This window comes from Malus sylvestris, chromosome 17, assembly GCF_916048215.2.
Source record: "Malus sylvestris chromosome 17, drMalSylv7.2, whole genome shotgun sequence".
Classification (NCBI taxonomy): domain Eukaryota; kingdom Viridiplantae; phylum Streptophyta; class Magnoliopsida; order Rosales; family Rosaceae; genus Malus; species Malus sylvestris.
The window spans coordinates 15,664,027-15,808,205 of record NC_062276.1 but is presented as its reverse complement, the minus strand read 5'-3'; the positions used below and the strand labels follow the sequence as shown (position 1 = coordinate 15,808,205).

Here is a 144,179-nt window from a genome sequence, read left to right as displayed (position 1 = left end):
TTCTAGCAGTGTACACTCTGGACTAGGCCTCAGAAATAACGTATACTCTTCTTTTAACGCGCAGAGGAATGTGCACTCTCGGTTAGGCCCACTAACGAGTATACATTCACGGTTGGGGCCACAATTTGATAATCAACATGAGCAACCTTACAGGCGAAGTGTTTATTCTCGGCTAGGCCCGTAAGGAGCATCCTCCATCTTATATTAGAGTAGGCAACACAATGGACGAAGAGAATCAATCACTCAATCTCGCTTAAGTTCAACCAGTAGCCTGTGAGAAGCCCGCTCACCTGCTAGGAACATACCACATGCACCACAACCGTGAAATAGACGAGCCACGCACAGGGAATGACAGCCTAGACCAACAGGGACCAGCAGCAACCGAAAGCTCTATTAGAGGTAAATTCTGAAGAAGAAAAAAAGTTGAAAAGCTCATGACTGAACATTTGTGCGATTTCCAACGCGACGAAGTTACTTACAAGACGTTTCGACGAGACATGACCAACCTAAGCAAGTCGCATTTCATTGACAAAATCGAGTAGATGGAACATTCCATATACACCTGCGAATACAAAGATTACTTATGTTCTGACAAATGCAACAAATCAACCTAATGGCACATTATGGGCAAATGGGTACCAGAAGGACACACTAATCCAACTACTAAGAACATGAGGTAAGTTTCGTTCTCATCACTCCAGAAGATTCAATACTGGAGCAGCACATCGCCAGTAGCCAAGCACCATGGACTTAGTGGTCCAATTCCTTCTGCTACACATAACCTAGTCCAAGCCAACCCTAATTCCGCGCTCACAGCCAAGCCTACTTGCTTTGCGACTCATAACAACACCTATCTTACACCACGGCTCCTAGCCATGCTGAGACCTACTCTATAGCTCTCGGCCGCCCATGACTTATCAACACAGCTCCCAGCCGTGCTGATTTTGCCCTACGACACCTAACCTCGCCAACCAAGCCTATGACACTTCAAAGCATCCAACGACGGAGTTGAATATAAAGCTTTACTAGTAGCCTCTACTAGTGAAAGACTTAGCGGCAAAGAAGCTTGCTATCTATTTAGATTCTCAGTTGACCACCAACCAAGCCTCAGAAGAACACATGATGAAACATCTAAGGATAACGCAATACTTGGAGAAGGTCCAGTAGCATCTCACTACTCTTCCAACTTACACCCTTAAGCGAGCTCTACAACTAGTTCAAAGTCTTAAGTAGATCGTCGAACAAGACCTCACATGCCGAAGATTATTTCGGTTGTCTAGCAGTCTAGTTTTCCTCAATTACGTTCACGACAACAACTTCCATGCTTTCTAGCGCAAGAGGGTAAACCAATCCCCCGACACCCATCTAGTAAGCTTTCTAGTGCAAGAGGGTAAACTAATTACTTTACAGTGTGAGAAGGGTAAACTAATTGCCCAACACCTATCTGTGTAAACTCTCCAGTGCGAAAGGGTAAGCCAATTCCCCGACATTCATCAGAGTAAGGTCTCCAGTGCGAGAGGATAAACCAATTCTCAAACACCCATTTGGGTCTACTCTTCAACAGAATGAGGTAAACTGCCCATGACACAACTACTCATTTTGATGTGATAGTTAACGATTTTCAAATTCCACAGGTATTTATCAGGTTGTGATGCAGGCCACATAGCTTAAATGATCGAATACTCGAATACCAGCTAAGTAGCAAATGGTCAAGAGGTAGCGGTCGACGACGAACTCATCAGCTTGACGCCCTAAGAAGCCAAAACTTAAGGCTATAGTGACTCTATGGGATCGTTAGCCTTTTTTGAAGTAGTGTGCCCGACTGACAGTTCTATGGCTAAAATTTTTGCAAGACGCTTCAAGCAATCAAAGTTTCAAGAAAAACAAAGATGGAGTAAAGCAAAGAAAGCAGTTTATTAAATTTCTAGCAAATTGATAAACTTATATGAAGGTCGCCGAAATCTGACACAAGTTAAACATAGCAAACTACTCATTTAGCAGCTTGAATGACCTTAGGCTCTCCAACAACCACTTCGCACTCATCAGTTTGCTCATCTGGCACTTCATCTTCAGTAGTTTCGATCTTGGCAGCACCATCTTTGATTGCTCTATCTACGGCAATTGAGAAATCAAACTTAAGTAATTTCTTTCTTTTTGGCAAGCAGCACAGACGTAGCATTAGCAGAAATAGGAGGCTTTGACACATCTTTAGCAACTGAATGATTTCTTCTCAATTGAAGGTCCAGTAATCAAGCTAACATACTAGCACTGCAGCCTAACGCCTCAAGCCACGACTTCAGCTACGCAGCTACCCTTGGCTCCAACCAAGCCGAGCAGCCCAAACAGTGGCCCATGCCATGCCATGCCACTTCCTTGACCTATGCCAAGCCAGTCCTTGGCTCTAGCCAAGCCATGGCCCCTGCCACACCACCTCCTTAGTCCATGCTAAGCTAACTCCTGACCCTTGTCGATCGACGTGCCGCACCAGCCTGATGGCTGCCCAGCGGCAACACCACCCAATAAGAAGACAAAGAAATCAACAGAATACGATTTTTTGCAAGAAGAAGACAAGATCACCCTCGAGACACACCGGGATTTCCACATGCATGCAACAGACAATAACGGCAAGGAAGAGTCAAAGGTGATCAATACGGTATTTATTCAAATCCCTCTCATCACTCCTCATCAATCCCTTATTGATTTTATTCAAAATGTAACTTCCAAAACTTCCTATTTAATTTAGGAATAATTGCCATGTTAATTGCAAGATATTATTTCACATAATATCTTGCAATTCTTCTCCAAATACCATCATATATGGCAGGCCATTCTCCACCCTAAGGGCCGGCCACCCTTCTATAAATACCCATATTATCCCACTAAAAAGTTAGGCCATTTGCTACCCACAAACTCCTAAACACATTCTTTTCAGAATAACTTTGACATCGAAGATTCTTTGGCCAAAGCCCCCCCATTCATCGTGGGCGCATGAGGCTTTTGACCTTAATCTTATGTGTTATTATTTTGCAAGAGCATTTTCGTCAAAGGAGAAGATGGCAGAAATTTACATCCACAAATTGGTGTTTTCATTGAGAGTTTGATTCACACGCTCGAAAGACATAGCCCCACCACGACGATCCATGAGTACAACACTAATTTTGAAACTGAGCACTGGTACTACCACTATTTCTAAACTGAACATTGACTATTTCTAAAAATTAACACGAGTACAACACTATTTTTGAAACTGAATACTAACTATTTCTTAAACTAAATACTGACTATTTCTTAAGCTGAACATTGACTATTTCTAAAACTGAATACTAACTATTTCTTAAACTGAACATTGAATATTTCTAGAACTGAACAAGGGTACTATCATTATTTCTTAAACTGAACACTAGTACTATCACTATATTTTAAACTAAACACTAACTATTTCTTAAATACCCATTAAAAGTTCACCTTCTTTATACTTGGTTGGTTACATCCCACATTGAAGCAATGAAAATAATGAAATCCATATGAAGGTATAGGAACTAGAATTTCAAGAATTGAATCACAATCAAGAACTTGAACATATAGTAACTATGATTTCCATGATAAGAGAGATGATCTACAGTTTGAAACTTATGACCATGTTAATTAGGATTTCCAAGATGATGCGAGAGAGCAGAAATGATTCTAAAGATGAAGAAGGTCGTGAATCACTGGCTGTTCTAGATCAATGGAAGGCTAAGAGTGAGATTTACCACTCAAACACTAGGAGAAAAATAATAGAAAATATTGATTTGATATATTGGCTTTTGCCTACGTGTACGCCTAAAAACATGAGTATTATTGAGGCAAACTTCTATTTCCTCTCAGAACCTCATTTGGTCATAGCTAAAGTAGGTTTTCGAGTAGATGATGCACCAGCTCTTCTGCTTGTTTTACCATTAGACAGTAACCTCTGTTAACAAAGATGAAGTATGCTTAGAAACTCATCATTGATTATCTAAAATTTAATTTTAACGTCTCCTAACAACACTAAAATGCATAATTGAAAATACGAATTCCACTAATCAATTGTCTCCTAGTCTTCAGTAATATAATATAAGCCATAAAATACCTGAGGTCTAGTGATTCACAAACAACCGGAAAGCATAAATTACAGAGACCTTTCTTCATTACAATACGAATTAATGACGTTACATGTAGCAACTAGCAATTAGGCATGTCCAAATACCCATTTACACAAATAGCAAAGCATAAATTACAAAAACCTTTTCTTGACCAACAATGTCCCAAATCTGGGCCTTGATGACTTTGCCATCAACATCCAAGCTGCGGGCGGCAAACTCGACGCTGATGGTGGACTTGGACTCAAGGCTAAACTCGTCCCTAGTGAACCTTGTCAACAAGTTGGACTTGAAGACATTGGAGTCGTAGATCACCACCACCATGAATAGGTAGTCATAGTCGTCCTCAACTCTGTACCTAGCCATTACTATGTCCCAAAAGACAAAGTCTAAACGTTTCTTGCTTATGAGATGACATGCACAACCCTGATATCCTCCAAACACCAGGGTAGGCACATGCTGGCTGACATCCGAAAGTGACGAAGCCATAAAAGAATGCATGAGAACTACAAACAAATAACTAACATAAATGAAACTTGTAAATTTAATTATAATGAATATGCAATTGTAGAATGTGTTCATAGCATACAACTAATCCAAGACACTAAAAAGGAATAATATAAAATTGAATGAACAAAGGAATGGGTCCTACACCGAGAGGACTCGAAAATGCCTATGCGGGAGTGCCTTTATGCTGGGATTGTACGCCTCGAATATAAATCCTGATGGGGCGCAAAACAAAACATGAATGGACCAAGTTGATATGTACGTAATACTGAAACAATTATTTACTAACATACCCCCAAAGTTTATGAAAACTCGATAGCATAGTAAGTAATAGGTTTTTCGAAACACTAGCATGCCATAAAACCTTTAATAAAATATATATCATATATAATATGCTTAGTAGTGTTATCATAATCGACCGAAGCCACTACATAACCTGACCGAAGCCAAATATATGAATATCTTCCGACTGAAACCACTACATCACCCGACCGAAGCCAAATATAAATATCTTTCGATCGAAGCCACTACATCACCCAATCGAAGCCAAATATAAGTATCAATCGCCCGTAGGCTCATAGTATGGATAACCACTAAGTAAGCACATAAAATCATGAACATAATCTTTCCAAAAAAAAAATATATATATATATTTATATATCTCATCGGAGCTCAATAGCTCAAAAATCATGTCATAAATGTTTCATTGAACAGTTTATCGATAAAGCATGATATTTCATAAAGTGTAATTCTAATTTATTCATAAATGTTTCATATAACATAACCATAAAATCATGCTTTCATGTATGCATTTCTAATAGTAAACACATGCATTTTGGAGAGGGTTCACTCATAGATACTTCGCCGTCGAAGAGCTGTGCAAACAAGAGAATACGGAAATGCCACAAACAAATGCACCTAAGCACATAAAGGTACCAACTAATAACGGTATACAAAAATGATTAAATTTGAGAAAACGGATGTCAGAAATGGATTCAGGACCTCGAAAAATATAAAGGGAAACCTCACGTACCCCCACATCCCGCCGCACTCGCCCTCACGCGCCACCATGGGGCGACGATCTGAACTGCCATGCACAGCTATGCGTCGATTTCGATCGTAAAAAAATTGGTAGGAAAAGTCACTGGCACCACGGTGGACGGAGGTAGAGCATAGTGTGCTCCACGCGCTGGCCAGGGTTTTGGGATGGGTCGGTTATTGGGCCAAAAGGTTTCGGGTTTAGGTTGATGGATTTGGTTTTCAAGGTTATTGGATTGGGCTTGCTAATTAGGTAGGGTTCCATGGTCGAACGAGTTGGGCCGGTCTAGTATTTCCGAGTTGGGTTTGACCCATTTCTAGGCCTGGTTAGCTGTTTTGAGGAAGAAAAAAGTTGAAGCCTTTCCAGCTTTGTTCAACCTGAAAACCCACTTAAAACCCATCACACAATATACCAAAATGAAGCCTAAGGAACAAGGAAGAGATTCATACCAATGAGCAATCGATAGGTGGCTGAAGTTGGTCGAAAAATGACATGCAAGCTACGGGTTCCTCGTCGAAAACTGGGAAGTTTCCCCGAGTAGTTTTCTTCATAGATGTAGCATCTAACACATGTACAAGGGAGTTAGTCTTCAACTTGAGATGAGGGAAGGACGAAGAAAATGGGTTTAGAACCTTACCAAGTTGAAAAAGTAGGACCTGCCGACAAATGGGTGTGTTAAGCACGTTGGGTGGTCTCTATGCTTCATAGAGAAAAGAAGAGAGAGAGAGAGAGAGAGAGAGAGAGAGAGAGAGAGAGAGAGAGAGCAAGGCCCAACGATGGTGGTGGGTGATGGTGTTCGATGGAGGGAATGGGTGTATGTGTGCGTGTGTGGTGCTCGGGGGAAAGGGGATGCAATGATGGAGAGAGTTGGAGAGAGTGAGTGGTCCAAGAGTTGTCACGGGGAGGGGAAAGAGAGAAGTACAAATGGGCCGGGGGACAAAAAGGAAAGTGGGCCCCACTTGGCACACCATTTAAGACCCAAGTAGTAGCGTTTTCGAAATATCTATCTCAACTCTAATGAAATTACCAAAATGCCCTTCCATTCTAAAATCCGTGAAATTATTTGGGACGGGTTGTTACAATCTACCCCCGTTAAAAAAAATTCATCCCGAAATTTGAAATAACGTACTATACATAAATACTCGAAGATATGAAGGAATATATGTATAAAGAAGAAATCAAGTCAGAGTGGTTGCATCAAAGAGAATATGCCACACCGTCGAGAGCGGGTTGCAATGGCTTCTCTTTGATACCTCTAGGCTCATACATTTTCCCCCCATTAGTATAAAAGGAGAAACATACTTTATAAAGATATAATGTCGAAAATATATAATAACGTAAGGTCAAAAATATGCATGTATAATACGATAACATCAAAATAGATATATACTAACATAGAGGTCGAAAAACTCGTACTAAACGTACCAGTGAAAGTGGAAATGACTCGACCAAACATTTGTAACGTCAAAAATACAATATATAACTAATATAGGGTAAACCAAAATACTTGTATAAAAAATCAAAATTAAAAATGAAAGTGGGTCTCACCCAAGCATCCGTTCGCAACCCTAATGTGACACTCACCTATCAACAAATTCGATATTCTCTCACATATTCAGCGATATACCATTCATACAATACCAGTAATAAAGTGGATGAACACTGTGGTACCATTTAATACTGCAAGAATGCATGGCATACGCTGAAATGTGAGCCAACAATACTCATCGTGAGTCGGACGGCAAAGTAAAGCTAATTCTTCGAAGAGAAAACGATAGTGGGACATGGATAGTTCGGATAGAGGTAAACTGTCCATGGGATTTCTGACTAAAAGCATTAGCTACTATAGTTGCCTGACCATGATAGTACGTAAAGGTGCAATCAACTCACTGATGAGTTCTCAACTAATTCTATGTGAAAACACACTACAACTTCTTTGGTAAAAAATGATGCAACATTTCTCAATGTAGAGAAAACGTCACCAAATTTTATAGCAAGGAAAATCCTTATCAGCTCTAGGTCAAGGATAGGATGGTTCACATCATGCAGATCCAATCATCAAAAGGCACATGCGTAACTCGATCATGTTGCATCAGCTTGCAGCCAAACACTTAATAATACACCATCGCAGAATTCGAAAAGTGTAAGAACTACGATCAGATGAGACAATACCCCATTGTAAAAACCTTGGTTCACCATCAGCATTGCAATAAAATTGACTGGTTTCTTAGCCAAAAGGAAATAGGGCTAAGCTCAAAGAATAGTTAAGAACTGCTAATAGAAATGGACAAAACTAAGGGTATTTCATACTTCACAATACCTTGTAAGGATTTTTCAATTTCCAATAGTCGTAACCCCTTTTGGAAACTGATGAAAATATCATCTGCTACCAAAGAATCTCCCAAGAAAAGTATATAATTTTTAACAAAGCCAACGCTCGAAGAATTTGGTGTATAGCTAACAGTCAAAGATTAGTGAACTTGACCTCGTTGTTGGAGTAAGCAAAAAGATTATCGATAGAACAATCGTCGAGAATTGTTCTAAGGATCCACACGAATTTCCTCAGCGGGAACAAGTCAGAGGACATTGATTCGATCCCACCAAACTAACACTTACTAAACTTCACAACGACTAATGCTTACTTTCCAACGCGAACTTCAGATGTTTCGAGCAATTTCCATATAGATGTGACTTTGCCCGCCATTCCTAAGGAACGCATGTCACAGAGTAACATCACCGTTTCAAATCTCAAACTGGTCTTATCCAATGTATACCATCAAAAATTTTCTGTTTCACAACATTCCTATGTAGATACGACTCTATCCGCCATTTGTAGGGAATGCATGTTGCAGAGTAGCATCACCGTTTCAAACCTCTAGTTGGTCTTAACCAACTCATACTACTAAGATTTTTCCATTTCCCAATACTCTTATGTAGATCCTACTTTGCCCACAATTCCTAAGGAACGCATGTTGCAGAGTAGCATCGCCATCTTGGGTCTTCAGCTGGTCTTAACCAGACTTCCTCTTACTTAGATTTTTAATTCAGGTCATTTCAATGTAAAACCGACTATGCTCGCAATTCTTAGGGGACGCATGTTGCAAAGTATCGGTCCGCTGTTGAAAGTCGTCCAACAATCCATTTCGTCACTGATGAGGCACAATCCCGACACGAATTCTTGTATTTCAAATAAAATGTGACAAATCAAACAGAGAAAGGTTCGCACAACTGTGCTGAATGACACCAAATACGGAAGTCGTGACATCCAAATAATGTTATGACCAACACACTACTGTAGTAACAAAAGATCCTAAGTATACTCTGAACAAACCATGCTCTGATACCAAATTGACATGCCCAACCTTGATATCTTCCAAACACCAGGGTATGCACATGCTGGCCGACACTTGAATGTGACGAAGCTATAAAAGAATGCATGGGAACTAAAAACAAATAACTAACATAAATGAAACTTATAAATTTAATTATAATGAATATGCAATTGTGGAATGTGTTTAGAGCATACAACTAATCCAAGACACTAAAAAGGAATAATATAAAATTGAATGAACAAAGGAATGAGTCCTACATCAAGAGGACTCAAAGATGCTAATGCCGAAGTGCCTTGATGCCGAGATTGTACGCCTCGAATCTAAGTCCTGAGGCCCACAAAACAAAATATAAGTGGACCAAGTTAATATGTAAGTAGTAATGAAACAATTATTTACTAATCTAATAACCCCCAAAGTTTATGAAAACTTAATAACATAGTAAGTAATAGGTTTTCTGAAACCCTAGCATGCCATAAAACCTTTCATAAAACATATATCATATATAATGTGCTTAATAGTGTTATCATAATCGACCAAAGCCACTACATCACCCGACCGAAGCCAAATATATGAATATCTTCCAACCGAAGCCACTACATCACCCGACTAAAGCCAAATATAAGTATCAATCGCCCGTAGGCTCATAATATGGATAACCACTAAGTAAGCACATAAAATCATGAACATAATCTTTCCAATATATATATATATATATATATCATCGGAGCTCAATACAAACATCATATCATAAATGTCTCAATGAACAGTTTTTCGATAGAGCATGATATTTCATAAAGTGTAAATCTAATTTACTCATAAACGTTTCATATAACATAACCATAAAATCATGCTTTCATGTATGCATTTTTAGAGAGGCTCCACTCACAAATACTTGGTCGTCGAAGAGCCGTGCAAATAAGAAAGGACAAAAATACCATAAACAAAAGCACCTAAGCACATAAAGGTACCAATTAATAACACTATACTACAACGATTGAATTTGGGAAAATGAATGTCGGAAACGTATTCAGGACGTCGAAAAACCTAAGGAGGAAAAAGTCGCAGGCGCTGCCATAGTACCTCCAGTGAAGGCGTGTGTGCTTCACGCGCCACCCACGCGTTGGCCAGGGTTTTGGGATAGGCAGGTTACTGGGCTAAAGGGTTTCGGGTTTGGGCTAATGGATCTGGTTTTCAAGATTATTGGGGTTAGGCTTGCCAATTGGGCAGGGTTCCATGGCCCAACGAGTTGGGCCGATCTAGGGTTTCCGAGTCGGGTTTGACCTGTTTCCAGGACGAGTTGGCCGTTTCGAGGAAGAAGAAAGCCATAGCCTTTCCAGCTTCGTTCAACCCCAAAACCCACCTAAAACCTATCATGTAATATACCAAAATGAAGCCCAAGGAACAAGGTGCAAGCTACGGGTTCCTCGCCGGAAACTAGGGAAGTTTCCCCGAGTAGGTTTTTTCATATTTAGTGTCCAGCACATGTACAAGGGAGTTAGTCTTCAACTCGAGACGAATGAAGGATGAAGAAAATAGGTTTAAAACCTTACCAAGTCGGAAAAGTAGCATATGTCGGCGAATGGGTGTGCTAAGCATGTTGGGTGGTCTCTGTGCTTCACAGAGAATGAGGGAGGGAGAGAGAGAGAGAGAGATAGAGAGAGCAACGCCCAACGATGGTGGTGGGTGATGGTGTTCGACAGAGGGAATGGGTGTATGTGTGTGTGTGTGTGTGGTGTTCAAGGGAAATGGGATGTAAGGAGGGAAAAAGATGGAAATAGTGAGTGGTCCGAGAGTTGTCACGAGGAGGGGAAAGAGAGAAGTACAAGTGGGCAGGGGGACAAAAAAGAAAGTGGGCCCCACTTGGCACACCATTTAACACCCAAATTGTAGCTTTTTCAAAATATATATCCCAACTCCAATGAAATTATCATAACGCCTTTCCGTTCTAAAATCCATGAGATTATTCGGGATGCGTTGTTACAATCTACCCCCGTTAAAATAAAATTCATCTCGAAATTTGAAATAACTTACTATACATAAATACTCGAAGATATGAAGGAATATATGTATAAAGAATAAATTAAGTCAGAGTGGTTGCATCAAAGAGAATATGTCACACAGTCAAAAGCGGGTTGCAATGGTTTCTCTTTGATGCCTCCAGGCGCATTCCTTCTTCCCCCATCAGTATAAAAGTAGAAACATACTTTATAAAGATATAATGTCGAAAATATATAATAACATGTATAAAACGATAACGTCAAAATATATATGTACTAACATAAAGGTTGAAAAACTCATACTGAACTTACCAATGAAAGTGGAAATGACTTGACCAAATATTTGTAACGTCAAAAATACAATATATATAACTAATATAGGGTAAATCAAAATACTTGTACTGAAAATCAAAATCGAAAATGAAAGTAGGTCTCGCCCAAGCATTTGTAACGTCACATACCCCAACAATAACTAAACAATAACAACTATTGTAGACAGGTCTACCAATCCACTTGCTTAACGAACCCAACGAATAAGCCATCGATATCACAGTCGGCCACCCGCGATATCGACAACACATAGTTGTCTCAATAAGCAAGTAGTAATTTCCTAAGGGTGCAAACATACCAATTTTTCCAAACCCAAGTTGACAACAACATAAGCACACAGTTTCCCATAACGAAAAGAAATCAAACATCCGAAAACCAATTCATAGAACTCCACTGTCCAACCAGTGCTGCCAATAGAATCTATCAAACCAAGTTTCAAATAGTGCCATACTCAAACTAAAAATAAAAATTATCGTTATAACTACTCCAAAAGAGGTCGGTACAAATTCTAATCATTCAAAAACCACAAATCAAAATAACACAACACGGCTTCCAAGGTCAAGATAGTTCGTTCAGACTATCCAACTATCTACGAATAAAAATGCGATACAAGACAAACAACTTAGTACTCAAGGCCTTCAAGAAAATTTCACAAGACTTAGAAGTGAAACGCACATCACTATGAGGTACAAAAGTGACGATACACCAAAAACCAGAACAATGTGATTCACAACGCCTAAACGAGCTGATTCATTGAAAATTTCTCTCGAATTTAGCGAATAGCTATGCCAAGAAGGCTAAGAGAACACTCAAGAATTTAAGGTTCAAAACAAGTCCAATAAATCTAAAGTACAAGATAACTGGAGTGAATACATGTTAAACCCCACCCCCGAATTTATATGTAATTTTATAAATTCCCAAAGTTTTATTGAAATCAAATATTTTTATTCTTTATTTTCTCCTCCATTCCCTAGATGCCACTTGGCAGCACCCTAACTCCCCATTTTTTTCTTCCCTTTTCCCCCACCCCGTGACCTGCCTTCCCATTTTCTGAAACTTTCTCTCTCTAACTCTTAACTCTATCTCTTTGTTCTTTTTCTAGTACTGAGAGACACCACCTTTGCCATTCTCCGTCACTCAACCCCACCCCAAACCCTTATTTCCTGCATCACCATGGCCTAGGGAGTCTATTTATACCTTTGTATGTGTGATCAGCGATGAGGAAAGGTTTGAACTTGTGAGCTCCGAGAGCCCCGAGCTTCCTAAGGTGGAGCTCAGATTTCGGTGGTCTTCTCCGAGCAAACTCTGGCAAGTTTGTGACTGGAAGTGCACGGACTCCTCTGAAAAACATCCCTGGTGACTAATCTCCTTCTTGCATGTGGTTTTTGGCTAGAAATTAATAAGAACTAACATGCATGTTCCTTATTTATTGTTTCCAGAATCCGACAAGAGAATGAGGATGAACTCCAACGAGTTCGAGGTCCATCTCTTCCCAAAACCTACTGCAGTGCATCTGGGTTAGTTCTTATGTATATTTATGAGGTTTTGGTGATGGAAATTCAAGTGGAAACCTTTGTTTTTGATGAATGCAAGTCCCCCATACTGCTCTGCAGTTTCTGAGCAAAAGTCATCGAATCCGAGGTGGATTCGACTTCTCCTCCCCTCAATATGTTTTTGGTGAGTGTGTGTGAGTGTGTGTGGTGCACGTGTGTATGTGTGTGTTGTGCCGTGTGTGTGTGTTGTGTCGTGCATGTGTGTGTGCTGGCGTGTGTATGTGTGTGTTGTGTGGGTTTGGGCTCAAGCCCAAACCACCCTTTTTGTTCTTAAACTATTCAAACCCAAAACCCAATAGGTCCTAACCCTATTTAACCTAAACATAAACCCTAATTCGTATCCAAACCCAAGACCCATTTCCATTTCTTGAAATTCTATAGTTGGATAGTTTGATAAATTGTACATTTTTGTGCTTAGGTGAAGTTGCTAATGGGGATTTTCTTAATCCTTTTCCACACAACTCTGCTGCTACTGAGTATCTGTGAGTGGACCCCTTCTAAAATTTGCATAAATGAAATGCATGCCTTACGAGTTTATGAACTAATTTTATGTTAAACATGTTTATGGAATATGCTGTTTATCGTCTCGTTTTTTGTGAGGAATTAATTGTTGGCCTATATTGAGCTATATTTTAATATATCGTATTTTCTATAAAAAAAAACATGAACTGGTAGACTATCTGATGGATGACGATAGGATGCTAAAACATGTTTTAGAAACCCCTCTTTATAGTATAGACGATGGATGGCTTTATACTATGAAGTGGTTATTTATGAGAGACGTAACTATTTGTGCATACTAGTGGACACTATACCGCCTGGGGCGAGGATCTGGTGTTGGCAAATAGGCTAGGAGAAATACTCTCTAGCTACGGGCTGAGGGACACGGAGCAGGCATTGGGCCGGGAGTTGGTAATCTCTGGCTACAGGCACAGAGACCACAGTGCTGGCATAGGGCCAGGAGGTATATTTATTCAGTGATCTTACTAGCAGTACATCATGCTACCAGACGATTTGTGAGACGTTTGATGTTTTGATTTCCGTGATATGTCTTTTGAGATGTTTTTGGCACGCTAGGGTTTTCAGTAAAATTATCACTTATTATGCTTGTGGTTTTCTTTATATAAACTGTGGAGGTTAGTATCTTGATAACTGTTTTATTATTATTGTATATATGAACTTGGTCCACTCACCTTTGTTTTGCGCCCCCATTCAGGTCTTAGAAACGAAGATTAAGACACAACGTATGAGGCATACAATCCCGGCATCTAAACATTTCCGCATCGGCATCTTCGAGTCATCTCGGTGTAGGACCCACTCCTTTGTTCAACCAATTTTTATATTAATTTTTTTAGTGTTCTAGATTAGATGTATGCTCTAAACATGTTCCTTAAATGCATATTCTTTATTCTTTTACATTTATAAACATTATCAATTCCTTGGTCTTAGCATTTGCATTCAATAAGTGACTTTCGTCACCTTCGGGTATCAGCCAGCACGTGCCTATCCTGGTATTCAGGGAATATAGGGATCGAGGCGTGTCAATACGTAACTTTGATGTAAGAACACGTGCGAGTAACTAACTTGATTTTGTGGTGGCAAGTCGAGATGGTTGAGCAAGAACTCGACTCAAGTGGTAGTCAAAAGTAATCTGATAGGCGGGAACTCAGACTTTTTCCCCATTCCAACTTTGACAACAACTTGTTACAACAATAAACTAAGGGTGTGTTTACTAATTCGTAATTAGATTAAAGGGAATTGAATTGATGAGGAATTGAATTGAGGAGGAATTGAAATGAGGTGGAATCAGAATCAGATTCTTGTTGAAGTTGTTTACTAAAACTGTATGGGATCAGAGTGCTAATGATGTATTTTCTATATTGCTGTTTACCAATTCACATGAATCGGAATCAAAAGTAGTTTGATTACTAAAATACCCTTGTACAAAATAGATATAAATTTTAGGGAGACTTTGAATGCGGTCCTTAGCTATGAATATTCTTTGATTGAAACCTTGTTGGTTTTTAATTTTTGATCAAGATCCCTGAAATTAATGTGATAATTTATTTCTATGTACGTTACTATATTTTTTAAATTAAAAATTAGAAATTTTAGTTGATTATATAAATGAGATTTTAAATAAAAAACCATAATTTGTGGGATTAAAAATATTAAAATATAAATATACTATTGTGTGTGTGTGTGTGTGTGTATATATATATAAACATGGGTACATTCATCAAAATTAACCAAAAATATTATTGTATCAAAACTTGGTGTACATTCTTCAAAATGACCACAAAAAAAAAAAAAAGATATTAGGCTTAACAACATTAGTAAATTTCTTGGATTAAACTTGACATGGATACATTTTAAAATCAAAGAAAAAAGAATGTACCCATATTAGTTTAAAAAAGGATTAGAAAAAAAAATTGAATAGATTTTATATAAAAAAAGGGTACATTTTACATATAACAAATTGGTATATTTAAGAATGAGAATATTTTAACATTAAAAAGTTATACATGAATGGGTACATATAATTAGCATGGGTACATTTAGCAAAATAAAAAGTAAAAAATAATATATATATATATATATATATGGGTACAAATACAAATAAACTTTAAAAATATGGGAAAAAAAAGAATTTAATATATGGGTACAAATTAAAATTGAAAAAAAAAATTGGTACAAATTAAAAAAAATTACAAATTAAAAATGGGTACAAACTAAAACTAAAAATATATGATAAAAAATTTAGTTATAAATATAAATATACTAATTGTAACATTTTTAACATTAAATGAATATATTTAGAAATAAAAATTATATTTTATTATTGAAATAATTAATGATATTATTTCTCCACGGACCTTGATCAAAAATTGAAAAGGAATAATATTTTAATCAATGGAGTAGCAAAATGAAGGATGAGAACCTAATTTTTCCTAAATTTTATTTAACTAATTAATAATACCAAAAAAAGCCTTTAATTACCATATAAGAAGTCTTTAATAACACAATTATTTTGTATATATGACACTAATACAATTATTTATCTTAAAAAGTCTTTATTTACCATATAAAAATCCCCCACCGTATACAAATTCTACGAACGCCTGCCCCCCCCCCCCTCTCCTCGCCCCTTAAAAATCCTCATCTCCTTCCCTTCTGACTCTTCTTCTTCTCTTCTGATTATTCTTTCTTCTTCTTGTGATTCTTCTTCTTCCAAATAACTAATTAATTCCAAATATTTATTTATTTATTATATTGGTCCTCTGTCTCAGTCTTTCTCTTATGTCTGCTTCTTCACTGGGTTTTGGTTTGAAACCTGAAGGCTGGATCCATCAGGATTTTCAAAGGGAATGAACTCATAAGGAAGAGCATATGGGATTTGAAACTTGAAACCTGGTTCCAAAGGGATTTTCAAGGGCTGGTTCCATCAGGATTTGAAAATTGAAACCTGAAGGCTAGTTCAATCCCGATGACTTTCATTGTGCAGTTTTAAATCAACTCACTGCCTGGAAAGAAATTGCAGGTTGCACTAAACTGCCGGTTCGATAACCAATTGCCAGCAAAGTGGGTGCTGTGCTACCGGAGACGACAGAAGGAGATAAGGGTATGTTGGGTAGAAAAAACTGATTCCGGGTTGAGCTTTTCTTCCGGAATCCAAATACCACCTATTGGTTGGTAATTTGATTCCAGGCAAATCATGAATCTGATTCCTTATTTTTTGTGAGCCCCACACACAATTTTAGTAAACACATGAATCAATTGGAATGAATGCAATTCCCATTCCTGTCATTCCATTCCCCACCCGTAAACAAAGGGATATTCAATCCTTATTCCAATGGATTTGTGCATGTCGGTTTATTTTCTTTTACTGGGCCACAAAAGGAAAACCCAAGCCCATCGCATACCCGAAATGCAAACCCCTAATTTATACGGAGATCCGATCTACTAATGGAATCGGGGAAATCTCCCGAATAAGATTCAAAGTCAGTAAATTGAGTACCCAAAAACCCTAAATTCCTGAATTAAAATCTCAATCCCAGCTCAAATCCTGGTACTAAATTCTCGATACCAAAACCCTAGTCATGGCGTCCGACGACGAGATAGAGAAGACGCAGGAAGAGAGGAAGAGGATGGAGAAGCAATTGGCCTCCCTCACCTCCGTCACCTTCGACACAGACCTCTACGGCGGCACCGACAAGGGCGCATACGTCTCGTCCATCCCTGTGAACGACGACGATGACAACGCGGAGGCCATGGACAATGAAATTGCTCGGAGGATGGCGGCGTCGTACACGGCCCCCAAGTCGGTGCTGAACGAGAGGCCGAGAGGCGGCGACGCCGATGAGGATTTGGGGTTCAAGAAGCCGCAGAGGATTATCGATAGGGAGGATGATTATCGACAGCGGAGGTTGAACCGTATCATATCGCCTGAGCGGCACGACCCGTTTGCGTCCGGGGAGAAGACTCCGGACCCGTCGGTGAGGACTTATGCCGATGTGATGAGGGAGGAAGCCCTGAAGAGGGAGAAGGATGAGACTCTGAAGCTTATTGCTAAGAAGATGAAGGAGAAAGAGGAGGCGCCGCCGGAAAAGGAGGATAAGCCTGCTACTGCTGAGGCGGTGCCTCAAAAGAGGAGGAATCGGTGGGACCAGTCTCAGGATGGTGATGGTGGGGGCAAGAAGGCAAAAACGTCGGATTGGGACTTGCCGGATACGACGCCAGGAAAGTGGGACGCAACTCCGACGCCAGGGAGGGTTTCGGATTCGACTCCATCACTGGGGAGGAGGAACCGCTGGGATGAGACACCCACTCCGGGGCGGGTGGCAGATTCGGATGCTACTCCAGCTGGTGCTGTCACTCCCGGTGCCACCCCTGCTGGGATGGCTTGGGATGCGACTCCGAAGCTTCCTGGGATGGCCACACCGACACCGAAACGGCAGAGGTCAAGGTGGGATGAGACCCCTGCCTCAATGGGCAGTGCGACCCCAATGGCTGGGGCAACCCCTGCTGCTGCCTATACACCTGGTGTGACCCCTGTAGGTGGAGTTGAACTTGCCACCCCAACCCCCGGGGCTATTAATGTGAGGGGAGCCATTACGCCAGAGCAGTATAATCTATTGAGGTGGGAGAAGGATATTGAAGAGAGGAATAGACCATTGACTGATGAAGAGCTGGATGCTATGTTTCCTCAAGAAGGGTATAAAGTTTTGGACCCACCGTCTTCTTATGTGCCGATTAGGACTCCGGCGAGGAAGCTTCTGGCTACCCCGACTCCAATGGGGACTCCTATGTATTCTATTCCGGAAGAGAATCGTGGGCAGCAGTTTGATGTGCCTAAGGAGTTGCCTGGTGGGTTACCGTTTATGAAGCCCGAGGACTATCAGTACTTTGGGGCGTTGCTGAATGAAGATGAGGAGGAGGAATTGTCACCTGATGAGCAGAAAGAGCGGAAGATTATGAAGCTTTTGCTTAAAGTTAAGAATGGAACACCACAGCAGAGAAAGACAGCGTTGAGGCAGCTTACGGATAAGGCTCGTGAGTTTGGTGCTGGCCCCTTGTTTAACCGCATTTTGCCTCTGCTTATGCAACCCACTTTGGAAGACCAAGAGAGGCATCTTTTGGTTAAGGTAATTGATCGAGTGCTTTATAAATTGGATGAGTTGGTACGTCCTTATGTGCATAAAATTCTTGTTGTTATTGAACCTTTGTTGATTGATGAAGACTATTATGCGCGTGTTGAAGGGAGAGAAATTATCTCCAATCTTAGTAAAGCAGCTGGTTTGGCTACTATGATTGCAGCCATGCGTCCGGATATTGATAACATTGATGAATATGTTAGGAACACTACTGCCAGAGCTTTTAGTGTTGTTGCTTCTGCACTTGGTATACCTGCACTGTTGCCATTTTTGAAAGCCGTGTGTCAGAGCAAGAAGTCTTGGCAAGCACGGCACACTGGTATCAAGATTGTTCAGCAGATTGCCATTTTGATCGGGTGTGCTGTACTTCCCCACTTGAGGTCTCTTGTGGAAATTATTGAGAATGGTCTGAGTGATGAAAATCAGAAGGTTCGTACAATTACTGCTTTATCTCTTGCTGCTCTCGCTGAGGCTGCTGCCCCATATGGTATTGAGAGCTTTGACTCTGTGTTGAAGCCATTGTGGAAGGGTATTAGGTCTCACCGTGGAAAGGTTTTGGCTGCCTTCTTGAAGGCAATTGGTTTTATTATTCCCCTTATGGATGCAATGTATGCCAGTTACTATACAAAGGAAGTGATGGTTGTTTTGATTAGAGAGTTCCAGTCTCCCGATGAAGAGATGAAGAAAATTGTGCTCAAAGTTGTCAAACAGTGTGTGAGTACAGAAGGTGTAGAGCCTGAGTATATAAGAAGTGATATTCTTCCTGAGTTCTTCAAAAACTTCTGGGTTAGAAGGATGGCTTTGGATAGGAGAAACTACAGGCAATTGGTGGAAACAACTGTGGAGATAGCAAACAAAGTGGGTGTTGCTGATATAGTTGGGAGAATTGTTGAGGATCTCAAAGATGAGAGTGAACCTTATAGGAGAATGGTTATGGAGACAATCGAGAAGGTGGTTGTGAACTTGGGTGCATCTGACATTGATGCTCGGTTGGAGGAGCTTCTCATTGATGGTATCCTTTATGCTTTCCAAGAGCAGACGAGTGATGATGCAAATGTGATGCTTAATGGATTCGGTGCGGTTGTGAATTCTCTTGGTCTAAGGGTAAAACCTTACCTTCCTCAGATTTGTGGTACCATTAAGTGGCGTTTGAATAACAAGAGTGCAAAGGTCAGACAGCAAGCTGCAGATCTTATTTCTAGAATTGCTGTTGTTATGAAGCAGTGCCAAGAGGAGCAACTGATGGGTCATCTTGGTGTTGTCTTGTATGAGTATTTGGGAGAAGAGTATCCAGAAGTTTTGGGATCAATTCTGGGAGCGCTGAAGGCAATTGTGAATGTTATTGGTATGACAAAGATGACCCCTCCTATAAAGGATTTGCTTCCCAGGTTGACACCAATTTTGAAGAATAGGCATGAGAAAGTCCAGGAGAACTGTATTGACCTTGTCGGTCGTATTGCTGATCGCGGTGCTGAGTTTGTTCCCGCAAGGGAGTGGATGAGGATCTGTTTTGAGCTTCTTGAGATGCTCAAGGCTCATAAGAAGGGTATCCGGCGAGCTACAGTGAATACTTTTGGGTACATTGCCAAAGCCATTGGTCCACAAGATGTCCTCGCAACTCTATTGAACAATCTCAAAGTGCAGGAGCGTCAGAACCGTGTTTGCACCACTGTGGCAATCGCAATAGTAGCTGAAACCTGTTCGCCTTTCACAGTTCTTCCGGCCCTGATGAATGAGTATCGTGTTCCAGAGCTTAATGTGCAGAATGGTGTTTTGAAATCCCTTTCGTTCTTGTTTGAGTACATCGGTGAAATGGGAAAGGACTATATCTATGCAGTGACCCCGCTGCTAGAGGATGCCCTCATGGATAGAGATCTGGTTCACAGGCAAACTGCTGCTTCTGCTGTCAAGCACATGGCTCTGGGAGTAGCGGGATTGGGATGCGAGGATGCTTTGGTCCACTTGCTGAACTACGTCTGGCCAAACATATTTGAGACATCCCCGCACGTTATCAACGCGGTCATGGAAGCGATTGAAGGGATGAGAGTGGCGTTAGGTGCTGCGGTTGTGCTCAACTACTGTCTCCAGGGGCTGTTCCATCCTGCTAGGAAGGTTAGAGAGGTGTACTGGAAGATTTACAACTCACTGTATATCGGAGCTCAAGATGCTCTTGTTGCATCGTACCCGATGCTCGAGGATGAGGAACATAACGTATATACCCGGCCCGAGCTAATGATGTTTGTATGAGCGGCTGCTGCTGTGGCCGACCGGATTTAGGAATGGAGCTGCTGATTATGGTTTACCATGCTTTGCCGATTTACTTCTTAGTTGTTGTATTCTCTTCTAAATCAGTAAAATTGTGGTATTGTTGCTGAAACTCGTTTTAAAAACTCGTTCGATCGCAGGATTTTGCGTTCTTTTCGATTTTCTGCGATTCTAGTGCGGTGAGAATACTTCAAATTGTAGTTGTACTAATAAAAACCAACCGCCCCATATCGGAAAAATAATTATTCATAAATATATGTTAAAAATAAAGTGTCGTGTCATTTAGTTGGATAAAAGTATTCGCTCATGTACATGAGCTTTCGGGTTTGAATGTCGCTTTCTGTAGTTTAGATAAATACTTCCGAGTTTGAATCCTTCTTTCTGTAGTTTAGATAAATATAATGTAGATTGCCGTGTTTCTTCTCTTCTCTGTTTTTTTTTTTGGGGCCCTCACAATAAAATGTAAAAAATGCTTCTGTGGGGCGCATGTGATGTCGTTTCCTTTTTTTGACAGCATTTTGCCTATTCTACGAAAACTATCTTTGTCCTACAAGAATAACTTATATAACACGTGTACTTTTTTTATCAATGGTGTCTTGTGCACACTGCACATTTGGTACATTGTAAATTGATTTGAATTTAAACCTGACTCATGAGTTTTGAAATTGATTTGTGGTTACAAGCAAGGAACCTGGCGTTTCAAATTTAAACCTATTTTTTTTTTAAATTGATTTGGTAATTGGTGTTTTCATATATTAAATTCTATTCTAACAAAGTAGTTTTTTTTCTTGGTTATGGAAAGTGCCCAAGTGAGATTATCTTGAAGTTCCTCTTTATTACAATATTTTAATTTTGATAGGAGCTTTGTATACATTTTTTTTTTTTTTGGTTGAGTAATGGTTTACCTGATGGCCAATGTTGATGAAGAAATCAACTAAAGATGAACTGACTGAACTAAGCCTTAATCCTTACTATTTTTGTTCGAAGTTTATATGATCTAATCTCCACTATATATGTCCTTGAAAATCATCTTTAGACAACTTCACCTGTCATCTATAATTTTTTTATACATCACGTTACTTCCTTCTTTGGATCCTATCGAAGTATTTTAACGGTGACCTAATATCCTGCGTTTACCTGCATAAACGAATAAATCACATTATTTTATGATTATTTCTTAGTTCATTGAGATTGCAAAACTTTTGGAAAGCAGTACCGAATAGTCTTGGAAATTATTTTAAGAATTATAAGTTAGATTTAATTATAATTTTATAATCTTTAATTATCACCCCAGATGTTGCAGACGAAACACTGCCAGAAAATGAACTCTCTTTGTTTAAATTTGCAGGTTGGTGGGAAAGAGTTGGATCTTGTTGAGGTTTGGTGGGTTGGGAATGGGAGAGAGTGAAAGTGAGCAGCAGTAAGTGGAAGAATTTGTTTGATTTTTTAGTGTAAACTAATGTTTTTGCGTCGAAGAATCTGATTAACATTTGTGCTTCTTTGAAGAATTTGCTTTTTACTTACGGAAACGTTTGGTTGCTAAGATTGAGGGAAAGAAAGGCAAAAAACTAATTGAGGGTGTAAAATATGCTAACTTTCGGTATTTTATTCTACAACACTCAAACTTAAAGGTGTAAAATGTAATTTTCTCTAAAATTAATGTTGAAAACTACAAAACTAGCCACACAAATGGCTAGCTTAGCGAGTGATTTCAACTATGTTATGAAAGTGAATTTGTCATTGACTATATTTATTAATTATCATTTTCTATTCAAAGCAAAAATTACTATTTGATTACTAAGGTTGTTTGCGTCAGATTATACTAGTAAGGTGAAGAAAATCAAAATACAATAATAGTAAACAGAAAGTGAGGATGCTGACTATACATGAAGGTGACAGTTTTCCTCCTCAAGTAGCCAAGTGGTTGTCCTCTAAAATGGGAAGAGATCATCTCCGGATCTTTCCCGCCAAAGCCACCAAATCCATTAATCCGGGTAATTGAAATTTGATCCAACGGCTACAATTATTATAACTTTTAAATGAACCTCCTGTTTGTAGTCATTTGATCAAATTTCAATAGCCCGAATTAATGGATTGGGTGGATTTGGTGGGAGAGATCTAGAGAGGATCTCTTCCCCTCTAAAATAGACAAGTGTATGGAGCAATAAGACAGTGAGAGTATCTCCAATCATGTTTTTTTAAGAGCACATTTTCACTCTTTGAAATTGATGGCCTTAGCACTTGATCCTGCGTCACTTAATGTGTCATCGAGGAATCAAAACCTCTTTTGATTCTGCGTTGCTTGTTGCATCGAGGTTTTTTATTTTAGATGCAGGATAAGGACTGTGATCGATGATGTATTTTTTTAAATCCTCTTTAAATTTTAGTTAAAAACTCATTTAGAGAGCCTATTTAAGATGCTCTGATAATGATTAAGAATTGTTTGGAGTTTTCAAATAAAAGGTAGTTATGAGTTTTGTGATTTGAATTCTTGGTTCCAACCCTCTTTTATGGAAAAGGATCCTCGCCAAATCCTTTTCGTAAGGATCCTAGGGATTCCGTGATAGTAATCGCGATCATTCATCGTACATCATGCGGTCAAAAATCATTTCAAAATTTAAATTTTAAAAATAAATATAAATAATACCTAAAGAAAACTGACCGCACGATGTATGATAAACGGTCACGATCACGAAATCCCTAGGATCCCTAGGAAAAGAAACCGACTACGATCCTTAGGAAAAGAATCCGACGATGATCCCTAGGAAAAGGATACTCAATTCCCTCTTTTATGACAAGTAATTGTTCAAATTTAATAGATTCCTTGCTACTGTTTTTTCTTTGAACTTCATATAAAACACTAAGTATGAGCAATGTATTTGTTTATTCTAAAAATAAAAAAGTTAGAAGTTGAATTCTTCTCGTCAATGTAAATGAGAAATTTCTTTATCATTGAAAAAATCTTGATCATTAGAATGGTTCTCTTCACGCTTTTACGTTACATTTACCAAGTGAAATTTATTTGCATCACAAATTATTGTCGGTAATAATTATTAGGGTAAATTACATTTTACCTCTTAGGTTTGAGTGCAATTGCAACATCATACAACATTTCATACATCCGTTAATCAAACTGTTAGTTTGATTGTTAAGTGATTACATGGCAACTTGCAAGTCCCACGCTTTTTCTAATGTGGCAATCAATAATATGACACATAAGATAAAATAGAAAAGAAATCTTGTTTTTATACAAAAAATTTAATTTAAAAAGAAAAATAATATGTCAAGCGGGTCCCATTCTTCCTCTTCTTTCTCCTTCCTTCTGTATTCTCTCATTTGCTCCCTCCCTTTTACGCTGCAATTGTAACGACTTGTCCCGAAATTTACGGAAAGGAAGGGCAATTTTGTAATTTCACTTTGGGTGGGATATTTTATTTTAAATGGCTTGCTTTTTGGGTCTTAATAGGTCATTTACTTTTTGGTCCCCCAGCCTTCTTTCCTTCTCCCACTTAGACCCGTGTCCTTTCTCCCTCCTCACAACTCTTGGACCACTCTCTCTCTCCCTCTCTCTCCCTCGCTGCACCCTCTCCTCCCCCGAGCACCTTACACACACACGACACACAAGCAACAATGACAGCGACAACACCACAACATTAAAACCTTCCCATGTCACGATCTCGAACCAGGCTAAGAACCTAGCACTCACCAGTGGCAGAGGCCACTGTCCTTCTCCCTTCCCCGACGAACTCTAGCGAGCTCCCACCACCTCCGATATGGGTAAGCCTCGAAAACACTCCAAACATTATTCCTTTCGTCCTCGCAGTTCATTCTTTAACTATATTTATGTGTTATGGACGTCGAGGTATCACAGAATCACCTTGGGAAGGCTTTTCTAGTTCCCGACGATGAGGAACCCGAAGCTTGCAGACCATTTCCCGACCAACTCCGGCCACCACACGTCTTGAAATTGGTACAAATCTCTCCATTTTTCTCACTAAGCTTCATTTCTATAGCTTGTACATAAAAAAATGATGAAGAAATGAGCTCGAACGGAGCTCGGGAAGGGTTGCCTAAATTCCGACCGAACCCATGGCCTGAAACCAAGTCGACCTGACCCGATTACCCTGAAACCAAGTCGACCTGACTCGATTACCCAGATCCATGACCTAATCTTGCAGCCAGCCTAACCTAGACACTTTGGGCCAGACAACCAAGCCCAAACCTATAATTGTGACCCACTAACCTAACCCAGAAAACCAAGCCCGGCCCACTAACCCAAGCCCAAACCTATAATTGTGACCCACTAACCTAGCCCAGAAAACCAAGCCCAGCCCACTAACCCAAGCCTAAACCCAAACCCAGAAACTAGCCCAACCCAAAACCTAGAACCCTAACCAGTGCATGGGCATATGCGTGAGCACCTATCTTTGACGGTGTGTGGAACATACGTGCCTTCACTGGAGGTACTGGCCGGCGACTTTTCCAGCCAACTTTCCGGGGACCCAAATCGGAGCGTGAGGCTACGCGTGGCGGTCCAAGACGCCCCTCTGTGACGGTGCGTAAGGCAGCTTGTGTGGCGGCGCGTAGGGGTACCCGAAGTCCTCTTTTATGTTTTTCGACGTCCTGAATCCGTTTATGACGTCTGTTTCCCGAAATTCAATCGTTTTAGTATAGTTTTATTAATTGGTACCTTTATGTGCTTAGGTGCAATTGTTTATGGCATTTCCATCCTCTCTAGTTTTCACAGATGCTAAGGTTTTCGGAAAACCTATTACATACTACGCTATTGAGTTTTCATAAACTTTGGGGGATAATACGTTGTTGAATAACTGTTTTAGTATTACTTATATATATAAACTTGGTCCACTCATGTTTTGTTTTGCACCCCCTCAGGACTTAGAATCGAGGCGTTCAATCCCCGTGTCAAGGCACTCCCGCATTGGCATCTTCGAGTCCTCTCAGTGTATGACCCATCCTTTTATTCATTCAATTTTATATTATTCCATTTTAGTGTCTCGGATTAGTTGTATGCTCTGAACACATTCCACAATTGCATATTCATTATAATTAAATTTACAAGTTTTATTTATGTTGGTTATTTGTTTTTAGTTCTCATGCATCCTAATATGGCTTCGTTACCTTCGGGAGTCGGCCATCACATGCCTATCTTGATGTTTGGAGAATATCAGGGTTGAACGCATACTTAGGATCTTCTGTTACTGTAGTAGTGCGTAGATCATGACATTATTTGGATGTCACTACTTCCGAATTTGGTGTCATTCGACGCAGTTGTGTGAACCTTTCTCTGTTTGATTTGTCACTTTCTGGTTAAAATACAAGAATTTGTGTTAAGATTGTGCCTCATCGGTGACGAAATGGATTGTTGGACGACTTTCAACATCGGATCGATACTCTGTAACATGCGTTCCTTATGAATTGCGAGCATAGTCGGTTTTGCAATGAAATGACCTGAATTTAGAAATCTTAGTAAGAGGAAGTTTGGTTAAGACCATCTGAAGATCCGAGATGGCGATGCCACTCTGCAACATGTGTTCCTTAGGAATTGGGAGCAGAGTCGTATCTACATAAGAGTGTGGTGAAATGAAAAATCTAATTGGTTTGAGTTTGGGAGATCTAAAACGGTGATGTTACTCTGTGACATGCGTTCCCTAGGAATGGTAGGCAGAGTTATATCTTTATAGAAATTGTTTGAAACAATCGAAGAGCGAGTAAGCATTAGATGTTACGAAGTTTAATAGGTGTTAGTTAGTGGAATCGAATCAATGTCCTTTGACTTGCTCCCACTGAAGAAATTCGTGTGGATCTTTAGAACGACTCTCAGCGATTGTTCTATTGATAACCTTCTTGCTTACTCCAACCATGAGGTCAAGTTCACTAAACATCGACTGCCAGCTATGCGTCAAATCCTTTTACCATTGTTTTTATTTTAGAGTAGATACTTTTCTTGGGAATTTCTTTGGTAATAGACGTTATTCTCATCAATTTCCAAAAGGAGTTATGACTGTTGAAAATTGAAAATCCTTACAAGATGTTATGAAATACGAAATGTCTTTGGTCTTATCAACAGTTCTTAATTATTCTTTTGAGCTTAAACCTATTTCCTTTTTGGCTAAGAAACCAGTCAACTTTATTACGATGCTGACGGTGAATGAAGTTTTTGACAATGGGGTATTGTCTCATCTGATTGTAGTTCTTACACTTTTCGAATTTTGTGGTGGTATATTATTATTAAATGTTTGGCTACACATTGATGCAGCATGATCGAGTAATGCATGTGCCTCTTGACGATTGGAACCACATGATGTGAACCATCCTATCTTTGAACAAGAGCTAATAACGATCTTCCTTACCGTAAAATCTGCTGATGTTTTCTCTACAGCAAGAAATGTTGCATCCCTTTTTACCGAAGAAGTTGTAGTGTGTTTCACACGAAAATGGTTAAGTTGTGACTGAAGAGGTGGATGGAACTCATCGATGAGTTGATTGCACCTTTAAGTACCATCATGGTCAGGCAATTCTAGTAGCTAATGCTCTTAGTCGGAAATCTCATGGACAGTTTACCTTCATCTGAGCTATCCATGTCCCACTAGTGTTTTCTCTTCGAAGAATTAGCTTTACGTTGGTGTTCGACCCACGGTGAATATTGTCAGCTTACATTTCAGCATATGCCATGCATGCTTGAAGTACTAAATGGTACCACGGTGCTCATCCACTTTATTACTTGTATTGTATGAATGGTTTATCGCTAAATATGTGAGGGAATATCTAACTTACTGATATGTGAAAGAGTTGAGATGGAAGCTATTGGACTTATCTCAATCTTCTTCAACACCTGTTTGGAGGTGAGAAGAAATTTTCATGGTTATCCTTTTTTAGTTGTCGAAGACCCATTGGGGATGCGAATGGAAGCGGACAAGTGTCACCATTGACTTCCTGTACAGACCACCTTGTACTCTTGGAGACTATGATGACGTTTTGGTATTTATGGTCAACTCACTCGTAGTATTATTTACCAGTCCGCGAGGATAATACTTTTGACTACTTGGTAGAATTCTTCTTCCTAGACTTTGTTTGACTGATGTCTCAATTAACATCGGTTTCGATCAAAATTTCTGTTTCACCTTCGGGTACTAGAATGTGTTATGGTCAACTTTGGATTCTTGTTTACCCTTAAACACTTCGTATCATTTCCAAACTAGAGAGACTATTCAGGAGAACCACTCATATCCAAAAGTTTTAGCCGAAAACATCAGTCATTCAATCACCCATTAAAACTCTATCGAGCGAATCATTACCACTGGTGTTTGAATATCCCTAAGATTTCGTTGTAACAAGTTGTTGTGAATTTTGGAATGGGGAAAAAGTTCAAGTTCCCGTCTATCAGATTACTTTTGACTACCACTTGAGTCAAGTCCCCGCTCAACCATCTTGACTTGCCACCACAAAATCAAGTTAGCTACTCGCACATGTTCTTGCATCAAAGTTACACATTTATTCCAGTTATCTTATACTTTAGATTTGTTGGACTTGTTTTGACCCTTAAATTCGTGAGTGTTCAATTAGCCTTCTCGGCATAGCCGTTCGCTAAATCCGAGAGAAATTTTCAATAAATCAACTTGAGTAGGCGTTGTGGATCATATTGTTCTGGTTTTCAGTGTATCGTCACTTTTGTACCCTATCGTGATGCATGTTTCACTTCTAAGTTTTGTGAAGTTTTTGTGAAGGCCTTGAGTACTAAGTTGTTTGTCCTGTATCATATTTTTATTTGTAGACTGTTGGATAGTCTAAATGAACTATATAGATCTTGAAAGACGTGTTGCGTTCTTTTGATTTGTGGTTTTTGAATGATTAGATTTTGCATTGATCTCTTTTAGAGTAGTTACGGCAATAGTTCTTTTATTTCCAGTTTAAGTATGGCACTATTTAAGACTTGGTTTGATTGATTCTTTTGGCAGCACTAGTTGGACAGTGGAGTTTTGCGAATTAGCTTTTGGATGTTTGATTTCTTTTCGTTATGAGAAATTGTGTGCTTCTGTTATTGTCGACTTGGTGTTGAGCAAATGGTAATGTTTACACCCTTAGGAAATTACTACTTGCTTATCGAGACAACAATGTGTTGTCGATATCGTGGGCGACCAACTGTGATATCAATGGATTCGTTGGGTTCATTAAGCAAGTGGGCATGTAGACCCGTATACGATAGTTGTTACAAGCAAGTGGGCAAGTATAGTAAATTATTTAAAATTTCAGGATGAAATTTTCTTAACGGGGGTAGATTGTAACGACCCTTCTCGGAATTTATGGCAATGAAGGGTAATTTTGTAATTTCACTTTATGTGGGATATTTTTATTTTAAATGGTTTGCTTTTTGGGTTTTAATAAGTGTGCCATGGGGAGAGCCACTTCCTTTTTGGTCCACCGGCCCTCTGTCCTTCTCCCACTTGGACCCGTGTCCTTTCTCCCTCTTCACAACTCTCTAACCACACACTTTCTCTCCCTCTCTGCACCCTCTCATCCCCCGAGCACTTTGTTGGAAATGTGCCCTAAAACCAATCATATGATGATACTTTACGGACATTTCGCATGTTAAACTAATCTAGTTTAACTATAAAGGGCAAAGATTATTGTTTGAGCCGTCTCATATAAATGTTATATGCTTAAACGATAAAGTCCAAGGAATATGTGATTGGAAGAATGTAATCTAATGAAGTTAGATTCATGAGACCATTCTTTCGTAGACACATCCTAAATGTTCCTGATCATAGGATTGCCAATTGGGCATTGACAGTCCGTCAAGATCGGTACGTGCTATGTCTTCTCCCAGGGAGAGTGACTAGTCTCGAGTCATTGGTGTGTGTGACATCAAGACAAGTACGTAGGTGCTCAGTAGAGAATGAGTTCACTGAACGCGATCAACGAAGAGTTCTCATACTCATGTCACATGAGAACTCATGTTTGGGATAATGCAAATTAGTCATTTGACCTGAGGCATCACAGTTGTCTTGTGGTTAAGTCCTTGATCTTTGATTATGTCAATGTCACCCCATCGGGGTGTCCACGGCATCGTTGGGGTTAAGCCACTTAGTCATGGAGGCAAGTGAATGCGCAACAAGGGATCTCTAACCTTCAAACCGTTTGAGGGAGAATACTCTATGATATGATTTAGAATCTCTGGCCAGAGTATGAATGAGATTTAGGAATGCGTTCCAAATCACATTCAAAGTAATCATATATGCACAAGATTCACATTGGATAGTAGACATGAATAAACTATCAAACCAAACAATGTGGTCAAGAGTATTGTATTAGAGAAGGACCGTATTGCATTTGTAATCCTAAACTGAATAGGTTCTTAACCTCTTCTGATTAGCTTGGGTAACCATGACATACGGCTAGGTGTCACTCATGGTTTGTGGAAGCCCTAAAAGTGTATTATCACTAAAGGGAGAATTGAAAGTAAGTTTCAATTCATAATCGATTTGAAAGAGTTTTGATCGCCCACTGCCTCGCTAAAAGGAACCTAATGGATCGTACACCGTATAAGGTGGAGATGGATGATACAAACTAAATGAGTAAGAACAATTGAATAGTTTAATTATTTATGGCAAGGATTAATTAATATGTTAATTAATCAAACGAATAAGTTCGTTAAAGACCTCGGGATAGGTTTTGGACCTTAAGGCCCAATGGGCTTCGAACGTCAAGCCCATTGACTTAAGTTGTATGACAACTTAATGAATAATGATTCACTAAGACCCAAAAGCCCAAACAACCCCCCATGGCCGGCCATATAGAGAAAGGGTAGTGAACTTGCTTTAATTACAAGTTTGCCACTCAAATGAATAAATGTATAAATATGACTTTATAGCCTTTTATTCAAAAAGGGTTTGTTTTAGAGAAAATTGGTGAGAATTGTCTCTCCATTTCTCTCTAGAAAGGCCGGCCACCATGGAAGTTGTAGCTAGCCATCTATTCTTCCATGGTCACTCATTTATCATCCATGCTCTCCTTGGTGTAGATCCATCCAAATCCATGGATCTAAGATGCAAGGAATGAAGGCCCTATCTCTTGGGTGATTAGCCTTTGTTTAAATACAAAGAGGAATCTACAAAGGTATATATTTCAACTCACTTTGTTTTGAGTTGATTAATGGTTCACCAATCTACTAGGCTTTGAATTTCTTGGTTAATGTTTTGTTTTTAAGTGCATGCTAGCATGATTCCGCCTTTAATTGTTAATTGCATGCTATATGATGTTGCTTAAATGAACATGTTTTCACAAAATATTCCTTCAAGTGGTATCAGAGCCTAGGTCTAGTAGTTGGTGAATCCTTTTGGGTTTTGTAGTTCATAGTTTGTGATTTAAAAGTTGTAATTGTTACAAGCTTTATTCTTGTTTCTTTGAATGTAAATTTTGCTAGAAAATTTGCCATCTCAAATGTTGTAGATGTAGTTCATATGAGCATGAATATTGGAGCTAAAATTTGGTGCCATGCTTTTGGGAATTTTCGGCCAAATACAAAGGGTATTTTTTTGGGTTCTTGTTTGACTTGTTAAAAGTGTTTTAAAGTGACTTTTGGAACCCCTATGTACCCTAGTTTGGTTAGATGTTATTTCCCTTAAGTTTGAATGTTTTTGGGAATGTTTTTGGGTGAAAAATGTTCATGGAAAATTTTGAGTTTTTTCATGAGTGTTCTTCATTATTCTTGACATTTTTGCCAAGAACAAAAAGGTTTGTGTTTTGATTCAAAGTTTTGGTTAATTTCATAAAGTCTTTGTTTTGTGTTGGTTGATGTGAATTTTCTATCACCAAAACATTTATTTTGAAAGGTGATAGAAATTGTGATTACACACCTTACACACCACATGCATGGTTTTATGATTCACAACAACCAAAAACCACTTGCAAGGCTTTATGAAATTGTTGAAAAAAAAAAAAATTTCTAAAATTTTGTGGACTAACACTCCAAAACCGGCCACCCTATTATTAGGGTTCTTTTGGGTCTTTTATGCAATTACATAAAGTTTTGATACTTTTGTGTATTTGCACTTTGGCCCAAAAGTTTACGTTTTTACGTTTAGGTCCAAAAACGCTAAAGGACAAATTGTTTTGCTCCTTTAATGAAGTTTTTGCATTGATTAAATTTTGGGTTCTAATGTAATTACATGAAGTAGTGGACTTTTGTGTCTTTACAAAGTGACCCCAAAAGTTTTGCAAGATAGCCCAAAAGTTGTGGTTATTGCATGATGGCCCAAATTAGGTTGAGAACAAAATTGTTTTGTCTCTTTAAATGAGAATTGGATTTTCATTTTGTTTAGCTCCATTTAAATCAATTTTATGGATACAAAAACCAAATGAAAATGTTGCATTCAATTTAATTAGTTAAAGTGTTAATTAATTAAAGGGTGATTATGAACCTAAGCCTAATATAATTGAGCTATGTGATAGGCCGTTTCAAATTTGTTTGAACCATGGGAATGTGTAGATTAATTTTGGTTGTAATTTGATTTGATCAAATGTTGTAAAAGGGCTTAAGCTCTTCTTTACTTTAAAGTAATTTGTTATATGCAAATGTTGTAATGAGCATAAGCTCACCTTTACTTTGAAGTACTTCTTTCTTGCTTTATATGATATGCATGAAAATGAAGTAGTTGGGTCCAACGCCCCTAAGACAACACGCCTTAATGTGATTAAACGCGTAACTAAAATCAATCACCATTCCTAGACCGAGATTCAACACAAGGCTCGTGTTGAATCTAAACCAAGGTTCATAATCATCCTAAGGCCCTAAGGCAACTATATAGTCCATCAAATGAATGCAAAGGTTATGTTAGTAGTATCATATACTCTTGCTTTAAAAACCGTTTTATAAGCATAGTGGGAGTATTATATACAACTAAAAACAATCATATGGACCAATAGTTGTAATAGGACCAAAATTGTTTTAATAGAGATTAAAATGTATATTTATATGTGATGAGACCTAAAACCCTCAACCAAACAATTATTAAGTTGATAAGCGTGAGAGTGCTTTGAACACTCTTTCGTAGGCCTTCCACCGTGGTGGCTCCAATCGTTTATGACTTGTACACCGGCTTCACCCTATCATGGGGGAGTACAAAGTGCATGCTTATACTCAGGAGGAATCCATAAACATATGATGAGGTTAGTGTAGGCAACGAGGATGGCCGACATCGTATCATCGTGAGGCTATTCTTGAACCCCTTCACGAACTAAGCATGGTGGGAATGACTTAACTAAGTGCAATGGAGCCAACATCATATCATTGTGAGGTGACATTCTCTAGAGGCCGAATAAGATGGGTACTTGCATTAGTTGCAAATGAGTAAGTGTACTCTCTCATTATTATTAATGCTAGCCAACATCATATCATTGTGAGGTGGGCTTGGTAATAGTGAGCCTCCCATACCCTACTAAGAGTTTCATCCAAAACTCTCGAATTCCAATGAGGGATATGGAATTTGCCAAAAATAGTGGGTGGTGCTATTTTGATTTAAAGACCCGAATCAAATGGCTTAAAATCAATCAATTTATATTCGTTATGTATTTGTTTACCAATATATTTGCAAACGCTATCCAACACTTGACAAATAAAACCGAATGTTTTAGTTTCCGGACTTGGTACCACAATCCCAAAGAATGTCTTAAAAGGATTGCATATGTATCTAAGTAGTCTCATCCTCACAATCTTCCTAATGATAATGTATCATTGGAAGAACATGTTAGAAAAGTCTATCATGAAGAGGACAACACAAACAACCAATGCTTATTCCTTCGTTATATGAACAAAGGAACTTACGAAGATTAGCATAAAGAAAAGGACACTTTTAGTGTTATTAGTTCTTCACTTACAAATCGTTGTATGAAGAAATAATGAGTTGTTTTGAACAACCCTTAGTCAATGCAAACACTTAGTGCTTGTTTCTTTGTTAAATGAACAAAGAACTTAAGAAGAAAGCACAAAGGCATGGACACTTAATGTGCCATGATTCTTCACTTACAAATTGTTGTATGAAGAAATGAGAGTTGCTTTGAACAACTCTTGAAGGTTTGTAATTATGTTTAGAACATAATGGTTGGTTGACAAAAATAGTCCATTAACATAGACTTATGATGATTTTGAATCATTAAGTGTTGAAGTGATAAACCACTTAATGAGACGGAAACTAGGCAAGGACTTCACCTTTGTTTCCCTATCCTAATGGTTCACTAAGTTTATTGTAAACTATGTAGTGAACAATAACCACAAGCTCTCCAAATTGTTTGATGTGTATAACACAATTGAAAAAGGTTTCAAGAGAGATAGTGGGAGTTTAGGGACCTTGACTATGGTAGTCAAAGGAGAAGTCAAATGAAGAAAGCGAAATAACTCCAAGGGAACAAACTTTCTTTATGAAAGGATGGACATTGGAAGGGGTATTTGCAAGAAATGTCTTGCAAGTGTCAAGAACACACCTTTCGAAGGTGTTGTAAATTGTTCTTGAATAGTTCAAAACAGTTGGTTCTTCTACTTGAATGCGTGATTTCGTATTAGTAACTATGTTTTACAATCATTGTAAAAGTGTGACTAATAAGAAGTAGAAGATATATGAGAGAAGGAAAAGGTGCTTCACATTCGGAACGTGAATAAAATATAGATCTCTGCGAAAGCAGATAGTACTTACTTCCTCATATGAACTACCAAAGAAATTGGAAAAACAAAGATTGTCTTTACATTCCAATTTTAAGGAATTTAATTCCGTCACTATAGTAGAGATGGATGAATGTTTTGTTTGACAAAACATTGTTCTTTATTAATCAATGATTGGATTATAGTAATCTAATTGATTGTCTCTATAGTAGAGATGATATGGTAGTGTTAACTGTTTAGAATACAACGATGCTTAAAACCCAAAAGGTTGCAAGGTAGTGACTAATCCCAACTAAAGTTGTGATACCTCTAAAACATAAATTACGAGTTGGTCATAGATGGACGCTTTGGATTGTTAGATCCGGATCCAATACCTTCTTGTTAAAATTGTATAGAGGCAAAATGTTTGAATCTTCATTCTTTTGGAAAGAATAAAGAATCACAAAGTTGTTGAGGTTAATTCACTTAGATGTTAGTGGCACTTGTCCACAACATAATACTACTCATGTTGTATGACATTCACCGAAGATCACCCTCGGTTGGACTATAGTTTATTTTAAATAAACACAAGTCCGAATACTTTGCAAAAGGTTTCAAAGAATTCAAGAAATGTAAGTTGATGAGTAAGATGTCTAAAGTATTTACATCCTTAGATTTGATCCAAGGAATGGTAACACTTTAGAATAGTTTTCTTGAAAGATATCAAGGAAAGAAGCATCATAAGATAATAGATTTCTCCATTAGGAGAAGAACGAACTTGAATAAAGATTTAGTTCGTTGGATATTATCAATTACCCATATGTAGGATATATACTTCTAAAAACAATATGATTGTAAATTAGAAGATCTTCCAATATTTTCATGACTCCATAAGATGTAGTTGGAAAGAAAGACAAATCTTAAGCATGTTAAGATTTGGGGTTGTGTGTTAATACACAATATTTGTTTGATAACAATCTTGTAGGATATCCTTAAATTAACTTTTGGATATCGCTTCTATAAACCAACTAACAAATGTTGTTTTGTTGGGTAGTTCATTTTAATCCTACAATGTGATTTGCCTAAGAGCAAATGAACGAAGGATAGAACTCAAAGAATGGTTCTTTGAGAGACAAGAAAGTAATCAACAAATATAACAACCTAGTTCCTATACCAAAAGCTCCAAGGTAGTCGAGAAGGATTTATAAACCGTCTCAGTTGAATGGTTTGAACTTTATGACTATGTCATAGAGTTGCACCTCTTAATTCGAAAGAAATAAGAATGAAAATCCTTATGACTACATTGAGTGTATATATGATATATACTCAAGGAAATGGTAAAGTACCATTTAACCCGAAATAATGAAACCTTCATAAGCTAATTGGTAGCTTAAGGTGACTACAATCAAAGAGAATGGTTGACTTTGAAGGAACCATTTTTGACGTAGTCTTAGTTTCAATTAATTCGAAGATTGCTAGCTACAACTAAATGGTGATTCAATGTTTGGACATAATATAGGTTTCCGAAACCATTATTAAGATAGTCTTGATAATATATGTCTAAAACTATGAATCACAAGACATGTAAGTTGTAGAGATCCATCCATCATGGATCTTAGCAAGCTAGTGGGAGCTATAAGCGTCTTATGAGAGAAAGGTCAAATCGTTTGCTTTCTCATAAAGATGTAAATGAATCTTTTGTTTACTAGGTTTACAAAAGATTAGTGGGAGTTAGTCATATTCCTAAATTTGTATGTATAAATATATATAAATATATATGTGATATATATGAATGTATATATGATTTATTAATTTTGGAAATGAAATGAATACTTCTTCGTTAAAGTTATGACTTTAAACATTCGTTAAAGTTATGACTTTAAACATTCTATAAAGATAGAATGTATATGGGAGACATAGTCTATATACATGGGATGGAAATCTATATTGATAGATTTTAGGATATAATTTGATTATATCAATCCCTAATAATAGACAAAAGATGCTAGGAAGTTTCTCATATGATGATAAACTTTAATCAGAAGAACAACTCTAGTGAGACTAGGAGGTAGCTCTTCTCAAAGGGAACGTACCCTTTGACTCCCAAAGAAATAATGCGTAAATAAGAATCCTTTATGCATACGCATAAAGGTGATTTATGTATTTCATATTGTATGAAAAACATTGATATGGGTTGTACCTAGAAAGGTACAAGACGATATCAGTGCAAGCCCAGGATCAGAACCATGGAAACTGTCAAGTGAGTCCTTAAGTATTTAAGAAATACTAAAGGATAGATTCCTCAAAGAATGAGGAAGAATTAGAGTAACGTAATGGAAGCGTAAATGTATTAGATTATGAATCTAATCCATCATTGGATGTTTCTTCATTATGAAGGAAGAGATAAACAGATATCTCTTTATTATGACTAAAGAGATATTTGGATGGAAACATTAAAGTAATAACTTTAGTGTGTTCCATTATGAATGCAAGGTATATTGCCATATAGAAGTTTGCAACAATGTTGTTTGGATGGGAAAGTTCATTTATGAACTCTCTATTCGGTTCCAACCAGAAAGTGTATCTAGTGTACTGACACTATGACACTAATGGGGCGATAGCTCAAGCCTGGGAATCAAGGTCTCATCAAGATCCGAACTCATATGAGAGACTGAACCACATGATTGAGAATCATGTATAATGGTGACGTCGTTATTCTCAAGGTTGATTCTATGGATAACATATAGATATCCATTGTCTAGGCCTACTATTCAGCCATTTATGAAATGACTACAGAAGAGGTATCATCACTGATGACCAAGCTGATTGGCTCTAATGCAAGTGGGAGATTGTTGGAAATGTGCCCTAAAACCAATCATATGATGATACTTTACGGACATTTCGCATGTTAAACTAATCTAGTTTAACTATAAAGGGCAAAGATTATTGTTTGAGCCGTCTCATATAAATGTTATATGCTTAAACGATAAAGTCCAAGGAATATGTGATTGGAAGAATGTAATCTAATGAAGTTAGATTCATGAGACCATTCTTTCGTAGACACATCCTAAATGTTCCTGATCATAGGATTGCCAATTGGGCATTGACAGTCCGTCAAGATCGGTACGTGCTATGTCCTCTCCCAGGGAGAGTGACTAGTCTCGAGTCATTGGTGTGTGTGACATCAAGACAAGTACGTAGGTGCTCAGTAGAGAATGAGTTCACTGAACGCGATCAACGAAGAGTTCTCATACTCATGTCACATGAGAACTCATGTTTGGGATAATGCAAATTAGTCCTTTGACCTGAGGCATCACATTTGTCTTGTGGTTAAGTCCTTAATCTTTGATTATGTCAATGTCACCCCATCGGGGTGTCCACGGCATCGTTGGGGTTAAGCCACTTAGTCATGGAGGCAAGTGAATGCGCAACAAGGGATCTCTAACCTTCAAACCGTTTGAGGGAGAATACTCTATGATATGATTTAGAATCTCTGGCCAGAGTATGAATGAGATTTAGGAATGCGTTCCAAATCACATTCAAAGTAATCATATATGCACAAGATTCACATTGGATAGTAGACATGAATAAACTATCAAACCAAACAATGTGGTCAAGAGTATTGTATTAGAGAAGGACCGTATTGCATTTGTAATCCTAAACTGAATAGGTTCTTAACCTCTTCTGATTAGCTTGGGTAACCATGACATACGGCTAGGTGTCACTCATGGTTTGTGGAAGCCCTAAAAGTGTATTATCACTAAAGGGAGAATTGAAAGTAAGTTTCAATTCATAATCGATTTGAAAGAGTTTTGATCGCCCACTGCCTCGCTAAAAGGAACCTAATGGATCGTACACCGTATAAGGTGGAGATGGATGAAACAAACTAAATGAGTAAGAACAATTGAATAGTTTAATTATTTATGGCAAGGATTAATTAATATGTTAATTAATCAAACGAATAAGTTCGTTAAAGACCTCGGGATAGGTTTTGGACCTTAAGGCCCAATGGGCTTCGAACGTCAAGCCCATTGACTTAAGTTGTATGACAACTTAATGAATAATGATTCACTAAGACCCAAAAGCCCAAACAACCCCCCATGGCCGGCCATATAGAGAAAGGGTAGTGAACTTGCTTTAATTACAAGTTTGCCACTCAAATGAATAAAGGTATAAATATGACTTTATAGCCTTTTATTCAAAAAGGGTTTGTTTTAGAGAAAATTGGTGAGAATTGTCTCTCCATTTCTCTCTAGAAAGGCCGGCCACCATGGAAGTTGTAGCTAGCCATCTATTCTTCCATGGTCACTCATTTATCATCCATGCTCTCCTTGGTGTAGATCCATCCAAATCCATGGATCTAAGATGCAAGGAATGAAGGCCCTATCTCTTGGGTGATTAGCCTTTGTTTAAATACAAAGAGGAATCTACAAAGGTATATATTTCAACTCACTTTGTTTTGAGTTGATTAATGGTTCACCAATCTACTAGGCTTTGAATTTCTTGGTTAATGTTTTGTTTTTAAGTGCATGCTAGCATGATTCCGCCTTTAATTGTTAATTGCATGCTATATGATGTTGCTTAAATGAACATGTTTTCACAAAATATTCCTTCACACTTTACACAAGCAACAATGACAGCGATGACATCACCATCTTAAAAATTTCCCATGTCACGATCTTGAACTAAGCTAAAATCCTAGCACTCCCCAGTGATAGAAGCCATTGTCCTTCTCCCTCCCCCGACATGGGTAAGCCTCGAAAACACTCTAAACATTATTCCTTTTATCCTCATAGTTCGTTCTTTGACTGTGTTTGTGTGTTGTGGACGTAAAGGCATCGCAGAATCAACTCAGGAAGGCTTTCCCAGTTCCCGACGAGGAACCCGAAGCTTGCAGACCATTTCCCGACCAACTCCGGCCACCACACGTCTTGAAATTGGTACGAACCTCTTCATTTCTCTCTAAGCTTCATTTCTATAGCTTGTACATAAAAAATGGTGAAGAAATGAGCTCAAACGGAGCTAGGGAAGGGTTGCCTAGATTACAGCCGAACCCATGGCCTAAAATCGGGTCGACCCGACCCGATTACCCTGAAACCCAGATCCAAGATCCAATCTTGCAACTGGCCCAACCCAAACCCTTTGGGCTAAGCAACCAAGCTCAAGCCTATAATTGTGACCCACTAACCCAGCCCAAAAAACCAAGCCCAACCAACTAACCCAAGCCTAAACCCAAACCCAAAAACTGGTCCAACCCAAAACCCTAGCCAGCGCGTGGGCCTACGAGTGAGTGCCTGTCTTGGCCGGCGCGTGGAGCACACGTGCCTCCACCGACCAACTTTTCTGGCCAACTTTTCGGGGACCCAAATCGGCGCGTGAGGCGTCTCGTGGCCGTCCGGATCTTCGATCCGTGGCGGTGTGTAAGGCGGCGTGTACGGTGGCGCTTAGTGGAACCCGAGGTCTCCCTTTATGTTTTTCGACGTCCTCAATCCGTTTATGACGTTAGTTTCCAGAAATTCAATCATTTTAGTATAGTTTTATCAATCGGTACCTTTATGTGCTTAGGTGCAATTGTTTATGTCGTTTGTGTCCTCTGTATTTTTCACGGCTCTTCGACGACGAAGTATCTGTTGGTGGACCCCTTCCAAAATGCATATTTTACTATTAGAAATGCATACATGAAAAACATGATTTGTTGGTTACGTTTTATGAAAGATTTATGAGTAAATTAGATTTACACTTTATGATATATTATGCTTTATCATATTTACGTTCTTTGAACTATATATGATTTATGATTATATACTTTGAACATGATTACTCCCGCATCGGCATCTTCGATTCCTCTAAGTGTAAGACCCATCCTTTTATTCATTCAATTTTATATTATTCCTTTTTAGTGTCTCAAATTAGTGGTATGCTCTAAACATGTTCCACAATTACATATTCATTATAATTAAATTTACAAGTTTTATTTATCTTGGTTATTTGTTTTTAGTTCTCATGCATCCTAATATGGCTTTGTCACATTCGGGAGTTGGCCAACATGTGCCTACCATGGTGTTTGGAGAATATCAGTGGTGTGTCAGCAATAGGAGCAAAATGCAGTATCGCCAGTTGCACTGCTCACCATTTTTCCGGAAAAAACTAGATGGATAACAAGAAACAAGTTATGGGGAAGAAGAAGAGAGTCACACTGAACAGGAGAGATGGATTTTTGCCAAAACAAAACTCTGGGTTCGAATTAGAAATGGGTAGAAAGGAAGGGGAAATCGAAAGATGAGAAAGAGGTTTTTTTTTTAGTCCTCCTCAGTCCTGTGTGTTTAGAGAGAGGTTTTGCAGTCCAATAAGGACTGGGTAGAAAGGAAGGGGAAATCAAAGGGTCGAACATGTTTGAACTTTTAATCAAAGGGTCTCAATAGGAAATTGGACCTAATCGGGATTTTTGGGTTTCACTTTTAATTGATTTCAAGTTATAACCAACTGTGAGAGAGATTGGAGATAATGAGGTGATGCAAACAAAGGAGGCAAAGAAGTTGAAGGAGACAAAGAACTAAATCGTTGCAATCTACACATAAAAATTACCAAATTCGTACGACCCAAAACACATCTCCTGCATATGGACGGGAAGCTGATGTAACAAACCAACCGGTCAACCACAACGGTCTCTTCGAACAGGGGGAGAGGGAAAAGGAGGCCCTTATAAATGTAGGCGAGCACAAGGAAGTCAGAGAGGGGGAGGTCAGCGAGCAGAGATCGGCGAGGGCGGATGTTAAGGATGATGATGGAATTGATGAATTGAAGGGGGTGGGGCTCACTCATTTTGGATTTATTTAAATAATTGAATCTTTATTTGTTTTATGTGTTTTATATTCACAAATTTGACTGACACGTCATCAACTAACAATGTGCTTAATAGAATTTTTAACAGAAGTATGCAATTGTAACAAATGTCAAGTAAATGTATGAAGTTGAAACATTTTAAGGATGTATGAGGTTGCAATTAGCCTCATACCTAAGGATGTAAAATATAATTTACCCTAATTATTATTATAACGTCGTAATAATGTTGGTCAACTTAAAACGATCGGATCTTATACTAAAATTAACTTTATTTACAAGCAACATAGGCAAGGAAAGCATTGATGCTCCAAGTCTCATAGCTAGGAAATTTTGTATCAACTCTGGAGAAATGGCGTGGAGCTTCTCAAGAAAGTTGAATCAAAATCCAAGTAAATACCCAACAAATTTTGGGCATTCCTTGACACATTCAAATACATCCAAACACTCCCTTGAGTTGAGCCTTTGAAATGTCAACAACAACCGGGCTGCCATGTGTTTGAAACCTTTACTTGCACAAACGATGACTCAGCAGGTGTTGTTTGGACGAAATTACCCCTATGCTCAGTATCCAGATTAGGACATTAGTTTATTAAAGTCCAAATTGCATGGGCATTTATGTCGTTTAAATACATAACCAGATTTAATCTATTTTTTTGTAACATAAAAAAATAAAAATAAAAATTAATCATCACCAGATGGCCCAGTGATTGGGGACAAATTTCAAACTCTTATTTCACACAACACATTTTTGAATTGTTTCTTGTTGCTGGTTAATCACACGATGGTAATCAAGAGATGTTAAAATACTTATGTCAATCTTCTTTTACTAAGAAAAAAATAAGTAAAAACAAAAAAAAATTAAATATTAAAAACCGCAAACCCTGGGAAGTGAGAATGTTACGCAAGCAACATTTTTCAATTTAGTATTTTCCAAACAACGAAAAACTCTCTCTGCTTCTTCTCAAGTCTCAGGCAATTTCTGTGCAAAGACCTTATCTCTCCTCAACTCTCTCTCTTAAAACTTCCCCTGCTCAGTAATTCCAGAGCTCTGCAGAGAGACTTGGGCTTTTGGGTTTTGTCCTTTCAAAGTTTCAGACTTTGAAGAATTGCTGCTGCCATTCCCTGGTGAGATATTTCAATCATTTTTCTGATCAAAATTTTAGTATTAATTCTCAAAGTTTTGCATTCCCTGCTTCTTTCTCATGGTCCTTATACTAAAAAATGTGCAAGTTTGTATTGTTCTGATGGATTATACTATTGGGAACTTGGTTACTTTTATTTTTTGATATATTTTTATTGGGTTTGTTGTTTTTCGGAAAATTATTCAAAATCTATGTATATAGGGTGTTAAATGAGTATATGATTAATGGGTTGAATCTCGCTTTCAAAAGGATTGTTACAAGTTTTGTGTCAATTTGGCTGTGATGGTAAGATTACTTCATGGAACAGAGTAATTGTTGTGGCATGCGAATGTCAAATTTTTCTTAATTTGATTTCGGAAGGAAATGCGCTTAACTGTAGTGCTGTATAGGTTGGAAAGCTGAAACAGGAGTGGTGTACTATATTAGAGTGGAAAAATATGCATAGCTGACAGTGTAAGCCATATGAACAATCATTTCGGCCATACTTAATCGAGTGTAATTGGTTATTGACCATGGTTGGGTGATTCAAACAAATACATGAATTGTATGCAGCAGAGAGCATTTAAATGAGCAGTATAATATATCCGAATATGGACTGTACACAACGGTTTCCATTCGTTAAGTTGGTTCTTTTAATATAAGAAATGGTTCTGCAGATAACATCATTCTTACACGAATAAAATGTATATTTATCCTCATTCCCGTAAGACAGCGTGAGTAGAACATTCATGCTACTTGAGATGCTAATTAAATTTTCTGGTACTCGGTCGATGTATACTTTAGTACTTTGACTCAGATACTCTGTGGTCAAGAAATTGGTAGCTTAATATAGGCTCGAAACACAATTGAATTTTGTTAGGTGGTCAAATTTTTTAAGGAACCAAAATATAACACAGTTTCTCAAGTAGTTTAATAGACCTAGACTAATGTTCTGGTCAAAACATTTGGCAATTAAGTGTTATATTGGGTGGAAGTTCATTCATTGGCTGGGAATCTTACAATTCGAAAAGGCCCAAATGTAAAAGGATTTACCTATATTTCAATACCCTTGGTGCTTGTTTTCCATTCTGATAGATTGGTTACTGTTTGCGTATTAGGTATGTGAATAGTTTTTCATAAGATACCTGGACACCTATTTCTGCATTTGTTGTAGGTTTTCTCTATGGGGTCTGTTCTGTAAGTTAGCAATGCAGAACTAGTTTATTCTTTGTAGAATGGATTTCAAAACACATTTTGCATTACAATCTCTATGAACATGTGTACAGAAGTGACATGGTGTGGATAATTCATACAAACTATGTTCTAATCAAGGTTCTAAAAGACACTAGGCGCTAGTCAGACGATGGGCTAGGGCATGGCGCCAAGGCGGGGCCTAGGCGGATTTAAGTAAATTAGTTATATATCGTATAAATAAATGCCTGGTAATTGCATTGGGATACATAAATTGCAAAATAGAATGACATAGATTATAAAGTATTAGAACATAACACAAAATGAAAGTTATCTATTTTTTGTCTAAGTGAGATTCGCAATCTAGGCAGGTGCCAAAGCGGATTTGGACGGGCTAGGCGGGTGCCTAAGCAGGTCTAGGCGCCCTTTCTTAATTTTCAAACGCCTACGAATTAATCAGGGCGGTAGCCAGCCGCATAGTGCCTAGGCTAGACCTAGGCGGTGCTAGGCGGGGATTTTTAGAATAGTGGTTCTAATGCAGGGGCTTCTTGTTACAACTGCATTATTTAGTTTGTGTGTGTGTTCTACCTGCTTGGATCAAATTTTTTTACTTGCAGTTGTGGACTGTTGAAAGGAGCATAACATGGCTTGGATATGCTTCCAAATTGTTTTTTAAGGTAATTGCTGATACATAAAAACAAGCATTATTCTGGTAGGATGGCAACCGAGGGTCTCATGAGAATGGTAGAAAGCAGCAGGGAAATGAAGTGGCCCCCATCTAAGGATTCTGCAACATTTGGATCTCCACTGAGAAGTATGACAGCAGAGGAGTCGGGCTTCATTTCGAAGGGGCATGGCTTTAAGAGAGATAGAGCTGAACTTATACCTAATAGAAGTGGCAGTGCTCCACCAAGTATGGAAGGTTCCTTTTCCGCTATTGAAAACCTGTTATGTCAACAGAACTCCAGCATGAAAACAAGCTTGACTAATCTAAACAATGTTGTGGATAGTGTTGAGAATGAAGAAAATCTGAGTTCAGACCCAGCTCGTTTGGCATACTATTTATCGAATATGAACTTGAATGCAAGGCCACCTCCACCACTTATAGTAAGGGAGAATCATCACCTGGTCCGCCATAGTGGTGGTCTAGGAACCAAATGGAGATCGATTTCTTTAGATGACAGCGCCAGTGGGTCCTTACATCTTTCCCAAGGTTCTCTTTCTACTCTTCAGGAGGACCCTAATGATGCGAGTTCATCCAGAAAATCTCAAGATAACTTGGCAGAAGATAGTGTTGCAGTAATGCCTGTCAAGGACACGGCTTCTTTGGCAAGTTATAATAAGAGTTTAGTGGATCTCATACAGGTAGGAGTTAAAGTAAGTGGTTTAGTACGTATAAATTTTATTAAAAAATTAATGTCTTACTTATGCTAAACCATGTTTAACTCCTCTTTTGTTTATTTTAATATTTGCTTCGTGCATTTAACTATAACATATGACTACTACATTTGGAATCATGGATTCATGATTAACCATGCAGTTCAGAATTTCTTAGCTCCTTTGGCCAGCAAGTGGTTTACGAGTTTTTCATTTAATGTAGCAGCTATAATTTTCCAGTTTGTGTTGCCGTGTATTTATAAGTTTTATTTTCTTGGTGGTTTGTTTTAGCAAGACTTCCCCCGGACTCCATCTCCTGTATATAATCACTCTCTCTCATCAAGTCTTGGAACAACAGATGAACTAATTGATAGTGATGCACATTCGCTTTCACCAAATGCTTCTTCTCTCGACAAGTCAAAATTACCAGAACCAAATTCAAACTCTATCAATGATTGTCCAGATACAAGTGCCTCGTACACGCTTGCTCTTGGGATCATACCAAATGATGTTCCTTTGCCTACCTCCTCCCCAAGTGCTCAACAATGTCAACCTGATGATGGTACAGGGAACCTACAGAAAGATGAATCTAATATTGGGCATGATGGGTCGAGGAACAATGCATCGATTAATGGTGACCTAGGGTTGGATATTTCCAGTGCGAGAGCATCTAAAGTTGACACCAACAATAACAAGCAACAAGAACTATCTTATGGGAGGTATGTACCACAACACAATTTGTCTACACAACAAGGTGTTCCATATCAACTACAGGGGTTCCAGGCACAATTAGTTTCCCAAGGAATGAATTATTTGCAAAGTGGAATGCAAAATCTTCCCTACAGCTACCCAAAATTCTCTTCTATTGAGACACAACCATCATTGCACTCACCTGGAGTCACACCTGCCTTGTATAGTACACCAACACCATATATGACTTCAGGGAGTCCATTCTACCCGAATTATCAATCATCTGGTGTATTTCCTCCACAATATAGTATGGGCGGATATACTTTAGGTTCTACTTTTCTTCCTTCATATATGCCTGGGTACACTTCTCATGGTTCCTTTTCAATGCCTTTTGATGCTTCTTTGGGGCCAAGATTTAGTGGTCAAACTGTTGATGTTTCAAGAGGGGAGAGAATTCCCCATGAAGGTGATATGCAACACCATAGTAGATTCTATGGGCAACATGGGCCAATGCTCCAGCCACCTTTTGTGGATCCCCTTTATACGCAGTACTATGCTCGTTCTTTGGAGGATTCATATGGTGCTTCAATTCAATATGGTTACTTGTCATCAAGGGGTCAACTTTCGCAACAAGAATTAAATGCTAATGCTTATACGGATGGCCCAAAATTCCACTCTTCAACTAATGGTAATCAGGGTATTCCAAGTCCAAGAAATTTGGGAATCAATGGTAGTGGTTATTACGGACTTCCTTCTGGCATGGGTGTAATGACACAGTTTCCTGCCTCACCTCTTGGTAGTCCAATATTGCCATCATCTCCAATGGGCAGAACGAATCATTTTGGTCGGAAATATGAATTGAGGACTCCTCAAGGTTCTGTTAGTGGAGTATATTCTGGGTGGCAAGGGCTGAGAAACTCCATCTTGGATGATCCTAGAAGACATTCTTTACTTGAAGAACTGAAATCTAGTAATCCTCATAAATTTGAACTTTCCGATATAGCTGAGCGCATTGTTGATTTCAGGTATTGCTTGCTCCATGTTTGTTTTTCCTTTACTTGTACATAACGTGATCATGGTTATAATATTAGTTATAATTTTTTAATATTCATATATAACTTCAGTGTCGATCAACATGGGAGTCGATTTATTCAACAGAAGCTAGAATACAGCAGTGCTGAAGACAAGGTATCTGTTTTCAAAGAGATTCTTCCAAATGCTTCAAAATTAATGACGGATGTATTTGGAAATTATGTTATTCAAAAGGTATGATTTCATAATTTGTGTCTGCTTAATTGCATTTTTGTTGCATCACCTATCATCTTTATGGACTTGTGAATTCTGTGGATGGCCTATTAAAATTGTATGATTCTTGTATTTTTATGTTACAGTTTTTTGAATATGGGACTCCTGAGCAGAAAAAGGAGCTTGCAGATCAACTTGCTGGGCAAATGTTGCCTTTAAGTTTGCAGATGTATGGTTGTCGTGTAATCCAGAAGGTATGCTAAAACTTGATGTTTTCAAAATAAACATGTTGTTATAAGTCCAATGAGCAGGCTATTTTCTGCTTATGAGATTTTTACCAAGGGATGTGTTATTTATAGAAAGTTTTATACTGCAAGTGTTGATGGGGTTGGTTGGAAAGAAGCACGGAAGATAAACTTCAGGAGTTATTTCAAAAACCCTTTGCTGTGTAACAATGAGTACTCTATACGGATTTGGAGGGAACATCTCTTTATGAGTCTGGGAAAAGTTGTCCTAATGCTTTATATTATCCGAATCTTTTCTTCTTACGTCTGTGCTGAATGTTTCTTTTAGGCTCTCGAAGTTATTGAGCTTGACCAGAAAATACAACTTGTGCATGAGCTTGATGGACATGTTATGATATGTGTACGAGATCAAAATGGAAATCATGTAATACAGAAGTGTATAGAATGCATTCCCACAGAGAAAATTGGATTTATCATTTCTGCTTTTCAAGGACAAGTTGCCACACTTTCTACTCATCCCTATGGCTGTCGTGTCATACAGGTATTGCACAAAGTATTCAATTATGAAGTCTCCAATTAGATTTGTGGATCAGATTTTGAAACATTACACTAACTTGCTAGAGAGTTTTGGAGCATTGTTCGGATGACCTTCAAAGTCAATGTATAGTTGATGAGATCTTGGAATCTGCTTATGATCTTGCTCAAGATCAGTATGGCAATTATGTTACCCAGGTTGGTTTCTACTTTGTACTTGTGCTGTCTGTTGATTCTTTATTTAGAACACAGTAAATATTTAATTCGGCAGTTCTTTTGTTTGCTAAGAGGAGGTTCCACAAATACCCTGAACCCTAATTTGATTGTCTTTCCTGTTAAGTATTATTCTTAATTTTCTGTATGTTCTCTTAGCACTTGGAAAGTGACTTCACTGCTCTAGAATTCTGAAAATGCTGCCAGGTGGTAAAATTCTTGAACAGTATCACACAGCCGAAATGGTTTTTCTTGATTGAAATAACTCTTGGAACAATATCACAATTATACATTTCTTTCAAATGTCGGCAATGGTTTAAGGGTAAAGGCTAATTGGTTCTTAGTTAGGTCAATGGTTATTATAATTATATTAAAGTCAAACCAAATATGTCATATGTGGTGTCTCTCCAATCAAGATAGAAGAAAAATGTGGTGCTGGAGTCTTTATTGATAAAATTTGAAGTTAAAGACTCGTTTTTGAAGAATGGACTTCTCGAAGACTGGCTTGTCTACTTCATCTTATGATGACAGAGTTAGCTTAAATAAGTTGTGGAAAAATGAGGTTACGACAGGTTAGTAACAGCAATTCATTAAAGCATAAAAATAGTTGAGAGATTCTTGTTAGACGATGAGAAGAAATCTGTAAATGTAGTTCATGGTGGTCTAGCTAATGGTTATAGGTGATGGTTCCTTTAGTTTCTAATTTACGTTTTTCTTCTTCATGTGTCCTTACATTGCCTATGTTTCTATTATTTCTAATTGAATGTAATATAAAGATGGAACAATATACTGCTTGCAGCATGTTCTGGAACGGGGAAAGCCCAACGAAAGAAGCCAAATTATCAGCAAGTTGGTTGGGAAGATTGTACAATTGAGTCAGCATAAATATGCATCAAATGTTGTTGAGAAGGGTCTGGAGTATGGTGATACTGCTGAGCGGGAGCTCTTGATTGAGGAAATCATTGGACAAATGGAAGAAAACGATAGCCTATTGGTAAGTGAAGCAAAAACTAATATGATAGGCTATCCCATGTATTAAGGTTTTTTGTTCTCCATAAATTTTAATTGCCCATCAACATTAGATATATGTTTGATAGGAAGGTTTGGCTCAAAGGGAGCATAATTATTATGGTTAGAAACCTGAGCCAATTAGGAAACATCTGGTTGTGCATTTCGACATTTAGTTAGAAATATCAAATTTTATTTACAAGTCGACCTGAAGCATTAATTTCCATGTGAGTAGATTTCATTTGGTTCCAAAAAGTTTTCAAACACACTCTGGTATTTTAATAGCATGAGTATTGTGGATTCTGCTTGACTCTTGGGGACCATCCAGAGTTTGAAAGTGTAGATATTGAATGCTGCATAATGCTGGTTTTATGTTTTCTGTATATTGAGATTCGTCGTTTGTTTTTTATATTCCAGGCAATGATGAAGGACCAATTTGCCAATTATGTGGTTCAGAAGGTTCTTGAAACAAGCAATGGTAGACAGCGGGAAATACTGCTCAAACTTATAAGAGTTCATATTGATGCTCTGAAGAAATATACTTATGGGAAACACATAGTTGTTCGTTTTCAACAGCTATCCGGTGAAGGTTTGTCAATTTCCCGTTTGTGATTTGTGCACATGATTATGAGCATTGATTATTTGTTTCCCATTTTATATGCATCTCATAGAAGACTGGTTGTCTCTAATATGGCTTCTTAATCTAGCATTGTCTGTTGGAAAAATGGTCTCAGGCTGTGCAATTGTTACACGAGCTTAATGGATTTATGTGTATTTTTTAGTTTATACTGATTATCCTAGTTGGATGTTAAACCTTTACCCATTAATATGCAGAGGTCCAAACCTCAGAAGCTGGGGGGGTGTAGAAGAAAGGGAGAAGCGTTAACAGAGGATCCATTTGGCTCGCTGGGCCCTCCAGTTTTCCGATCCCCCCATTTGGCTTGAAGGTTTTGCTTGAGGAGTGCGGCAGTTAACAGAAGGCAGAAGCGTTACCTATTCTTTTCAAGAACGGCACATTTTACAAGAAATTCCAATAATACAGAAACAACGGTGGCGTTGATTGATGAAAACTCAATGCCGATGCACCAAACTGATGGTCTTTTAAGTCTCCTAGTTTTTGTTATTGTTGAAAAGTTTATAAAATGTGCGATTCTTGAAAGAGGGGTAGACGTTTGCTAGTTTTATAGGACAACTACCGCGTCTTCGTTGCTAGAAGAAGAGCCGGATGATTGGAGCTGCCGTGATGTATTTTCTGATTGTTCATTTATGTATATATTCGGGTAAACATATATGTAAAGCAATGTAAGGATCCATGCAGGGCTGAAGGCCGGCGTAGATATTACGTTATAGTTATGGCTTAGTCATCGTGTATGAATTTGGGACGATAACATAACTGCGTTGATAATATGATGTAAAAAGTTATATCTGCAGGGTATGTTTCATTATGCAAATTATGTTTGTGGTTTTGTGTTTCTCAAAAACACTGGTGCCTCCAAACCCAACTTTCTCGCCAGTTCCGCCGCCTCCCTTGCCGGCAGTGGCGGACCATAGAAGGGACCGGCGTTGGCCGTGTCCCCAGAAATTCTTTTGAGTTGGTGGTCTAGTTATATAAGCCAATCCAGAAGAAGTTTACAAACGTGGCACCTCCAGAAGTTCAAGTAGTTTTAAAATGTTAGTTTTCTTTCCAAATGTTTGCTAGTATGACAAAATTAACACCCGACTGCACAACTTTAAAAGAACAAATATGCATTTTGTCTATGAATTTATATTGTTAATTTAGAATTTTTTTTGTTTTTTTTATAGATGAGATTTAATATTGTAGAAAATTTTCATTTCTATGTTTACCATGTACATTCACAACCTAGTTACTAAAGGTCGTACCCAGTGCACAAGGCTCCCGCTTTACGCAGGGTCTGGGAGAGGTGAATGTCGGCTAGCCTTACCCCCATTTATGGAGAGGCTGCTCCCAAGTCTCGAACTCGAGACTTACCGCTCATGGCCTAGCTACTATCTGAACAAAAATAGTTTTCAATTTTTGTTTGGATTTCTCTTTCACATGTAATTTATTTTTTTATTTAAAAAAAAATGATCAGTTTGTGACTTTGACACGTCAGTTCATCCTTCTTTTTGCAAGAATTATGTAACTTTGATTTGATTCTTTTAGAATCTATGTTAAGGACAACAATATATACACTAAAGGGATGAGGAGTTGGGCTAAGCCACACAATAGGCAACTTAATTTAGTATTGAATTCGTTATCCACAATATTCGAACCAGATTGTAGTACTGAGCGGCTAGTTTTTTCAATTTTAATTTGCTAATTTGACTTGAAATGAGGTATTCGGGTAAGTTGGTTAAGATGGGTCAGATGGCGAAAGATCTACGTTTCAAATTTACGAAAATATTTGTTGTATTAAGATATTTTCTTTTGGTTGCATTAATTGGAGCGTAAGAACACCGCGAAGAAAATATGACCGTTGGAGCCACCATTCCCTCCACGCGCTTTCTTATATAAACCCCAATCCCTGAATTCCAAGTCCCACTAGGAAATCCAAACTCTACTTCCCCCCAAATCCTCCTTACACAGTAGCGAATAGCGACCGACCTTCAATCCAACCAAACCCTAGAATTCTTGATTTCAATCGCGATTCTTTCGTCTTCGTCTTCTGCGTCGATCACTGACGCCGCCGACTTCACTCCTCCGCCGCCAACCAGTTCAGTCTCTCTGTTTCTTCTCTGATTGCTCTGATTCTCTTCTTACCCATTCCATCGGTGCCTCTTTTGATCATTTTTTTCTGAACCCAGAAAACAATGGGTTCGATGAAGAGGAAGAGACCGGACGAACCAGAGAAGAGCTTTTTCCGTTCGAAATTCGAGTGGGTTCGAGGGCCGATGCTCGGGAGTGGGGGATTCGGGTCGGTTTATCTGGCGACCGTGAAAAAGTCCAAGTTGGGTTGCGAGGGTTTCCCGACGGTGATGGCGGTGAAAACCTTCTCCAAGTCGAGTGAGCTCGCGACTGAAAGTTCGTATCTGACCCTGTTTCGGGACTGCCCTTTTATTATCGGAAGCTATGGAACAAATCTGACCATTGGGGACGATGGTTACTTGAAGTGTAATGTGTTTTTGGAGTATGCCGATGGAGGAACAATTGGGGATTTGATCGAGAAATCGGGCGGCTCAGGGTTGTGTGAATCGGATGTGAGCAAGTATACCAAAGCGATTCTGAAAGGGCTTGAGTACATTCATGAAAGGGGTTATGTGCATTGTGATTTGAAGCCGGATAACATATTGCTTGTGAGATCTGATTCTGGTTTTGTGCCGAAAATTGGGGACTTCGGGTTGGCAAAGATGGCGATGCAGAAGCTGTCACGCCAAGGCACATCAATGTATTTTTCTCCCGAAACTGTGACTCACAAAATTCAGGAGCAGCCTTCCGATATTTGGGCAGTAGGTTGCATTGTACTCGGGATGTTAACGGGGAGACAGCCATGGGAAGCGAAGGGAGGCGCTGACCTAAGGCCTCTTATTGCTTCAAAACTTCCCAATGTTCCCGGCTGGTTATCAGAAGATGCTAAAGACTTTTTGCGAAAATGCCTACTGAGGGACCCTTTCAAGAGATCCACAGTTGCTGAGCTATTGACGCACTCGTTCGTGACAAAACCGGACAGGGTTGGAGAGGTTGAACCAGTAAAGGAGGTTGCTTCAGTGTCATCTCCGGAGCAAGGCGATTATGGAAGCTTTATACCCCTCGGAAGCTGGAGTTCTGAAGAGGCAGTAGATTTTGGGCCAATTCCTCCTGTGGCAGTCTTGAACCCTAGACCGGTTATTCCAAGCACGGCTTGCCAAGGGGCATCAAATTTTGCTGTAATGGGTGCAGCTTAGCTTTAATTGTTTCCATACCTGTTGACGAAGTCAGGGATGTGTACAGTGCAGCCATCTTCCGAAGGAGGTTGAGCTTGAGGAGGAAGTCCACTCAAAATCCGAGCTCAAGTTCGGTTCCCTGACCTCACACAACCTATCTGATTAGGTCCCCAAACATTTACTACATTTAAGGCGCCGATTCTTCCTCTGGCACTCATGAGCCCAAGACCTGTTCTGCTGTTCATGGATTGGTGTAATACTTCATTATTCCACATCTGTAATTGTAAATTTTGACATGTAATATCTTCTTGGCGGCTGTATCGATTTCACTTTATATATATGGAATAAAAGTTCCACTTTGATCCATCTATCTATGTTTCCTTTATTAGTTTTTAAGTTGCAGTTCTCAAGCTCATTCAACAGTTAAAGCTTTATGCCTTTTTCGAAAGTGGTCAAAATATAAGTTGTTCAAAAGTTGTAAAGCTCATCGAGCTTCTCCGATCCTTGCCCTTTTTCAATTTTTACGACTCAATGATTCAATACTGTGTTAAGTAAAGGCACAAGGTTGTAGCAAAAACCAGCATTTATTCAGCAATAGGGTCATGTAATCAACAATTTGTACGGTATCACTCTCGGCAGCATCTTCCTCGGTTAGATCAGTTGTTCTCCTCAGAAATCGAGACAAACATGCACTGATTGACTCACTATTCTCCGCAACCATATAAAGGCAAAACAAGCATAGTCCTGTTTCAGGTGCAAACTGATTCTTGTCAATTTTACGTATGTGCGATGTTCAAAACAAAGATCAGGCTAGGCCAAGAAAAAAGAGATTATACTAAATCATCAATACATGTCACCCTGAGCCAAAAGACCAAACTACTTTAAATCATTTCAGCTACGGAGAGGTAGGTAACAGATTTAAGAAACCAACGTACCAATATAGGCAACTGTAAGACCTGAAATCAACCGTCCCAAAGCCGAAAGCATGTAGAGACTAAACACTACCTGGAGAAAGATTTACGTTACATCTGTTAGCTGTGCGCAACCATCCCAACAAAAAGGAAAAACAAAAAAGATCAATTTGATGGACTAGCAGAGGCAAAAATTGTTCTTCAAGCAGAATGCTTTTATTAGAGCAAAGAACCTGCCACCGCAAGCTGCCTTACTTAGGTTTAAGGTTCCACAAATAGATTGATATCTTGAAAAAATATAGTGAGGGCGACATGTACTCTGTGAAAAACTTTGTTCTCTTGTGTACTTCTATTAAAATTACATTTCAGCTTCCACTTTGTTCTTAGAATATAATTTATAGTAAAACAAAGGTACATTATAAATTGTGCTCCCAGTGGTGTGAGATTCGTCATCAACATAAACATCGAAGTCTTCCCAATGAGAAACGCACATGTGCAGATAAACAAAATGCATATGCAGTTATATGCCAAAAGAAATCAAAATTCTGACAATTTCCGAGTTGTTAATACAGGTATTTAACACCTCTCCCTTGATACTTAAAGCAAGCGGCACTATATCTAAATGTAAGCTTTTGAAATTTATCATCCATACCAGCTAAGTTCTAGAAACTCTGCAACACCTCATATCAAAACAAAAATCCTTTTTAGGCATCAAGCACTCTTACCTTGAAAAACAACCTCTTGTCATGCCCTGTGGCCGCAACCCTCAATACAGACTCAGCTGCTCCTACGGTATTGGCTAACCACGCAACAATGCTATTAGCAGTGTCCTGTGAAATCTGCCACTCAAGTGGATCCACTGGTACCCTAATCAACAATAAAATTAGATATTTGAACACAAAGATTACCATTCACCGCTACAATATTATCAAGTACGTAAAATCATTATTTGACATTAAAGCCTCTTATGAAATGGTACTGTTGACATGTTTTTCATTTGAAACTGACAGCATTTCATTTCAAAGAAATCACAATTTTTCAGTTCATCTATCATGGTACTAAGTACTATCTCTGGTACTTCTTCAATGCCCCATAACCTATTAAATTTCCAAATGCATCCACCAAATTCAACCCTAGAGTGTAGAAGAGCATCACAATCCAAACAAAACCCAAATTTCTATAAGTATTTGTACTCAAACCGAATTAAATACAAAAAAAAATTGCATTCACATTGGACCATTACCAGATAAAACCTGGTCTTATCAGCCAACAACCCAATAACAAGACCATAGAATCCCTAATTCCTCAAAAGTCAAAACCCAGAAAAACAAACCACTCTCCTGAATTTTCCGGGGAGGCAGAGGGGAAGGGGAAAAATGGGAAATGTGGGAGGACTTACGAGACGTTCATTTGGCGAAAGAGGAGGCCGAGAATGGCGAGTGAGCAAAGGAGGACGATGAAGACGTCGGAGACGAGAGAGAGGAGGCTGGAGTTGCGGTGGGCGCAGTGGTAATAGACTAAGCTTCCGCATATTAGCACTACCACCGGCTTCCCTACTTCTGATCGGTAATCCACCATTTCCTCCATTTCTTCATTTCCTCATCTCTTCATCTCTTCATCTCTTCATCTGGTTGTGTTTCTTTCACTCTGTTTTTCCTTCTTCTTGCCAATTTTTTATTTATTTTATTTATTGTATATTTGTAAAATAGATGTTCTTTATTTTAATTTTTGAGGGTTTTTTTTTTTTTTTTTTTGAACAAATTGCAACAATTATGATTGATTATTGAGTTTGTTTCCACAAACCAAAGAAAAAGCATTTGACTAAGAAAAAACAATGCAAACGAAAACAAAATTATATTTTAATAATGGTTATACACCGTTGGCTTCTAAACTTTTATACCAATTAAAAGCATATTTTTTTTATAATAAATGATAAGATAATGCACGCTAATTCAACTAAAATATGGGAGAGGAAAAAATTTCAATCCGGAATAAGTTATAACATATTTATTCTTTTTGTTAATTCCATCCATTTCCTGTTAAATTTTCGGAAAAAAACAATTTTGAGACAAATAATAATTTCTGATCCAAAAACTTTTATTAACACAAACAAGAATAAAACAGAATTTTGATCAACTAGAGGCCGGAATCAAAAGTTTTCCATATATAAATAAGCTTCTTCTCAAGGCTCCTACCTAGGGGTGACTTTGGATATCCCCTCAATTTCTTTTCAATTTTATTTTATTGTCTTACATAATTTTTAGAGTTATAATGGTGGTTGTCATCGTGGGAAGAGATTAAAATTGAGACATATGTACAAGAAGAAGAAAATAAAAAAAAATTAAATCATATCATTTGATCTAGTCACTTACTGTCAACTTTATTAAGGCGAAAACTAAAGTGATTGCGTTGCGAATGTTTTTAGCTTAACTCCTGGACGCCTTTCAAAATGTGATCACGTATAACTCCGTGAAATGTTGTAGCGGAGCAACCAAGTCCCTTTTTAAGAATAAAAAGAAAAACTTTTTTCAATTGATGTAACACGCGTCTTCTTATTTTTTCTTCTTGTTGTCTCTTTTGTCTATGAAAGAAAGATGCAAGTTAATCCTAGTACATCTTAAAAGTATTTGTCATTTTCAAATGAAAATTCCTCTAGGGATTACTAGTTTTCTGGAAGGTTACTTTGATCCAATGTGAACTTGCTTATAAAGTGATGCCGGAGCTCGGCATGGCCTTCAACACAGCTTGCACCTCGCCCTCTGAAAATTAAAGGAAAAATTAACAATGAGGTGGAGAAAATTGTAGTAATGGTCTATCAACTAAAAGTTCATGACCCTTGGTACAAAAATATGTAGCTATGATCATTTTCGTCAACTTCGTCAAAATCTATCAAAATGTCATGTTCAAAGGGTCATTGCTATAATTGGATTAAAGTTGAATGATCATTACTTCAATTAAGTTAAAGTTGATAAACCATTTCTCAAATTCAGTTGAAGTTGAGAAACCATTACTGCAATTTTTCTCATTTGGTTTTCCATTTTTGTCCATTAGCTTCACATGCATAGCATGTGACATATTTTGACGGAAGTTCTAACGGAGTTGATGAAAATGACCATAATTACACATTTTGATGAGTTAAGAGACTAATGGTCACAAATTTTTAATTGAAGGACCATTGCTACAATTTCCAGGTAAAAAATCATTGAGGAATTGAGCGAAATTTGAACTAATACGGCAAAAAAAGTATATTGATAAAAAGACACTATGTTGTAATGGTACAGCACATTCATCGGTACTTCATATTCCTTGCAAGGCACATAACTGAAGCTCAACCGACCGTTTGGTTAAAAAACACAACCGGAAACCAGCCCCAACCGAAAACCGAAAACCGAAAAAAGAAGAACAAGAAAGTAAAACTCTCAACGGATGTAAGATCAACCAAACTAGCCTAGGCCTGTGTAAAACAACCTAGACGTAACTTCAACGAATTAGTCGACACCTCCCGCCTGGTAATTTACACCAGCAGAGATCCCAATGTGAGTTTAAACTATGATCCTATGTGAAACCTTGCTTGAGCTTGTTACAGCTTTTAAGGTATGTCTCTGAACAAGCAATATGTCCTTCCAAGCTTCATAAAACATCCAGGTGATGCCGGAGGATGGCATGACCTTCAAGCAGCTTGCACCCCACCCTCTGTAAAGTCCCCGCAAACCTTCTTCCTGGATGACTTCTGAAAGTGCCGCTAACATGTGCGGTGGGCACTTGCCTTTCAAAGCTCCAACCATCAGCCGTTTCCTGGCCACCTCCAATGGAAAGCTGATTGTGCTAGCCGTAAAACCTAGACATGTTTGAGTAAGCTATTAGATAATCAAGTGGTCAGGATATGATACCATAAATTATTCATCCAATCATTCAGCAAAAGAGCGCCGAAGTTTCAAAGTTCTGCATACAAGTTGCAAAATTGACAAGTAATTTTACTCTGTTTACTTCCCTAATTATGCAGTTCATTCATATTTCTTGTGTCCAAGAGGTGGAAGACCTGAGACTATCAGAATAAAGTCGGTGAAATACAACTTCATTGTCCAATAATCGATAAGTAGCCCAAACAAATCAACATAACTCTTCTATACTTCTAATTAGTAATTTACACAAAAATTACGTAAATTGTTGCATGACACTGACAATAACAAAAGCTTTTTCCACAGGATGCATGTTTTACTAAACTGATGAACAAAAGGTTATATGCCGTCGGTAGGCAAAATACTAAAAATAGAAAGCAAAAAGGAAATGCTTCAATAATCTTCACGACTTGAGACATATTATTCTTTAAAAAATGGACTATGACATAAGAGTTAGGATCCACAATGTCCAAAAACTAATCAAAATCGAAACAAGATTTGAAAGGGAAAAGAAAAAGAAACGTAAACGGTTTGCACTATCTTTTCAATTTGATTTACGTAACCCAGGCCAAGTTTCTGACCTGCAAGAGCTCCGACCAGTAGCATCTCAGGACGGTTAAGAGACTCTTTATTCTTTGCTTGGCAGTGGGATTTCTTCAATTTCTCATACATGAAATAGTAACATGTACTGTAAGGAAGCATCCCAATAAGTGTAGGTGAAAGACCAGAATAGCATGCAGCAATCCCACCCTCCTTATAAATCTTGCTGATTGCAATGCTTAAACTGGGATACGCCTCAGGAGACACAGTCAGCCGATCCTGTTGTAAGAAATTAGAAGAACAAAACAATAAATAGTTAAATACCAAGAAAAAGTGTCAAACATTAGCAGTTCCTAATTGAAACATCGTACAGTGAAATCATAAAGAGATGCAATCCAAGAGGATATAAAACGCAGAATATTTACACGTGAACACACGAAAACCACACATATAAATGAAACACGGAAGATGAGATAGATAACATAGTCATCAGAAATGATGTAACGTAGAGCAGGCTAGACTAAATTTCTATCCTCATAAAGTGTACCCGTACCTTTAGAACTTCAAGGGGATGACACACAAGTGTGCTAACAACTCCGGCAGCAGCACCAGCCACAGCGACAGGGGAAATCCAGGAGATAGAGAAGTTCAAGGTTACACGACCAATCTGCACCTTTGGGGATTCACCCTGCTTCCACTTTTCTTGTGTCGATGTCATTGCTCGTTTAATACACTCAAATGTTCCAAACTCAAGAGCTTGTGTAGGGATTATGCGAAGCATGTTGACCGCATTTCCAGCCCACAGTCCTTGCCACCCTTGCTTCTCAATGACCTCTAAGAAACTGCCACAAATGTGTCTAGATCCAACACCGACTACCATTCTGGTTCTGCACATATCAAATCCAACAAATTATGATCATGTATCAACACTTACAAAATAACCTTCATGCTTCATGAATTACATGTCATTACATATTTTCAAAATGGTCTGAATGAAAATAATCTTCATGAATTACATGTCATTACATATTTTTCAAAATGGTCTGAATGTAAGCTATTTGAAATTCAAATCATTAAAAAAACCACTTATAAGAAACCCTTGGAATATCCTCTAACTTCCCTAGACTTTTTCCAAAACTGTAACATCTTAATGGAAGAAATTAAACAAATTTGTCCCATAGCTCCTCAGCCACCCTCACATAAACTCGATCGAACACTACAACATTGAAATTCATAAATGGGGAGTGTTATTAAACATACCACATTAGGATCAATTCATAACAAAATTTATTCCATTTTTTTTTTAACTAAAACAAGACTATTTCCATCCATCCCCATTACATACCTTATATACGGAGTCCACAGACATCAAATATAAACCCAACATTGTTGTCTTCAGGACTTTCATTGTTAAATGAGCTAATTTCGGGTAGGATAACACTTCTTCGCTTATATATGCTTATATAAACACAAAGCATCATTACATACCTTATATACGGAGTCCACAGACATCAAATATAAACCCAACATTGTTGTCTTCAGGACTTTCGTTGTTAAATGAGCTAATTTCGGGTAGGATAACACTTCTTCGCTTATATATGCTTATATAAACACAAAGCATCAAATGCAATGACTACTGATAACATTTTAAAGAGGGTGAAACAGCAACCACTAACCTGATGGTCTCAAGAGGAGCAAGAACAGCTTTGGTCATTGCCCCTGCTAAAGCGCCGCTTAAGAACTCTCCAACTTCTCTCTTCTTCGATAAATCCTGAAGCACATCAAGGCACACTTTTTGTGATACCAATGACAAAATAGCATGTTATTTTTCTTTTGGCCCCTAAAATTATGCCTAATAAATCGATATGAAATTCTATTGAAGACTGATACCAAAAGTCCCATCTTTTTCAATATTTGAGCTTTTCCAAAAAAGAGGCATCTCATTCTCAGAGTTCAAAGACACAATAATTAAACAAAAGAAACAAATTAAATGGCAAATTTCCACACTGGGTTTTTGTTCCTGAACTAAAATTATCCATACAACTCCATTTCCCTAGCTTTTATGCCATTTTCTCAGCAACCAAACAGACCAACAAGGAAAAAAATAAAATTTTCCCTTCAGATTATAATCAAGAGGCGCAAAAAAGAAGTTGGGGGACTTACTCTCAGGGGTTGGGAGAGGTCAGGGAGCTGAAGTCGGAGCTCGAATTTCGGGTGGGCAGCCTCCTTCTCAAGCTCAACCTCTTTGGGAAGTATGGCCATACTGTACACATCCCCACAAACCCCACCACCACTGTACTTCGTCTCCTTCTTCAGAGACTGTGATTCAAATGCCATGCTTTTCCTTATCAGTATCAAAAAGCAAAGCAAAATCCCCCAAAATAAAAAACAATTCAATCAAATGCAGATATCTGTATCAAAAAATGAAAAAAATTCCAAAAGAATATGCAAAGTCTTTTTTCTTAGATTCTTATTGCATAAAGCCTGCACACACACACACACACACACACACATATATATATATATATATATATATATATATATATTTGATGAAACGGAGAGAGAGAGAGGGGGACGTGGGTTTGGAATTGACATGCCTGAGAGAGGGAGAGGGAGTGGGGTTTTGGGGACATTGATTTTTTTTGTGGGGTTTGGTTTTTTGCTGCCTTTTGTGACCCGCCAAGTCTCGCGTCTGTCTGAAGTTTCTCAAACGTTTATGCTGTGGTTGTTTGAAAGTTTCTTGGGTTTTTACGTCGACACACAAGGGAGAACACTTGGCCACTCTCCCATTTGCGCACTGCAACCCTACGCGCCCAACAATTGAGACGGTTGAAAGATAAGGATGGAAACCATGATTTAGTGCCCAACATTCAATTGAATTGTTGTTCTATAATATGTTTTGGCTTACGAGTGTATTCAATTCGGATTTTAAAAATTTTAAATAAATCACTTTTGTTTGATACATGACATAATTTGGGTAGGATTTATATTGACATGTCATTAGCTCTATTAAATTATTACTCTCCTGATCATTTAAACCTAGTACTTGGGACATGGGCCTCAACAACCTGAACTCAAATTTGGAAATGGTTATGATATTCAGGTTCAGGTTTCTAAACCCACGGTTCAAGTTTGGAATGAGAACTTAGAGGGTTTAGAGGGTCGTGTTGATATTAGTATCTCTTGTCTGCATTTAGGCTTTGTTTGGCTATCTGTATAACACACCTGATAGGATTAATAATAAGAGTATACTTGTTTGGTGCATTTTTGTACTAAATAACCGGCTGACTAATAATCTGGATTTGCTTATTTTGTGCGGTCTACTCCTGCTAACTAATACACTCTTAGGCCTTGTTTGGCAGCTCGGACTGTACTGACTATTTTTGTCGGATAAGATAAATAGTCATCGGATAGTATTGACTAAATTAGTCGAGCGTTTGGTGCAGTATCGGACTAATGATCGTATTATTCATAATGTATCGAATATAAATTTAATGTAATTATCTAAAAACCCAAATACTTTTCAAATCCTAAACTTCAAAATAAAAATCAAATTAAAAGCCCCCAATTAAGCAAAATCTAATTTTAAAAAATAAAAATAAAAAATTGCCCAGATGAAATATTTTTCAACAGTCAGGCTGAAGACAACCAAATGAACAAAAAATACACAAATTAAATGTTGAACAAAAATACATAAAAATACCAAAAGATTGCCCAGATGAAATATTGTTCAACATGCATGATGGTAACCCGCTTGGCATGGATGGCGCATAGGTTGGTGTCCTCAAACAGACCCACAAGGTAGGCCTCAGCAGCCTCCTGCAGTGCCAATACCGTGTGGCTCTGGAAACGCAGATCAGTCTTGAAATCCTGGGCAATTTCACGAACAAGTCTCTGGAATGGCAACTTCCTGATCAAGAGCTCAATACTCTTCTGCTACTTACAGATTTCACGAAGAGCAACAGTACCAGGAGAGCAGTGCGACAGTACGAGGAGAACAGCGACGAGAAGAGTAGCGACCGAGAGAACAATGACGACGAGAAGGACAACGGGAAAGGAGGTGTCGTGGAGAACCAAGTGTGAGAGAGAGGAAAGGTTTATACCCGACTAATAATCCAATGCTTTTGGAAAGGTTTATTAAGAAGGTGTATACCCGACTATCCTATCCGGCTACTTAAATTAATCTGGTGACTATTTAATACTAGAGGACACCAAATAGCTGGGTTCATACTATTAGTCCTACCCGATTCCTTATACGACATGCCAAATAAGGCCTTAAAGGGTTGGGAAAAGGATTCCGGATCCCTTCCTCCTAATCTACCAAATCAGAGAATCTGTGTCATTGAAATTTGATTCAACGACTACAAACATGGGTCCACTTTAAAAGTTATAATAACTTTAGTCGTTTGATCAATTTTCAATGACACGGATTCTCTGATTTGGTGGCTTGTCTCTATCCTCGTTCTTTTTACTCCAGACCGACTAGCAAGGCCATAATTGGCTAATCAAGAAGGCCAAGCCTGCATAGCCAGCTCAACGACCTTCCCTCATGGAACCCACATTCGATTCTAACCACCGCGTCGGTTCTGGCCATGAAAACCCATAACCCGGCCATGGCCGGCATCCACTGCTTCACGGGGATGTGTTGTAAAACCAGAAAATAAATTAAGTGTTTGCTGTAAAATGGGTGAAAGGGATGCGATTCTGCAATCTTTTCTAATACCCAATTTTGGAATCTTTCCAATTCTGCAACCCTTCCAAGATCAGCGCCTCTCTCTACAATCCTTCCAAGATCCAAGGTCTATGCGAGGATGAAGGCGAAGTCAGTTCGTGCTTGGATGATTGGTATTTTGGATTGAACAAACTTTTGTTGTGGTGATTATGGTTGGTATTGGGTAGCTTATGGGGTTTGTGATTTGTCTTGGGTTTTGTTTGTGCTTGGAAATTGGATGAAAATTAAGCAAATTGAAGCTGGAAGTATTGTTTTGTTGGTTTCGGTTCTTTTTCATTAATCAACATTTTTTTCCCTTATTATTTTGAATTTCTCTTATCCCATACAGTATCAAATACAGTATAAAATAATAGGATAATTAGTCCGATATTGCACCAAGTGACACACCCCGATCCTAGAATCAAGGCATGCTGGCCGTCACGTGGGCGTGACGTAACCAAAAGTGCGATGCGGAAGTAAAAGATAAAAGAAAATACGAAGGAATAAAAACCAACTACTAGCAATAATATCCAACTAACATGCTAGAGTGAGTTTAAGTATGAAACACACATATTCAGAGCATAAGTACTAAGTGCAGTCAAGTAGGACCATTACTAAATTACAACACCCGAAGGTGAGTCCTACATTTAAGTAGTCTGTCAGAATGCCGTAGAAATCCTCGTGAGCCACCAACACTACTAACTAGAACTTGGAGGGGCGTAAAACAAGATTGAGCGGGTCAGTAAAATGAAGCTTTTCGAAAATATTTCATTTAACAACACTTCTAACCCCTCACTATAAAACCTGTATACTTGATAGGAGCATATTTATGCGACTTAGTTAGCTTGTTTCTAGGCATTAGTTAGCTTGTTTCTAGGCATTTATGTTGTTAGTTCGTAGTTATTTTAGTATTTTAAGCTATTTTCGTGTGTTTGAAGGTCCAAAGGGTTAATGTGGCAAAGAAGTGCATTTTGGAGAATTTTGGAGCATTTTTGGGCATGGAATGGATAGCATATGCTTGGAGCAAAAGGAATGGACAAAATTTGAAGTTTGTGCATCATCATCTCCCTATAAATAACCATTTTAGCACACTCATTTCACCCAACACATTCACCTACCACTACATCCACTCATTTCACCCAACACATCCACTCATTACAACCACCCAACACATTCACCTACCACTACATCCACTCATTTCAACCACCCAACACATCCATTCACCTACCACTACATCCACTCATTTCACCCAACACATCCACTCATTACAACCACCCAACACATTCACCTACCACTACATCTACTCATTACCACCACCCACTACATCCTCTCCCTAGCCTATAAATACATCCACCCTTCACCATGACTAGAATTCCAATTCCCTAGCCGTGAACACCTTACATTCATCCATATATTCTCACATCCCACAAACACATACAAATCCATTCCCTTGCCGTGGCACTCATCCAACCAAAAATCAAACACAAATCCATACATTCCCTTCAAACTTGCCGTGGCATCCATCCAACCTAAATACATTCATAACCTTTTCATAAATCCATACACATCCTTAGATACATGTGCTGCAACAAGGTGGTGAAAATGAAGGTCCTTGGCGTTGCAAGCTTGAAACTTTGGAGCGTTTTAGGTGTACTTCATTCTTGTTTTCAATATCTACTTTGTTATTTTCTGATTTTGTTGCAATTATGAGTAACTAAACCCCCCCTTAGCTAGGGGGAAATTCAAGGCCATGAACATAATTGCAATATGAATTGATTACCTTAAGTTGTGATTTCATAAGTTGTGAATTCAATTTGTTTTGCTACTTGATTGTTAACTTATTCGTGTATGTTTATTAAGAGTGCACACTTAGTTGCATGCATGAATATGATGCTAGAATATAAGGGAGTTTCACCTAATAGTTACAAACTTATATTCACAAGTAGTGGAGGTCACTTATAAACAATCGCGTTAAATGAATTCTTGGCATGAGTTTCATGCTCATCATAGTAACGAATGCCTCGTCAATACTTATAGTTTTCATAATGCTTAATGATCTTTGATTGTTTCTTTATTGTGCTGTTCACGTAAAGGACTTTTGAAGAATGCTTGAATTGTTGTATGCGCTTTCCCATCCAATTCAATAACTTAAGGAGAACTTGAAGGTTAATTTAAGCGGACTTAATTAACCTGGGGTGTTGAGTTTCATGATTCATCGAAAGAACAACTGAAAATTGGTTTATGTGCAAGTGCGTCATGTGTGGAGACCAACCATCTAGCTAGCCCATCATCCATAGTTTACCCAAATTCGTCCAAAATCTGTTTTAGCTTACAATCTGTTTGTTTTGTTTTCAAATTCGTCAAAATCCAATCCCCCTTTACTTTAAAGTGTTTTATTAGTCAAAATATGTTTTGATTTGTATTTTTAAGTGCCTTGAGTCAAGTTAGAACCTAATTTCGTCCAAACCCATCCCTAGAGTTAGTTTAGAGTCTAATTCATTGTTTTAAGCTGTTTTGAGTCTTTTAAACTAGTTTTGAGTCTTTTTAGTTTGTATTGCATCTTTTGAGTCTAGTTTGGTGTTTTAAACTTAATTCTACATTTTTAAGTCAGTTTCAGGTGTTTTAGCAATCCCTCATAATCCTTGGCCTAGAACGATCCCTACTTACATTCTTTACTACAATTGACAACAAGAGGATTTAATTTGTGTGTTAAGTTAATTTTCGCATCAAATTTTTGGCGCCGTTACCGGAGATTAGCAACATTGCTAATCCCTTGTTATTTCTTTTTTATTTATTTTTGTGTGTTTTTATGTCAGTCACTGACCTTGTTTGTTTTCTTGTTTTAAGGTACTAGTTTATGACTCGGAGTTCTCATCCGATTCATGAGCATATCTTGGACTTTGACGATGATTTTGAGAGGACTTTGAGAAGGAATAGGAATCAGCAAGATCGTAACCCACCTATTCCTGAACCTGAGTTTGAAGAACATCCACTTGAAGAAGAAGAGGAAGATCCCAACATGGCAGCGGACAATCGAATAATCAATGAGCTTTCCGCTTCGGGATTGGACAATGCCACTCCCCTATGCATCCAATACCCCCTGGCTGCCCTAGGGAAGACGGATGAGTTCGAATTGAAATCAAGTTTGTTGCATCACATTCCTAAGTTCCACGGGATGTCCATGGAAGATCCTAATAAACACTTGAAGGAGTTCAAGGTTGTTTGTTCGAGCATGACCCCTGTGAATGTTGATGAGAGCATTATGAAAATGAAGGTTTTTCCCTTTTCTCTCTTAGAAAAGGCTAAAGATTGGTTGTATGAGCTAGCCCCCGGAACTATCACATCATGAGAGAGTATGAAATGGGCATTTTTGGAGAAGTTTTTCCCAACTTCTCGAGTCATTCTACTACGCAAAAGGATTAGTGGCATTCAGCAAAACCAAGGTGAATCCTTTCCTACTTACTATGAGCGTTTTAAAACCCTTGTTGCTTCATGTCCACAGCACCAGATGAAGAAGAAGCTTATTCTTCAATATTTCTACGAAGAGCTTCTACCAATTGAACGCCAAATGCTAGACGCCTCAGCGGGAGGAGCTTTGGTGGACAAAACACCCATGGCTGCCAAGACCTTAATTGCTAACCGAGCATTGAATGCTTAACAATATGAAGGCGTTGGTCAAAAGGACACCCCACGACAGCAAGTGAATGAGGTAAGTTCCGCATCCGACATTCAATCGCAGTTAGCTAATCTTACTTCCATTGTGTCTCAGATGGCCGAAGGAATGAGGATGAAAGAACCAAGTGTATGTGGTGTGTGTTCTATCCAAGGACATGCCTCTGAAAAGTGTCCTCAATTGATTGAAAATGGTGGATGGGAAAGTGCCAATGCAATTGAATTTCAAGGCCACAACCAGCCAAGGAACGATCCATATTCTAATACGTACAATCCAGGTTGGAGAAACCATCCAAATTTCAAGTGGATGGAGCCCCAACAACCCCAACAACAAGGAGGCTTGAGGCAACAACCTCTGGGCTTCTATACCAAGCAATATGCACCAACACAAGCCCCACAACAACCTGCCCAAAACACCTCAAGTACATCTTTAGATAATGACACACTTCTTAAGTTACTCACCAATTTGTCTCAGGGGCAAGAAAATCAAGCCAAAGCAATGCAAAACCAAGACAAAAAGGTGGACCAAATGGAGAAGCAAATTGGGCAGATTGCGGAGTTTGTAGGACAATTCAGAGAGCAAGGTAAGTTGCCTAGTTCGACCGTTGTCAACCCAAATGGAAGATTCGAATCTGCAAAAGCCATGAGTTTGCGAAGTGGAAAACAAGTTAGATCTGATCCCTAACCATCCAATTCACGTTCCAATGAGGTTGAAGAGTTGATAATTGAAGAGGAGGAGCAAAGCACCCCCACGAAAAGGGTGGAAACATTTTTGCCGCAGGCCCCAAAAGGTCCTAAACCATCCAATTCAGCCAATAAAGGTAAGGAAGTTCCAATTTTGATTAATTCTAACGTTATTCCTCCAAATGTACCTTTTCCTCGTAGGTTTATGCAATCAGAGAATGAGGAGGCTGAAAAGGATATTTTGGAAACGTTTAGAAAAGTTCAAGTCAATATACCACTTTTGGATACAATTAAGCAAGTTCCAAGGTATGCCAAGTTTTTAAAAGAACTTTGCACAACTAGGAAGAGAATTTCGAGCAAAGAGGTTGTCAAGGTAAGTGAAAATGTCTCAGCTGTTTTATAGCGTAAACTGCCCACTAAATGCAAGGATCCGGGTAGTTTTACCATTCCTTGTGTAATTGGAAATACTCATTTTGAATCTGCCATGTTAGACTTAGGTGCATCTATAAATGTCATGCCTTATTCAATCTATGCATCTATGCACTTAGGCGAATTGAAAAAGGATGGTGTGATTATACAATTGGCCGATAGATCTAATGCCTATCCAAAGGGAGTTTTGGAAGATGTTTTAATGCAGGTCAATCACTTAATCTTTCCGGCGGATTTCTACGTGCTTGAAATGGACGAGTCGGACCACTCCCCTACATTACCTATCCTCCTTGGACGGCCATTCATGAAAACTGCCCGTACTAAGATTGATGTGTTTAATGGAACTTTGATGATGGAATTTGATGGGGAAGTTATCAATTTCAATCTTTCTGATTCTATCAAGTATCCTAGTGAGGATCACTCATGTTTTTCTATTGATGTATTTGCTTCTTTGGCGCAGGACCATTTTGAACAATTGAATGACGATGCACTTGAATTGGTCATTGCACGAGGAATGGACATTCAAAACAATGAAGCAGTAACCATGCATCGCCACGACATGAATGATTTTTCCCTTGCCGTGCCCTCTAATGAAGACGTGATTGAGATGGTGGCTGCCCTCGAATCATTGCCACTACAATCTGGTAAGTTTTTGGACCCAATTTCCATTTCAGTTTTGGCTAATAAGTTACTTCCTTCAGTTGTGCAGCCACCTACACTTGAACTTAAGTCATTGCCAAGCCATTTAAAGTACATTTTCTTAGGCGATGATGAGACGTTGCCCGTCATCATCTCAAGCACACTCACGGCATAAGAGGAGGACAAGTTGGTAAGGGTGCTAAGGGAGTACAAAACAGCAATTGGGTGGACATTGGCCGACATAAAAGGAATAAGTCCCACCACTTGCATGCATCACATACTTTTGGAGGAGGGGTCTAAAACATCTCGAGATGCTCAACGCCGACTCAACCCTCCGATGATGGAAGTTGTGAAGAAGGAAATAATCAAGCTTTTAGATTGTGGAGTGATCAATCCTATTTCCGATAGTCGTTAGGTTTCGCCCGTTCAATGTGTCCCAAAGAATCTGGAGTAACTGTAGTGACAAATGTCGAAAATGAGCTTGTGCCTATTCGAATCCAAACAGGTTGGAGGGTGTATCTATTACAGGAAGCTAAACGCCACCACTAGGAAAGACCACTTCCCTTTGCCATTCATTGATCAAATGCTTGAGAGGTTAGCGGGTTATGCTTTCTATTGTTTTCTTGATGGTTATTCTAGTTATAATCAAATTGTCATAACACCCGAGGACCAACAAAAAACCACTTTCACATGCCCCTTTGGTACATTTGCTTATCACCGCATGTCATTTGGTTTATGTAATGCACCTGCCACATTTCAAAGATGCATGATGAGCATATTTTCTTATTATGTTGAGAAAATTATTGAAGTTTTTATGGATGATTTCAGCGTTTTTGGTGATTCATTTGATGGTTGTTTGCATAATCTCAGTTTGATCTTAAAACGATGTGTTGAAACTAACCTTGTTCTCAATTGGGAAAAATGTCATTTCATGGTTAAACAAGGCATAGTTTTAGGACATATCATCTCTGAAAAAGGAATGGAGGTTGATAAATCAAAGATCGATCTTGTACGTCACTTACCCTCTCCTACATTGGTTAGAGAGGTTCGTTCTTTTCTTGGACATGCAGGTTTCTATCGAAGATTTATCAAAGATTTCTCAAAGGTTTCCCAACCTCTTTGCCGTCTCCTTCAAAAAGATGTGGCGTTTGACTTCAATAAGGAGTGCACGACATCCTTCAAACAACTCAAGGAGTTGCTGACCACGGCTCCTATTATTATTCCACCGGATTGGAGCCTTCCTTTTGAGCTCATGTGTGACGCATCCGATTATGCTTTAGGGGCTATTTTAGGACAAAGGAAGGATAATAGGCCGCATGTCATCTACTATGCTTCATGGACGTTGAATGATGCCCAATTAAACTATTCCACAACGGAAAAAGAACTTCTTGCCGTTGTCTTTGCTTTAGATAAATTTTGATCATATTTAATTGGTACTAAAGTAATTATTTTCACTGATCATGCAGCTTTAAAATATTTGCTGAGCAAGAAGGAGGCCAAGCCAAGGCTAATTCGATGGATATTGCTTCTCCAAGAGTTCGACATTGAGATTCGAGATAAAAAGGGAAGTGAAAATGTGGTGGCTGACCACGTAAGCCGTATGATGCATAATGAGGAGTCCCTACCCATTGCTGAAACGTTTCCTGATGAACAATTGATGTCCATTAAGGTAAGTGAACCTTGGTATGCTGATTTGGTTAACTTTTTGGTGTCTAAACGAATTCCAAGCACTCTCACTAGACACCAACGTGATAAGCTTAGAAATGACGCACGGTTTTATGTATGGGATGATCCATATTTGTGGAAATATTACCCTGATCAGATTGTCCGTCGATGTGTGCATGATTCTGAGTTTCATTCTATTTTAAGCTTTTATCATACATATGCATGTGGTGGTCACTTTGGCACACAAAGAACAGCATTTAAGGTGTTACAATGTGGGTTCTATTGGCCTAGTATCTTTAAGGATGCTAGAACTTTTTGCTTAACATGTGATAAATGCCAAAGAACATGAAATATAAGTGCAAGGGATCAAATGCCGCAGATTTCCATCCTTAATGTTGAAATTTTTTACGTTTGGGGTATTGATTTTAGGGAACTTTAACGAAAAGCACCCGGTACTGTTCACTTTAACGAAAAACCACATTTTTACACTAAAAAGTCAATCTTGGTACTATTCACTTTACCCTTTATTTTGTCCTTATCATTAAAACTCAAAGTTTTCAAGCCCTTTTCATTAGTTTTCCTTTGATTTTATGGGTCCCTTTCCTTCATCAAATGGTTTCATGTATATTTTGCTTGCAGTTGATTATGTGTCAAAGTGGGTGGAAGCAAAAGCCACTCGGACTAATGATTCTGAAGTGGTTGCAGATTTCATTAGAACTAACATATTTGCAAGGTTTGGCATGCCACGAGTAATCATCAGTGATAAAGGGTCTCACTTTTGCAATCGGACCAGTGAGGCGTTGTTGAGGAAGTACAATGTCAACCATAAGGTTTCTACACCTTACCATCCTCAAACAAATGGCCAAGCTGAGGTTTCGAATCGAGAGATCAAACAGATTCTAGAGAAGACTGTTGGGCCAACAAGGAAGGATTGGAGCTTACGCTTAGATGATGCATTGTGGGCGTATCGTACTGCCTACAAAACACCAATTGGGATGTCACCATTTCGGCTTATCTATGGGAAACCATGTCATCTTCCCGTTGAGTTAAAGCATCGTGCACATTGGGCCGTCAAAACTTTCAATATGGACATTGATGCTGCCGATCTTCATAGAAAGCTTCAATTGAATGAGCTTGAGGAAATTAGGAATGAAGCTTATGAGAATGCTCGTATTTAAAAGGAGAAGACGAAGGCATTCCATGACAAGATGATTCGTAGCAAGACGTTCTCTATAGGGCAGAAAGTGTTACTCTTCAATTCCAGTCTTCGTTTGTTTTCGGGTAAGTTGCGTTCCAAATGGATTGGTCATTTTGTTATTACTAATGTTTTTCCTCATGGTGCAGTCCAAATACAAAGTTTGAAGACGCAACAAGAATTAAAGGTGAATGGGCATCGTTTGAAGCCCTATTATGAAGCCTTTGAGGAGCATGTCGTGGAGAATGTACCCCTCCATGTCGTGGGCCCTATTCAAGCTTAAATGGAGGTATCGTCCGGCTGGAAGATGTTAAAGCAAGTGCTTCTTGGGAGGCAACCTATGTATTCAAATATGGAAGATTTTTGAATCGCTCCACAATCAGTTTTGTGTTTCTAAAAACCTTCCCTTTTCTGCATTTTTATTTTTTATTATCATTTTTATTTTTTTTGTTTAATTATTTTTGGGTGTGGGTTTATTTTTGAAACATTGACAGATATGTGAAGTATTTTTACATTCATTTTCATGAAAAGAAAAAAGGAACATTAAGCAGAAAATACAAGAGGAAGCCTTCACAAAGGCTGCTTAGGAGAAGTTTCAGTAGTCGGCGGAGCCTCAGCAGTCGGCGGAGCCCCAGAAGGAGGAGGCATCAGAGGTTGATCATTTGGAGATTCGTTACGCGGTACAGCCCCAGAAGACGAAGGCAAATGTTGTTGGAACAAACCCACAAACCTCTGATGATCAAGTAAAATCTGACCATCAGATTCCTGCATCTGGTCAATCTTCCTCTTCATGTTTGTAGCATAGTTATGTGCGAACTTGTGCAACTGTTTATTCCATTGTTTGAGCCCTCTAATCTCCTGTTTGAGACTCATCACTTCAGCCGCCAACGATTCAACTTGACGGGTTCGAGCAAATAGGCGTTGGGCCATATTGGACATAGAACCTGCACACTGCACACTGAGAGCCAGAGTATCTTTAACAGCCAACTCATCAGATCGTTTGGAAAGTAGTCTATTATCTTTGGAAGTGACAAGGTTCTGGGCTACCACCGCAACGGTCATATCATTCTTCATCACCGAATCCTTAACGGGAAGATGATCAGAAGGGGATATGAAAGATGGGCGCCATATGTTGTCTAGAGAAGGCATGAATGCCTCTTCACCAAGATTCAAGTCAAAACGACGATCAGAAGGGCTATACATTTTCAAAGGTGTTGAAGAAAGAAGAGGTCGGACAAGTCAAGATCGTAGAAGTGCAAGAAGGGAGTTTCTACAAGCAGAAATTCAAGTGTGCTTTGAAACGTACTGCATACCTCTATAAAAATCAGCACTTGACGGGATTTCAGAGATCGAAGAGGCGAGCTCAGAAATCAAAGAGGCCAATTCAAAAATCGAAGAGGCGCTAGCTTTCTCAAAAGCTGGGCTTGCTCAGAAACCGCGGGCCAATCTTCTTTTCCAGATTTATCCGCACTTATCACATGCAACCTCTGCACTCGACGGAGCTCAGAACTTGAAGAGGCGAGCTCAGAACTCGAAGAGGCAAGCTTAGAAATCGGAGAGGCATCTGCTTTTCCAGACGTGTGAGCGCCTGTCACATACACACTCAGCCTTGCGAAAATTACAGGCAATTTGTCGAAGATTTCTGGTGAAGTAGAAAGCACGTGAAGTTTATTGTTCAATCATCCAACGGTTGTTGATAAGAGTGAAAGAATAGTACTGGTTATTATTTCCTATAAATGTCAACATTCACCCTCCATAGCAAGGCAGACATACATAACCTTCCGTCATCTCCGAGAATGCCTTCCCAACGAAGCCTCTCGAGTCACTCAGTATTCCTTATTCCTTGGGGTACCTCTGCAAACAACTCATCCAAAGCAAAAGTATTTCATATCATGAAGGTTGAAAGCAAGAGTATCTCATATCATGTTTTCTCCCTGTCATTCTCCTTGTCGTTGTTTTCATCTGCGGGATAAAGAGAAAGAGAGCAATCAGCCAGCACTTGGTATCAATCTTTCGATCTGGAACCGACTGCCTGGAACCCCTTCCTGATTGCTTACCTAGCCCTGCTCTCGAGTACTCATCTTCAACATTTTATGCTTCCTCTTCGTCTACCACATCTGCCTGGGGAACAGATAAGGGAAGTGAAAATGATACCTCGAAGCATGTGGAGATAATGTGTTAATTCATCCTCAGCTAGGGACAAGGAGAAAGAAAGCAAGAGGTGGGCACTTGGAAAGATTGAAGAAAGAAACAGACAATCACCTCTACCTCGTGCCTGCCTGCCGTGCAGAAGAAACAAGCAGAGAAGAATGTAGACTACACAATCAAATCAACCCAACAGAAAGAGTCTGATTTGAAACCAAGGAACTCTCGCTCAGAATTCCGAACCAGTTCGAGATCAAAGCTATGGAAAGACAACAAGATCATCTATATCCAAAACCAGATTTGCATTCTTAAACTCTACTCTGTCTGGTTTTTACTTTGTCATACTTGTCATGTTTATTCGTTGTTTGTTTGATTGTTTGCTTGTGTTTGTGTGAGTTTATGCTTGAAACATTGAGGACAATGTTCGATTTAAGTGTGGGGGGGGTAACCAAGTTGTTTTGCATGAAATTCGTGGGAGTTTATCACCCATTACTTCTAAGTGTTGTTCCTTGCTATTTTAAAGTGTTTTTAAGCTGTTTTGGAGTGTTTTAGTGTGTTTTGACTTAAAAATCCGGAAATCTCATAAAAATTTGAAAAATTGTTTTGAAAAACCCAAAAAGAGTTGTTTTTGTGTGTTTATTTGTGTCTTAGGGTACCTTCCAACACAATGATAAAGATTAGGTTTTTAATTACATGACTGTTAAAGAGAGTTATAAACATGGATGAAAATTTGATTTACTCTTTGGTGTATGCTTGGTTGTGGTTTAAATTTATGAATTCACATGCAATCATAAAAGAAAAATCAGTTTTGTAACATGCTTGAAGGAAGGAACTCAAATTAACGCCACAACCTTGTGAGACTTGAGCCTAAAACGTTTATTTGGAGAGTAATAATCTATGCATTCTTGTTTTCTAAAGTCGTTGCATGATCTCATTATTCTTTGCTTGGTTACTACTTAGAAGGCGTTTCATCATTTAGTTCCAAATGCTAGAACTCATGCCCATTTCATTCAAAGCATGCTATTGATTTGCATAACACATATTCAAGATGAAGTTGTGTAGTGACCACCACCAAAGCCAAATTGCCGTGTATCCTACTTCATTATATGTTTAACCCCGTTGAGCCTTGTGTAGCCTATGTTCTTTGTTAACCCACAATGTCCTCACTTAGCCTATATTAGAACCATCCATACCCTTGTTCTTGAAGCATAGTAAAGCATGACTCAAAATGAATTCCTTTTGATTAATGTATTGCAGAAAACAAGTGTGGGGGAAGTGATTCTTGTTGTGTGTGTGTGCCAAAGTCCTTAATAAGGCACGGGTACGAAAGAAAAAGAAAAAGAGAAATTCGTGGAAAATAGAATGAAAAGAAGAAAAGTTGTGAAAATGAGCTTTAAAGTGTTGTTTGTTGAAGAAAGGGTCCAAAAACATTGAATTCGGCCCTAAGTGTTGCATGAATCTTCCTTTTGTATTTAAAAGTTGATTCTACATTCTAAAGTGAATTCCAAGTGTCGATTTCATTGCTTTGCTTGCTATCGCTTTAAGAACGTTTGTTAGCCCTATCCTTCCTTTGTTAGCCATTACTCCCAAGCCCCGTTACAACCCTTGACTTCTATCTTGAGTGTTATGTGTTTCAATTTGTGGAGTTTGAATTTGGTATGAGCATATGGTGTCACTAGTTCTCGCATCTAAGTAGTAGCATTCCATTCATGAGATCATATTTAAACATGCTTATTAACTCCAGAAATTGCTTTCTTTGTTGTAACATATGTGAGTACTAGTCTTTCATGTTTACATCAATCTTCTCACATATAACTAGTGTAGGGTGTGCAGTCAGAAAATGTGTGTGAAAATAGAGAGTATCTAGTAAGGAATTGAGGGAATTCTCTAAGGCATGTTACTACATTCAAAATGTTGTTTTAATTGATTAAATGTGAACTAGTGAATGGTGATTATGATTAAGTATGCTCGAGGGTAAGGATTGCTTAAATCTATGTAAGTGATGATCTTTGGCATGTCATGTTTCATTAAAAATCCCTGAGGCAATTGTTGGAAGGTCTAGGTTGTGTTTTGTTTTGTTTTGTTTTGTTTGTTTTGTTTTGCTCGAGGACTAACAAAAGCTAAGTGTGGGGGAATTTGGTAGGACCATATCTATGTGACTTAGTTAGCTTGTTTCTTGGCATTTATGTTGTTAGTTCGTAGTTATTTTAGTATTTTAAGCTATTTTCGTGTGTTTGAAGGTCCAAAGGGTTAATGTGGCAAAGAAGTGCATTTTGGAGCATTTTTGGGCATGAAATGGATAACATATGTTTGGAGCAAAAAGAATGGACGAAATTTGAAGTTTGTGCATCATCCTCTCCCTATAAATAACCATTTTAGCACACTCATTTCACCCAACACATTCACCTACCACTACATCCACTCATTTCACCCAACATATCCACTCATTACAACCACCCAACACATTCACCTACCACTACATCCACTCATTACCACCACCCACTACATCCTCTCCCTAGCCTATAAATACATCCACCCTTCACCATAACTAGAATTCCAATGCCCTAGCCGTGAGCACCTTACATTTATCCATATATTCCCACATCCCACAAACACATAAAAATCAAACACATATCCATACATTCCCTTCAACCTTGCTGTGGCACTCATCCAACCAAAAATCAAACACATATCCATACATTCCCTTCAACCTTGCTGTGGCATCCATCCAACCTAAATACATTCATAACATTTCCATCAATCCATACACATCCTTAGATACTTGTGCTGCAACAAGGTGGTGAAAACGAAGGTCCTTGGCGTTGCAAGCTTGAAACTTTGGAGCGTTTTAGGTGTACTTCGTTCTTGCTTTCAATATCTACTTTGTTATTTTCTGATTTTGTTGCAATTATGAGTAACTATACCCCCCCTTAGCTAGGGGGAAATTCAAGGCCATGAACATAATTGCAATATGAATTGATTAGCTTCAGTTGTGATTTCATAAGTTGTGAATTCAATTTGTTTAGCTGCTTGATTGTTAACTTATTCGTGTATGTTTATTAAGAGTGCACACTTAGTTGCATGCATGAATATGATGCTAGAATATAAGGGAGTTTCACCTAATAGTTACAAACTTATATTCACAAGTAATGAAGGTCGCTTATAAACGATCGCGTTAAATGAATTCTTGGCAGGAGTTTCATGCTCATCATAGTATCGAATGCCTCGTCAATACTTATAGTTTTCATAATGCTTAATGATCTTTGATTGTTTCTTTATTGTGCTGTTCACGTAAAGGACTTTTGAAGAATGCTTGAATTGTTGTATGCGCTTTCCCATCCAATTCAATAACTTAAGGAGAACTTGAAGGTTAATTTAAGCGGACTTAATTAACCTGGGGTGTTGAGTTTCATGATTCATCGAAAGAACAACTGAAAATTGGTTTATGTGCAAATGTGTCATGTGTGGAGAAGAACCCTCTAGCTAGCCCATCATCCATAGTTTACCCAAATTCGTCCAAAATCTGTTTTAGCTTACAATCTGTTTGTTTTGTTTTCAAATTCGTCAAAATCCAATCCCCCTTTACTTTAAAGTGTTTTATTAGTCAAAATTTGTTTTGATTTGTGTTTTTAAGTGTCTTGAGTCAAGTTAGAACCTAATTTCGTCCAAACCCATCCCTAGAGTCAGTTTAGAGTCTAATTCATTGTTTTAAGCCGTTTTGAGTCTTTTAAACTAGTTTTGAGTCTTTTTAGTTTGTATTGCATCTTTTGAGTCTAGTTTGGTGTTTTAAACTTAATTCTACCATTTTAAGTCAATTTCAGGTGTTTTAGTAATCCCTCCTAATCCCCAACCTAGAACGATCCCTACTTACATTCTTTACTACAATTGACAACAAGAGGATTTAATTTGTGTGTTAAGTTAATTTTCGCATCAATACTTTCCCAGAAAAATATTATATACATAATCATATATAACAACAAAACTCAAATCACAAGTCTTTAACACTTTTCAAGAATATGCCATGCTATGATTCAAAACATGATAAGGATGCATCAATATAACAGGCGAAATAAGGAATCAACCGGAGACCCTGCAGCTGTCCTGTACAGTTAATTCTATAGCTCAATATCCAATCCAACCGGAGTCACCACTGTGACCTGTACGACACTACTCTGCACATAAATCGGAACTACCTGAAGTAGTCTGTACGACAAGAATGGTGTAAGAATACGCTCTAGTGCTTCTCTCATCAATAGTTGTATAACAATCTAAAGTCACCTACAAGTTGAAACCACCTCTAATGGTCTGTACGATATGTCGGAACCACCTCTAGCGATTTGTACGACATGCACCTACTTGGATCCAAGGTGAGCGTGTGGTGCGGGATGAATAATATAAGCACTAACACCAGGGGTGCAGGTTATGAGCTCTCAACATAATTCACATCATCAATAAACCATATAAACAACATAAAACTCACCTGATACTCACATGTGCGTCCACAACACCATTTCACATATATGCATCAAATACTAATTAATATATTTCATATATTATGTATGCATGGCATTTTAAAATATACTTTCATTTAAGTTCAATTTCTGGGAAAAATCAGTGATATATAGGTATAAACAGAAAATAACTGCCCACTCACTGGTAAGTTGAAGGGTCGTAACCCCCGTGACGCCCTTGAATGCGTTCGTCCTCGTGATAGGTCTCACCTATATGGAAACAACTATAAAAACATTATTTTAAAGCATATAACCGACAATACGTAATAACTTCTCATACGATGCTCAAATTGGGTATATGAATATACCACAGTGACCTACTCGACGTCACAGACGTCGAGATATTTTTAGAAATTTTTTTGGATCTATCACGCGCCCTCACGCGCCAGGAATGGCACGGACCTACGCGCCCCCCACGCGCGTCATCCCCTACCTCCAGTCGTCGAACTGGTTTCGTCGGTGACGGAAAAGTTGCCGGTTTCTGGGAAATTTTCAAACTTCTTATTCTCCGTCAATTCTCAACCATTTTTTACGCAATTTATACCAAAATGAAGCCCTAAGCATGTAGAATCATGATGTACTAATTTAAGGCTAAAAAACACACGAAATCTCACCGGAGAAAATCCAAGAAAAACGGCCAACTTCAAACCCTATGATCCCGACGTCCAAAACCTTCAAACTAAGTACTACAAGCTTCCTTGGGACCTCACTAAGCTCCATGTAGGCTTAGAATTCCCTAAAAACCAACATTTCACGTGTGCATGAACAGTGACATCAAACTGGGTTACAGTTTCGATGTGATTTCGAGGGTTTCCAGTTCTAAAAATAGTACCAATCGATTCAGGAGGTTGAAAGGATGAAGGAACTCACCTTTTTGACGTCGATCCTTGAAGTTTTGAGGGGTTTTGATTCTTGTCCGTACAAGTTCGAAGGGAGGGAGAGAGAGTGAACTGAGAGGGAGGAGAGAGAGAGCACGGGGTGAGTGTGCTTGTCCCGTGTGTGTGTGTGGTCCATCCAAAACAAATCACAATCCAAATTTTCTTTAATTCCCTAACCACACAAATTGTATACAACTTTTAATCCACTTAAAATTTTCCAAGAATTTAGGAGAGTATGCAATATTCAAATAACATGTCACACGTACCTTAACAACCGTTAAGGACAATTCCGTCATTTCACATTAGCAATAAATAAAATTTCGGGACGGGCTGTGACACCAAGTGCCAGACTAATTTAGTCAGTACCATTCATAATTATTTATCTTATCCTACTGAAATAATTAGTACAATCTGAACTGCCAAACGAGACTTTAAGGGTTCATGTGATCAAGTAAAAGATGTGTACGGTTTGAATTCGAAGTTGTATGTCTAGACTTGTGATCTTGGTAACAATCTGACTTATCCATGTGAATTACCTATTATTACACTACTAGCGTAAACTACCTATTATTATACTACTAACTTGATGTATCTTGTTCATTCTCATTACTTACATGATGTGGTACCTCTTTATTTTGAGATCTCCTTTGCTACTAAAGCAAAGTATAAATAAAATTTTCTAAATATAATCCATAAACATTGGTTTTCTTTCAATACAGTAATAAAATTACAAAGAAAACTTGGAAGGCAACCACCGATAAAGGCTCCAAACTACCAAAACACAACTAACGTACGAGATGAAACATCAACATAGCATGTCAGGAGATCAAAATCTAAATAGGAATGCCTCGAACCCGCCAAAACTTCGGCCTCGAAATTAGCCTTGATGAAAATATACTCCTCGAGATTAGCTTGATGAAAACATATGGGACAAATAACCCTTGGTTTATTAGGCTATATCCACAAATTTAACAAAATCCATTTCTAAGCGTGCAAAGTCCTTCTCGAACAAGAGGGGCTATTTCGTAACCAGCAAGAGGCTATATCTTAGGCCATCTCCAACCGAAGGGTCCAGAGGGCCAGAGGGCCGAAAATAGCCCTAAAACCGTCTCCAACCGAGGGCTAGGCCAAAGGGCTCGGGAATCTGGCTATTTTTTTTTATAGTTTTGTTATTCCTATCAGTTATAACCGATAGGAATACATGCTATTATTTAATATACTAAATAATGGCATGTATTCATGTCGATTATAACCAACAGGATTTTTTTTTTTAAAATTCAAATGAAACGGCTACTAGCCGTTGCATTTGATTTGATATTTTTTTTACATTATTATTATTAATTTTTTTTTATTTACAAAAAATTTCATATAACTTCTATTTTTTCCTATAACTTCTATTTCACAAAATTTGTTTTATATTTTTTTTAAATTCCATTTTTTTCCTATAACTTCTATTTCACAAAATTTGTACTTTTGCATAATAAATTATGTTTGGCCCTATGGCCATTTGGCCCTCGGTTGGAGACGGTTTTTTGTGACAGGGCTAAAACAAGTCATCTGGCCCTCGGTTGGAGATGAAGGCAAATATGACCATGTACTATTCATTAAAATATTAATATCTTAGGGAATCTTGGAGGGCCAGAGGGCTAAAACGAGCCATCTGGCCAGCCCTCGGTTAGAGATGGCCTTAGTTGGCATTGAAAGGGTGACTACTTGAGTACTTCTAGCCCATCGAGGGAGGCAGATTGTCTGCCCTCCTGTTATGGTGCCCTTCTCATCCCCTCCTATTTGTGTGGTCACGGTTAAGCCACGTCAACATTTTATATTCTTATTGCTTTTTGTTTTATTATCTCTATAAAAATCAATATAAAATGTTGACGTGGCTTAACCGTGACCGCACAAATAGGAGAGGATGGAAAGGGCACCATAACAGGAGGGCAGACAATCTGCCTCTCCCATCGAGCTACATTTAGCCTTCTGAAAAGCGTTTTTGTAAATAAAAATATGGGTAAAAGACTGTTTACTACCTTCATGTCTTGTGGTTTTCAACATTTAGTACATCAAGTTTTTTTCGTCCTAGAGTCATACCTAAAGTGTAAATTTTGGGACAGTCTCATACATCCGTTAGTCAAACTGTTAAATCTGCCATTAATTGTGACGTGGTGCCATGTGGACAATGACTGGGCGCCACGTGTCATCCACGTTTTGTTTTTTTGTTTTTGTTTTTTTCCCTTCTTCTTCTTCTTCTGGGGTTCGGTTCTTTTTTTTTCCTTCTTCCTCCTTCTTCCTTCTCCTTCTTCTTCTTCTTCTTCTTCTTCTTCTTCTTCTTCCGAATTTGGGTTGCAGATTCGATTTTTTTTTCTTCTTCTTCTTCTTTTTCTTCTTCTTCTTCTTCTGAATTTGGGTTGCAAATTCGGTTTTTTTTCCCAGATTTGGTTTTTTTTCTTCTTCTTCCTTCTTCTTCCGAATCTGGTATGAAGATTCGGTTTTTTTTTTCTCCTTCTTCTTCCTTCCCGTCCTTCTTCCTTCTCCTTCTTCCTTCCTCCTTCTTCTCCTTTTTCCTTCTTCTTCCTTCTTCTTCCTTCTTCTTCCTTCTTCTTCTTCTTCTCCTTCTTCCTTCCTCCTTCTTCCTTCCCCTTCTTCATTCTTCCTTCTTCTTCCTTTTTTTTTTTCTTCCTCCGAATCTGGGGAAAATGAAGGTTTTTTTTAAAAAAATTTTATTATTATTTTTTAATATATATATAATTATTTTTTGGGTTAATCTCTGTTTACTACCCTGAAGTTTTGTGATTTTCAACATTTGGTACATGAAGTTTTTTTCATCCTAGAGTCATACCTCAAGTCTTCAATTTGGGATAGTTTCATACCTCCATTAAGTTTTCCGTTAGAATTTCTGTTAACTGATGACGTGGCGACCATGTAGACAATGACTGGGTGCCACGTGGATATTAAAAATAATAAAATAATAAAAACTAAACAAATTTAAAAATAAAAAATAAAACTTTGTCTTCCTCCTCCCTCTTCCCCCGCACCCTTCTAACCCCCACTGGATTTCCCAAAACCCCACTGCCCTCTGAAAAATCCCCAAAACCATGTCTAGAATTAAAAGCAGTACCGAAGACGGAAAAGCATTAGGAACAATCCCATTGCTCTGCATCTTCCTGAAAATCCTCTTAGCATCTTCAAACTTCTGTGCTTTGCAAAACCCATCAACCACAACAGTGTTTATAACAACCTTAGGAATAGTACCCTTTTCGCTCATCGACCCAAAAAGCTTTATGGCCTCCTGGACTAGCGCATCTTTGCATAGCCCGTCAGGCATTGCCACCACATTCAGAATCAAACCCGTCTTCTTCAGGCTCCTTCCTCTTCGACTTGTCGAGTCCAAGCTTCAGCTTTCCAGCACCGTCAAGAGCTCTATTGTGTTGCACATCAAATCCTTAGAACCCCAAAACCTCGCCGCAGGCAAAACCGAAGACGGAAAAGCAGCATCATCAGGAGCGATTCCGGCTCCGACATTAAGATGAGCAATGGCAAAGAATGGAAGAGCGAGAACGGGAGGATACGGCGTCGTTGGTGGGTCTGTGTGTTCGATCTGGACCTCCGATAGACGCCTCAGAACGTAATTTTTCAGATCCAACGGTAGTGGGTCTTGGTGTTCGATCTGGACCTCTAATTGACGACTCTGAACAGACTCAGTACTGAGTCAGCGTTGTGGGTGACTATGGGTTCGAACTGAAGCTTCATGGAAGCAGAAATGGGGGAATCTAGTGACAAACCACATAATTTTTTGAGGTAACAGGCTGAAAAAAATTGTGGGTTGGCGAAATTTGAGAACTTGGAGGTGGTTTTTGGAAAAGGAGGTTGGGAAATGGAGTAGGAGTAGGAGGGTAAGGGTGCATATGACAAATCTAGAGGTGGGTTTAGGCCTAAACATGGTTTTGGGGATTTTACAGAGGGAAGTGGGGTGCGGGGGAAGAGGGAGGAGGAAGACAGTTTTTTTTTTTTTTTCTTGAATTTTTTTAGTTTTTATTATTATTTTTTAATATCTACGTGGCGCCCAGTCATTGTCCACGTGGGCGTCACGTCATCAGTTAACAGAAGTTTTAACGAAAAACTTAACGGAGGTATGAAATTGTCCCAAATTTAAGACTTGAGATATGACTTTGGGATGAAAAAAACTTTATGTACCAAATGTTGAAAATCACGAAACTTTAAGGTAGTAAATAGAGATTAACCCATATTTATTTATTTATTTTATAAATAATTTATTTTTAATTTCCACATGGGTGACACGTGGTGCCCAGTCATTGTCCACATGGGCACCACGTCACAGTTAACGGGAGACTTAACAGTTTGACTAATGGATGTATGAGACTGCCCTAAAATTTACACTTTAGGTATGACTCTGGGACGAAAAAAACTTGATGTACTAAATGTTGAAAACCACGAAACATGAGGATAGTAAACAATATTTTACCCTAAAAATAAAAATTGTTAGTATATAACTACGTATTGCTAGATACGGGACAAATATAGACAAGACTACATGTTAAGAAAAATACTCTTTAGCCCTTCCATACGGAAGATGACCACATCTTTTATAGGGAAAATATTTAAAAATTACACTATGTTTTGATGAACAAATTTAAGATTACTAAGGAATTTAAAATGACGGGATTTTATTTTTTAGAATTTGTGAATTTTCTTGTTTGGTTAATCTAAAAGAACAATAAAATTGAAAACGGGGGAATTTGTTATTTTGAAGCTTTCAATCATAGAAATTGGGAAGTTACACCTATTTACATATAATTTAAACTTAGGTATTGGAGGTCCCAAATTCAAGTTTTTTTTCCACGTGTAAATTTGAAATTCCTATGTTTATGTAACCAAACAAGAGAATTAATGTGTGTCAATTTATAAATTCTAACTTTTATCCAAATTTCAAGTTTATTTTTCTCTTTCAAACATAATGTTACTCTCTGGTGTAAAGAGTTATTTCTTTTGGCACCTAAATCATATTACAGATGTAAAAAATTACTCGTTTTGTAATTTTAACTAATGTGATTGGCGATTAAAAAGAGGACTCCTACGAAAACCAAATGACAACATAAATCCAGACTTTCTGGGTGAGATTCCGATGTCCAAACCCATCACCCACGTTCTCTACAAATTTTGATTTTTTTCCTATTTTTTTTGTTATTTTTGGCTTTATGAGATACTTCCATGGATGATTTGGGACCTTCTAAAACGACACTAGTGGACAAAGTATGAGAGTTGAAAGCCAATGGAGTTTTCAAGGCTACGAACGTAATGCTATCATCCAAAAGTTTAATTCCCACTTGTTTAACGTGACAATGGGACCTCGTTCAAAAGACGGTGGTGCAACTTATAATCTTCTATATTTCATTCAGAGCGATCGACTGGATTAGGACTAAAATTGATTATTTAACACTAGCCTTGATTTGATAATTTAGATTATACTGATTATTTTAGTCGAATAAAATAAATAATTATCGAATAGTAATGACTGAATTATTTATGTATTTACTATTGTACTGGATATGAATTCAATATAATTATCTAGAAACCCAAACACTTTTCGAATCCCTATCTTCAAAATAAAAAGCAAATAAAAAGCCTCAAAATCAGAACAAAACCTAATTTAAAAAAAAAAAAAATTGCTCAGATAAAATCTTTCCTAATTTTCAAATTCCATCATCGATTTCCAGCCAAGGTCCTAAAATCCAGTTGAAAAAAAAATCCAGATCCAGATCACAAAAAACAACAGCAAAAAGATAACCCAAATTCGTAATTTCAAACACCCAAATGACTAAATCTCTCAAATATCACCAACTAATGATTAAAAACTTAAACCAATACCATACTGAAAAACCCAACTTGGATCAAATGTTGTGAGACGAGAGAGAAGCTCTCTTTGTGCTGTGGTCGGTGCGAGACAGCAAGACGGTTGGTGCAAAGTGTCTTTCTCTCTTTATGGGTGTCTCCAATTGTCAGACGGAGAACAAAGGTGACGGGGTGAATTTGCACAAGAGAGAGGAAAGAGAATCCGACTAATAATACATGTGTTTTGGACGGTTTTATTAATCATGTCTATACAATATAAAAATAAGTGGGCTGGTTAAATTAATTCGGTGCCTATTAATACGGGAGGGCACTAAACGATTGTGTTCGTATTATTAGTCTTAACCAGTCTCTTAAACAAACTATCAAACGAGGCTTAAACTTAGCTTGATCTGAAAAGTTAATTAACAATTAAACAAGCTCTTACATGGGATTATTTTAGGTCATTTAAAATAAGAGGCCTAGTTAGATCTAACCCAACCAAAAGCTAATTTCTACAATTAGTCCAAGTTAAGTCAATTTTATGTATCAACAAGTGTGCTCTTAATGAGTCGATTTTTCTCACAATTGTACACAAGCATGCCAATTTCAAAATCCAGTTTTGAAAAACCGGTTTTTTTTTTCACATTTGTTTTACATAAAAGTTTACCAAACACTATAATACTGTTTTTTTTTTCAAAAGCATTTTTACAAAAAAGTTTACCAAACACTCTATAGCTTTATTTCACAACCGCTTATTCTCACAGCACAATAGAAGCAATTTTTTTTCAAAGCACAGCAATACCAAACTAGCCCTAAGAGTTTTTATAAAAAATGTGTTGCCTAACTTGTATCTAATGACTTCCAGAATACAATAATTGTCATAAAGGGGCTTAATCTAAATGAAACCACTGAATACAAGTCATACATAGTTTTAGTTAATTTTCAGGCGTAAAATTCTTTTATTCTTCAACAGTTCCCAATGCTTTAATCCTCCCTAATTCTTTTGTTGTGCTTTTAACCAAAGCACTTTCAACAACAAAAAAAAATTCATAAACAAGTGATTTGAATCAAGGAAAAACTAATGAAAAAAGTTTAAAAACTTTGAGTTTTAACTATAAGAACAAAATAAAGGATAAAGTAATAGTAACATGATTGACTTTATAGTGTAAAAATATGATTTTTCGTTAAATTAAACAGTATTGGGAGCTTTTCATTAAAGTTCTTTTGAATCAAACATTCTTGGACGTACCCCCTAAAGTCCAGTAGTTGATCAGCCCACAAAGCCCAATTACCCCAAAGGGAGATGGCGGTAAAATGAGTCCGGACATCGTACTTGCCCTTTCCAAATTTTGTTCACATTTTGAAATGACCCATATACCCCTCCTGGCCTCCAAATTCCAATCCCTATTTATTCTCCTTTTTCCCTCTCTCTCTCTACCATCTGAGTTTCTCAGACTCGCGCTCTCCCTCCATGGTCTCTCTCTCTCCAGAAAACCCTAGTTAATTGTAATTCAAGAAATTCGAACAGGATCAATGGAGAAGAAACTATCCTCGAGAAGAGAGCTGTTGGACCGCTGGAAAGCCATTGAGGAGGAAGCGGACGAAGACGACGATCGCATTGACCCCTCCAAACGGCACCGTCTCCACCACAACAAAGAACAATGGTGCCCCCTCCCTCTCTCACTTAGATTTTTGTTTAGTTCCGTTAATCATTGTTTTCGAAACGCGTAATCTTTTGAAATAGGAAACAGTTATCTTTGGTATACTGTGCTTATTGACTTTATTTACATTTTAGCTGGTTTTTGTTAGTAATCTTGTTTGGGTTTGGTGGTATAAGTAAATTGAAGAAGTTGATTTAGGAGCGGAAATGTTGAATTCGATTAGCGGCGTAGGAAATGGAAGCATGTGGGAGATGGAAAGTGTGCTTTTTGTGAGTGGAGGTAAGAAATGGAAGAAATAGAGAACTTTAGTTTATTACTATTACACTAGGCCTGCAAGCATCGACATTGTTGTTTAACCGATTGTGATCCTTAGCAGAGTTGTAAGAAACAAACTACATTATTAGGATGTTTGTTTCTGTCTATGGTTCACATTAACTTCTTCACGGATTTGTCTGATCGAGGAACTCTTAGGTTTTTCAGTTCAACCTTCTTTCTTAATTGTTACACCTCTAAAGTAAATAAATTTTAAACATAGACTTATTTACGAGAGATTTTGAGCTACCGATTCATCTCTCACTTTCTTTCTCTTTGCTGCACAAGATTGAATTCAAGAACCACGTGAACCTGAGAATGCGAGCATACATGCTTCAAGTTTATTTGATGGTTTGCTATTCGTAATGAGTTGATAGGCTCTATATGTATTTGTTTATTTTTAACATTTAGGATTTATTTGGCATTGTTTCAGGTTTGCAGATGCATTCAGTTTTTTGATCTGTTTGCCAAAAGAAAATCATATTTGGTGTGGGTCGTGGGACTTAATGGGGCCTCTTTTGGAGACATTTTATAACTACTTCAAAGATGACAATGCTGATTCTCCTCTTAGACAACTATGGAGGAGAATCTCTGAGGAAATGCGGCAGTGCATCCAGTGCATTTCCCAGCACTATCAAGCCCAAGACATGTATAGCATGGAGTATGAGACCAGTTCTATTGGTCCCCTCTTGGATGTTTTGCGAAGTCTCGATGAGGAAAGAGTGACGCAGCACTTGATAGAGATAAATACTAAATTAGCCCGAAAAGAATATGATGCTGCCCGTGATAATGCAGAAGTCATTAGTGTCATGTATGAGGTATGTCAGTGTTCTCTTATGGAGTTATTTTGTATGATACAGTTAGCGTAGTATAACTTAAATCAGGATGGAATTGACATTAATTTGATTGTTTGTTGTTAATTGGTTCGCAGGTTCTAATGTTCCCTGTATTATTGGATGATGAGTCCTTATTCACTGAGTTTGAAAGATTCATTGAAGCAGTTGACAGCATGCATGAACTGGCTCTGGCTGGACAGCAACAGTTTCCGGTATTTTGTTGATAGATTTATTTCTAGATGTTCATTAATTAGCTTTCATTTTACTTAAATAAGCGTAATTCTTCTTTCCTTATAGAGTGAAGCTGTTTTCTGTTAGGGTGTTTATGCATTATTTTTCTTCAAGAGAAGAGTGCGCTCTGTTGGTCATCGTCTAGCTGGTTCTATGGGAAAACTGAGGTACTGTTTCTTGAGTTTCAATATTCATCATTCAGATGATTATATCAACAAGTCAGTTTTGTTTTTGGGTTCTTTGCACTATGGTGGATAAAAGAGGAGGTGGCAGGTGTTTAAACATTCTACATTGTAATGTTCGAATGTGTAAGTGGTTGCTGCCTCCCAAGTTCCCAACCCACCCCCAAATCACACTTTTGGTTGGTACTGTCATTGGTATGCAGTGCTAATATCACTATTCACATTCAAAAGACTGTACATTTTGGAAATGCTTTATGTTTCAACTTTAATTGTAATTCTTTCTTTTGCATTTGGTTTTCATTTTTTATTCTCTTCATGCATAGGAGAGCAACAGATTTGGAACCCTTGCAGCCTATACTTAAGAAATTCATCGGCTTCTTGGAGACAGAAGTGTTACCGTCAACTTTGAAAACTTCAAGGCCCAGAGTGCAGTTGGAACGTATATCCATATGGGTTGGAATAAAATCTCTGTAGGAACATCTGGATAAACCTGTTTATTACTGACCATTATTTTTCTTTTTCCATTTTTCTTGCTAATGATTCTTTTGTGTGTTTTATGAAGGCTTGGGTTTTTGGAACCTCCAGCTTTTGAAGAAGGGATATTAGAGCGCTATCCTATTTTTCTTGATATTGTACTCAACCATATTAGTGGGGATTCATCGGAATTCTCTCATGCAGTTTCTTGCTTGAGAATACTCTTTGAAATGCTTGGTACAGACCTATTTTATATTTTCAATTAAATGTTGGGATTCTGTTTAAAACGCTCAGAGTTTTTTCTTTATCATTGTGGCTTGGCTTAAGGTTGTAAGCTTTGGTTGAGATCAACACTGTCTCCAAGTGTGATGCGGAATACTCTGATAGGGCAGTGTTTTCATACTCGAAGCGAGAAAAGCCATAAGGATATTTTCGATCTTCTTCAGCCTTTTCTGCAGGCATGTCCGAGATACTCCACAACTTTTAGTGACAGTTATGTAGTCTATTTTTTACATGCTAGTAGGAGCTATTCTGACTTTACTCATCTGATAAGTGCAAATCCAATTTATGCAGTCTCTTGAAGCTTTGCAAGATGGGGAACATGAAAAACAGCGCAGGTATTTTCTTTATTTTCTCCTCATTCAGGTGCCTGCGAGCAGTAACTTCAGTGGCTTAACGAGGCAAAAGGCTTGTCAGGTTCTTATTTCTTTCTGTAGATAGTTTCTCTTTTACAGGCTTTCTCTAGTGTATCCTGTCATTGCTACAATAAGACACTTATATTTTTTTTGGATTGTGCTTGCTTTATTTATTGCAAAATTGTATTTTCAGATAGCACTCCTTATTATACATCGAGGCTACACAATGAACCCGCCTTGTCCTCCTTCTGAATGCGCACATATGTGGTATGCAATTTATCCGTCATGGATTTGACATTCTATGGAGGCCTTTCTTGATTATGAATAAATTAATAGACAAAACAAATGACAAAACCATTTATGCTTTTACTTTTCAGTTTCAAATGTGTCTTTTCTGTCCTTCGTTTTTGCCAACATATTATTCAAAATTATTGGAGGGAAAGGAGGAGACTTTAAAATGAATCTATTTTTCTCCTGGGTTGATTGTTGCAAGGAATTATAGTTTCATCATCATATTCCCTTCCTAATGGCTTATAAAGCGAATGTATAAGAATGGTTAGCGATTTCTGCATATGGGTGGTAAATCACGTATTTGTTTTTGTTTGTGTTGGTCAAGGGTTCTGCACAATATTGCTGTTGCCTCATTAATCTGTTTGTATTTTTCAGGGGCCCTTCTCTTGTGTCATCTTTAAAGGATTCTTCACTTCACAATTCTCTAAGGCAACCTGCCTTTGATCTGATACAAACTATCATGGTGTCTGATGCTGCTGTGTTAGTAAGCACAGTGCTAAATACCCACCTAAACCTTTGTTCTGAAAGAAGCATGTCGTATGAGTTGAATGATGAAGATGATGAGGGGCTTCCATTTGCTGAGAATACAGAAGAGCAGGATAATAGCTCATGGAGTGAATTTAGCATACAAAGTAAAATTGCATCCCGGGAATTTAGAGAGTGGATGTGCATTCCAATGTTATGGATTGATGTCCTTGCTGACATCAATCCATCAGTTCTTCCTATATCATTTTCCAAGGCTGTTTTGTGGGCACGATCTCGTTTTCCTATGGTAGAACCAGTGACTGGTGGAGAAACGGCCCTTCCAGTCAGAACCTGGCTTTCATCCTATTCTGCAGAAATATCTTCAACCTTTGGGTGGAAGCTTCCTACTGGTTCTGACGATGGTGGAGATGTGGTGTCAAAGAATGCAATAAAAGCCTCAACAATGCCTCTTCCTCTAATACGAACATTCAATAGGTTTTTTTTTTCATTAAATGCTGTTATATTTTTGTTGGTTTCTGTGCTGTAGCTTTGATTTTGTGCGTACTTTGTTCCCGGTTGATTTGGTCCTAATAATAACATGGTGGTGTGTAACCGTGTTACAGGTTAACAACACATTTTCTGGTTCATGTGGGGCAGGGGGAACTTCGTAAGCAGTGGACGTGGGAGCCAAGGATGGGTGAAAGCTTGTTCCTCTCACTTATAGATCCCAATGATGTAAATACTTGATTTGAACAATTATTTGAACCTTTAGGCCAGAAGAAAAAAAAAAAAATTTGTAACTCAGATGCCACTTCATTTTATCTTGTAATTTATCATTCAATCATACTTACAAAAATGTTTGCATCTTGTGTGGTATCTTTATTCGTTTTGTATGACACAAATTTATATGTGATGCAGGATGTAAGGAAATTTGGCAAGTCAATCCTGGAACAGGTTTCCAATACACAGGGTCTTGCTTGTAGTTTGACATTCCTATGTTCCTATAGGTCTTCATTGTCTGCTGTCTTTTTAGGCTTGAGACATGCTGTGAAACTGGTAATACTTTTGTTTCATTGAATTTCTTGAAAGTTGAAACTACTGGTGTATAGTACCAGCATGTTGTTTACCTATCTGTGTTTCATCTAGTATATAACTAAGTACATCAGTACATGCTCAATTTATTTGAGCTCTAAAAGTTTGTTCAAGTCTCTCTCTCTCTCTGTGAGCCGTACTGTATTTAATGGACACCTTTTTAGTGGGTAAAAGAGGCTAAGTGTTGTGACCTTCTATGTTGGGATAAACATTCATGTTTCCTCTAATTGGAATGTGAAGGCATATGGTTCCTTTTACTTATGTCAGGAAACCAGTCACAGATAGACCCTATGTTTAACGGGTAGAACATAAGTTCTGAAACTCTGTTTATGATGTCTTACCGTCTTACGGTGATAGATTTTCCTATTTTCCTTACTGTAATACTCTTTTTGAACTACAGTTCATTTCAATTTTCAGGTCCAACTGGATATTGTTTTATTAAAGTTTCAGACTCTGCATCATTTTTTCTTTGTTCTGCGGAGACTACTTATTGATGGAGATTCACGTGCTGCGGATATTCCAGAATCTGACCACTTAAATATGGCAAAATTCTCTTCCCAAGGTGGATTTCTCAGGCAGCCAGTCTTTGATTCATCCCCTGCCAACGTCAATGGGCATTCACCAAATGTTGACTCAAATTTACTGAAAAGATTTTATTACTTGATATCGGAAACTGCATGGCCTTCCATCTGCAGGTGCTTATTGGAAGGAAAAGCATTTATTGATAACAGTATTAATCAGGTAGTGTTTCTAATTGTAAATAATAATGTACTTTGGTAATCTCATATTGAAGACAACTTATTTGCATTTATGGTAGCAGTAGTATTTGTTTCCCTTTGGGTAGGTGGTGGGGTAACTTATCAAATGAAGTAAAATATGTATATTTGTGTTTGTCTGATACTAAAGAAAAGAAGGAAAATTGAACATCAGTTTCTTTGGCTTGGTTCGATTAAGCTGGAATCTTATTATATATTTATTAATTTTTTTTTCAGATGACTTGTGTACGCATACTTGAGATCCTCCCATGTGTATTTGAAAGAATATACTCTGGCATACGGGAAAACACATGTGACTTCTCATGGCTACATGATTTTATGGATTGGGGAAAGTCATCACTTAAAACTGTGGTTGTATACTGGCAACGAACAATCACCTCCTTGTTGAAGCTGCTGAAAGGGTCATATAACAGTGCTATTGCATTGACAATCAGCACCATTGAAAATCTCATTGCATGTGGTGAGCTTTCCATACTGAAATAGATTGATGCAAACTATCTTGCAATACTCCGTTTCTTCTGTTGAAGCAGTGACCATTTTTCAGTACTGAAAGTAACGTTTTCTTTATGGTTTTTGCCTTCTAAATCTAGATTGCGTTTCCATGGATGAATTGATGGAACAAGTGTCACGCCTTTCTGTTTCTCTGTCTAAGGAAGCCTCTTCTAGTATTGGAAAGACCGACCTCTGTTCAAATGCCTTGTTTCCTGAAGGCTTATCTTTTGAGAAGTATTCAGCTCCTTATGTGCAACCCTTGTCCATCAAGGATCCAGATGTCCAAATCTTGCACTCACCATTGGTGGATAGTAGAAGGCATAGAGATGACATGATTGTCCTTTCTGATGAGGAAACTGAAGCTGTTTCACCCGATGAAGTAATTTTGTCTGATACTAAGGTGAGTCGGTGTATGGTGGATGACAAAACAATTGCTCCTAATGATGACAAAAGCACTTCATATACCGAATCTGTGAAGAAGAAGGTTTCTGGTGTTTACACATCCAAGTTTTATGTGAAGGCCTTCGAGAAAAGAGATGCTACAGATAGTGCTGACTTGGCTGTTCAGAAATGGGAGATTGATAGATCTATAGGAAAACGGCCACCTGTTTCCTCCCTGAAATCAAAAGATGAAGATAATAGCAGGAAAGCAATAACATCTGATAGCAATATAGCTGATTCTGAAAAATTGCAGGATAGAACTAGTACTAGAAACTCATATGATAGTATGGTTAGTTCCAAAAAGTTGAATCAAGCTCCCAACGCTTCATTGAAAGAGATAGTAAGTGATGCCAAAGACAATTCCTTGGAGTCTTCTCTCAATTCGGTCAGGCATCAGCAGTCACTTTTGGAAAAAATTAGCATTGCTGCTCCTAAACGACAACTCATTCAGCTTAAATCACCTTTGCAGAACAGGCCTGGCCATTTACAAAGGCTGGAAGCTCGAGTGAAAAGGTTCAAGCCACCAAAGCTTGATGAATGGTATAGACCTATTTTAGAATTAGATTACTTTTCACTGGTGGGGGTAGCATCTGGAAGTGAAAATGATAACCAAAAAGTTGCAAAATTAAAGGAGGTTCCTGTGCAGTTCCAATCACCTGAACAGTATGTTGAAATTTTTTGTCCATTGGTTTTGGAGGAGTTTAAAGCACAGTTACATAGTTCTTTTATAGAAATGTCTTCATGGGAAGAGATGTATTTTGGAACTTTATCAGTGCTTTCAGTTGAAAGAATTGATGATTTTCATCATGTTCGCTTTGCTCACGATGACAATGATTCTACAATGTCAAGCAACTTTTCAGAAAATGACCTTGTATTACTAACAAAAGAGCCCCCTCAAAAATCTTCTCATGATGTTCATGTGCTTGGGAAGGTACTCTTTCATATTATTCATGCGGCTAGTTAGTATTTTATTTGTTGTGATTTACCTGTCTTTGTCTCCAGTTGACTCAGAACTTTGATAAGTGATGATCAGGATGTTGTGTAGTTTGTTGATGGAAATTGACATCTTGCTAACAATAGTAAGAACGAAAAAGATTAGCGAAACCTGACTTCTAAATTTTAATCACTTATGATTGCACAGAAGTATTATTAAACTTTTATTCTGCACATTCTTATAAAGGTGCTATTAGGCTAGATTCATGTCCATACCATTGAATTTTTTGTTTGCATTTCCATTGTAGAAGATGAACCGTGTAAGCAAGTTTAGGCTGCATGTATATGCACTTTATTATATCATTCACGAAACCAGGTTTTTTAAGTTCTTTTATGCTAAAATAATGTGTGCTTCTCAGGTGGAGAGGCGTGAGTGGGACAATAAAAGAAGGTTAAGCATACTACTCATCAGGTTTTATCTGTTGAATGGTACGTCACGTTTACATCAAGCCAGAAGGAACCTCCTTGAACGCAGTAAATGGCATGCAAGTCGTATTATGAACATTACACCTCAACTTCGGGAATTTCAGGCATTATCATCACTAAAGGATATCCCTTTACTTCCAGTTATTTTGAAGCCTGCGAATGATTCTTATGATTCTAGTGAAAGCAAGGAAGTAGATCTGAGCAAACTGTCCCAACCCTTGCAGCGTATACTGAAGTCATCCTTTAATGACAGTCAACTTGAAGCTATTAGTGTTGCCACTGGAACACCTAGGCGGAAGAAAGATTTTGAATTATCCCTTATTCAGGGTCCTCCAGGTTTGTGGTTTACCTGGCTAACTTTCAGTCTGAAATATTACTTGATTTATCATTTACTAATTGGGTTGAATTCCATGTATCATATATGTAGGTACTGGTAAGACAAGAACAATTGTGGCCATTGTCAGCGCTTTGCTTGCTTCCCCTACCCATAAGACAGATCCTGATGAAAAAATTTATGATCGCAGTTCGAAGCAAATTTCAGTTCCCAAGATTAACCAGGCTGCTGCTGTTGCAAGGGCATGGCAGGATGCAGCCTTGGCCAGACAAATAAACGAGGATGCCCAAAGGAATATGAACGCTGTAGATGGTTGCTTGAGAGGAAGGGTGCTCATCTGTGCCCAGTCTAATGCTGCTGTTGATGAATTAGTGTCAAGGATTTCTAGCCAAGGGCTGTATGGAAGTGATGGAAAGATGTATAAGCCATATCTTGTGCGGGTTGGGAATGCAAAAACAGTTCATCCAAATTCGCTACCATTCTTCATTGATACACTTGTTGATCAACGGTTGGTGGATGAGAAAATGAAATTGACAGACACAAAGAATGATTTGAGTGTCGATTCTTCAACTACACTGCGCTCTAATCTTGAAAAGTTAGTCGATCGTATTAGATTCTATGAAGCCAAACGTGCTAACTTAAATGATCGGGATCCTGACCTTAAAAAGTCTTCTGTAGATGATAATTATAAGGGGGATGATGGGAAGGACATGTCTGATGCAGAATTATCTTTCAAGTTAAGAAAACTTTATGAGCAAAAGAAGCAAATTTATAAGGATCTTAGTATTGTTCAGCAGCGGGAGAAGAAAACTAATGAAGAAATCAGAGGACTTAAATATAAACTGCGGAAGTCTATACTAAGAGAAGCTGCAATAGTGGTAACTACATTAAGTGGCTGCGGGGGAGATCTTTATGGAGTGTGTTCTGAATCTATGTCAAGTCAAAAGTTTGGCAGTCCACCTGAACATACTCTTTTTGATGCCGTTGTTATTGATGAAGCTGCTCAAGTAAAGTTTGTCAAGTTCTTAAGAATAGTATCTGTGGTTGTGTATTGTTTCTTTCCTGCCTTCTAAAATTGGTCTTTGTTACAACAGGCTCTGGAACCTGCTACTCTGATTCCTCTTCAGCTTTTAAAGTCTAGGGGCACCCAATGTATCATGGTAATAATGCTTAACTGGATCACATATCAATTTTCTTTTGTGTTGTTTGGTAGTGCTGACATTTGAAATTAATGTTAAAGGTTGGCGATCCAAAGCAGCTTCCTGCAACTGTTCTTTCAAATGTTGCCAGTAAATTTCTTTATGAGTGTAGCATGTTTGAACGTTTACAAAGGGCTGGACACCGTGTTATCATGCTGACCAAACAGGTAGATTAAAATGGCAAGACTTCCCACCCCTTCCCACTTTAATGTATTATACAGGTTATAGTATAAATCTGATGGAGTTTGTGCATCTATTTGTAAATTCTCTCACTTTTGTTGGCATTGATTGTGTTTGAGGAATGGGGAACCATTTCCTTTCAAATGAACATGATAGATCTCTTTGTTTCCATCATTGGTTTATTGTTATACTTCTGGACACTGGCTGTGCATCAAAAAGCATGAACATTAATATTTGTAATTTGCCCGTACACTTCTAGTCGGTTGCGATGTGTGTGATCTTTGACAACTGATCCTAGTTTTTCTTGAACGTTCATATTATTGGAATTTTTTGTTTAATTTCCAATTTTATTCACTTGTGTCATCTTTGCAAATATGTGTTGCCTGATTGAAAAATTAAGTGGACATCCGTCTTACTGCAGAGAATGACACCCCATGCCTTCTATCAAAGTAATTTTCTCAGTGTTACATAATCCCCGACTATAATAATATCTCTTGCTTATATTTAAACTTTTTCATTTTACATGAACCCGCATTATTGTTTGTAAACTTACTGTATACTCACTACCACCACTGCCTGCTGCTTCTGTTGCTACATGTTATTTTACTTTTGCTGCCACTGTTTCTGGATGAGGTGGGGTATGAATATCTTTCTTGTTTAAAATGTTAAGATATTTTCTTAGACGTTATTATTGTTTGCAGTATAGGATGCACCCAGAAATATGTCTGTTTCCTTCTTTGCATTTTTATGAGAAGAAGTTGCTGAATGGCGATCATATGTCTAGCAAATCAGCATCATTTCACGAGACTGAAGGTCTTGGACCTTATGTATTTTACGATGTTATTGATGGCCGGGAGCATCGTGGTAAGAATGCTAGTGGGCTGTCCCTTTATAATGAACATGAAGCTGATGCTGCAGTTGAATTACTCAAGTTTTTCAAAAAGAGGTACCAAGTTCTTTTTTTTTCTTCTCAAAATTGGTGGTTCAAATTAAGCCAGTGGTTCAAATTTATATTTGATGTTGCCTAGGTACCCAGTCTTCTTTCAAGATTAGTTATTGATTTTTGGTTGATGCTCATATAGTCGATATGTTGCTTAGGTACCCTTCTGAATTTGTTGGTGGAAGAATTGGCATCATAACTCCATATAAGAGTCAGCTCTCGCTGTTGCGTTCTCGTTTTTCTAGTGCCTTTGGATCTTCGACCATGGATGATATGGAACTTAATACTGTTGATGGCTTCCAAGGTCGGGAGGTTGATATACTGATACTTTCTACCGTTAGAGCGGCAGAGCCAAGCTCTGCTGCACCTGGAAGCAACTCTAGCAGTATCGGATTTGTTGCTGATGTAAGACGGATGAATGTTGCTTTAACCAGAGCCAAGTTCTCACTTTGGATTTTGGGTAATGCAAGGACTTTGCAGACAAACCAAAACTGGGCTGCTCTTGTGAAAGACGCTCAAAAGAGAAATTTGGTTAAAACAGCTAAAAAGCCATACAAGGACATGTTCAAAACAGCTTCCGAGCAAAATTCTGGTAATCGTTCATTGGAGCCACAACATGTCCAAAAGGTTAAAGATGCAAGTCAGCATGCAAGGAAATATGTCCGAAGTGCAAAGGAAGCGCATGAAAGAAAAACCAAACACATCGATCATGTTCAGAGTAAAAGAAGACTTGGTGCTAGTGAACCAGATGTTTCAGCAACTAAAGATGATACCAGAATTAAAATTGTGCATGCCAGAGATGAATATGATTTACCACTGAAGGACGGCTTTTATACCGTCGCTCCAGATGGCCAGGGTAAAAATTCCAAGGATGTCAAGTCCACAGAGTCGGAGGAACGTGTTACAGATAGTGAAAGTATAGATAAAGATAGCAAAAAAAGGAACATTAATTTGAAAAATACTCAAACTGGTAAGAGGAAAAACAAATTTGAAAATTCAAAAGGGGATGCAGATAACTCTGAACAAAGAACAGATGATGGTAGACCTATGAAATTGCGAGAGTCAAAAAGGGCTAAGAGATCTTTTGATGGTGACAGAAGCCAGAAAAAGCAAGTTTTACCTCCCTCAGATCAAGCAAAGGATGCAAGTGATGGAGGTAGAGCTTCAAATCAAGTTGCAACTTCTCAAGATTTAATTGCAAAAAGGAAAAAACAGCGGGAAGCTGTTGATGCTATACTTTGCTCATCTCTGATTCCTTCAAAGAAGTCTGAAAAATCAATGAAACCCGTGCCTGCTAAAAGACCTCAATCGTTTTCCTCAACTGCAAGTGGTGGCATAAAACCACCCAAGTCAAGGAAAGATTGACTGGCCTGTTTTGGTGTTTTGTCAGGTATGATTTCTCTTATAGCATTAGAAAATTGGTGGTTAGCAAATTGCTCTATGAATATATATATTTTATTGGTAGCATTTTAAATCTGGTCATGGTTGTGAGCTTTGTTATTTGAAAGCTTCGTAAGCCTGAGGTCGCATTCTTGGTGGAATAACAATTATATTGAAACAGAATTGTCCGCAGGAATAATAATTATGTTGTGAAATTTCATCCTGAAATTTCTCCATGACACGCTCATATGGCATCTTCTCTCGTTATTGTGTTGTGGAGGGATGGATAGGTTGTGGGTTTGATAATCATTAGCTGCGTGATTGAAGTTACCAATATGACTTAGAAACTCATGTTAGGCAATGAACTTTTGGTTATATTGGTGTGGCATTTCTCTTTCACCCCATACTAAGCATAAGCGTTTGCACTGTATTGAACATTCGTGTACTAGTCCTTTTAGTTCCAGTAGATATCTATTATTAGAAGTTCAGTAAGTGTTGTGAGATATTGAAACTGTTGAATGTATTTGTAATCAAACTCTTCTATATGTTTGCAGTTTTGGCCAGAATTCTCAATCCGTGAAATTTGTCGCGCAACCCAGAATATACAACTGACTGCTTGCTTACAACGAGCCTAAGTTTTCCATTCATTTATTTGAGATTTGAAGAACGTCGTAAGTTTTTGCAGACTGCTATAGAGAATGTACAGCTGACTGCTGGCTTACAATGTGCAGTATTTGGTTGCATCCCTCTGCAGTCACAACGAGCAGGACAGGAGGTCCGATTTGAAGGTGTTTCATCTGAAAATTTCTGGTACGGGATTTTGTATGCCATTGTAAAATAGTCTTTTGATAGGTGTGCCGCAATTGGTTTAGCTCGTATCCTTTCTATGGTTTTTGGAAGGTCATGTGTATATATCAGTCAGTGTAAGTACTAGTAATTGTGCTCTTCTTTAATTCAGAATTTTTCGTCCTATAAACCTCTTATCGACCAAAGCAATTTCATCCGGGTAGATTGTTTTAGTTTATTAAAAGTATCAGTTGTATTGCCATGGTTGTGTAAAGAAATGAATATACTTGGTTTTTTTGTATGTATGGAGCCATTGTTATACGACGATGAATTACAATTTGACACATCTCTAAAACTTTTCCTTTTGCCATTTTAACGAGTTACATTTGCTTGTGTCAGACTAGATTTGCAGAAAGGAAGGAATGATTTGTTCTAGTCTCTTTCCAGCAATCTTCAAATGCATTTTCACCTAATATTAGAGTAATGGTAGGTAGACTAAATTTGTAGACTAATTGCAAATTAGATGATGCATCACTAATAAGAAATAAGCACGTTAATCAACATTTAATTAATAATGGGCAATGCTAGGTAGGCCAAACCAACTAATGTATCATCAATAAGAAAGAAACACGTTAATCAATATTTAGGTAATAATCTAATAATCAACAACTATATCATTTGGTTTAAAAATTTAGTCTCCCTATCATTACCCATTAATAATCCAATAATCAATTTCCATGTTATTTAATTTACAAAATTTTGTCTACAAATTGTCTCCCTAACATTACCCATATGCTATGCATGCATCTCTACCATAAGATAATCTAGTAACTAATCCATTTCAATTAATCCTTAATATCAGACGCCATAAAATAATCTAGTTACTTATTCATTCCAATCCAATCTAATCCTTAATACCAAATGACCATAAGAATTGACCTCTTACATGTCCAACCCGCACGTGACTTGTGCCCTCGAAATATTAGAACCAAGAATCCCTAGCTCAAACTTATTGGGGGAGGGGATCGGTATAATAGCTTGGTGATTTATCGTATTTTGGGATAACTAATTGTACAATCATTGCCTTGGTATTTCATGTATCAACCATGCAACAATATATACTCAATGTGACCGGAATACGTAATGATACACCACGTATTATTATACAAATGGTGAGATATATGTGTTAAAAAGTTAATAACTTAAAAAATACAATTTCCCACCACTTATATAAAAACATGTGGTGTACCATTTGTATTCTAGTCACAATGAAAAATTTCTTCTAAAACTCCTCGAAAGGTTAAAATTCTAAAAGTAAGAATTCAGCTAGAAACCTTTGCAAGTGTCCAAAATTTAGCTTGTTAGTTTTTTTGTTTGTTTGCTTTGGTAAGGTGTCCAAAGTTTAGTTACTTATCAAAACTTGCACATTTGGAGGGACGGCATGCATACTTTACCGAAAGAGGCAATGAATTTGTAAACCTCAAGATATGAAGAAACTGAAATGTCAGTGTACCCTAAGCCAATATAGAAAGCAAAATATTGAAAGAGCTAGGAAATTGTCGATACGATCAAATGCATGCATCTATATATGGATATGTGTAACAGTAAGTATGGTCAACCGAATTGATATTGTTGTCTATTTTTTGAAAAAAAAATGGTTAGATTCAGGCTAGAACAATTGTAGATTTGTTCAACTTGTTGTCTAACTAATTCATATTCTATGTAATGTACATCCAAACCTTCTAAAGAAAAAGAGCATAGTCGTAGACGTGTTTAGAATACTTTAGCTAGACTGGTAATGCATGTTGAAAATGTAATGCATCTATGGTTAGAATAAACTTAATTACATAGATCTGGATGACTCATCGGATAGTTCTTTTAAAATAAATTATTAGAAGTGGTCGTAGTTCTTTTTGGGGGTGCGAATGTTCCGGAAATCGATGCATTTCATTTGCTAAAAATTGATTAAGGTACGTATAATCTTGTTGCTGAAGGGAGAAGCAAGCTTACCCACCACAGGGAAATCATGTGAGATGCTGCGTGCATGCACGTTGGGTAATTAATCAGAGTTGTCACCTATTATTTTGGACATGTGATGTGATGAATTTCTCTAACGGGCTTTCAGATTTAGTAATCTCATTCTTTTATCTTATGCGGCGTTGCTTGCTTATGATTAAGCAAATGCCCCCCCCCTCTCTCTCTCTCTCTCTCTGAACTAGTCTATCATGAAATCATTTCCACAAATTCCTCATGGTGAATTGTTTAACACTCTCCTCATTTAGCACAGATCTTATTTTTTGGTTTTGGGATGCACACTACTTTGGCATCTATTGGTACAAAATAATAGTGTTTTTCAAAATGGTCTATAAGATTGGCTTAACTTCTCACTTTAGTTTCTGAGTTTTGAAATCAATAGAAATGACATCTGACTTTGTCCACCATCATTCATTAATTTGGTCCTTGCATGAAAAAGTCTATTAAATAAGTACCAAATGACAAAAATACCCTCCATTTGATAAACAACATGCCAAAATGTTTTGACAAAGATTGATGATATTTTTGTCATTTTATCCTTATTTAATGGAGATTTTTCATGGAATGACCAAAAAAATTGATGGTGGATAGGAATTACTTCTATCGATTTCAAATCTTAGGGATCAAAGTGAAGAGTTATGCTAATCTTAGAGATTATTTTGGATAAAAAGCCAAAATATTATGTAACAATTTCACATGTAACTATATGTTACGTTTTCATATATCAATTAACTGTAAAGCTACATGTTTAGCTTTTTATCAATAGTCTAACAATTACAAAAGAACATCATTATAATCTAATACTTCCATGTTGATGATTTTAAATTAGTTATATAGACCCATGTTTAGGGATAAATTTTTATTTTTTTAATTAAACAAATTGATATTTTTTCACCCTCCCGAACTTGCCAATTATTTGGGGTGAATAAGCGATCATTGTATAATTAGGTTTATACCAAGGGCGGAGATGGAAATTTAAGCAGAGGTGACTAATATTTCATTGCCTGAAAGCTTACAATTATTGTGGCCTGTATTTAACTGAGAGAAGAGTGAGACGTGCGGCAATAGAGAGAATGAAAGATGGAGAATAAGCTTGAGGAATTCTGTGTGTTGTTCTCCAAAACTTGTGCCTTTATTAATAAGGAGAGAAATTTGATCTCCACGTACAAAGTTTGATAGGAAAGATCTTCTAGATCTTGAAAGATTCCTAATCTATCTTTACTTAGGATTTGCACAATCACATATATATTAAAATGTATATCACAACAACAATACTATTTTAAAGATACAATTAGAACTAGTAAAAGTATGATTTTTCTCTAATTGTATTTAGTTGGGGGGCTAAATTGCCAAAGTATTATATTATATGTAGTAAAAACAGTCAAATGACTTTATATGGTATTTAATTTTGCGAAAATCCGGGCTGTGCTATAGCCAAGGGAAATTACACATAGCTCCGCCCTTGGTTTATTCATAACGTTGTACATATATAATTTCTTGCTGGAACTCAATACATAATACGATTGAGAATTCACATATGTAAGAGAAATACAACAATAAAGTCTTATCTCATTAAGTGTGTTTGTTGTATAAAATCCTATAACGTTCACTGCACTCATGCATGAGAAATGCTATAAAAAAAATATGCATAATAATTTTTGTCAGAATCCATACCAATTATAGTGGCCATAGTATTCTTGTTGTGAACTTGATCATCATTTGTTTTCCTTTATCATGAAAAAGGGCATGATTGGAGAGGGCCCATAAAGATATGCTAAATTAACAATGGCCGGAAAATATATATGATATATGTAGTGATAGAACAATATATGATTGGATTGGAAGGATCCCATTGGGATTTGCTTGCTTTATTTTTGAGAAGTAGAATTGATATTATATATATATATATATATATATATATATATATATATATATATATATATATATTACATGGAAAAATTGAGTCAGTCAGAGGGAGTAACCAAATTTTATTTGTTATTGGTTCACATTTTGTGAGAGTGACCCCGTTCAGCTCACTTGGTTTCTTTATTCCATGCAAACCTGCAATTGATGTTGCCTCCATCAAATAGGCAACTTGAGAAAAGACCTGACCCTTGCCACATGATATCTCATTCTGCATGCAGTATCAGTATCAATAATAGGAGAGATGCACCTCGATCTTTTAGCCACATATCTCTTTCTACTGCATTAATGCGTTGCATGCATGCATGCATTTGCATTCTCACTCATTGCAGCCCCAAGAGAAGCTAAATATATGCGTATTTGTATTCGTTATATTTTGGGAGCTCTCATATATACATGGAAATAAACTTTCCACGCAAATGATCATGTTGTTTTGTCTTTCGATGAAAACAAATTACAACTGAGAACGAGCAGTACACACACACAGACACACATATAGTAGCTAGTTCATTCTTCACATGGGATAACACAAAAAGATTGTCATCATTTTTATTGATTGCTAGCAATTATTGAATTTAATTGGTTACAAAATGTTGAGTAATGCTAGGAAGATTATGCATTTTGTAGTACAGTTTAAAATTAACCATATTATGTGTCAAGTGATGTGTAAAGAGAAAAATTTCATGCACCAGAGATATATTGTTAATAATGAATCTCACACTGATGAGAGGAGGCCCCTAGCATGAGATTATAAGTTGGGCCACTTCTCATATTATGCATGGTGGAACCTCAATTTTTTTCATATATCTAGCTATATCCCTCTCTTTGTGATTGATCACGTGACTTATCAAATGATCATCGACAAAGGGAGGAATATCGAGATATACCCATGTGGTATTCGAATTTTTGTGCAAAAATATCGTACTCCCAACAATGTTCAAAACTATTCAAAGAAGCTTTTATGTGAAATATATATTGGTGATGAATTCATGATAAAATGATTCTAAAAGAGTTGATCCTATATATTCCCTTCGAATCAATGTACATTGTTAAGTTTCTTCATACTAATTTAGTTGGTATAGTATAGATAGCACTGGAAAACAGCAAAACTGACAAAAATATTGTTTGACAATTCTATTGGAATTTCAATCTATATAGATATATAGCTTTTTAGTTTCCCTTTCTATCGTCCAAATGTACCTATTGCATCGTCTCCCAAGAGATTTCCCATCAAATTTTATAGATTATTAGTATAAGGACTTTTTATATATATATATATGAATGTTTGTGCCAATTATGTATGGTAGTCGATTGATCGTGATCTTGGAGGCACTGTATAACTAGGTGCGTGTAACCTGTTTTTACACATGCATTGAGATTTTATATTTCTTTATTTGATCTGTTAATTCGTTAACTTAACGCCCATAATTAAGGGAGCTCATGTCATGTGATCAAGAAACAAAGAAAAATTACATTAGATTCCAAACCTTTCACAGAAGCCAGAATTAATAAATTAACCAATCCAAGTACGGACGCTTTTGCTCTTAAAGCACTTCTATGCATCATGTGCTTTGCAATCATCCAATGTTTAAAATAATGAAAGACACCTACCCCAACATCTAGATAATAACCAAATCCTTACCCTAATTAAAGAGGGTACATATTTCAAACCACCCTCAAGTGGTGGTAATATTCATTATCTTATTTATTATCGTTAGATAAATTTAAATTTTAAAATTTGTGCCTATTCACTATACAGATCTTGATATTTAAACTTATTTAACAGAAATAAATAGGGTAGTAAGCATCACCATTAATTGAATGTGTTGAGCAAAGTATTCTCAATTACAGAACCCATTTACATCTAATTGTACGATTTGTTCATCTCCTTTGACCTTTGACCAAATAATTAGTGTGCATTATTACTTCCTATTTTTATACATGTTGGCTGCAGGACCAATGGTTTCTTTCTCAATCCGTTAATTGTTAAACTTAATTAGGATCCATTCCATAATGCATTATATTTAGATGCAAGTAAGATTTGCGGGTAGGGTCTTTTTCTTCAACCTATTATATCTCAGGGTCAAACTTTCCTTCTTACTTTGGGTGTAGATTAGTGTACAATATTGCTTGTAATGATAATAAAAAAAAATACTCAGTATATTTGGTTGGGAGGTATCATAAAGCATCTTCAATGAAGTCCCCAAGAACATCTCCAATGGAAGATGCAATATATTGAAAACTCTGTAATGGAGAGATGCAAAATATCCACCTTGGCTAAAGAATGTAAATAAAAACCTAAATTTGCATTTTTGGTGGTGAGTCTCACCAATTTAAGAGAGAAAATTAAATAGAGATTAAAGTTTACATTTCTCATTGGAGTAGAATTCTCATTTACACCTCCTAATAATATAAAATGAGAAAACAACTTGTGTGGGGATTAACATGTCATTGGCCTATGATGAGTGAGACTACTAACCACTTAGAACTTACCATATGGTAAGCTATGATTATAATTTTTACCAGATATTCATATTTAAATTTCTCATAGTTAATGTTCCTCTTAATCAATACATACCATTAGAGGAAAAAACATGAAGCATTTAAAGCGAAATTTTGCAAGTAATTTGAATGGAAAAATTCAAAGTAGAACGGAAGATAGAAAACTAACATCCTTGAGCAATTCCTAGACATAATTTGCCCAATATGTTACTGCGAAGGGTCTTTATTTCTTCCCTGTAATGATTACGCATTTTGTACCGCAGTTTAAAATCATATATATTATGCATCAAGTGATGTGTAAAGAGAAAACTTTCATGCACCTGAGATATATTTTTAATAATGAATCTAACATTGATAAAAGAACGGACCTAGCATGAGATTATAAGTTGAGCTACTCTTCATATTATGCTTGATGGAACCTTAATTTTATTCATATATATATATCTTGCCATCCCTCTCTTTGTGATTGATCGATCGCTTGACTTATCAAGTGATCATCGAGAAAGAGAGGAATATCAAGATATAGCCCAGTAGAGAGAGGTGTTTTTTTTCTTACAACCTATAACCAAATAGAAATATTCATGATATGACATGCTTACCCTACATGTACGCATTTTTGTGCAAAATGTGGAGCAAAAAATAATCACAAGGCAACACGTGAATTTTTGGGTAAAAGATGACAAAAATACCCTTGAGGCATATCGGGATTCTTACGCGCTAGCAACGGACAATCATCTGTCAATCAAAACAAAAGTGCCCAAAATAGGTAACAAATTCAAAATTATTTCATCCATCCTCATCCTATATTTTCCACAAGGTAATCATTCCATAACTTACAAAATATTCCACATAAATCACATAACCCCCAAAATATTTATACCAAAATGTGTTGATTAACCAATTAATGGATTAATTTCCTAATTAATCCATTAAATCACACATTAAACCATAAGTTACACCCTATCCCTATAAAAAGGCTCCCATTTTCACCAAAAGATCATTCCAACACTCTTGCAAAACTCCCAAAAAGCTCTCTAAACACTTTTCTCTCTAAATTCTAACTTCGACATCGGAGGTTCTTCGGCCAAAGCCCCCCCCATTCATCGTGGGCGCGTGAGGCTTTTGGCCTTAACCAAAGGTGTTAGTTGTTTTGTAGGTGAAATTTTGTCCAATATCAAGGAGGAAGAAATTTGCATCCACAAATTGGTTCTTTCATTGAGAGCTTGAGATCCACACTCGTAGAAGACTCTTGCATAAAAAAAAGGTTCTTTCTCTATTTTCTCTATTTTTCTAGTCCACTTGTATTTTTTGTACGTTCTTATTATTAGAATTTTTTATTTGCAAAGATTATTTGATAAAACATAAAAGAGAAATACAATGGCTAGAAATTTAGAAAATTCCAATATTCAAGAAATGGGACCACGACGATCCACGAGGCTAAATGTAATTATAGGAGCGGTACTCCGGGGCTCCACCATGGCAACCACCGTGGTGGCCACCACGGTCACCACTACCCGCGGTGAGGTCCATGGCACCGCTACCACGACCCGAGCTGTGCCATCCAAGGCTTACGACAACAAGGCTATGGCCCAAGCCATGTCACTCCAAGCCCAACGCAAACTCAACGCGTTGCCAAGCCGAGCCCAAGCCTCGCACCCATGTGCATCACACTCCGAGTAGCCTGCTTTCGCTGAGCAGCCCACTTCCGTGGCCCAGCCTGCTCCAGTCGAGCATCCCACTCTCGCAGCCCAGCCTGCTCCCGCTGAGCAGCCCACTTTCATGGCCCAGCTTGCTTCAGTCGAGCAGCCCACTCTTGTGGCCCAGCCTGCTTCCGCCGAGCAGCCCATTTTCGTGGCCCAGCCTGCTCCAGCCGAGCAGCCTACAGAGCAGCCTACTCTCGCGACCCAGCCTGCTTCCATCGAGCAGCCTACTCTCATGGCCCAGCTTGCTCCCGCCGAGCAGCCCACTATCGTGGCCCAACTTGCTTCCACGACCCAGTCTACTCCCATGGCCTTCCAAGTAGCCTAAATCGATCCAAGATTAGTTCAACTGTCCTGGTTTCAAATTTCTGGACCGACGATCGAACCGGGAGCATTTTCATAATATTTTTCTTCGTATTTAACATTTCCCAACTCGAATCTCACGCCCGAAGTCTACCACACTTCCACTGCTCAAGGAGACGCATTCTTTCCAAGCTCTTCCAACCCAAATGGAGAATAACACTTGTCTCGACAAGTCATAGAGTTGACGAGCGCCATCGTACAATAGATGACCTTGGTGAATCAGCTCTTGAAGCGCACTGAGATGCAACGTGCCCCAGACGAGGTGTCTCGAAGTAGGACAAAGGCAGACAAAGAACATTTCCAGTAGCGTCCTGGTAAGCAGCCACTTGACCAGCCATAAACCAAGCGTTCAAGCAGTGTACACTCTCAATTGGGCCATCGAGATAGCGTATACTCTCGTCTTAGTGCGCGGAGGAGTATGCACTCATTCTCAACTAGGCCCACGGATGAGCATACACTCATGGTTAGGGTCACATTCCGATAGTCAACATGAGCAACCTTCCAAGCAAAGTGTTCATTCACGGCTAAGCCCGCAAGGAGCATCCTCCACTTCACATCGGAGTAGGTAGCATGACGAACGGAGAGAAGCAATCACTCAATCCGGCTCAAGTTCAACCAGCAGCCTGTAAAGAACTCGCTCGCCTGCTAGGAACGCACCATATGCATCACATCCGTGACAGATGAGTCAAACAAGTGGAAGAGCAGCCTAGACCAACAAGTCACGGTTGGGGGCAGCCAAAAGCTCCCCTACCTTAATAAAGGCAAATTCAGGAAGAAGTATAGAGACTTTTGACCAAGCGATTGCTCAATTTCCAACGCAACGAGGTCACCAACGAGGCATTATAATGGAATATGACCAACATAAACAGGTTACCCTTCACGGACGAGATCAAGCAGGCAGAGCCTCCACGCGAGTTCAACATGCCACATTTCACATCTTTCAAAGGGGATGAAGAACCGGAGAGACACTTAAAGCACTACTGAAGCGCAATGATCCTCTATCGAAACAATGATGATCTTATGTGCAAGATATTCGCCACCACTCTACAAGGCGAGACGCAAGATTGGTTTTACACCCTGCCGCCACAATCTATCCGAAATTTCGACGAACTTTCTTTGGTTTTCACCAAAGAATATTCATCCTATTGCTCGATCAAAAAGAAGTCCGACCATTTGTTCAACGTCAAGAAGAACCCAAAGGAGTCGCTTCGCGACTATGTGAGGAGGTTCAAAGCAAAGAAGGCAAGGATAGTCGGATGCAACGACTCGATAGCTAGAGCAGCTTTCCAAAAAAGACTTCCAGTAGACCACCTGCTATTCAGAAAAATGATCATGAAAGAAAATCTAACTCTGGCAGATAAGCATGCACTTTGGGACGAGACACGCTAATGCACATTCAAGGACCTTAAAAAGTACTCGACATCACCTCCCTACTATCCAAACCGGAAGTAGCGGAGAACTCATTCGCATGTTTGACCATATCTGAAGCAGCAATAAACGATATCTGAAGCAGCAATAAGCTCTATTATCATACGAGAAAAGCTGAGGGCCCAACTACCTGTATTCTACAGTTTGAAAGCTCTCCTCGATGCTATTAGAAATTTAAAAGCTAACTTTGGCGATAGTTGTTGTAACCCGGAAGCTCAAGTTTTATCTTCAAACACACGCAATCATCATCATGATGCACTATTTCGTCGAATTTAGACCTGTGACGATAAAGGCGTAGACCCTGGAAGATGCAAAGTTTTCTGATGAACACAACAACTCGGCCCAAAAGACACGCCAAGGGTAGACGAACACTGGAAGGAACACTCAGAAGCAAGTTTTGTCCTCGTCACCCCAGAAGCTTCGACATAAGAGCAACATGTACCGGCAGTTGAACATCTCCTGTTGCGTGTGACATGGTCATATCTCCACAGCTCCTTATTGCGCCTTCACGCCAAGCCTAGGTGACGCAACAGAGCGGCCTAACGATGCCCCGAAAGTAGCCGAGCACACTCTAGCCGCGCCTGTTCCACCCGATGGAGACTTCTGGCATTTGCATGTCGACGGCGCATCCAACTACAAAGGTTCAGGAACAGACGTGGTCCTTGTCACCCTAGACGGTTTGATGCTCGAACAGGTGATCATTCTAGGTTGCAAAACATCCAACAACGAAGCAGAGTATGAAGCCTCACTAGCAAGCCTTCGAATGACAAAAGACTTGGTGTTGAAAAAGCTTTCAATTCATTCTGGATTCCCAGTTAATCACCAGCCAGACTACTGGGGGAAAAAACATGATGATCGTGGCAACTAACTACTTCATCAAATTGGTAGAAGCAGAGCCCATGACGACCACAATTCAGACGGACATAGAGCGCTTCATATGGAGGAACATCATTTGCCAATTTGGCATCCTTTAATCCATCGTCACCGACAACGGCCCGCAATTCATGGGCAAAGATTTGGCGAAGTTTTCCAAACATATGGCATCAAGCAGCACATGTCTACGCTAAGATATCCTCAAGGCAATAGGTGGGCTAAAGCATCCACCAAGATGATCCTCGACTGCCATAAGAAATCCCCCACCAGTAAGAAAAGTAAATGGCCAGACGGACTCCCTGGATGTCTATGGGCATATCGCACCACCAAAAGACGAGTAACCGAAATGAGATGGCTGTTGGAGATATGCCCTGAAAGTCAATCTTTGGAAGAAACCTTTCAGGACAATGAATGTGTGTATAGATGACTCTTATACATCCAAAGGCAAAGATACTAATTATGACTATCTCAATTAACGATATATGTCCTAAATAGTGAATCCATGGACAATGGATCGATGGAAGAAGTAATCTAATGATGTTAGACTACAGAGACCTTCTTCTCATAACCATCATGTCCAAAAGGTTCCTGGTCATAAGGATTGTCAGAGGGATACTGACAATGCATAGACCAGTACATACTATGTCCCATTCAATTGGAAGGATGGAAAGTCTCATCCCATTCGTGTAGTGACACTAAGACAGGTATGTAGGTGCTCATTATGGGAATGAGTTCACTGAACACAATCGAACGAGAGTACTTGCATGGAGGTCTACTCACATGTCAAGCAAGTAACTCTAATGGTTGGAATAATGTAAGTAATCCTTTGACCTGAGACATCATAGTTGTCTTGGGGATACGTTGCTGATCATTTTGATAATGAGACGTGACCACACCTCATCTTGGGTGTATTCTATGCATTGTTGGGGTCAGTGATTTATTCTCAGAGGCATGTGAATGATCAATAAGGGATCTCTAATCCTCGTTATGAGAGGATGAATACTCTAAGAGATGATTCGGGAATCTTCGGCCGAAGTATTGAGCGTAATAAAGGAAAGCGTTCCTATACGACTCAATTGAATCATATAACATGGAATAATCACATTAGGGGTTTGACATAATATATCCATACCCTAATAATGTGATTGAGAGTATTGTTTAAGAGAAGGATCGAATTACATTGTAATTCCAACTGAATAGGTTCTCCGAACAAATTCTACATTAGCTTGGGTAGCCATGATATATGGTTAGATGTCACTCATGGCTTGTGAGTTCTTCTAGATGATTAAATAAGTAGTCGTCAAAGAAGAAGGAGAATTAAAAGTAAGTTTTAATTCACTAAGTGATTGGATTAAATATAATCAATTGGATTGGTGCCAATCACCTCACTACCTTGCTAATTAGAACCTAAAATGATTGTACACCGATACACTCTTGTAATGAGACAACTAATGGATGATGGAATAAATTAATTAGATTAATTAAGTGTTATGATTAATTAGAAAGTCTAAAAGAATCATAGAAGCGATGAAAGATCGTTTTTGGACTTAAAGAAAAGTTCGGGTTAATATGGGCCCATTAAGCCCAAACCCATTGGGCTTTTATTCAAGCATATGATGACTTGAAATGATAAAAGCCCAAAGCCCAAATAACACTTAGGGGGCCGGCCAAAGAGAGAGAGAGAGAGTCAAGTTGTTGACTCATTTCTTTGAGATGTAAAAGGAACTTTTAGTGAAAAGTTTCATTAGGGTTTTTTTAGTGTTCTTTTTCACAAAAGAAGAAAAACAAAATCTCTCTCTTTACACTCAAAGGCCGGCCACCATAAGGGAGAAGTAGCTAATCATCTTCTCTCCCTTTTGGTTATTCCTCCATCCATCTCACTACACTAGTGGGTGTGGATCTTTAGAGGTCTTCAACCTTGGAGACTAAAGGAGAACCAAGGAGCACTCATTCTAGCAAGGTGGAGGAAGCAAAGAGGGAGGCTAGGCTCAAGGAGTTCCAAGAACAAAGAGCTTGGAGGTGGCCCATCCTTGGTCTCAAGTCTAGATCAAGAGGTATAAAACTATACCTTCACTTTGTTCTTCAATAATTTCTTAGATGCATCAAATATGGACCTATGCTTCTTGAAGGGAATTTGCATGACTATAGCTTTGATATTATGTGATAACATGTTTCCGTTGCTTATGTATATAAATTTTGAATTGTATATGCATGCTCGTCACTAGAAATCCCACATAAATCTCATTATTTCCCTTCATTGGCCACAAGCTTAAATCTAGTAGAGGAAAAGTGCGAGCAGACTATCACCCGCATCGCAGCCTACCAGCAGCAGTTCTTCTCTAGTTACAACAAAAGGGCCAAGATCCGACAGTTCCAGCCTGGAGATCTAGTCCTAAGAAAAGCCTTCATCATTGCCCGCAGAGAATACTCCAAAAAGATGGATCTCATCTGGGAAGGTCTGTACAAGATCAGCAGAGTAGGCGGCAAGAGTAATTACACCCTTACCACCATGAAACGATAAAAAGATCGAAAAGCAGTGGAGCGCCTACAATATGAAGAAGTACCATGTGTGACCTCCCTCTACATCAAAGCCCGAAGACTCAAGAAGCTTGACGGGCACCACCTCACAAGCCGAGGACTATCCAATTGTTATGCAGTTTATACCTTACAGCTAAGTTCCCGTTCGTTTTACTTGTTTTTCAATGAGGAATTCAGAAGTAATCATAACTTGGCTCGGTTGGATGTTTACAACAACTGATCATTCTTGCACTTCAAAATAAGGCTGCGCCCTTCTTAAGGACTTATCGTAGGAATTGCGCCCCCCAAGGGACCAACCATGCTCTCCAGTATGAGAGGGTAAACTAATTGCTCTCCAGTGCGAGAGGGTAAACCAATTCCCCGACACCCATATAGGTAAGTTTTTCAAGACGGGAAGATAAACTTTACACTCCGAATATTCAGACGTGGATGAGCCTGGCTGCCATAGTATAACTAGATGCACGATGGCTTGTGCCGGGATTCCTAGAAGTAGCCACAATGGTCTTTTTCAAGGCTTAGTTAACTGAAGGATTTTGGGTCTCATGGCCTAATCCGCGGAGAACCGGGCCCTAGAGACGGAGGGGGCACATTACGCAGTACGCTTTACAGACGGCTGCCCTGGAACCCTAAAGCTGCTACCGAGTGCACTAAGGAGCCTACGGTTTTCGGAAGATTGCCTATGGCTTACCCTTTGAGCAGTAAAGCCGCGTTAGACTTATACAACCGCACATTCTTGTGAAAGGTTAAACAAGCTAGCACGCATATACGAAGTTTTATCCACTGCCGACATGTTATGTAATCGATAAGCTTCACCTCTGCCAAGCGTGGAACAACCTGCACCAAGTCCTAAAGTGTTGTGATACTTGCTACGTAACCTACGGAATTGGAGAAGGCCAAGGTTAACAGCCTAGTGGTTACGCGGACTTGTCTGCTTCTGTAAGTAAGGCATCCGGCTGCCAACCCTATGGCTAACAACTTGGCAATGTTCTACACCAACACCTACGGCTGCATAGGCTACGCGAGCTTGTTTCTGCTTATAAAAAAGTAGCATGCCTGCCATTGGTCTATCAGGTCTAAAGGTTAGGGCATGAACAAGAAAAACGAAGGAAAATATGTTTATAAACAATTGGCAAAGGCTGAAGAAGTTTAAGCAAAATAAGAGCTACAAGGAAAAACAAAGAAAATCCTAAAGGCTACCTAGAGGACTACACTTTAGTAGCTTGGAAATTCCATGACTATTCGGTCGCCACACCTTCAGCAGCCGCGACGCTCTTAGCAGCATCATCATCCAGTGCTTCACCCCCGGCTGCCTCAGTCTGGGCACCAACTTCTCTAACTACTTCACCAATGGAAGCCTCAAAAGTAAAAGCAAGCAAGTCTTCTGAAGAAATAGAGAAGGTCTCGAAACCTCGAGCCCATCATTCTCACCTTTCAGTTGCTCATTCTCTTCAAGCAGACCAACATAGACGTGTTGCAGCTCATCCACTTCCCTTTTCAGACTTTCGTTGATCTTTAGTACACCTTGCAGTTTCAACACTTGGTGTTTAAGCCTATCGACGATTCTCTTGAAGTGGATCACTTGATTATAAGCAGCAATTAACTCTTCATCCTTTACATAAGTAGCAAAATGAAGCTTAGAAACTGCAAACTCAAGATCTTGAATCTAAGGTATGTAATATCCAATCTCCTTCTCTGCACTTTCATACTTAACTTGGATCGCGTCAAGCCTAGTCTTCAAGTCAACGATCTCTTGGCAAGCGGTATCAAGCTGCAGAGAAGTGGGGGCAGAAATATTAGACCCTTTCATATTACCCTTCAAAGCAACGAGCTCAGAATCCAACCTCTTGATCTCCTCAGCTGAGGAATAAGCTTCAGCTGCCATAGTCTTCGCCACCTTCTTGGCAGCCTTGCTACATCTGCATCATAGCAAGCAGAACAGTCGTTCTATGTTGGGTTGTATGCTTCGCAAAGGAACTTGGACAAATAACCTTTCTAACGCCATCAACAAACTTGGCACAAGCGTTCATGTCTTCAAGCAGATCTGGTCTTGACAGCACATGGATCTCAGCAGCCTCCCCAGAAGCAGGCTTAGTGTATTTCTCACAACTGCCCACGCGAGCAGTCTCATTTTTCCCAGCAGGCGAATCAGTCTCTGCAGCAGAGGGAGTGAGCCTTAGCGCCACTTTAACAGCAGAGTCCACCTTATCGCTCTTCATAATAGCAAGCCTCTCCAAAGGTGAACCAGACTTAGCTCCTAGCAGACGTTTTGGTACAGACTTCGGCATTGGGGGCACTACAAGACCTTTATGCTGAGCAATCCGATCAGCAATCATACTAGCTATTCTCGATGGCAGGCACCACATGCTCAGATTTAGCAACTTCATTTTTTTCCCATTAGAAGAAGTCATGCCAATCACAGACCTCTCGGTAGTAGGCGGACCTTCACGAGCAGTGGAAAAAGTCTTTAGTTTTCTCTTAACCAGCATCTCTTAAGCAGGTGGGGAAGATCTTTTCTTTCCATCTTCATTCATAGTAAGCTTTACAATAGCGATTAGATGAGCCAATGCATTCGCCTTAATCCTCTTTACCTCATCTTTCGGGGGCAGCCTACCTTTTTCCTGACGAAGAGAACTAAGCAGCCAACGACATTGACAGTACCTAGCATTCTAGCAGGCAGGAGGCCTACATGCCCAGCATTCCAGCAACCTATGAGCTCTCACGACCTCCTCATTTCTCTCAATTGCTAGCCTGGCCCAAGTCAAGTCCAAGAGCCCAAAGGACATAAGCCATACGGCTCGCCTAGCACCACAATCGCGGCCCCAGCCGCACAAGTTGCCCTTGGCTCTAGCCAAGCTGAGCTGCCCAAGCAGTGGTCCTTGCCACAACACCTCCTCAGCCTATGCCAAGCCGACTCTTGGCCTCTGCCAACCGACGTGCTGCACCACCCCAACGGCTGCCCGGCGACAGCACTATCCAAGAAGAAGACAAGAAAAATTAAATTTTTCTTACATCGGTGCGGCACGGAGAAGACGAAGAAATCAACGAAAGACAGTCCTTTGCATGGGCAAGATGTAGAAGATTGCTAGAAGAGGGGGAACAAATATCCTCTAAGCTCTCTCTCTTTTTTAGGGTAGAGTAAATCGCTCTCCAAAGTTGATTTAATAACCCACTTAAGGTGGACTTAAATAGACTTTGAGAGAAATTTATTTCCCTTTCCTAGAAGGATCTAATTTTCTATTAAAGAGAGAATCTACATAAAAAAAAAAGGAAGCAGTCCTATGTTTCATAAAGCAAGAAGATCTTTACACCTGCTACCCTTTCCTGCGAGCAGCCCAACAGGTGTGGAGGCATTTGTGGAGCCAAAAATAATCACAAGGCGACACGTGGATTTTTGGGTAAAAGAGGACAAAAATACCCTTGAGGCATACCGGGATTCCTACGCGCTAGCAGCGGACAATCATCCGTCAATCAAAACAAAAGTGCCCAAAATAGGTAACAAATTCAAAATTATTTCATCCATCATCATCCTATATTTTCCACAAGGTAATCATTCCATAACTTACAAAATATTCCACATAAATCACATAACCCCCAAAATATTTACACCAAAATGTGTTGATTAACCAATTAATGGATTAATTTCCTAATTAATCCATTAAATCACACATTAAATCATAAGTTACACCCTATCCCTACAAATAGGCTCCCATTTTCACCAAAAGATCATTCCAACACTCTTGCAAAACTCCCAAAAAGCTCTCTAAACATTTTTCTCTCTAAATTCTAACTTTGACATCGGAGGTTCTTCGGCCAAAGCCCCCCATTCATCGTGGGCGTGTGAGGCTTTTGGCCTTAACCAAAGGTGTTAGTTGTTTTGTAGGTGCAATTTTGTCCAAGATCAAGGAGGAAGAAATTTGCATCCACACAAAAATATCGTAATCCCAACAATGTTCAAAATGGGAAGAGATCCTCTTTGGATCTCTCCTACCAAAGCCCACCAATCAATTAATCCGAGTATTTAAAATTTGATCCAACAACTAAAATTATTATAACTTTTTAAGGGCTCCCTGTTTGTAACCGTTGGATCAAATTTCAAGGGTCCGAATTAATTGATTGGTGGGTTTTGGTGGGAGAGATCTGGAGCTCTTCCCGTTCAAAACTATTCAAAGAAGCTTTTATGTGAATTATATATTGGTGACTAATTCATGATAAAATGATTCTAATTAAAAGGGTTGATCCTATTCCCTAGGTTGAATCAATGATGTAGATTAATTAAGAGAAATATTAATTATGGAAATTTTAAAAGTGAATATATGGTATAATTATCACCAAAGCTACTGTATGGCAAATTTTTAGTTGTTGGTAGTGCCACTCGACGGTGCAAACTAACCACTCTACAAAATTTTCTCGTAAAATGGGATTAAATATAGTTTGACTAACTAAAATTTAGTAAGATGTGAAAAGTTGCATCTCTATTAATCACAATCTCTATCATGCTTCTAAATCTAGAGAGTGAGAAAGAAGATCTTAAGAGCTCCTCTAACATTAATTTTTTTTTTTAATAAATTTTTGGAAAAAAACTCTATTTCTATTGGTTGAACTAACCTCCATATAATTATTTTCCTCAAAAAAAAAAAATAAAATTAGAGAGTATGGTTGGAATAATTTTTTTTATAGATCGAGCTCCTAAAATAGCTTTCTAGGCTACTTAGCTAAAATTTAATTAAAAAATAAAGAACATGATTGAATATACTTGGAGAAGAATACCACTAGACTCTACAAAGTGCATAGCATTGAAGTCAATATCAGTTTAGTTCCCTAATGATATCAAATAGAGGAACTTGGGCATAACTTTCAAGTAAGCCTTACACTAATCATTTATTAATCCAGTGTTAGTCAAACCATTAGAAAAGGCCACATAATTAATGAACATATAAGGTAGAATGAAAGGGACTTCCATGTTCTCTATACGTACCTGCGTGCCAACTTGTAGGGTAAGCATTATTTTATTTGATCATTTCTCTTTAATTTCCGATTAAAATAAGGTCATATCACATGGAATACCATTGGGTGCCATCTTCCACGTTCTTTTAAGCATCTCAAAACATTATAATCTAAAAAGAAATTCAAGACAGAAAAGCTTGGAGAGTTAATAATTTTGGCAAAGCACTCTAGATGCATTGTGTTAAGATCATCTCCAGTTATGGAGCGATAAATGTAAAAATTAATATTTTAAAGGCCACCTTTAGAACTAAATTTTTTCATTTCTAATCATGCAGGGTTATAATTTGTTTCTCTTCATATTGTATTACTTTCTGACCAAACTTAGCCCGTCCTAATGCCAAACTTAGCCTGATTCTATTTAGTCCTTTGAATGGAGGTTAATTTTGTCAATTTAAAGACTAAATGTGGCCTACAGCCCTTGATAGGAGATGGCCTAAGGGCAGTTGCCTAATAAAACCATCTGCAATAAGAAAATACTATCTTCTGAAAGTTTTCTGATATCCAAATATGCATGAGCATAGTCAGAGGTAAAAAGTAACTCAACTCCTAATTCATAAATATGAATCTTCTACTACATACAAAGGCTTGGTTGTTATCAGATATATTCTACATGAGTATAGCAATATACCATCGAGATATATCTTCTACCACATTACTTCGAAATGTATTCCAATTTGATGCAAGAATTTTCTCTAAAAAACTGGGTGAGTGTGATCCAATAACATATAGATCTAAAAAAATAAAAAATAAACTAATTGCAGGGATCCAATGGAGTGGATTGTCCAAAATATTAGTGAAAAAAAAAGTGTACGGATAAACATTTATATATGTATATATTGAACACGCTAGTTTGAGTTCGTAGGGGCAATGAAACTTCCCTGTACTACTAGATTCCATTTGGGATATGTTTATTTATAAGCTTAAATTGGTAGAGAGATTTCATTGTGGAATATTGTTGCAAATCTTTGTAAGGCTATTTAATCATTATTGTCATGATCAATAGACTAGTTTATAGTAAAACCTGAATTAATTTAATTTGAAATGTAGCCAAATTTTGAACATGCATGCTAAAGACTTTCTCAATTTTAAAATTTTAACCACTCAAGGGTATAATTCAAACACTACTCGATGGGGCTCGACTGGATATGTATAACTATTGAAGAAGAATAAAGGTTTAGTTTTTCATATTTCCCCTATTACTTATAGGGGTGTGCTATCCACACACCCATTTTTACTTCTCACACATCCCTTATTAATTTCTATCATTTGATATTGTTTAATCCATTTGATCCAATGGTTGAAATTTAGAAGAGTATGTGAGAAGTAAAAAAAGGTGTGTGGATATCATATCGCTCTCTTATATTTTAGTGTTGGTGAAAAAGCGGTGAGGGAGAGTAAATAAAGCAGTAAAATAAAATGCAAAAACCGAGATAGTCCGGCTTCAGAAACCTGGAAGGTAGCAGCTGCCGATGGGCACCACCTAGGGATTAAACAACAAAAGACCTCGATGGGGTTATGATTCTTGAGGCAGTTGCCCCAGCAGACGTACCAGAAATTTAATGATAATGCAATATAAAATATCCCCTTAGAATTAAAATATTCCAATCAATTCATCACTCCAAGCCTCCCAACTCCTTTAAATCCTGCCACCTGCTTCAGACTTTACACCAACGAACACAAAACCCAGCTTTTTTCTGCATCTGCTAGCCCCCATTTCTGCTTCATGGATTCAAAGAAGTCTAACAAGATTAGGGAGATTGTTAGGCTCCAACAGATCCTAAAGAAGTGGAAAAAGCTAGCAAATGCTTCTAAGAACACCACCACAACCAATTCCTCATCAGCTAATACCATAGTGATGAATAATGTCAATAGTACTACTACTAGTACTAGCAGCAATGGCAGCAGCAGAAGCATGAAGTTCTTCAAGAGAACACTCTCCTTCACAGACGTTTCCGCGGCTCAAAATGACATCGTGCCAAAAGGGTTTCTTGCCATGTGTGTTGGGAAGGAGCTGAAGAGATTTATCATCCCAACTGAGTACTTGGGTCACCAAGCTTTTCGGATTCTGCTCCAGGAAGCCGAAGAGGAATTCGGGTTTCAGCAAGCAGGTGTGCTCAAGATTCCATGTGAAGTGTCAGTGTTTGAGAAGATCTTGAAAATGGTTGAAGAGAAAAGGGAGGTGTTTTCCTTGCACAATGAGTTTGGATTCATTAATGCAGAGAAAGACATGATTGGCTTTTGCTCATCTCCATCAGATTGTGAGCTTACACCATCTCATCACCCTCAAATGTGCAGATGATGAATACTTTTGATATAGTTTGATATTATATGTTCTTCCCCATCTTTTTTCTTCTTTCTTTTGCTTTATTTTGTGAAGATAATGTAATGGAAGAGGGCTGAGTGTGCTTAGAGGAGGATTTAGGGTTGGATTAATAAGGTGGATTTCTTGTTCTACATGAAAATTATTAGTTAATAGTTGGATTGATGATCTTCAATTAAGATCCAAGTTATGTTGTATCCACCAACATATACGGATATGAAACGTTCATCTTAATTGAAGAGCCAAAATATTATTCAGTTTAAATTTAATGTCGTAATTTTGTGATTTTCATCCTATGAGTTAGTGATAACAGGAAAAACATATTATTTCCAAAAATTTGACTCCAAGCCAAGCCAAATGGGAAATTTGAAAAAATACCCAAAATTTGAACACTATAGAATTATAGCAATCTTTTTAAATTTATGATATGTATAACCAAAAATTGATATGAAAGTACTAATATACCCTTAATAATTAAGACTTTTTACAAAACAAATTCAAAGCCTCATCTCAACAACCTGAGAATTCCAGCCCTCTCACAAAACTCAGCCAATTTCTGATTATCAAAATCAAAAGCTAAATTTCCAACAAATACCTTGGCCTCCTCTTGTGGCTTGACATTCGAATCGTCCTCTCTCTCTCTCTCTCTCTCTCTCTTTCCTCAGACCATCTCCAACCCTTGGGCTAAAAGCCAAATTTTTTAGCCCGAAAAATTTAGCTTTTAGCCCAGAAACAGTTTTTCTGCTCCAACCCTTCTGGTCTAAAATTTTAGCCTCAAATTATTAAATAATGAATTTAGGATAATTTTTTTTCTTAAATTTACTTTTAAAAAAATTATGTAGACTATCGTAAATTAATTTTATGAAAATTTTTATCTGAAAATATTTAAATTCCTATAAATATTGAAAAATCACTAAATCGATACATGAAACTCATGAAACACTATGGAAGAATATGAAAATCATAATAGAGATGTATAAACACAAAATACATAAAACACACAAGACACACAGAACACATATGAAGCACTCACACCTTTATTAAACTCCTAATTAATTTTCAATTCAAACATTTCCCAAATATAAAAAATAAAATTAGAATAAGTTTGTACCCATAAAAATTTTATAAAAAATTTTCAATTTTTTAATCTTATATGTATCCATTCTTAAATATATCAATTTGTTAAAAATGTACCCTTTTTTAATATAAAATGTACCCATTTTTTATATAAAATTTCATTCAATCTTTTCTTTAATCCATTTTTTAAACTTATATGGGTACATTCTATTTCGTTGATTCGAGAGTGTATCCATGACAAGTTTAATAGAAGAAATTTAATAATGTCATTAAGCCTAATATCTTTCTTTTGTGCTTTTGAAAAATGTACCCATGTTTTGGTACAATAATTTTTTAGTTAGTTTTGATGAATGTACCCATGTGTGTATTGGAGAGTATAATTCATCTTTAATATTTTTAATCCCATAATTATGGGTTTTATTTAAAATCTCATTAATATAAATAACTACAAATTTTATTTTTAATTTAAAAATATAATAACCCACATAGAAATACATTATTACATTAATGTCAAAGACTTCGATCAAAAACTAAAAACCACAAAGGTTTCAGTCAAAGAACATTGGTAGTTAGGGACCGCATCCAAAGTGTTCCTATTCCTGATGCACTTAAGGAGTTACTCCTCGTTTATATGAAGATGTGACATCATTTTATTCTACAAATTTTATAGTTAAAGTCATTTCATTCGCTATTTTTATTATTAAAAAATTATCTATAAAAAATCTATTTAATTTGAAGACTATTTAGCAAATTATACGTGTGAACAAGTTGACGATTATGATAACAAATAATAAACATCAATTGGTTTCATTCATATACAGATGACTATATAGTCTCCAAGTCAAATGATTTTTTCTAAAGATGATCTTCTTATAATGATAAAGAAAACAGAATGGTTCGAATTATAACGTTTGTACAGTGAAACGATATCACGTCATTATATTAGGAGAAATGACTCCTTACATTCGAGAAGCCAAACTTGACCCATGTACAATAAGAGCTCTTTGTAGTAATAATGTTGGTACTAAACCAATTTTATTACTGTTGATGCACAAAATCAGTGGGGACTTTGGTACAACAGAAAATGTTAAGTTTGTGACCTTCGCTAGATTGCTCCGATCATTAGTGTGGATAAGTATGTAAATGGATAGAGACAGGGAAGCAAACACAAGATGTACGTGGTTCACCCAGATTGGCTACGTCCACGGAGTAGAAGAGTTCTCATTAATTGTAAAGGGTTTACACAAGTACATAGGTTCAAACTCTCCTTTAGTGAGTACTAATGAATAATTTAGTACCAATGACATTAGGAAATATTGTGAGAGAATGATCTTTATTTATAAAAAAGAGTTTCTAGTTTCATTCTGACATTGACACGTGTCGTGTTGTGATTGGCTTCTGATGTTGACACGTGTTGCGCTATGATTGGCTTTTGATGTCTACACGTGTCGCGCTGTGATTGGCCTTCTGGTTGGAGGGAAACTCTTCTGGGTCCTTGACGGTATAACGTTGACCGGTGCTCAGTAGTTTCAGGATTGGTCAAGTATGGTACAAACAATTACTATAAGAAGGTTATTCCTTAATAGATGTATAGTTACAACAATTATTTTTTGACTTGGTTTTCCTTAATGAAAGTTATATGGATATAAAATACTATTTATAGTGAAGTATGTCAATTTTCAAGATGTTGGCATTAGGAAGAAAGAAACACCTCATCTCAAATAGCTATTGCATGCACGCGTTGTTAGAAAAATATGCGGAAGAGTCGCGTTGAAGTTCTTACCGACAAATATTACTTTTTGGAGGCAAGTTTTTAAGACGGGACTTTGAAAAATTATAACTTATTACAATCTGAAAAGCTTCACGATCCAAATAGCCTGTTTTGTCGTAGTTTTGATTTTTAATCTGAGCCGTGTAATACCAATTGAGAAGCTCTTCGACATTGCCTGTTCGTCAAGCTTTGAAATACAGAACATACAACCAATCTGTCGAATAAAAAAGAAACAGAATGCTCGAAACAGATGATAAACTATGTATTTTGATCAATTACATCGAGGATAATACATCATAAACTACGTATTAATGTTAATACGCTAATTAACATTAATTATTCGAGATCCAAGTCAAAAAGAAAAACAAAGACAATTTGGTATGACTACGAATCAGGCACCCTCAATGTACATAAACAAAACCTCTTTGTATATTTGCTGTATATTTTGCTTCTAAGTAATCAGCAACTCGGGTGCAGTAAACTGGTACAACCGGAATCGTTATATACAACTCTCAGAGAAAGACCGGAGCCATAACCAGCGTTATAGTTGCAAGCATTTTGATGAGAACGTGCAGCGAAGGTCCGGCTGTGTCTTTGAATGGGTCACCCACACTGCAATGCCAAAGAAATTCAGAATCGGGCAGCAATCAATGTGCAAGGAAAGCCACGTGAAAGAAAGAACTAACTACAAGAATTATCAGGGAGATAGAAGCCAAATGATTGTTATGAAAATACTTTCTACTCCACAACTAGACATGTTCAATGTCAAGAGAGAAAAAAAGAAGATATCAAGAGAACTTACGTATCTCCTGTAACTGCAGCCTTATGGCAATCACTTCCTTTGCCACCGAGAACCCCTGTCTCAATGTACTTCTTTGCATTATCCCAGGCACCTCCGGCTGTGTTGAGGAAAAGTGCCATAAGAATACCGGAAACAGTTGCAAACATCAGCATGGAAGCCACAACTTTAGCACCAAGTAGAGGTTGCCCATTGTAGTATCCAAAGATCCGGAACACAATACCTGCAAGGAGTACGAGCAAGAATTAATCCTTGATCATGAACCGCATGGTAAAGCAGCATGTTGATATGTGAACACTAAACATTTGACAATAATGCGAAGAGTTGCATCTTTTTCATCAAAAAAATAAATACTAGCTCCTTCCATCAACCAATCCCACATCCAATTTACCAGTAAGATAAGGACCAATTGAATCAGAGAATCATATTCCAAAATCCAGAGTAAAACAACATTTATATAACATGATCACACAGCTTTCACAATAGGAAGCACCAAAAGTCGATGAATAAACGATTATATAAAGAACCCTGATCCTGGAATTCAATGCAGCAGTATAACAGAACATAAAGAAACTTACACCACGTGTAGCATACTCTAGAGTTTGTTCTTTTACTCTTATAATTTAAACATAATTATGCAGTAACACTAGACTTCCATTATGCGATTTGTTTTAATCAATGCCCCAGAATTAATTTCATCACAATTCATAGCAGCACAACCAAAGGAAGAGAGACGCAATAAATGAAGATATATACATGGTAAAAATACTTCTATACTGTGCACAAAATAAGATATAACTTTATGCAGCCCTTCATATAGAAATAATGCAACTCCAATTCACACATTAAAAAGCGGCCATGATAAATCGTGTCCAGTAGATAAAGGAGTACAATTGAAATAAGATAATTAACCCACCAACAGCTATAGGTGAAATAATAGCCAAGACACCAGGTTTTATCATCTCCCTTAAAGACGCAGATGCTACAATCGCGACACAACGAGCATAATCTGGCTTCTCCTTGTACTCCTACAGAAAGCATGTCAGGAAAAGCATAATTAGAAGGCTGGTTTGATTATTTATCCAACAGTTGTGCGCACACACTGTTGTGTACCATCATGTACGCTAATTTTTTGCCATCATCTTCTTTTCTACATTCTCTCTGTTCACTTTTGAATTCTTATTTCAATTTACTTACAATTATACCATTATGTTTTGACAATCAGTTGTAATTTGTTGGTAATAAATGAACATGTTGAATAACTAGTGTAATTAATTAGTATTTAAATGGGGAATTGTTATTAGCACTCCAAAAATCTCATTCTACACTCCTCACAAGTGTATTTTTCTTTCTAATTATAGAAAGTTTCGAGTGCCAAATGAGATTTTTGGAGTGCTAATAACAATTCCCTTTAAATGACGTTTAGAACAATATTTATTGTGGTGAAGCTGTGATCCCCAACAAAAGCTTTAGCCTCATTGTAAAGATCAAGAATATGGGAATTTCTACAAAAGCATTACTCACCATTATCCCAGGCTTCTCAATAAATTGCCGCCTTACTTCCTTAACAACCTCTTGTGCAGTTCGGCCAACTGCTGAACAGGCCCACGCGCTAAATAGAAATATCAGCATAGAGCCCAACAATCCGCCAACAAAAACTTCTGGAATGGCAATATCAACCTGGCAAACAGTTAAAATTTCAAATTAAGAAACAACTGAATGGTATTTGTCAGGGAAAAATATCGACAGTGAGATAGCTTTTCTGCTTACCTGTTTGAAAGGTTCACGTGCAAAGGCAGCAACCTCGTCCATATAAGCACTAAACAGAAGAAAAGATGCAAGTGCAGCAGATCCGATGGCAAATCCTTTAGTGGTAGCTTTTGTAGTGTTTCCTACTGCGTCTAGAACATCAGTGATCTCCCGAACACTTTCAGGCTGTAAGGATACATCAAATCCAAATTGTATAAAATAAGAGAGTAGAAAAAATAGTCTTCACAACTGAAACAAAAATCTTAATTTCATCATTACAAGATACCTGCTGACTCATCTCTACAATTCCACCAGCATTATCAGCTATTGGACCAAACATATCCATAGTGAGAACATATGCAGCAGTACTGAGCATTCCCATTGTTGCTACAGCTGTGCCAAATAGCCCACCAGTTGGAATTCCATTTTCGTCTATAAGGCCAGAGGTCTGGCCGAGCCAGTAAGCTGAGATAATAGATACACTAATGACAAGAACAGGAAGAGCAGTTGATTCAAGACCCAAACTGACTCCAGCAATTATATTAGTCCCATGACCTGTGGAGCTTGCAAGAGCTAATGTGCGTACAGGCTCGTGTTTGTAGTCGGTATAGTATTGGGTGATAAAGACGAAGACATATGCTGTGATGATGCCAACTAGCCCACACAAGGCAAAGTTAAACCACGCAGATGGTGCTTGCTCAGTATAAAGCAGCCATCGCGTAGACTGTACAAAAGAAACAATTGCAATGACAAATAATGTCTTAAAACTCAAACCAAAGGAAAACTTAGGCTAGGCTCTGAAGCGTAAACTTCAAAAAAAAAAAAAAAATTCAAGAGACAACCAGAGGAAAAAAGATGAAACATTGTTTTATGGTCAGTGGAGTATTACCGCACCAAATGTCAGAACAGCCAAGAGTATTGTAACAGAATATCCTCTCTGTAGAATTTTCATTGGATCCTCAGAAGAAGCCTTTCCACTGGAATCTCGTGTACCTCTAATTGAGAATATTCCAACCGATGAAATCACCAGATCAAAAGAGTGAACAACCAGAGGAAACAGGATGAAACCAGATGCATCTGCACAGGCAGTGAAAGAAAAGGTGAGTGTTTAAGAGAAATAGATGGCCTGGTTTGAATAAAACCAGTAACAACACTAATGAAATGGCCAACAAACATATTTGTCGCCAAGGTTGAGTGGCTGTGTGTGTGAATGAATATAACACCACAGCTTGTGCTTGCCTTCAATTTTACAACGTTGAGCCATCGTTCCCCCAAGAATCATAGCACTAATAATTTCAGCAGCAATACTTTCAAAAAGATCAGCACCACGGGCTGCACAATCTCCCACATTGTCTCCAACCTTAATTTCAATTATCAAAGTAAAGCCAATAAATTTACACATTTAAAGGTAGCAGGCATAATACAAATTTATTGGTGCTGTCCTCAAATATGGATAAAAGGACCAAACCATTTTTCTCCTTTCTAGTCTATCTCTATAGAATCTGCATGCAAGCTAATGAATGTCTACAATTATGATACACTAATAACTGAGAAATATATATTATACTTTCACCAATTATCCTTTTCTCTTTTTGTAATTTCAATCTTAGTTAATATATATATATTGGGTACTCAAGGAATTCCTACTAATGAACTTAAGGTTAAACCATTGTAATCAAATATAAATATTTAACTGACTCTATAGCCCATACTGGGGCAAGGTTAGTTTAGGACTAATAAAACAGTTGATATGAAACATAAAATTGAAAACTAGGCCTTGAATGTACATAAGTTCCGCCTAGGATTTCAGGGTTGAAAGATGAAAAATACCAGATCAGCAATCACAGCAGGATTCCTAGGGTCATCTTCGGGAATTCCCTGCTCTACTTTTCCAACAAGATCTGCTCCAACATCAGCTGCCTTGGTGTATATTCCACCTCCCAACTGAGCAAATAAGGCAACAAAAGAAGCTCCAAATCCATATCCAACAAGCAGAAGAGGCACTGAGAATTAAGTACATCAAAGTCAAGCACCAGGTCTAAAAAACAATGGAAATAGTAACTGATGTACAAAGATGAATATGCAGTCAAACAGCTAACATCATCATATAGATATTAAGTTGATACCATCATATATAAGCATTAAACCCATATGTACCGCTTACCGTATAGAACAACAGGTTATACCAGGGCAGATGGGTAGTTGCAAGTTTGTAAATACATTGTCAAACAGATTGGAAAAATTTTCACTAGGATGAAGAGAAAAAAAAAAAAAAAAAAAAAAAAAACTCATATCTAAATAAATCACCACAGGGAATGCATGATAACCCAAAAGATTAAAGGATACAGCAGTACACTTTAACGTTTCGTCATAGGATCATTGAAGTAGGAATGAAAAGAAAGAAGTTCTTTAAATTGATGCAATAAATATCATAACCATAGCCAAGGAGCAAGGAGAGTCAACACATACAGTCGGTAATCTTCATTGAACCTGGTGAATCCACTTCCAACCAAACATAAAAAATGGCATACAGGATGGCTATACCAAGTACAGCCATACCAACAACCACCAAAGCAGAAAAACCACCAGCACGAACAGCTATCTGCACATGGTATTTCCCCTTTAAGATAAGAATTTGATGTGTTCTCAAACGGTTAACTACATAGGACACATACCTGTAATGCCTCTCTTGCAGACCGTCTAGCAGCACTAGAGACTCGAACATTTGCACGAACTGAAACCCACATCCCAACATACCCAGCAGCACCTGAACACAAAGCTCCCAAAAGAAATGCAGCTACTGTAATATAAGCTGAAGTGAACCTGCATCAAACAATCATCATCAATATTTATTGACAAAGAGTTTCTTTTGGATTGGGGTGAAGAGGACAGGTATGAATATAGAAATAAAAAATTATCACCTCCCAAGACCAGATGCTTCTTGCTGAGGTGTTGGTCTGCGAAATAAATATATGCAGAGGATAACCGAAGCTAGTAAAATTGCCATCTTAGAGATGGTTCCATACTGGGTCCTGAAGAAACCTTCAGCTCCATCACGTATTGCATCTGATATCTGAAAGGGGAAATGAAAAGCTCTAAATAAATACATGTGGAGCTAAAGAATTCCACCTTTCAACTCTAGTTCTGTCCCAGCTCTAGTTCACTACCCAAAATGCAGTCAGGCCATTGACTATTATTATGCCTTTCATCACTCATAAATAACCAGCTTATGATTCTTTGGACTCTTCAAATATGCAAAATGAAACGAATTCAGTCATTTGTTTACTGGACAACCATGAGGAGCTACATGTAACACCAACACTTTAGTTAGACCTATCGTGAATCCGTGATGTGCTTGGTATATTATCCCTCCATATTGATTTTTAATAAAAAGAGGGGCTTGGTGTTTGGAACACAGGACGTTGGCTATCATTTGGCTGTTTGGATAGAAAGGAATAGACATATATTTGAGGATATGACGGTGAGAAGATTGATTATTTGTCGGAAAGAGTTCCCTTCTGGGCTTCCCTTTGGGCATTTCATCAGAGTTCAGGTAGAGCTCGTTTTATGTCACTTTTTTTTTTCAGATTGGAATTATTCTGTTAAAAATTGCTTAGTGTTGTTATCTTAGATGTCTTCGTTTGCTGGTTTATGAAGGCAAATGATGATTTTTGTCTTTGATTGTTTTCTGTTAGAGGACATCTTGTTCGAGTGTTGTACCATTTGCATTTTATTAATAAGGTCTTGTTTCCTATAAAAATATATAACTGAAAAATGAAATAGACCCTGATTGTGTACATCCAGCAGATTGTGAATGAACAGAGTGTATATTATATATATTAACTTTAGTGGCAGTTTACAAATGTACCTGACCCATCTCCGGAGGTCCCTCATCCTTTGCGAGAACCCATTTAGCCAGGTACATAGACACCAAAAAGCTGATAATACAAGTTGAGAAAACGAACACAATGATAGGGGAAGTACTTGCTCCAACGTAAAAGACCACTCCAAGTGCAAGAAGTAAAATAACAAAAAGAACACGGACATTTATCCGCATCAGAATCCGGAAAATCTGCGCAAACATACAATGGAATAAGAATTCACTTATGGAAGTGTTAAAATAATTTCATATATGTTCATAGTATCATGTAGGTCGACATAAGTATGCACTAATTTGCTTTCTATAACCAAGGTGCCAAGCCAAAAAACACAAAAAAAACATGTAAAGATAAGTTCAATTTCAAATATCTAGCCTACATAAATGGTTATTATTATGAACAACTTCAATGTACAGCTGTTGCCCCATATGAATTATATTGCGACTTTCTGCATGCATCAAATCATTGTCACCACCAAAGTGGATATTGTTTTTCTCAACTTTTTCTCTCAATTCAAGGCAAAACAAACAAAAAAAGACAAAATGTGCCTAGATAATAACATAGCAATTTAAGTTTTTCCTGCACTAAACAGACACGAACTAAAAAACAGGTGCTAAAAAGGGGTATAACATTCTTACCAATGGGTTGTAAGATTTACCACGCATGTTAGGGAATGTCCTCGGCCTGTCTTGGTAAGGCCCCAAATTACCACCCTCCACATCAACATCCATGACCACAGAATGGATGGAATTCACCTTCCGAGCTACAGGAAAAGGACTGTACTCGCCACCTTGGGGCAAGTCGCCCCCTGAACCTGGACGCTGAATTTTGAAAGATCTAATTCAGCCAGGAAAAAGTACTTCTCGCACTTCACCTCATACAAGTAAAAAGAAGTAACTTAGGTTAACAGTCCACCAGTCATCTCAAACCCAAAAACTACTCTGTTTCCCTCCCAAGAACTCAAAATTTCAGCCTTTAACGCCAAGCCACTTCGCTGTTTAAGAAAAATCCATTAGTTTGTAGACTATATTATGAAAATTTTCTTTCTTCATATTACATTCGTCGAAAAAATAGCATAAAAAAATGAAAAATCACAAAGCGAAAGGAATTGGATTGATGTATCAGAAATGACACAAATGAGCTACCTTTTCATTACAATAAACTAACAAATCTCCTATTCATCATAAAACATTCAACTCCCATAACGAAAATCAGCATTTCTGACACACAACACATCAAACAAACAAACCTTACTCCATTTGTGAAACCACAGTCCTATTCAGATCAGTTCCAAACCCAAACAGGATAATAACAGCTATTCAAATGCCGAATTCGGTTTCAGAAACAATGCAATCAGAGAGAAAACACAACAAACGAAATAATGATCCAAACAAAAGCCCAATCTCTCACCTTCAAAATTAAAAATGTAAAATTCAAACAAAATTCGCATAAAACCCAACGAGATTCAAATGCAAAAACCCTAAATTTGAAAATTGAGGGCTCCGAATCAAAGCGATTATTAGATCTCTACCACAACCAAAACAGCAACCGAAAAACGAGAATTGCAGAGATAGAGATCAAAGAGATTCTTACCGGTGAACGAGTCAAATGTATGAATGTGATTGCAGAGAGATTAGGTTAGGGTTTCAACAGCTCCTGGGGGAGGTGAACTCGTAGACTTTTCACAGAGACAGAGTTTAGAGAGAGAGAGAGAGAGAGAGAGAGAGAGAGAGAGAGGGTGAGAGATGGAGAGAGACAAAATTTTACCAGTGAAGTGAGTTTTTGGGTGGGGGGATTCGATCAAAAATGTCACTGCACGTTTGGCACTCTGACTGTTTTATTCGGTTTTTTTAACACGTGGCAAAATGCCATGTCAGCGACCCAATTGGATGATGCCATGTCAGTGGTCCTGTCATAGAGTGCCACGTCTGCTGCTGTTGGCTTGAAAACTGAAATGCATGTTATTAATTAATTAATTTCCTTCATTATTCCAAAATAACATAAAAATCCACACAGATATATTAAATGAAATATATTCCATACAAATAATTTGGTGGGAATCAAATTCCTTAGGTACCCTTTAGTTCGTGAGATGGGACGAGACCCACTCGTCCCACATTTGGTGTGCCAATTTGTCTGGGACGAGCTGTCCAATGGAACGAATTTTAGTAAATTTTTTGTGCCACCCTCCCCCTTAAAACAAATTTTTCCAACCTCATGGAACACAAAATTATAACTTTTTGGACAATAATACCCCTCATCTTTTTCATTAATTTCTACTCTTTCTCGTAGCCTCCCTCCCTAATACCCTCCCTCTCTCCTGTAGCCTCTTCCTCCTCCACCACAAACACATCAACCCAGGCTAACCTAATCCAAATAAACCCATCCGAACCCAACCCCACCTTCCTCCTGCCGCCTCTGTCCTCCCTGCTAGTCCCATGATGAGACCATCGTCGCGAAAACCTCAAGACCACCCACTCGCAAGACATGGCCAACGCCGTTGCTCGAGGGATGGGATGGTGAGGATTAGGCGAAAGATGTGAGGGATGACATTGAACTCGTCGGCGATGGCTCAAGTAAGGTCGAACTCGTTAGAGTGGATGGGTACAATTGTCATTTGATCCTTCATTCTATTCCGCCGTGAGTGTGCACCAAACGTAGCATGGAACCTACATCCCGTTCTGTCCCGTTTCGTCCCGTCTACATACCAAACCGGTAAATATTTTTTATGACAAATGAGGATTTTTTTAGTACAATGATATATTTTATATTAAGGGGAGGGGAAAGTTCAGCTAAGTTACACAATGGATAATCTAATTTGGTATCGAATTCACCATCCACGAGATTCGAACATAAGATTTCTCATTTATAAGTGAAGAGGAATATAACCAAACCGTAATATTGTGTGGCGAAATAGAGATAGTGTGAAATCCCGTTCCCGAATTTCACTGTTATATCTACGTATTTGTATTATTGAGATTTTATATTATTTCTCGAGAATTTATTTTAAATTGTTTGGATTTAGATTTTAATTAAACTAGTTATGAAGAGTGAAGTTTGAAAAATAATTATTTAAAATTCGTTGACCTTTTGAGGTCACAAGTAACGTTTTCGAATATGTCTCGAAGCCACGAGCGCATAGGCAAAAGCCGTTTGCTAGTCCGAGTTATAACGATATAGTTACGGACGTTTGAAGTTGTGAACTATAGATTGTGGGAATTATTTAATTCCCACATGTGGGTTAAAGGTTAAGTGAGTTTAAAAAGGGGAAGGTTTCTGAAAAAAAAAAAAAAAAAGGGGGAAGAAGGAGGGGTCTGATTTTTTGACTGGTTTTGGGGCGTTTTCGACCCATTAAAACCACAAACTTGACCCGCTTGTATCTCCTTCATCCAATCTTCGTTTTGGGTGATCTTGGTGTCCATGGAAAGCTCTTGATGAGCCCTACAACTCTGTAATGTTAGATTTTCCATTTTCTTATCCATTTTTCCAGTTCGAGGCAGCAAAGTCCCATGGGTTTTCCAGCGGTTTTGTCATTTTTCCGGCGATTCCAGCAACCATTTCCCTCAAGTGAGGTATGAAACTTCATCTACTCTTCATAATCTTCAAATTGGTATGCTTGGTTCGTGCTTTCGTATTCGTTTTAGAGTTGGGTGTTTAGAACCCTAGAAACCCGGTTTCCCCGAAGAATTTGGATGATTTCCGGTTAGAATTTGTCGTTGGTCTAGCTGTGAATAATATCTCCCTTGTTGAGCTCTAGTCACCACGTGAATTTGAGCCTCTTGGGTTAAGGTTGAAAAATTGGGTTTTCAAACCCTTCACCATGGCTACCATTGCGTGTGGCGGTGCGTGGGACCATCCACGAGTCTTGTCTAAGTACCAAATACCTTCTAGTGACCCTGTGAACCTATGTCTAGCTTGGTTTCCTGAAATTCAATTGTTGGTGTGATGTGGAGAAATGTGAATGACTAATGTGTGATATTGGTGATTACTTTGTTTGCATAACTACTATCCTGTGTGGATATGAGATGGTTTTATAATTATGTTTCCTATAAAATTATTAATTTTTATATTTAGCCATTGATGTAGTTTTATGGTGTGATTTGACGTGCATATTGGAAATATGGTTTGTATTGTATGATTGGATTGATGTGATGAAATGCGAGGGCTAGTAGTGGACCATTAACCCATTGTTATGGGGTTTGTTACTTCGAAACATGTTTTAACCCTCGTGTCATTATTTCATTCTCATGTCGTTGAGTCTTTGTACCTTGGGTAACTTGATTAATGTCTTGTTTCATTGATTGGTGTTACACATTCGACTCTGCGATTCCGTTGAGTGGTGGTCCGAAATCGTATCTTGGCTTGGATTCCGTTGAGTGATGGTCTTGTATCTTGGTTTGGATTCCGTTAAGTGATGGTCTGGAATCCCTTCTACTCCGCGATTCCATTGAGAGATGGTTCGGAATCGTGTTCACCTTGGGGTTATTGAATTTGGATTGAGATAGCTTCAAAGATGTAGAATTCGGCCGAACTGTGTCGCTCTAACCCTACTTTTCATTGTGTTGTATTAGATTATGATTATGAGCTGTTGTGATTTGTTTCAGAAGAACCGTTGGATGTCTGGGTGACTCATTCGGAGTTACAAAGGTTTGGTATTGATTTCTTATGAATGATTTATATTCAAGAGATGTAAACTGTGATTAATGGTTGGCTTTATCATTATTATCATATCCTTGTATTATTGTCACTCACCCGAGTTTTGCAGCTTATCTGAATTCTTGATGCCGATGCACCATTCCCATGGTGTAGGCACTGATTGTATAGATGTCAGTTCTGAAGAGATTACAAGAGGTCGCTTGGTATTTTGGTTGGATTCTGTTGAGTGGTCTGGAATCCCTACGTTGCTCATTTCCATAAAGGTAGTCTGACCTTAGAGTCGAGAGAATATGAATTGTTCACAGTAGACATTGTGTATAAATTAGACTTATCATGTTAGTACTTTGAATCCAGGTGGGGAATTATGTAGGGATCCTTTATTAAAATTTGTGAATTGATATGAGACCTTATTGATTGAATAACATAGTAATTGTAGATATCATGCATCTTTGATTTTTAGGATTCATTAAGTAGAATGATGTGGGATATGATTGTTATTATTATGATTAGTCTCGTTGCTCAAAGTGGCTTGAGAATAATATTGTGCTTTGTTGGTTCTTGGATACGTTACATGTGATATGGATATTAACTTATTTTTCTTTTACTAATATCGTATGTGAATAAGTCTCGGTCTTATAAATGGGATTTGTATTGAAATGTGATTTTATATATTAGACATAGACTATGTTGTTAAACATGACTTGGCTTGTGTATTGATGACGGTTGGGATATATTTGAGTTTAATTATCTTTTAGTACTGTGATTGATGTGTATGATTATTTTTATGATAAGGTTATCCTAGAATCCTATTAGAAGTATGTTGTAGCACCTATATGCTTGTGTGACATATTAGTGATGGCCTTGAGAAGTTGATGGTATAGATGACTACGTTGGAACTCGTAGGGGTTGAGATGTGGATAAGTTGTGTGTTGAAGTTATTGCACCATGTAGCAGATGTACATGGATGGTTCTGCTTGGTATATCCACGATGGGGGACCCTACGTATTCAGGGGTGATCATGCCTGGTATATCCGCGTTGAGTAATCACTGCCTGCACGATTATGTTGAAACATAATGATGTATATGATGGATGAAATAGAAACCTTGATTATCATGTGGAGTATTATGTAGCTTGAATTGAATAATTCATGTTTGTCAAGTCCAAATGTTTGATTGAGGAACATTATGCCTTTTTGGCTTGAATGGATCGTGTTATATGTCGAGTTATAGAGAAGTTGAACTATGAATGGCTTGATCACTGTTGAGGGTACGTAAGCAGTCTAACAAAAAGGTTAGATGCAGCCATAAAGTATACGAAAAATTATTGTGCATCTGGATCTTGAATGATACTTTGTATATTTTCAGAAGGCGAGGTATGTTAGATATACAGGCATTTGGTGACGTCACGTGTCAATCCTGGACGTATGTCGGGATCGGGGCGTGACAGTTAGTATTGGGCTACTCCACTTAGTACTACAGTCCAATGGTATTCTACTTCACTTATAAGTGAGAGGTCTTATGTTTGATTCTCACCTATGTTTGATTCTCACCTAAGGCGAATTTGAACCACATTATTTTGGTTTGCCCATTGTGAGACTTAGGGCTAGCTTGGTATTGATGTGCCTTGAAAAAGGAAAAAAAAAACAGTGTTATAGTATTTAGTAAATTTTTATGTAAAATAGCTGTGACTGTCTGAAATGACAAAAAAATGATATAGTATTGGATGTTCTATTAATTTAACTTTTTAACAAATAAAGGTCAATTACTAAATATACTTTATTTTATTTTTAAATATTTATAAACTTATCTCAAATATTAATTAGTAAGACAAGATACTTCAATACATAGAAATATTTTAGACTCAATAGCTAGGATTCATTAGTACAATATTGTTGATGTACTTGAAAGTAGTCTAATTAGATGCATTCATTAAATTTGCCGCTATTTTATTTCTTAATGCTTCTACATCATGTGATTTTTCAACATGATAATTACAGTACTCATCATCATCATCATCATCATCATCATTATCGCTCTCTCACAAAAGTCACTAGGGTCATCAAATGACGATCACAACAAACGAAATAATGATCCAAACAAAAGCCCAATCTCTCACCTTCAGCCTCATTTTCTCGATACACAAATAAACCAAAATTAAAGTTGTAAAATTCAAACAAAATTCGAACCCAACGAGATCCAAATGCAAAAACCTTAAATTTGAAAATTGAGGGCTCCGAATCAAAGCGATTATTAAGATCTCTACCACAACCAAAACAGCAACCGAAAAACGAGAATTGCAGAGATAGAGATCAAAGAGATTCTTACCGGTGAACGAGTCAAATGTATGAATGTGATTGCAGAGAGATTAGGTTAGGGTTTCAACAACTCCTGGGGGAGGTGAACTCGTAGACTTTTCATAGAGACAAAGTTTAGAGAAAGAGAGAGAGGGTGAGAGATGGAGAATAGGGGTGGGCAAACGAGTAGAGGAACCGTGGGTCGAGGCGGGTAATCTAGGTTCAGGGATGGTACGGGTCGAGTCCAAATATTATAGAAAACAAACAGGCCAGGTTGGACCGGGCCGTTGTCATTTATGGGACAAGTCGGGTCGGGTCGTTGTCATTTACGGGGCGGGTTGGTTCCATGTACTTAGAAAAATGGGGCCCTGGACCGGCCCGTTTCTAATTTTAATGAACGGCCGAGATTAAATGATAACCTTTCATTCAATCTCAACCGTTACTTTGAACCCTAGTCATCCTTTGTGTTCCAGAATCAGTCAACTCCCTCTCCCTCGACTCCAAGTTCCAACTCTCAAACTTCATCGTCTTCTCGATGACATCGCTCGACAACCCATCCAGCCTCACCGCCGTCGCAACCGACAACGGCACCACCCATCCAACCATCCTCCTTGACGACATCCCAGAGAACCCAGGTCCCATAACCACGGATCGATTCTCTCCTCTTCGACAACACCACCGTCGTCGCAACCACCATCACCGCCATCGAGGACGCTGCTACTAGCCATCATCCCTCTAAAATGTAGGTAATTTTGAATTAGGGTTTTGTTATTAATTTGAATTTCGAGTGTAGGGATTTTAGGGCTTTTAAATTAGAATTTTTAGTTAATTTTGCAGTAGATTGATGATTGATGATTGATGATTGATCTGTTTGCTTCTGAAAACCCAGAGGGTCAAGAATGTCTGTGGTTTTCGAACTAGGTTACTAGAGTTAATTAACTTAATTTTGTAGTAGATTGATGATTGATATGTTTGCTTCTGAAAACCCAGAGGGCCGAGGATGTCTCGATCCATTTGATTCATGCACTTAGTTTGCATGCGGTTTAACTCTTTCTTGCACTATTAGTCGCTTCTCATGCATGTTAGGCGAGCCCCGGAAATAACTATACATGTCGTTTATGCTTCCCAGTGAACATTGCATAAGAGTATCTGTGCCATCTCGTGCATTTCTTTTTCTCTAAAGTTTGATTTAAGATCAACTTTTGTAATAGCTAACTATACATGTTGTGTGTGTGTGTGTGTGCTAGTAGCCTGGTAGTGATGTGTTTGTGGATATGTATCTTATGTTTGTATGTTGTGGTCTTCTGCGTGTAAATTTTGGTGTAATGACAGAACCGATCGACAAATAGAAACACAACTTGCTGGAACAAAATTTGTCTGTATTGTCTGATTGGGAACTAGTTAGTTTAATTTTGTGTTTGGTGTGCGCATGTGTGTTGTATATGACTAACATGTTCTTTTGGAAATGTATATTTATATGTTTATTTTTGTTTCAGGTTCGAGCTACTCATGGGCATACATTAGGTTATTGAGTTTGGTTTCTCTCTAGCCTCCCCTCCAACTGTGGAGCTAACCTCCCTTACAAGTTCAACAAATTTTAGTTTTTATTTTTTTTAAATTTTTTTATTAACAAAAAAAAAAAAAAAAAAGAGGACCCGTAGACTTGGCTTGAACCAGCCCGTTTCAACCAGGCCGGGTTAGGTCCGGTTCCTATCTTAGAATATGTTGTCCCCGACCCGGCCCAGCCCGTCTCCTTTAAACCTGGGATTGGTCTGGTCCCTTCAAAATTGGGCCTGGCCCGGTCCGTGCCCACCCCTAATGGAGAGAGACAAACTTTTACCAATGAAGTGAGTTTTTGGATTGGGGGATTTGATCAAAAATGTCACTGCAAGTTTAGCACTTTGACTGTTTTATTCGGTTTTTTTAACACGTGGCAAAATGCCATGTCAGCAACCCAATTGGATGATGCCATGTCAGTGGTCCTGTCATAGGATGCCACGTCTGCTGCTGTTGGCTTGAAAACTGAAATGTATGTTATTAATGAATTAATTTCCTTCATTATTCCAAAATAACATAAAAATCCACACAGATATATTAAATGAAATATATTCCATACAAATAATTTGGTGGGCATCAAATTCCTTATGTACCGTTTGGTTCGTGGGATGGGACGGGACACACTCGTCCCACATTTGGTGCGCCAATTTGTCTGGGACGTGTTGTCTAATGGAATGAATTTTAGTTAATTTTTTGTGCCACCCTCCCCCCTAGAACGACTTATTCCAACCCTATGGAACACAAAATTATAACTTTTTAGACAATAATACCCCTCATCTTTTTCATTAATTTCATTATCTACTCTCTCCCGTAGCCTCCCTCCCTAATACCCTCCCACTCTTATGTAGCCTCCTCCTCATCCACCACAAACACATCAACCCATGCTAACCCAATCCTAATAAACCCATCCAAACCCAACCCCACCTTCCTCCCGCCGCCTCCCTCCTCCCTGCTAGTCCCACAACAAGACCATCGCCGCGAAAACCTCAAGACCACCCACTCGCAAGACGTGGCTGACGCCGTCGCTCGAGGCATGGGATGGCGAGGATTAGGTGAAAGATGTGAGGGATGACATTGAACTTATCAGCGATTGCTCAGGTAAGGTCGAACTCGTCGGAGTGGATGGGTACGATTGTCATTTAATCCTTCATTCTATTCCACCGTGAGTGTACACCAAACGTAGCATGGAACCTCCGTCCCATCTACATGCTAAATGGTACCTTAATGAAAGGGATCTCAATCTTTTTTATGACAAATGAGGATTTTTTTAGTACAACGATATATTTTATATTAAGGGGAGGGGAAAGTTTGGCTAAGTTACACAATGGATAATCTAATTTGGTGTCGAATTCACCATCCACAAGATTCGAACATAAGATCTCTCACTTATAAGTGAAGAGGAATATCACCAGACCGTAATATTGAGTGGCGAAATAAAGTTAGTATTGGGCTACTCCACTTAGTACTACAATCCAATGGTATTCTACTTCACTTATAAGTAAGAAGTCTTATGTTTGATTCTCACCAAAGGCGAATTTGAACCACATTATTTTGGTTTGCCCATTGTGAAACTTAGGGCTAGTTTGGTATTGATGTGCCTTGAAAAAGGAAAAAAAAACAGTGTTATAGTATTTAGTAAATTTTTATGTAAAATAGCTATGACTGTCTGAAATGACCAAAAAATGAAATAGTACTAGATGTTCTATTATTTAACTTTTTAACAAATAAAGGTCAATTACTAAATATACTTTATTCTATTTTTAAATAATTATAAACTTATCTCAAATATTAATTAGTAAGACAAGATACTTCAATACATAGAAATATTTTAGACTCAATAGCTATGATTCATTAGTACAATATTGTTGATGTACTTGAAAGTAGTCTAATTAGATGCATTCATTAAATTTGCCGCTATTTTATTTCTTAATGCTTCTATATCATGTGATTCTTCAACTTAATAATTACGGTACTCATCATCATCATTATCGCTCTCTTCACAAAAGTCACTAGGGTCATCAAATGACGATCACGTTTAGAATACCTCTATATGTAGTTATGAAGAGCCATTGTAGCAATGACAATCTTCAGTTGCTCATTAAACCGGTAATTAGGCATATCTCCTAAAATTGCCCACCTTTTCTTCCATACTCCAAATGTCCGTTCAATGATGATCCTAAGAGAAGAATGTTTGTGGTTGAATACCTCTTTATACCTGTTTGTTGGATACCCTACAGAAGCTCGGGAGATGATATCTTTCATCTTTATATGGTCCCAAATAACTCTCATTTGTGGGTACCATGCATCTACCAAATAATATTTTCCTGAAAAATTGAAAAAAAATTGTTTTCTAATGTAATAATTATACAAAGTGAGTATGTAAAATGTTATAAGAAGTATGAAGATTCTGGCAAAATAACAAGTATAAAGATTATCATTTGGAGGCTTAGGAAAATTTAAATTTGGATTCCGTAGCATGGATAGAAAAACTCTTGTATCATGTGCAGTGCCTTCCCATCCGGCACAAGCAAATTTTGAGTCGGCCTTCCTTTCCTACCAATGTATGAAACTTGATCCGGAGGTTGTATTGAAGCATCAACAGGTACTCCATCTATAGCACCATTACAATCCTAAAATAATAACATAAAAGAAAATTGTCAACCAACGCTTATAGTTTGCAAAGAAGTTAGAAGAAGAGTTAAACTTTACCTTAAAATAAGACATGTATCTTGTATCTCTCTTTCTTTTTTGGGGAATGCACGAAACTCGAAATCCATCGGTGTGACAATATCAAGGATCTAAAAGACGTTAGGTGCTAGTTGGGCGGCAGGCTAGGGTCTAGTGCCTAAACGCCTAGGCGAGGTCTAGGCAGATTAGGCGGATTTATATATATATATATAAGTAACTATTTACACTTAAAAAATTATACTTGTATGTTTCTTAGTTTTTAATTGACAAAAAAAAGTGTACTATTAATATGTAGTATAGACATACTCAAAACAAAATGTAAAAAAATAGGTATTATTGGTGAGAGATAGTGGGGTCTTAAAAGAGAAAACAAATAATGAAAATGAAAATTTAACAATTAAAAAAAATAAACGAAAAGACATAGAAAGAAGAAGATGGTGGGCTCTTAAAACGAAAGGATTCAATAAAAAACTCAAACAACAACTGACAACTTTTGCCAAAAAAGACACCATGCATACAAGCCATCGTCTTCTTCGAATGAGCCGATCGGTCTACATCTAACAAATTCCAGATGTTGGCACAGCTCTCCATAGATCCTCGTCTAGCCTTGCCCAACTCCGCCCAAGAAGCCGCCTAACAAGCTTTTTGATTTTCGGACAGATTAGGGACAACTCATGGTGGCAACTCACCGTCTAACGCCTAGGTCACTACACTAGATAATATCTATTGCCATCTTACATACAATATCCAACATAGCACCAAATATCTACTAACAGTGTCACTGAAATGTTGAAATCTCTCTTGCGTTAATTTATTTCACACCATGTCCGAACATGTACAAGAACATTCCTAATATTTCAATTGCATTCGTTCTCCTTGAACCTTTCAACCCAATATTAGTTTGCAAGTCATTGGGTAATTTATAAAAGACATCTTTTTTAATCCTAAACATTTTATAGCATCGCACATCATTCATTTGTAGTACTTACATCAACCAAATATTACATGTTTGGGAAGAACTTATACATGGTGTTTTATGGACATATTATAAATAATATGTTTCAACATCTCTCGCTACAACGAATATACTTAGACTATCCTCTAAATCCACAACATCATCAGCAAAGGTGTTCATATTCAATAGACACCTACAACCTAAGTCATAATCCAACATTCAACAAGAAATCATAATTTCACATTCAACAAGTCATAATCCAGCGTTCAACAAGAAATCGTAATCTAACGTTCAACACATTATCAAACATTCAAAAAACACAAAATACAAGCATCATCCAACACACAACCCTAATGCAAAGTACAAGCAACACATAATCCTAATCCATAGTTTCAACTTCTTATTGGTTGTTGAACATAAATTTCAACAAAGCCAGCCGAACTTCAGGATCTTTCATCTGTGGTGAACATCTCTCGCTTCTCTACACTACAAAACAAACAAGTAACAAACAATCATAACTTCCTAGGTGGCTCACAACTAGGCAATTTTGCAATAGCCACAATCACTTTTGGAAGACTACTGCCTATATGTAATTGCCTCATCAATGAGTTTGCAAAACTCCTACTCTTATAAACTTCAACAAGACGGTCAATTTAACCACAAGGTTTTGTAGCACCTCCAATTTTTTTTTTTCATTTCTTATCAACCTTCTTCTTTTGCAAGTCTCCTTGGTCAGCCACTCTTTGTGACAATCCGTCTCTATTTTCTATGTAATTTTCTCCCTGAGTGTGTAAAGTGACGATTATGCCTTGGTTGGCTAAGTGACGTGGATGTACATATGTGGTTTTACATTATTTTTATCCCTATCTTTATCAACCAATTATTTTGGTTCCAACTACCTCTAGCCCAATTAGATATTTTCTCTCTTTTTTGGACCAATTAAAATTATCTCTCTGCTTCTTTGGCCTAATCAAACCCAATTTTTCTCTCCTTCTTGCACTTTCTTCTCTGTTGTTCTCATACCCGAGCCACCACCACCTTTTAACCATCATCAAACCATCAAGAATGAAGCCTAAAAACATCACCATCGTGCTCACCTCGACCTCACGAACTCAATCGTACCAATCATTTCTCGTTTTAACGAGTTTTGACTCGTGAACTCCGACTTGGTGGTTCTTGGGTCGTCTTGATCGTGGACGAGTTGCGAGGTTTTAAGGCTTGAGAAAGTTTCTACTGAACTCCCTAAGGACCCTAGACTAAGTTTGGGAAATAGTTGACATCAGATCACGCGAGTTCGAGAAGTTTCAGTTTTGGCCGGAACTTTCGAGGGATTTTTAGGCAATTTTTCGCTCGAGTTTGGACTTTTGAGAGGTACGAACTTGTTCAACTCCTTAAGAGCTTTAAATCCATATAAATTTCATGGATTTTGGTTGAGAAATGAGCTAGATATTAAGGTTTGAAAATTTTCCCAGAATCTGGCGATATTTTCCACAAATCAGCTAACCAGACGACAACGCCGGTGATAGTAGACGATAAAGCTCATTGGAGAAGAAGGCGAATATTCTGTCAAAGTTGACGGAATATTCTTACGGCGTCAGGTAACGCCGTTACCATTTAACGGAATATTCTGTGTACTTTGACGGAATATTCCTAACGTCCATTAGGGTTCCGTTAGCGTATGTCGTGCACGTGCCTGTGCATGGCAGGGTGTATGGCCATGGGTTGGACGGCGCGTGAGGGCACGTCTGGCTTCCGGCCAACGAGTGGTTTTCATGTGCAGGTCCGTGACTTCGAGTAGAACATTTTCGTATATTCAAACATTCTGTTTGAGCAAACTATGATAAGTTGTTCTTAGATTCTTGCGTATGTGCTAATTAATTAACTAAAAATAGTTGTTTCGCATATAGGGGAGACTTACCCTGAGGGCGAGCGCGAACAAGCGAGGCTAAGGGGCTACGATCCTTCGACATATTAGTGAGTGGGCATTTGACTTATATATATATATATATATATATATATATATATATATATATATATATATCTTATGGTTTCCATAAATGTTTTAAATTGATTATGCATAGCATGCCATGATTTAAATGTGTTATATTTAAATATTGCATATTGATGAGATTTGTGATTATGTCAAATGATCCTACGGAGGGGCAAGTAAGTTCAAGTGAGTTATTATGTGATTGAAATGGTTGCATTATATGAGCACGCGTACATGCATATAGAGCTCATCATTGTTGCACCCCGGTGTTAGTGCTCCCGCCTTAAGCCAGGGCACAGCCTTCACGTCTATGTTCACTTCCCGCACCTCATGCTCGCCTTGGATCCAAGTAAGTGCTAGCATGTCGTATAGACTGCATTAGGCAGTTCTGACTCGTAGGTGACGCGCTATTTATCGCTAGCCATCGCGTGATTGTAGCACTAAAGCGTACATATTACACCCAGCTTGTCGTATAGGTCACACTAGATGACTCCGACTTGTGTGCTAGCATAGACTGATGAGCAATAGGTCCAGTCGTATAAGTCACATTAGGTGACTTCTACTAACATGCTAGTTAGACTGATTTCACACTTGGCTTATGCTTATTATTGCTGAGATATTGTGGCATGTCATGCTTTTATTTTCACTGCACTCATGCATTCGTTTTCGTACTTATGTTGTATTATTTCTGGAAACTATACGGGTTTTACAGTGAGAGGTTATTACTTTCAGAAAAGAGAAATGTGTTTTCTAAAGTTTTGTTTTTGCCCACTCACCCTTCTATTTTTCGCCCCTTCAGGTCCTAGATAGCCGTTCTTTTTTATCGCACACGAGGACTAATCGGCGATTTTGACACTCAAATCAAATAATGTAGGGATATTTTATCTTTGGTTATGTATTTAGTACTTAATCAGTTCGACTGCCCTTTATGTTATCTGTGCTCTGAATGTTTGTAGTTTGGGTTTGACCACTTCCGCATACTTAATTCTAGCTTAAATAAGTTTTAATTTGGTTTTTATTTGTTCACATTCTTATTTACTTCTTTTACACTCTTGGCTACGCTACTCTCACGTGATGGCCAACATGCCTCGACTTCGGTCGGGGTGTGTCACTTTGTTTTTTTCCTTTCCTAGTAGCTTGCCTTAGATTTTAAATTGTCTCAAATTCTTCCTCATTATTTGAATCAATTTGTCCTATAGATTCCTATCTTGTCTCTAGTGGTAGTACTTCAGATGAAGATGCCCAAGCATGTTCATCAGTAGCAATTGTATATAAGAACATCATATCTAGCTTGTCCTCCATATCAAGACTAATGCCCTTTTTTCTGCAACCTTCCATATTTTTTGTTTATCTACAAGTAAGAAAGAATAATGTTACTACATATTGCATGATATTATTATACATATTAAAAGATGAGTACACGTACTTGAATCTTATTATTCCACCACTTC

The 144,179-nt window shown here is 38.0% G+C and overlaps 9 protein-coding genes across 13 annotated transcripts; 5 read left to right on the top strand and 4 right to left on the bottom strand.

Annotated features, from left to right (window-relative positions):
* Nucleotides 1–3,871: 3,871 nt before the first annotated feature.
* On the bottom strand, nt 3,872–4,487 carry LOC126611839 (ras-related protein RIC2-like). Its single transcript, XM_050280178.1, has 2 exons — nt 4,266–4,487; nt 3,872–3,952 (listed from the first exon to the last, which is right to left on the bottom strand). The coding sequence occupies exons 1-2, from the start codon at nt 4,485–4,487 to the stop codon at nt 3,872–3,874; spliced, it is 303 nt and encodes a 100-aa protein (XP_050136135.1).
* An 11,582-nt stretch (nt 4,488–16,069) lies between these two features.
* Nucleotides 16,070–21,068, top strand: LOC126612210 (uncharacterized). Its single transcript, XM_050280564.1, has one exon. The coding sequence runs from the start codon at nt 16,980–16,982 to the stop codon at nt 20,778–20,780; it is 3,801 nt and encodes a 1,266-aa protein (XP_050136521.1). The 5' UTR covers nt 16,070–16,979; the 3' UTR covers nt 20,781–21,068.
* Nucleotides 21,069–42,201: 21,133 nt separating this feature from the next.
* Nucleotides 42,202–50,346, top strand: LOC126612212 (pumilio homolog 5-like). 4 transcript variants are annotated; one of them, XM_050280568.1, is made up of 10 exons: nt 42,202–42,417; nt 44,321–44,981; nt 45,273–46,696; nt 46,796–46,937; nt 47,063–47,170; nt 47,490–47,702; nt 47,783–47,893; nt 48,708–48,902; nt 49,334–49,505; nt 49,751–50,346. In XM_050280568.1, the coding sequence occupies exons 2-10, from the start codon at nt 44,322–44,324 to the stop codon at nt 49,780–49,782; spliced, it is 3,057 nt and encodes a 1,018-aa protein (XP_050136525.1). In that variant the 5' UTR covers nt 42,202–42,417; nt 44,321; the 3' UTR covers nt 49,783–50,346. The 4 variants fall into 4 exon arrangements, with proteins under 4 accessions (XP_050136525.1, XP_050136527.1, XP_050136524.1 ...); XM_050280570.1 differs by having other exon boundaries at nt 44,282–44,969; XM_050280567.1 differs by having other exon boundaries at nt 44,282–44,981.
* A 974-nt stretch (nt 50,347–51,320) lies between these two features.
* Nucleotides 51,321–53,145, top strand: LOC126612213 (mitogen-activated protein kinase kinase kinase 20-like). Its single transcript, XM_050280571.1, has one exon. It carries the CDS (start codon nt 51,728–51,730, stop codon nt 52,796–52,798), a length of 1,071 nt encoding a protein of 356 aa, XP_050136528.1. The 5' UTR covers nt 51,321–51,727; the 3' UTR covers nt 52,799–53,145.
* A 47-nt stretch (nt 53,146–53,192) lies between these two features.
* On the bottom strand, nt 53,193–55,367 carry LOC126612214 (reticulon-like protein B22). Its single transcript, XM_050280572.1, has 4 exons — nt 55,088–55,367; nt 54,414–54,555; nt 53,713–53,782; nt 53,193–53,521 (listed from the first exon to the last, which is right to left on the bottom strand). The coding sequence occupies exons 1-4, from the start codon at nt 55,273–55,275 to the stop codon at nt 53,325–53,327; spliced, it is 597 nt and encodes a 198-aa protein (XP_050136529.1). The 5' UTR covers nt 55,276–55,367; the 3' UTR covers nt 53,193–53,324.
* A 1,550-nt stretch (nt 55,368–56,917) lies between these two features.
* On the bottom strand, nt 56,918–60,862 carry LOC126609555 (probable mitochondrial adenine nucleotide transporter BTL1). Its single transcript, XM_050277401.1, has 6 exons — nt 60,725–60,862; nt 60,291–60,446; nt 59,804–59,898; nt 58,681–59,014; nt 58,169–58,406; nt 56,918–57,526 (listed from the first exon to the last, which is right to left on the bottom strand). The coding sequence occupies exons 1-6, from the start codon at nt 60,758–60,760 to the stop codon at nt 57,231–57,233; spliced, it is 1,155 nt and encodes a 384-aa protein (XP_050133358.1). The 5' UTR covers nt 60,761–60,862; the 3' UTR covers nt 56,918–57,230.
* Nucleotides 60,863–85,933: 25,071 nt separating this feature from the next.
* LOC126610949 (uncharacterized) lies at nt 85,934–98,930 on the top strand. Of its 2 annotated transcripts, XM_050279121.1 has the most exons (23): nt 86,041–86,167; nt 86,341–86,443; nt 86,910–87,294; nt 87,408–87,524; nt 87,631–87,710; nt 88,049–88,195; nt 88,288–88,436; nt 88,527–88,657; nt 88,773–88,895; nt 89,028–89,101; nt 89,501–90,085; nt 90,214–90,325; nt 90,509–90,646; nt 91,100–91,423; nt 91,675–91,918; nt 92,049–93,322; nt 93,744–94,146; nt 94,238–95,151; nt 95,239–95,304; nt 95,385–95,510; nt 96,225–96,469; nt 96,622–97,853; nt 98,398–98,930. In XM_050279121.1, the coding sequence occupies exons 3-22, from the start codon at nt 86,983–86,985 to the stop codon at nt 97,826–97,828; spliced, it is 6,771 nt and encodes a 2,256-aa protein (XP_050135078.1). In that variant the 5' UTR covers nt 86,041–86,167; nt 86,341–86,443; nt 86,910–86,982; the 3' UTR covers nt 97,829–97,853; nt 98,398–98,930. The 2 variants fall into 2 exon arrangements, with proteins under 2 accessions (XP_050135077.1, XP_050135078.1); XM_050279120.1 differs by lacking the exon at nt 86,341–86,443 and having other exon boundaries at nt 85,934–86,167.
* Nucleotides 98,931–118,669: 19,739 nt separating this feature from the next.
* LOC126612139 (protein SMALL AUXIN UP-REGULATED RNA 51-like) lies at nt 118,670–119,578 on the top strand. Its single transcript, XM_050280456.1, has one exon. It carries the CDS (start codon nt 118,718–118,720, stop codon nt 119,291–119,293), a length of 576 nt encoding a protein of 191 aa, XP_050136413.1. The 5' UTR covers nt 118,670–118,717; the 3' UTR covers nt 119,294–119,578.
* Nucleotides 119,579–122,400: 2,822 nt separating this feature from the next.
* On the bottom strand, nt 122,401–130,383 carry LOC126611311 (pyrophosphate-energized membrane proton pump 2-like). The gene is made up of 15 exons (XM_050279531.1): nt 130,182–130,383; nt 129,227–129,582; nt 128,579–128,782; nt 127,632–127,783; nt 127,386–127,533; nt 127,180–127,312; nt 126,541–126,713; nt 125,950–126,070; nt 125,600–125,787; nt 124,997–125,434; nt 124,732–124,896; nt 124,486–124,641; nt 123,878–123,989; nt 122,965–123,184; nt 122,401–122,774 (listed from the first exon to the last, which is right to left on the bottom strand). Exons 2-15 carry the CDS (start codon nt 129,317–129,319, stop codon nt 122,675–122,677), a joined length of 2,403 nt encoding a protein of 800 aa, XP_050135488.1. The 5' UTR covers nt 129,320–129,582; nt 130,182–130,383; the 3' UTR covers nt 122,401–122,674.
* Nucleotides 130,384–144,179: the final 13,796 nt, after the last annotated feature.

What these genes read in the sequence shown, in the direction of transcription:
- LOC126611839 (XM_050280178.1), bottom strand. Translation starts at nt 4,487, where the DNA reads ATGGCTAGGTACAGAGTTGAGGACGACTATGACTACCTATTCATGGTG. An exon ending in ACATTGTTGGTCAAGAAAAG is followed by an intron (nt 3,953 to 4,265) that starts GTTTTTGTAATT and finishes CTTTGTTAACAG; the next exon opens with AGGTTACTGTCTAATGGTAA.
- LOC126612210 (XM_050280564.1), top strand. Translation starts at nt 16,980, where the DNA reads ATGGCGTCCGACGACGAGATAGAGAAGACGCAGGAAGAGAGGAAGAGG.
- LOC126612212 (XM_050280568.1), top strand. Translation starts at nt 44,322, where the DNA reads ATGGCAACCGAGGGTCTCATGAGAATGGTAGAAAGCAGCAGGGAAATG. An exon ending in GTTGTCGTGTAATCCAGAAG is followed by an intron (nt 47,171 to 47,489) that starts GTATGCTAAAAC and finishes TGTTTCTTTTAG; the next exon opens with GCTCTCGAAGTTATTGAGCT. An exon ending in AAGAAAACGATAGCCTATTG is followed by an intron (nt 48,903 to 49,333) that starts GTAAGTGAAGCA and finishes TTTATATTCCAG; the next exon opens with GCAATGATGAAGGACCAATT.
- LOC126612213 (XM_050280571.1), top strand. Translation starts at nt 51,728, where the DNA reads ATGGGTTCGATGAAGAGGAAGAGACCGGACGAACCAGAGAAGAGCTTT.
- LOC126612214 (XM_050280572.1), bottom strand. Translation starts at nt 55,275, where the DNA reads ATGGAGGAAATGGTGGATTACCGATCAGAAGTAGGGAAGCCGGTGGTA. An exon ending in TTTCGCCAAATGAACGTCTC is followed by an intron (nt 54,556 to 55,087) that starts GTAAGTCCTCCC and finishes ATTGTTGATTAG; the next exon opens with GGTACCAGTGGATCCACTTG. An exon ending in TCTTACAGTTGCCTATATTG is followed by an intron (nt 53,522 to 53,712) that starts GTACGTTGGTTT and finishes CACCTGAAACAG; the next exon opens with GACTATGCTTGTTTTGCCTT.
- LOC126609555 (XM_050277401.1), bottom strand. Translation starts at nt 60,760, where the DNA reads ATGTCCCCAAAACCCCACTCCCTCTCCCTCTCTCAG. An exon ending in ACTCCCTCTCCCTCTCTCAG is followed by an intron (nt 60,447 to 60,724) that starts GCATGTCAATTC and finishes TTTGAATCACAG; the next exon opens with TCTCTGAAGAAGGAGACGAA. An exon ending in ACCTCTCCCAACCCCTGAGA is followed by an intron (nt 59,899 to 60,290) that starts GTAAGTCCCCCA and finishes GATGTGCTTCAG; the next exon opens with GATTTATCGAAGAAGAGAGA.
- LOC126610949 (XM_050279120.1), top strand. Translation starts at nt 86,037, where the DNA reads ATGGAGAAGAAACTATCCTCGAGAAGAGAGCTGTTGGACCGCTGGAAA. An exon ending in TGGGTTGGAATAAAATCTCT is followed by an intron (nt 88,196 to 88,287) that starts GTAGGAACATCT and finishes TGTTTTATGAAG; the next exon opens with GCTTGGGTTTTTGGAACCTC. An exon ending in GGGGCACCCAATGTATCATG is followed by an intron (nt 95,305 to 95,384) that starts GTAATAATGCTT and finishes TTAATGTTAAAG; the next exon opens with GTTGGCGATCCAAAGCAGCT.
- LOC126612139 (XM_050280456.1), top strand. Translation starts at nt 118,718, where the DNA reads ATGGATTCAAAGAAGTCTAACAAGATTAGGGAGATTGTTAGGCTCCAA.
- LOC126611311 (XM_050279531.1), bottom strand. Translation starts at nt 129,319, where the DNA reads ATGGATGTTGATGTGGAGGGTGGTAATTTGGGGCCTTACCAAGACAGG. An exon ending in CTGCAAGAGAGGCATTACAG is followed by an intron (nt 127,313 to 127,385) that starts GTATGTGTCCTA and finishes TACCATGTGCAG; the next exon opens with ATAGCTGTTCGTGCTGGTGG. An exon ending in CACGTGAACCTTTCAAACAG is followed by an intron (nt 124,642 to 124,731) that starts GTAAGCAGAAAA and finishes ACTGTTTGCCAG; the next exon opens with GTTGATATTGCCATTCCAGA.